General features: G+C 39.1%; 1 protein-coding gene across 1 annotated transcript; it reads left to right on the top strand.

Moving 5' to 3' along the window:
• Positions 1-75,081: 75,081 nt before the first annotated feature.
• Positions 75,082-75,530, top strand: LOC140856227 (uncharacterized). Its single transcript, XM_073253363.1, has 2 exons — positions 75,082-75,414; positions 75,516-75,530. Exons 1-2 carry the CDS (start codon positions 75,082-75,084, stop codon positions 75,528-75,530), a joined length of 348 nt encoding a protein of 115 aa, XP_073109464.1.
• The last annotated feature ends 68,649 nt before the right edge of the window (positions 75,531-144,179 follow it).

The following is a 144,179-nucleotide window of genomic DNA, read 5'->3' as shown; positions in this document are numbered from 1 at the left end:
AACCTTGGTCCTTGATCTTTGATCCGATAGTGAACCCTTCTTTTTCAAAAAAATTGAAATCAATATTTTCTCCAGGCTCTGCTTTCCTGTCGGAGAGGGGTACCTTACTAGGGCTGATTGGTGACCGGGTTGTAGCTGGAGCTGAAGCAGGAGCAGGGTTTGAAGCAGAAGTGATCTCGGTTGGTAGTCTCTTTCGGTGCACACTTTCCTCCAACCCACAAATTGATTTTTTCCTCTGTGGAAGCTTCATCTTGGGAGCCATTTGCACAGGCAGGATTAGCACGGAACTTAGGAGAGCAAATGTGAGGGAGAGATGAAGGATTTTTAGTAGAAAGATAAGGATTTTGGAGAAGTGATGTGCCGATTTGGAGAAGATAGGTAGAGTCTAGGGTAAGCTCAAATCACTCCAAATGAAGATGGAGAAGGGGAGGAACTTGGTTCCAAGAGGGCGATTTAGAGGGTGAGAGATGGTGGGAGAATGATCTTGAGAGAAAACTTGGATTTGAGGAAGAAGAGAGGGAGACTTTTGGTTTGGTGGAAGGAAGAAGGCAGAGAGTTGGGTCGGCTCAAGGAGAGATTTCCAACAAAATGAGAGCGCCCGAAGGATTTAGTCATTATTACAAGTTTACCCTAGTGTCGATCCTGGGGGTCGACTCATGGCACAGAGAAATTCAAAAAAAATGATGAAACAATTTTGAAAAAATTTGAAACATTAGGAGAAGGATGTTTACCTAAAAATTGATTATGAGAATGATAATTTTGGGCTTTTGAGCTCAAAAGAAAAGATGAAAATTAAGCTAAAAAGAATTTTGGTGGTGATACCTTGAAATCAGAGAGACACTTAAGCAGATGGATCAAGGATTCCTAGCTCTCTCTTGATTTCACAAAATCTATCTTCACTTAAGGCCTTGGTAAAGATGTCAGCTAATTATTTTTCAGTACAAACATAGTCAAGAATTATGTCTTTATTTTGGACATGTTCTCTTATGAAATGATGCCTGATTTCAATATGTTTTGATCTAGAATGTTGAATTGGATTTTTAGTGAGATTTATAGCACTAGTGTTATCACATCTTATGAGAGTTTCATTAAGTGTGATACCAAAGTCTTCGAGTTGTTGCTTAATCCACAAGATTTGAGCATAACAACTTCTGGCTGCAATGTATTCGGCCTCGACCGTAGATAGTGCTACCGAATTTTGTTTCTTACTAAACCAAGAGATTAGATTAACTCCAAGAAATTGGCAAGTTCCACTAGTACTTTTTCTATCTAATCTACATCCAGCAAAATCGGTATCTGAATATCCTATTAAGTCAATTAATGAATCCTTAGAATATCATAATCCTAGAGTTTGTGTACCATTTAAATATCTAAAGATTCTTTTAACTGCATTCAAGTGTGATTCTTTTGGATTTGATTGAAAGTGAGTACAAAGAAAAATACTAAACATAATATCAGGTCTACTAGCAGTTAAATATAATAGAGAACCAATCATGCCTCTATAAAATTTTAAGTCTACACTTTTACCTTCTTCATCCTTGTCAAGCTTACATGATGGGCTCATGGGTGTGCCAATTGCTTTGGAGTTCTCCATTCTAAATCTTTTGAGTAATTCTCTTGTGTACTTGCTTTGGATGATGGAGATTCCTTCCTTTGTTTGTTTGATTTGGAGTCCAAAGAAGAATATAAGTTCTCCCATCATGCTCATCTCGAACTCCCCCTGCATGAGCTTTGCAAAATCTTGACAAAGAGTTTCATTAGTAGATCCAAAAATAATGTCATCAACATATATTTGTATAATTAATATATCATCTTGATTTTTTTTAATAAAAAGTGTTGTGTCTATATTTCTTCTTAAAAAATTATTATTAAGTAAAAATTTACTTAGCCTTTCATACCAAGCCCTGGGTGCTTGTTTCAACCCATATAGAGCTTTATTTAATTTAAAAACATGATTAGGAAAAGCATGATTTTCAAAACCTGAAGATTGTTCTACATAAACTTCTTCAGCAATATATCCATTTAAAAAAGTACTTTTGACATCTATTTAGAATAATTTAAATTTCATAAAGCAAGCATATGCAAGTAGAAGTCTAATTGCCTCTAATCTAGCAACAGGTGCAAAAGTCTCATCAAAATCAATTTCTTCTTCTTGATTATAACCTTTTGCAACCAATCTTGCTTTATTTCTTATTATATTTTTATATTCATCTAATTTATTTCTATATACCCATTTTATGCCAATTATTGAATAATTTTTAGATCTTGATACTAAGGTCCATACATTATTTCTTTCAAATTGATTAAGTTCTTCTTGCATTGCATTAATTTAATTATATTCTTTTCAGCTTCGTCTCTAGTTTTAGGTTCAAGATGAGAGACAAAAGCAAAATGATTGAATGTATCTTTAAGTGAAGAATGAGTTCTTACACCATGTGTAGGATCACCAATGATTAGTTCCTTGGGGTGATTGTGATCATACCTCCATTCCTTGGGTAGATTATTTGTACCTTGAGGTTGTTCTTGCTGTTCTTCACCTTCCTCATCCTGTTTGTCTTCATGTTCTTCATCATCTTGAATTATTGAATCTTTTAGAGTGATCTCCTTTATCCCTTCTATAAGAAGATCTGCATCATCAAAATCTTCATTCTTCCTTGAAGGAAGATCGTTAGTTTCATCAAAGACAACATGTATTGACTCCTCTACTACTAAGATTCTTTTGTTGAAAACTCGAAAGGCTTTACTAGAAGAGGAGTAACCAAGAAAAATTGCTTCATCAGATTTTGCATCAAATTTTTTTAGTCTTTCTTTACCATTGTTTAACACAAAACATCGACAATCAAAAATATGAAAATATGCAATGTTTCATTTTCTTCCTTTCCAAAGCTCATAGGGAGTTTTCTTTAAAATTTATCTAATTAAAGCATGATTTAATATGTAACATGCCGTGTTAATTGCTTTCACCCAAAAGTATCTTGGAAGATTGCTTTCACATAGCATGATACGGGCCATTTCTTCAAGAGTTCTATTTTTTCTTTCTACTACCCCATTTTGTTGGGGTGTCCTAGGTGCTGAAAAGTTGTGGCCAATTCCTTTTTCATCACAAAACTTTTTAAAATTTTGATTTTCAAATTTGGTTCCATGATCACTTCGAATATTTTGAATTGAAAAACCTTTCTCATTTGTGACTTTTCGATAAAATTTAGAGAAAACTTGAAAAGTTTCATCCTTGTGTGCCAAAATGAAAACCCATATAAAACGAGAGAAATCATCAATAATTACAAAATCATATCATTTTCCTCCTAGACTAGTAGTTCTAGTAGGTCCAAATAAATTCATGTATAATAGTTCTAATGGCCTAGAAGTTGAAACAATATTTCTAGATTTGAATGAAACTCTTATTTGTTTACCTAGTTGGCATGCATCACAAATTCTATCCTTTTCAAAGTTCAATTTGGGTAAACCAATAACCAATTCCTTCTTAATGAGTTTTGAAAGTGAATGCATGCTAATATGTGCAAGCCTACTGTTGGGTATAAAATACCCGCGGCCGAAATTCCCACCAGAACGGCTCCGCCCGGACTCCTACGGGAGCCGGGCTCCATCTTCGACATCAGTGCAGCTCCGCCCGGACTCCTACGGGAGCCGGGCTCCACCGCCATCAGCAAGTGCAGCTCCGCCCGGACTCCTACGGGAGCCGGGCACCACCGCCATCAGCAAAAACAGCTCCGCCCGGACTCCTACGGGAGCCGGGCTCCACCGCCATCAGCAAGCGCTGCTCCGCCCGGACTCCTACGGGAGTCGGGCTCCGCCGCCAACATCAAAACAGCTCCGCCCGAACTCTTACGGGAGCCGGGCTCCGCTCTCAATATCAATCGCTGGTAAGCTCAATCCGGACTCCTATCAGAGTCGGACTTCACCCTTGACTTCGTTTGCAGCAGCACCTCCCGGACTCCTACGGGAGTCGGGCTCCACCTTCGACACCAGAACGGCTCCGCCCGGACTCCTACGGGAGCCGGGCTCCACCTCCGACATCAGAACGGCTCCGCCCGGACTCCTACGGGAGCCGGGCTCCACCTCCGACATCAGAACGGCTCCGCCCGGACTCCTACGGGCTCCACCTCCGACATCAGAGCAGCTCCGCCCGGACTCCTACGGGAGCCGGGCTCCACCTTCGACATCAGAGCGGTTTCACCCGGGCTCCTACGGAGGCCGGACTTCAACCGCGGCCGAACCTCAATCGACAGATCCGCACCCCCTCGGCAGATCGCGACAACAATCATGGTCCTGTTCCAGGTCTTACAGCGGATTCTACGCGGCTCCAGCAACGGACCCATTACTCCCTGACAGGCTGTAGCAAACGGCCACGATTCTGTCCCACTCCCTGCAGCAGGTGCTGCACGATCCCACTACTCACTGACAGCTAGCGGCAACGGACGCCGCCCCACTATCCGCAACAGGCCATACGTGGCAGACTATGACAACAGCCACGAGTCTACCCCACCACTCTCCATAATTAATTTCTCTGACCGTGGGCGGCCCACTACCAGACGGTTACACACGTCGCCATCAGTCCGCTGCCTCCCCCGCCTATAAAAAGGGGGGACTCAGATACGTTATTTTTTAAGCTCATTTCTCTTATCTCATAACTCTGCTAAATTCTCCGTTCGAGCACTCCATTCTTGTTGAGGCAGAGAACTGACTTGAGCGTCGGAGGGTCTTGCCGGAGCAACCCCACCTCCGGTCTAGACTTCCCTTGCAGGTCCCGGCGGCGACCGCGGCCTCCTCAACTCCAGCTTCTCCGGCGCAGACGGATTTTTGCACCAACAGGATTGGCGCTAGAGGAAGGGGGGCGAATCTTCGCAGCACCCTTGTTCTTAAAGGAGCGCTCAACGGATCCGCTTCCGGCCATCCTTTCCGGCACCCAAGCCTCCTTTCCCTGTCCGATGCCTTCTCGCGGGGTTTCTACACAACTACCTCTGGCTATGACCGTCGATAAAAGGTGGTCGGGCGACCAGTCTCCGCGGGATTCCGTTAATGTCGTCTCGGGGGAATCCCAGCAAGAGGCGATCGGTGAATCAGCTGCACCCCCCAAGCGGCAAAAAGTCGAGGAACCCATAGCCTTCACTGAAGAAGACGCCCAGGGAGTCCAATTCCCTCACAACGACGCGGTCGTAGTTTCCTTGAACATAGCAAATTATGATGTCCGTCGCGTTCTCGTCGACAACGGAAGTTCGGCTGACATCTTGTTCTACAACGCCTTTTCAAGAATGACCACTCTTGGCGGTCATCTAAGGCCGATGTGCTCCCCCTTGATAGGGTTTACTGGTGACGTCGTTCCTACGGAAGGAACGATAGCTCTAACTGTGACCGCGGGTCAGCATCCAAAGCAGTCCAGGGCTCTGGTGAATTTCCTGGTGGTAAAGGCGCCATCTGCCTACAATGCAATTCTTGGCCGTCCCGGCCTCAATGCCCTCAGAGCCGTTGTTTCAACCTATCATTTGAAGTTGAAGTTCCCCACTGACAAGGGGATTGAAGAAGTTCGGGGAGACCAGGCGCTGGCCAGGCACTGCTACAATATTGCCCTGCAAAGAAGCGATCAAGCGGATATTTGTCCAGTCGACGGGTTGGATGCGCGCGACGACCTCACTGAAGAGAGGGGCGGCCCGATCGAGGACCTGATACCAATTCCTTTGAATGATGGGAACGCGGAGCACGTGGTGTTGATTGGCTCCAACCTGGAGGAGGAGGTGCGGACGCATCTCGTGGACTTTCTCCGAAGAAATGCGGACGTTTTCGCATGGGTCCCGGCGGACATGCCGGGGATCGAAACAGAGGTCATGGAACATCATCTGGCGGTCGACCCTAAACATCGGCCAACAAATGAAAAAATCCGTAGTCATGCCCCAGAGAGGCAGAAGGCGATAGCCAGGAAGTGGATAAACTTCTCAAGGCCGGATTCATCAAGGAGGTCAATTATCCAGAGTGGATCTCCAATGTTATCTTGGTCAAGAAAGCAAACGGCAAGTGGAGGATGTGTATCGACTTCAAAAAGCTGAATAAAGCTTGCCCAAAGGACAGCTACCCCCTGCCCAGGATCGACCAACTGGTGGATGCTACCTCGGGCCACTAGCTTCTCACTTTTATGGACGCATTCTTCGGCTATAACCAGATTAGGATGGCATCGGAAGATGAAGAAAAGACTGCTTTTATCACTAGTCGCGGCCTTTACTGCTACAGGGTTATGCCGTTCGGCCTCAAGAACGCAGGCGCAACCTATCAGCGGTTGGTAAACAAAATCTTCAAAGAACAAATCGGCCGAAACATGGAGGTGTACGTGGACGATATGCTCGTGAAAAGTAGATCTTCCAAAAATCATGTTGCCGACCTCGAGGAAGCTTTTGGCGCTCTTCGAAAATACAGAATGAAGCTGAACCCGACCAAATGTGCTTTTGGGGTAACCTCAGGAAAGTTCCTGGGCTTCATGGTGTCGGGGCGTGGGATTGAGGCCAATCCAGAGAAAATTCGCGCCATCCAGGAGATGGCCGCCCCGCGATCGATCAAGGAGGTTCAGTGCCTCACTGGGAGGATCGCAGCTCTTAATCGCTTTGTCGCGAGGTCGGCTGAGCGATGTTTGCCCTTCTTCCAAACCCTCAAACAACCGAAGAACTTCTGTTGGACCCCTGAATGTCAACAGGCATTCGAGGAATTAAATAGCTACCTTAGCTCACCTCCACTACTGGCAAAGCCCGAATCTGGGGAGGAGTTATTTTTGTACCTGGCAGTCTCTCCCACATCCCTCGCGGCAGTCCTCGTCAAGGAAGAAATAAAAATACAGCGGCCGGTCTACTACATTAGCTGCGTGCTAAGGGACGCCGAGACCAGGTATACTAAATTAGAGAAACTGTCCTACGCTTTGTTGATTGCAGCTCGGAGACTCCGACCTTACTTTCAAGGGCACACGGTGACGTTGCTCACCGACCAACCGATCAAAGTGGTTTTGCACCGAGCTGATATTTCTGGGAGAATGGCGAAATGGGCAATCGAGCTCACAGAATTCGACATCAACTACCAGCCTTGGCCGGCAATAAAGGCCCAGGTATTGGCGGATTTCATAGTAGAATGCACCGTCCCTGAGGAGGCCGAACCTGAGCGAAGCAAAATTGACGACCTGAAGACTCAACCGGACTCCTCCGACGAAGAAGCCAGTTCCTTCGATGGCTTTTGGACCCTCCACGTGGACGGATCTTCCAACACGGCGGGCGCTGGTGCAGGCCTGATCTTGACCAGCCCGGAGGGAGTCGTCGCGGAGTACGCTCTGCGTTTCGGATTTCCCGCAACAAACAATGGAGCAGAATATGAAGCTCTAATCGCAGGATTGAGGGTCGCTAAGGAGCTTGGAATAAACCAACTCCGGGTGCACAGTGATTCCCAACTTATAGTGGGACAAGTCAGCGGGAGCTTTGAAGCGCGGGAGGACAGTATGGCCAAATATCTTGAGAAGGTGAAGGAATTCACCCCCGCCTTCAACAATTTCGACATCAAGCAAATTCCAAGATCGGAGAATGCCAGAGCCGATTTTCTCTCCAAGCTAGCAACATCGGCTCTGGCCGAATTACCCAAAGGCATCCTCTTTGAAGTTTTAAAGCACCCAAGTACGGAAGAACCGCAGCTCGTAATGGATATTGACCACGAGCCCAGCTGGGTCGACCCGCTGATAACCTATCTTAGAGATGTGATTCTCCCCCAAGATGCGAAAGAGGCCCGAAAACTCCGAAATCAGGCATCCCGGTACATCCTCTATGAGGGCAAATTGTACAAGAGATCGTACTCCTTGCCTCTCTTGAGATGTCTCCGACCCTCAGAAGCCGACTACGCTTTATGGGAAGTGCACGAGGGAGTTTACGGAAGCCATTTGGGTGCCAGATCTCTATCCCACAAACTACTCCGCCAAGGGTACTACTGGCCCACAATGCATCATGATTCAATCGAATATGTCAAAAAATGCGATCGATGCCAAAGGTACGCCAACGTCCAGAGACAACCTGCTACCGAGCTCACACCCCTGAGTGCCCCATGGCCTTTTGCGCAATGGGGGATGGATATTCTTGGCCCCTTTCCCATGGCATCCGGTCAAAGGAAATTCCTCCTTGTGGCAATCGACTACTTCACCAAATGGGTCGAGGCCGAACCACTAGCCAAAATCACGGAAGCGAAAGTGCAGGATTTCGTCTGGAAATCAATAGTGTGCAGGTTCGGTTTACCTCGAACACTGATCACTGATAATGGACGGCAATTCGCGGGAGCCAGATTTGCTGAATTCTGTGAAGACCTAAACATCTCCCACAAGTTCACATCAGTGGCCCATCCCCAGGCAAACGGTGAAGCCGAGGTAACGAACAGAACCCTTTTGCAGGGAATCAAGACAAGGCTTGAAAAAGCGAAAGGAACTTGGGCGAACGAGCTTTACCATGTGCTATGGGCGTACCGAACTACCCGGAGGTTGCCTACGGGAGAGACTCCCTTTGCTCTAGCCTTTGGTACAGAAGCCGTCATCCCGATCGAACTTAGACTCCCATCGGCACGAGTCGTGGCGTTCGACGAACCCCAGAATGCACAAGATCTCAGGGCCAACCTCGACCTACTGGAAGAAAGGCGGGAGATCGCTCAGGTCCGAGTGGCGGCCTACAGACAGAAGGTTGCCCGATATTATAACGCCCGAGTCAAGAATAGGACATTTAGAGCGGGGGATCTTGTACTCCGACGAGCTGCTGTTTCACAGCCGCAGGCCCAGGGGAAGCTAGCCCCAAATTGGGAAGGACCTTATGAGATCAAAGAAGTAGTCCGACCTGGGACTTATTATCTTAAGGAGCTCGGAGGGGCCGACCTCCCGCGATCATGGAACTCAGAAAACTTACGGATATACTACCAGTGATTTCATCCTAATCGAAAAATGTGTGCCCACTTGTCTAGGGACAATTCAAGCAGACGGTATCAAAAACGAGAACGCAATCTTACAAAAGTCGAAGGCCCGGTTCCTTTAGACCGGATGGGGGGAGAGGCCTCACAACGCCCATATGTGCCCCCACAGCCCTGTTAGGGACAGGAGGAGAACCTCGCCCTAACTTGAGCAAAGTCGAAGGCCCGGTTCCTTTAGACCGGATGGGGGGAGAGGCCTCACAACGCCCATATGTGCCCCCACAGTCCTGTTAGGGACAGGAGGAGAACCTCGCCCTAACTTGAGCAAAGTCGAAGGCCCGGTTCCTTTAGACCGGATGGGGGGAGAGGCCTCACAACGCCCATATGTGCCCCCACAGCCCTGTTAGGGACAGGAGGAGAACCTCGCCCTAACTTGAGCAAAGTCGAAGGCCCGGTTCCTTTAGACTGGATGGGGGGAGAGGCCTCACAATGCCCATATGTGCCCCCACAGCCCTATTAGGGACAGGAGGAGAACCTCGCCCTAACTTGAGCAAAGTCGAAGGCCCGGTTCCTTTAGACCGGATGGGGGGAGAGGCCTCGCAGCGCCCATACGTGCCCCCGCAGCCCTGTCAGGAACAGGAGGAGAACCTCGTCCTGACATGGGCGGAGAGTAAGGCCCGGACTCTTACGGGAGCCGGGTTCTGCCACCAAAAGGTTTCGCCCGGACTCCTACGGGAGCCGGGTTCCGCCACCAAAAGGTTTCGCCCGGACTCCTACGGGAGCCGGGTTCCGTCACCAAAAGGTTTCGCCCGGACTCCTACGGGAGCCGGGCTCCGCCACGAAAAGGTTTCGCCCGGACTCCTACGGGAGCCGGGCTCCGCCACGAAAAGGCTTCGCCCGGACTCCTACGGGAGCCGGGCTCCACCTTCGACATTAGAGCGGCTCCGCCCGGGCTTCTACGGAAGCTAGACTTTACTTATGACTTTGATTACAGAAAAACTCTGCCCTACTTCTTATGAAAACTATGCTGCTTCAACTTCCAGGAGCTTCTTCGAACCTAGCCCCAACTCCAGCGGAGAAAGATCCCAGCAAACCCGACAAGTGGACATCTCCCAACAGCAGGAAAAACCGAAAAGAAGCCTGGCGAAAGACGACCCCACATAAACTGAAAAGGTCGCCGACGGTCTTGGAACGGCATGACACAGGCAAAGAGAAGGAAAGAAGTTCGGCAGACAATTATTTGACACTAGAGGTAAACAAGGTACTGAAATCACTATTTTATTTGATAGAAGCACACGTTACAGGACCCGGTGGGTCAGGAAAGAGAGAAAAAGAAAATACATGTCTCGCAAAGCATGGTTCAGGCAGGATGAACCGGAGGCCGATCCAAGCTGCAAATTCCTCTTCCCGTCTCTGTTCTTCTCAGTCGCATTCTCCAGTGCGTGTAACATCTCTCGCCCCATCTCTCTTCATTCTGTCCCCAAAGTTCCGACCTTAGCGAGAAAGGGGTGGGATTGATCTCCGAAGGCAGCGGGGGTAACAACGGCAGTAACGAAGACCTGTTTCAAGAAGAGCCGTAGCCATGACGGCCACCACCTGAGACGCTCCGGCAAGGTCGGCATGCGCTACTTCCACCGTCTCCGCAACAAGTTCTACCGCCCCACCACTCTCCACAATTAATTTCCTTGACCGTGGGTGGCCCACTACCAGACTGTTACACACGTCGCCATCAGTCCGCTGCCTCCCCCGCCTATAAAAAGGGGGGACTCAGATACGTTATTTTTTAAGCTTATTTCTCTTATCTCATAACTCTGCTAAATTCTCCGTTCGAGCACTCCATTCTTGTTGAGGCAGAGAACTGACTTGAGCGTCGGAGGGTCTTGCCGGAGCAACCCCACCTCCGGTCTAGACTTCCCTTGCAGGTCCCGGCGGCGACCGCGGCCTCCTCAACTCCAGCTTCTCCGGCGCAGGCGGATTTTTGCACCAACACCTACGATGCCAAAGCCAACTAGTCTCATTAATCTTGGCATTCAAGGATACTAGGCATTGCATATTTATTTTGGATAGATCATTCAAATCTACCATATAAACATTACCATGTCTATGCCCAACAAATTTAATGCCTTCATTGATAGGACTAGTTACAATGCAAACAGAGGATTCAAAAATAACTTTGTATCCTTTATCACAAAATTGACTGATGCTTAATAAATTATGTTTTAAACCATCTACTAATAAAATATTTTTGATATACTTGGAGGGAGTGATACCAATGTTACCTATACCGATGATCTTTCCTTTGCCATTGTCTCCAAAGGTGACCATCCCTCCATTTTTAGCATCAAGTGTGATGAATTGAGATTCATCACCAGTCATGTGTCTCAAGCATCTGCTATCAAGATACTATTTTCGGTTTGCTTCTTGGGATGCTAGACACACCTGCAAGCAAAAGTCAAATTTTTACTTTAGGTACCCAAGCTTTCTTGGGTCCTTTTTGGTTAGTCACAATGGTTCCTTTTGGAACCCATATTTTTTTTACATTAGAATTTATGGATTTGTTGGAGAGACAAGTGTATGACTTGTGGCCTATTCTACCACATTTGAAGCAAGCAATGTTTGAGAACTTATTGTTTGAAGAGTTTACATAGATATTTTTTAGAAATTTTTGTTTCTTTAAGGGGTTGTAACCAAGTCCAGCCTTATCATAAATGGCCTTTTGATTTTTAAGAATCATATTAAGTTTATTAGAACTTAAGGTGAATTTTTCAACTACTGGTTTTAGCTTGGCAATTTCATTCTTCAAATTCAGATTTTTTTGAAACAGGATAGATTTTTCATTTGAAATGCTCTCATTTTGTATTTGTAAAGATTGATTCTTTGATTTTAACTCTTTGTTCTTTACCTCTAGCTTCTTTAGTTCATCAATTAAATTATAGAAAGCTTCATGAAGTTCTTCAAAGATAAAGTTAATAGGAGTTGTAGAATTTACCTCATTTTCATGTGCCATAAGGCACAGGTTGGCTTGTTGATTTGAGTCTTCTTCTTCGGAGCTTGACTCATCACTTCCACTCCAAGTAGCCATCATGGCTTTTTTTTTATACTTCTTGGGACCCTTCTTTAGTTGTGGGCATTCAGACTTAAAGTGTCCCGGTTTCTTACATTTGTAGCAAATAAGGAGTTGGTCTTTATCCTTTTCTTTGCTATGTTTCCCTTTTGTGGGTGGTCTCTTCCTCATTCCTTGTTTCTTTTTTCTCAAAAACTTCTTAAACCTTCTAGTAATGAGAGCTATTTCTTCATCCTGCTCTTCATTTTCTGTATCATCAGTTTCTTCATCAAGTTGAGTCATGGATTTGAGGGCAATTATCCTCTTCTTTTTGACTTCTTCTTCTTGATATTATTTCATGCTCAGCTCATGTGTCATTAGTGATCCTAGAAGCTCTTCCAAGGGTAGGATGTTCAGATCCTTGGCTTCTTGGATAGCGATCACTTTGGCTTCCCAAGTTCTTGGTAAGGACCTAAGAATCTTTCTCACGAGATCACTGTTAGAATAAGACTTACCAAGACTTTTTAGACCATTTATAATATCAGTAAAATGAGTAAATATTTCAGTTATAGATTCATCATGCTCCATTTTAAAAAGTTCATATTTATGTACTAGCATGTTAATTTTGGATTCCTTCACTTGATTAGTTCCTTCATGAGTTACTTCTAATCTATCCCATATTTTTTTAGCAGACATGCATGTTGAAATACAATTGAATTCATTAGCATCTAGAGCATAATACAAAATATTCATGGCTTTAGCATTTAGTTGAGCCATTTTCTTATCAACCTTATCCCATTCTTTTTCGGGTTTGATTGATTCCACACCATCAATTATTTTAGTGGATGTGTGTGGTCCGTTTACTATGATACTCCACATATCATAGTCAAGAGCTTGAATAAAGATTTTCATTCGAGCTTTTCAATAAGTATAGTTTGACCCATTAAAAAGTGGAGATCTGTTTGTGGACTGCCCCTCGGCTAGAGAAGTGCCAACTTGAGTTTCCATTAATCTTTAGCTCTTTGATGGTTAAATCAAAGTAGGGCTAGAGCACCGAGCTCTGATACCACTTGTTACCCAACTATGCAACCCAAGAGGGGGGGTGAATTGGATTTTTAAAAATTTAAACTTAACTTACAACTATGAAGATTATTTAACAATGAGCAAGATAAGTATGGAGAGTGTAATTTATGCAAGGTGTAGAAGTTGGATGCAAGAATGCAAGAGGATACAAAAGTTTAAAAGGAGAGTAAGTAAGCACAACACAAACAAGAAGATTTATAGTGGTTCGGTGCCAACCTTGCACCTACATCCACTCCCCAAGCTCCTACCTAGAAATTCAAATCCATTAAACTATATTTAACCTGAATACACTCGTCGGAACCTCTGACTCTAGCTATCCCAAGCTAGAACATTTATTTCTCGGATACAAACCAACCCAATACAATCCGATTCAAGGTTCGGATCAACCTTTCTACATTTTGAAATCCTTCCAAAATAAAAACAATAATTCAAAAAGGAGTATTACAGTTAATTGCACAAAAATACAGATGAAGCTCCCTTAATGAGCGAATAAAGCTTTAAATATACTTTACACAATTAGAAGGAAGCTCTTTCTGATTTTCTCAAGGTGGTTGGAGACTTGAATGAGCTCTTGGGGAGTTGGTGAACTTGAATTAAAAGCTTCTTGAACTCTTTAAGTGGGCTCTTGCTTAGGATTGAGAAGAATGCTTAAAGAACCTTTTTCAAATCTCTCTCTTATTCTTGATTCCCTCCTTTAAGTCCCTTTATATATCTTCAAATAATGGTGGAGAGTAATCTGGACTGAAATAGAGCCGTTAGAGCACATTAAATGAGCATTAAATGCAATTGAAATGGGTTAAAAATTAGTCGTTGCAAAAATTTTCCATCACAGGGGTCGACTCATGCTCATGGGTCGACTCATGGGGTCGACCTCTGTGGAAAAGAGCAGAAAATGATTGTTCTGTAATTTTGGCCTGCAGAGCAGCAGAGGTCGACTCATAGGGTCGACTCATGCCAAGGGGTTGACCCATGGGGTTGACTCACAAAGTGTGCCAGCCAATAAATTTTGCGTGCTGTTCAGCCCTTCTAGCCATGAGTCGACTCAAAAATATAAACCTGATTTTCTTACAAAATATACTTTCAAAAATATTGAAATCACCTCCAATAGATTGCACATCTTTTGTTCTTGCTCTTGAGGCTTTTCGAATCAGGTCTTGATAAAATTATGTTTTTGCCCCTGGAACATAATAAATCTTTTTCCAAGCCAAAATCATTAGTAATCCTCTCAAATACTTTGTAATCATCAAAATCAATTCAAGGAGCAACAAGGGCTTCCGATGCATTGGGTGTTTTGAATGAAAATTTTGAACACCTAACCAATCCACTGTGTCATCGAAACCCAACAGTGGTATCAGAGCCTATCTTGATTTATGTAATCAAAGATTAAATTATTATCTTGATTGTGATCAACCTTGAGTTTTTGGTTTGGTTCAAGTCTAGTCAAGGTTTGAACTCGATTGAACATCCAAACCCTATCATGTCTTAGAGATATGTTTTAAATATAAAATACATGATGTATGTGTAAAATTTTCTTAGTAGCTTAGTACTCTAATTGGAGTTCATCATCAGGCCATCCGGTCATAAGAGCAAGTAGGGTTTAGAGACCTTCTCTTCCTATTTAATAGGGTACTCTTATGGAGTGTAGGGGTGCCACTGTGATGTTCCAAGAAGAAGAACCATAAAAAGAGTGTTTTATATTCATGCATGTTATTAGAACTTCATGCATATATGATATGCTTGAGATGTTTAGTTATAATCATATTGTATGATTCTACTTTCATATCTTAGAGATATGATAAGATGCCATAATTAGTTGTTATGATTATTAAGATATAACTATTATAGTGCATTTTTGTGATAGATTGAATTAGGATATGTTTGAGATCATTAAAACTCTCATAAAAATCATATTAAGTCGTAGTGTTGTGAACCAGAAGCTGACCTATTTTCTTGAATCGATTAATTAATTAGTGTCTAAGGAGTGTTTCAAGTATAGTGATTATTTAATTGGTTCTATTGTTGGCCTGACCAATTTTATTGGTGTTTAAGAAAAGCAATGGGGGGACCCCCACCAATCATAACACTTTTCTAGCCAATTAGATTAGTTTGAATTTTGAATGAAGGTAGCTTAGTATTTTAAACACTACTAAGGGCCTTCCTTCATGCTAGGTTAATGTTACATCATGAACTATGGCTAGTTTGTTATGTTACCATAAGACTTGTCATAAGGATTAATATAACATAATCCTGGTGCATAAAAGATGCTTACGGTAATTTTGGATATACTACTTTGTTGTGCTAATACAAGAGCAATTATATTCAATTTTGACTGTATTGAAATGAAGGATCTTACTTAACTAAAATATTATAGCTTGTTGTGTTAACACAAGGCTAATAATATTTTAGAAGCCAAGATAAAATATTGAAAATTGCATGAGATGTAATTGGAAAGAGTTTCCTACCTTGAAACTCATAAGGATTTATTGTGTTAACATAAGATCGTTATGAGAAATTAGGGTCTCAATCCCACTAAGATAAATATAAAATATATCTCGTTTATCATAGGAGAGGGCTATGGTATCTGATAAAATAGTGAAAGACATAACTAGTTTTAAAAGTCCTCATCTAGTTATGCATGTCGAACATGAGTGGTCTGCTTATACTATTATTTTATGTAGATTTATGTCTACATTATGACTTCTTTATTTTCATCCCCATGATACAATAAATAAAACTATGTTGATCGATACAACTATGTGGATTGGTTGAGGAACTTACAAATTAGGTTTATATTAGAAAAAAACTCTGATATTTTGAATATTTCTGACCCTAGTTTGGTCAATAATAATGAGAAGATAATGATGTCCGTATGGATATTATTTATGATAAATTTAAAAATTAGGAGTATAATTGCAAGAATAATCTTATAAGATTGAAGTAGGGTGCAAGTGTAACACCAAAAGGTGTGTATATGATATAGATCTATTTTTCATTGAGTAATTCAGACTCTGATATTTGGGTATTGGATACCACCTGTGGATTGTACTTTTGTAGTTCGTTACTGCAACTACAGAATATCAAAGATCTGAAAAGAGGTAACCTCGAGCTTTATGATGCAAGTGGAGAGTCCATTAGTGCAGAGGCTGTGAGAACCTGTATGCTTGATTTATCTTTGGGTAAAACTTTAGAACTAAAAGACTATTATTACATGCCAAAGGTCATTAGAAATATTATTTCTATATCTTTGTTATTAAAACAAGGTTATAAAATAAAGCTAATAGAAAATGGATGCTCTATTTTTTTTTTAATAAATTTTATGGCAGTGATTATATTGATAACAATCTTTTAATTCTTGCACTCAATAAAAATATTTTTTATATTGAAAGAAATATGAAAAAAAGAGAAAAAATATGAATATCACATATCTCTGGTATTGTCATCTTGGTCATATTAGTGAGTCAAGGATAAATAAGTTAAACAAAGAAGAATTCTTTGATCCAAATGATTATGAATCATTGGAGACTTATAAATCTTGTCTTATGGGTAAGATGATCAAGACTCCATTTTCTTAATATGGAGAGAGGACAAGTGAGTTGTTAGTACATATAGATGTATATGGACTGATAACAACTTAGACCAGAAGAAGATACTCCTATTTTATTACCTTTACAGATGATTTATTAATGTTTGGATATGTGTATCTTATGAAATATAAATTCAAAACTTTTGATAAGTTCAAGGACTATCAAGGTATGGTCGAGAAACAAACTAAAAAAAATATCAAAGTTCTTCGATCTGATCGAAGAGGAGAGTACTTATCCAGTGAATTTCTTGATCATATTAAAAGTAAAGATATTCTCTGAATGGATCCCTCCTTATACACCTCAGTTAAATGGTGTAGCAGAAAGAAAGAATCGCACTTTAATGGATATGGTACGATCTATGATATGCTTCATCGATCTCCCAATATTTTTTTAGGGATAATGCTTTAGAGACTGCCACATATATATTAAATAGAATACCTTCAAAGTCTGTTGCAAGTACTCCATATGAGATATGTAATGGAAGAAAGTCTAATCTTAAACATCTTAAGACTTTGGGCTGTCCAACTTATGTCAAAAATATTTTTGGACATAAGCTTAATGCTAGATCAGACAAGTGTAGATTTGTAAAGTATCTTAATAAAATTAATGGATATTATTTCAACCATCCTACTGAACAAAAGATGTTTGTTAGTAGGCACGTCACTTTCTTGAAACATGAATTTATCCAAGAAAGAGGCAGTGGGAGGAATATTGAATTTATGAAAGTTCATGATCTACAAATCAATCCAAAAATACCAGTGGTTGGACCACAAGAAGATCCTCAATCAAAAGTACCCAAGGATGAAGTACATCTACTATACACACCTTCTCTCTAAAGGTCAGATAGAGTGCATCAAGAATCTCTGAGATATAATTTTGTCATTGAGAATAACAATTCTATCAACATCATTTAGGATGTTGATCCACTGACCTATTCGAAAGCTGTTATGAGTAGGGACTCAGACAGATAGCTGGAAGCTATGAAATCTGAGCTGGACTTGATGAATACCAACCAAGTGTAGACCTTGGTTGATGCACCTGAGGATGTGACCCCAATATAGATTGCAAGTGGGTCTTCAAAAGGAAGATCAGAGTAGATGGCCAAGTAGAAACCTACAAAGCTAGGTTAGCGACGAAGAATTTCAGTCAAAGGCAAGGAATTGACTATGATGAAACCTTCTCACCAGTGGCTATGCTCAAGTCCATCCGGATTTTGCTCGTAATAGCGACATACTACGATTATGAAATCTGACAGATGGATGTCAAGATCGTTTTTCTTAATAGTAATCTAGAGAAAGAGATCTATAAGACTCAGCCATAGGGATTTGTCTCAAGTGGGAGAGCAAATCAAGTATGCAAGCTAATGAGATCCATCTATGGATCGAAGCAGGTTTTGAGGAGCTGGAACATCCGATTTGATATGATAGTCAAAGAGTTTGGCTTTATCAAAAATACAGATGAACCATGTGTATACAAGAAGATAAGTGGGAGTGTTATTATCTTCTTAGTTCTGTATGTTGGTGACATACTGTTCATTGGGAATGATATCCCAATGATGCAATTGATCAAGACTTAGTTATCGAATAAGTTTTTCATGAAAGACTTGGGTGAAGCATCCTATATACTGGATATAAAGATCTATAGAGATAAAACTAAAAAGATGTTAAGCTTATCCCAATCACGGTACATAGATCTCATATTAAAGAGATTTAATATGGAGGCAAGTAAGAAAGGTGACTTGTTTGTAAGTTATGGTATACGTCTCTCTAAGAAAATAGGTCTTAAAGACATTAGAAGAGAGGAAAAAGATGAATGAAATCTCTTATGCTTCGACTGTGGGATCAATTATGTATGCCATGCTATGTACCAAGCCTGATGTAGCTTATGCTTTGGGCATAGCTAGTAGATTTCAGGCTGATCTAAGGAAGGATCATTGGAAAGCAGATGATAGCAAGTCAATATCAGGGTATGTGTTTGTCCTAATTGATGGGGTAGTGAGTTAGAAGAGTTCCAAATAGCAGATAGTAGCTGACTCAACTACTGAGCCAGAGTATGTTGCTGCTAGTGAAGCCATTAAGGAAGCTGTCTGGATGAAGAAACTTATCATGGATTTAAGAGTCGTTCCTAAGATTGAAGGATCGGTGTCACTCTAGAGTAATAACACTGGGGTCATTATTCAAAATAAGGAACCTAGATCTCATTATAGATCCAAACATATCCTTAGATGTTTCCATCTCGTTAGAGACAAAATGTTATCCTTAAACAAGTAAACAGAAAGAACAATACAGCAGACCCGTTCACTAAGGCCATACCATAGTAGCTATATGATTATCATCATGATTGTATAAGATACAAAGGCGATTGACTTTAGTGCAAGTGGAAGATTGAAAGAAAAGTATCCTATAAGTCAATCGTAAGTGTGTTGCGATGGAACTTTCTTTATAATTTTTTAACTCATGAAATGACATTTATTATTATTTGAGGTATTGATTCATCGTATTAGCTGCATCTTATTATGTCTAAGATTATGATAAACTTCAAAGATTAGGATAATAATTTTAGGAGACATGAATTGGTCAAGCTAGTGAGACTTAAAATCCTAAAATTCTAATATTAAATATTTCTGATCGTAGGAGCATTGAGTCAGAGATCAATGTTCCAGATAGACTGGTACATCCTATGCATGCTCAATGGAGAGAGTGGCAGATCTCACTAGCCACTTATGTGAGACACAAATGCAAGGATGTGGGTGCTCATTTGAGAAATGAGTCCACTGAATTGACTCGATGAAAGAAAATATCTTATGAAAGCCATATTTGCATGTCAAAGATAGTTCTCTAAGTGGGAGTTATGCAAGTGATCCTTAGACTTCAGACCACTATGGAAACTTATGCATATGAATTCATATTTTGGTTCATACCCAGGCAAGGCATTAAGATATGTACGGGGTGTTTTGGATATGGTGGAGTGTGTATGGAGGTTGTGAGTAGGTTAATATGGAATCAATCACTCCTAATAAGAGGAGATCGCATCCTGTGTATTCTCAATCCTAGATGACTCGAGAAAAATCTTTTGGCCAAAAATAGGAAGGAGATGAGAAAGAGTTTCTAAGCTTCTTTATTGGAGTCATCATTGGTTAATTGAGAATCGATATGAATATGTGTTTGAGTTTGACATGATTCCATACTCATGAACATATTCAGGGTGCAAAGATGATCGAAGGATTGAATTGCATGGTAATTTACCACTGAAGGGTAGATTTGATATTTTCACCAAATTTCACATCTTTTGAGTAGTCATGATACATTACTAGACGTCAATCTTGACTTGTAAGTTTTTGACTGAATTAAAGAGTTTAATTTGATTGTCAATTATAAATGATTCTAATTATTAAGCTCGAGTTAGCTCGATTGGACCTAAATCAATTAGATTGAAATCTAATCAAATTTGATCAACTTATATCTGAACCTATTATTGGCTAAATATGAAACCCAATGGGTCACACACATATAAAAATTAGCCAAAGACCCTTTTGAGAAAGGTTGATTGGAATTTTGGATTCAATCAGGGTTCCGGTAAGCATACTAGCACGTGTGGAAACCCTTGCTCCTTTGGAGACCAATTTGATCCCATCCCTTGCTAATTAGCTAGCCCAATTTGGTAGACATTTGGGTCAGGTTGTGATACCTAGAAGCAGTTCAAATTGGGGCACCACATCCTATGTTAACGCCAAATATGAAGAGTCCAAGTTGTGGTGGACTCTTGGTGTAAAATAGGTTCTGCCTACAAGTGTTGGCATGGGCAGAAGAAAAAAATTATTTTTTTATGTGATTAAATTATGTGTGGTAGCTTACATCACCCTCCATCCTCTGGTTCATATCTCAAAGTATGATATATATTTTTTCTGAAATTTATGGATTATAAAAAAAATTAGAAAAAGAAGGATGTCTCGCACGCGTGCGCAGAAGCATCGCATCTCTCCATGATTTGGAGAGTCCTTATCCCAATAAAATGCTTTTATATTAGAGTGATTTTTTGTGATAACATTATGCACTTGATAAGATATTTTTGATAATTTTTTTGGAACTTTTCCAGACATATCAGGATGCTAAACGGATGTCATAAGTCAGTCCTGATGCCTGCACATGTGGTGATCAGCACTCGCATGAAGAGGTGCGAGGATAGCATCCTTCCATGAGAATGTTATCACTATTTTTAATTTTTTGGAATTTAGATTAAATCTTCAATCCACAAAGATTTTTGAGAATTTTTCTGATTTGAGAAGGGATGTGAAAACATCCCTTCTTTGGTTTCATGCGTGCAGACCAGGGTGCTGATCGATATATCATGGATATGAGTCCTTCTGCTTGAAGGAACTCTTATCTCTGATAATCAGATCAAATAAGCCTTTTGGCATAAGGCATGTCCCTCTCTTTTGACATCTCTTTGGTGGCTATAAATAGGCCAGGGTGCTGGGTATCTGATGAATCTAAGAGGGGTTTCCAATTTTTCTCCTATTGCTCTCCTTTCTTTCTTACAACCTATCTTAGTTTTAGGACAAGGCTTTGGGATTTAAGACAAAGCCTTATCTGATCCTAACAAGGGTTGTAAGGGTCCTAAAGAAGGAGAATCAGAAGTCTAGAAAAGGTTCTAAGAGGGTGAGGTCAGGTTCTTGAAGAAATTTGATCGGTACAAGGCTAGTCGACTTCTAGGGGCTAGAACTCTTGAAGCAAGGTGAAGAAGGAGTGCTGTCTTTGGTTCAATTTTCATGTGGATCACTATTGGAGGGCAGACACTTGGATGCTTTATGAAAATTGAGATTAACGCTATAGGTATTCTTCTTATCTTAATTTATATTTATTATGCTTTGATTATTATAGTCAAGAGTTTCTAGGCATTAGGGCTTCCAGTGCATTGGGTGTTTTGAATGAAAATTTTAAACACCTAACCCTTCCGCTGTGCCACCAGAACCCAATAGATGAATCGTCAAACCTCATCATCGATTATATGATAGATTAAGTCAGCTCAAGTCCATATGTAATTCTTATGAAATTTTTTTTTCATTAATCACTCTGCTATGGCCATTGACTTAAAGACTCAGCTTCTTAAATCCCATAGGACTATTCCCTTCTGCTAAGATCAATAGATTCCATCTTGATGCGCACCCTACTTCTACAGTAGACCAACTGTTGCCAACATCTACTACAATGGCTCATTGAGACCAATATTTCTGTATAGTCAAACTCCAGCAGCCTTACTGCGAGTAGTAGTACCATCTCAGATCAAAGGACCAGTAATACAACTGCAGCATCGAAAAAGTCACTAACAAGTGAGCAGACATCTATGTGACTTCTCGTATTGGTCATGCTTAGTGATAGTTATTCTCTAACAACCACCTGCACTCTCGCTCTAGTATCACTACACAAATTTGAGACTCATCTACCTAAAGGAAATGATCTGTGCACTGATCTATTCGGATCAATCACCATCCCCCTGATGATCCTATGATCAGGAGCAATTTAGGAATTAACCATCAATGACATATGTCTCAAATTCTCAGCTCTTTGAGAATATGTGTCATCATCTTGTTAATTTTTTGGATGATTTATAGACACATAAAATATGAATGGTAATATAAATGCCCAATAAGTATAAAATTATGTCCTAGAAATATGATATATGTCAGCCAAGATTGGCTTCTAGGACATACATCCAACAATCTCCCACTTGCACTAAAATCAATCTGCCATGTATCAAGACCCATCTTCATAAGATAGGCTTCAGTCTTTGGCTAGTCAAGTGACTTACCAGTGGGTTATCTACATCTTATATAGAATTTGCTTTCTACACCTCTATGTATTTCTACTTGAGGTAGTCATGTGTTCTGCTGCTCTATGTGCTTGAATATCTGATAAGACCTAGGCTCTTTAGCAAGGGCTATGGTGCCATTATCTTTGCAGTATATTTTCATGGTATCTGATGGAATGACATCTAATTCTGCAACTAACATTAGAACCAAAATATATCATACACATCTACAGTGTACTCAGCTTCCATCGATCGATTACTTGGAATCCTTCCAAGATATCGACATGATTACACCCCATGATATAGATATTTTACCATCAACATCAAACATAAAATCTGAATTGATATATCCTCCCACTCCTAGCTTTAATCCTTCTCCAAATTAAGAACAAATCTTTAGTTCTTCTCAAGTATTTAAGATATTTTCACAGCAATCCAGCACTATCAGCCTGGATACAACTGATATTTTCAAGTACATTTCATGACACATCTATGCCCAAGAGGGTAGCAAATCTCTCTTCGAGATTTCTATGCTGAACCCTTTCAACATCTAGTATCTGTACTTTATCTATGAAAACACAAGCATCCAATTGCATCTATCTCTATAGATTTTTAGAATTTAGAATACTTGCTTTATGTTTTTCATGGAGAATTCTATATTCAACCATAATTTAACTGATGTCAATATTGGACGCTCCCACTGATCCTTTTAGAAACACATAATTTCTCATTTTTGATCAAACAATTTGATCATATCATCGAAATAAATATTCTAACTCCAAAATTATTACAAACTTTGTGATCTCATATCACGAGAAGTGAAATCCATAAGCTACTCTATATAGAAATCTTCAAAAGATATCTAGTCAGGTAAGCTAATTCACATCCTTTCTTAGAGTCGATATCTAATATCGCTTCATTGTAGATTTTGGGATCATCTCTATATTCTCAATCTTCCATGAGAAATAATTTTCTCTACATCCTCTATTAAGCATACCCAAATACCTTTCGAGAGGATTGGAGATCCTACTATATGTATGAGGTGGAAGAGAAATATATGTATACTGGCTCATGATGAATAGATTCTTTAGGTCTTATAGCTCACTACTCATCAGAGACACTCTCTTTGAGCTTAACCTTCCTTCCACTGCTTTATCTTGGTTAAATAATTTTTTAAGAAGATAGCATATCGGGTCACAATCATATTGTAATCCTTTCAGAAGGTAGTATCCCAAACTCTTTTAGGATGAGCTTTATAGACATATCCTCTAACATATCTGCCCACTGTCCATGATACAGGTTGGATATTTTTGGATCTTGAAATAACCAAGATTCAGTTCTCACCATGCCATATTTTATATGGTGTGATAGGAACAGGTTTAGAGAGAATCTAATTTCATAGAAATAAAGCATGTCCCTAAAGAAAATAAATCAGTGAAGTTCATCATGGACCACACCATATCTTATATAGTTCTATAACTCTTCTTAATTATCTTATTGAGCTGAGATGTACTAAGAGGGGTCCAATATGAAACTATGTCATTTTATGAGATAATCAAAAAAATTCTTCCTTTGGTATTATATCCTCGATCCGATTGAAGTACTTTTAAAAATTTTTCGATTTGCTTCTCTACTTTACATCTGAATTTTTTGAATATTTCAAAAAATTCAGATTTATATCTCATATATATACCCATACCATGACTAATCATCGATAAAGATAATGAAGTAGAGATAACTCCCTTTATTAGCATATCACATGGGTTACACACATCAAATGTGCACAAGGATAAGTATCTCAGTAGTCCTTTTCCTCTTGTCCCACAAGAGTAGCTTGGTCATTTTTTTTTCAAAGAGATGATACACAACCTAGATATGACTCAACAGTCAATGAGCCCAAAAGTCCATATTTCTTCAGTTTGTAAATAATTTCTTCTCCTATATGACTTAGCCTAAAGTTTCACATTTACTTTAAAGTTTATCTCAATTTTGGATCTCTTAGATCCAATGGCATTTACTGCTTACTCAATTAATTTCACAAATGCATCACCATGCAAATAATAGAGATATCTCTAAGAACCAAATCCAAATGATGATCATAAAGGATAGATATCCATGGCCATAGCAGCAACTCTTGCCCTATTATCAATTTTAAGGGTTACTTTCTTAGCCCTCTACCTTCCCATAGACTCTATAAAAATTACTAGAGTCTATAACTCAACTGGATGAAGAAGAAATTGTAAGGATAGTATTGAATAATTTTGACATGCCTACTCAAGACGTATTTTTACTTTTTTAGGCTCTCTAGGTATGTACCTCTAAACTCTTTCAAGGTTTCTTTGTTAGCAACAATTTGATCAATTCAGATAAGATGCCAATAAGGTCATATGGTATTTTACCATAAACTATCCATATAAACTAAACCGGGATCGTAGGATCAAAACCACAAGTAATTTCTTATGCATGGTCATGTCGAGCCTTTTAAGCTCCTTAATATCTTTGATCATTATCAAATAATGATCATAGACTGACTGTCCATCACGTATCTCATATGCTGTGCGACTCTGATCACCTCACAATACTTATAGATGAATCAATATATCGTTGGCAGTGAACATGTGCTCATGCATACATTGGAGTTCATCTAACATGGACTTCAACATATAACACTTATCTTTATTGACATTGTTCATCCATTCATCAAGTATAGCTTGTTGATTTTGGGCTGGATAGGCTATTAACATTAGAATAACTTGGTAAAGAATGTTTCTTAATTTTCTAAAACTTAAGAATGATTCTTAAGTTTGTGAGCCAATCTTTGTAATTGATTTCAGTTAATCGATTGATATCTAAGATTTGGCTAGAGGATTGGAAGCTGACACAATAAACATCAGAGAGCAAAGATTCTAGTTGGATATTTGTACTTATTTTATAATTTACTCTAAAAATTTTTGGATGTAAAAAGATTCCCATTATTTTAACAGATCTCCCACACTCTCTGGGTGGAGAAACAAAAATTCTAATGCGATAACTGAATTTTTAGTGAATGTTGCGGTCCCATCGATGCCATACACCTCACCTAACAGTTATTGGTAACATGAACACTGATGCATGGACAACTCTTTGCCCAGACGTTTCTCTAAGCATGTTGTAGCTACTTGGTCTCTAAGTCATATGGGCTCACCTAACAGTTATTGTGCACACTTCTTAGTTAAGTCAAACCCACCATTTACAAGTAGGTGCAAAGCCATCATTGGATCCCTCACCTAACAGTTATTGGGCCCAACCACATCTTTACTCTAAAGCAACTCTTTGCTAATAGAGTGGTTGCGTGTTTCTGATGTAACTGAACCACTATGACCAGCCGAGAACAATCAATGTCGGTAGCACGCCTGCATATCTGCAATGGTGGAACACCATTCGACTTAATATTTATGGAGAGATTTGAATTTAGATCTCATCTAATCAGTCATCACATGACTGAGCTAATTGGCATGGGCTAAATCAAAATCGTCAAGCAACCATATTTGAGACTTAATCTTTCAAATTGGCCAGATAAGTAAAAATTGATGGGGGACCTCCCATTGCTTTTCTTAGACACCAATAAATTAGTCAGGTCAGTGAACAGAACCAATTAAATAACTACCTTTCAATTACTTGCCTTAGATATCAATTGGTTAATTGGTCCAAATAGGTTAGCTTAGGTGAATCAGATTTGAGCCATAGAGCCGAATTAGATCCTTAAGTTAATCGATTCTACATATGGATGTCAATCGATTCAATCAACAATAATTATATGATCTTTAAGCTCTATTGACCTCACCCTAATCAACACTTGACTTGATTTGATCAATTGCTAAATCGATTTAGACCCAATATGATCGAATCAAAAACCCTAGATATAATCCAATTACACAACCTAATTTGATCTATCCATGACCAATCCCTCATGCATTAACACTAATTTCAGATCTTAAATCAAAATTTTCATATCTAAATTCTTTACATGAAAAATATATTTTGATCTTGAAATAATTTTAAATCATATATATAAATATATATCATATATATGAATAAATTTAGGTCATAAAAATAAATTTCAGTCCTAAACATATTTTTATATATCATATATATGAATCAAAATAAATCTTGAAACTCTTTTCAGATCTAAACAACAAAATATATATCATATATATACTAAAAAATTAGATCTGAAATTTTATTTAATTAAAACTTTAAACATTATTCTAGGATAATCATTCAGCATAACATGTTATGTCAGGACAACCTTATGTCAGAATGACATCAAAAACTTTTAGATCTGAAATTTTTCTCTACAGATTTCATATCTAAATTCTAATCTTATGCATATGATATGACTCTGATACCACTATTGGAGTTTCATGATTTTATGCATGTAAAATTTTTTCAAAACAAGTACGCAGTGGAATTTTAAAATTTTAGATTAAACCTAATTTAATCTAAGTATGCATTAGATCAAATCTTAAAATCATAAACAGGATCATCATATGTGAGATAGGATTCAAATATAGAAATCAAATAGAAAAAAATAAATAAACTTCATACCTTGGCACAATTCGATCTTCACTATGAACTGATGATCATGGATATCTTTCAAAGGTCCCTTGAAGCCGCACAAGTATCCGACCTCTATGGGTATCTACATAAGACTTCGATCTGATTAAAATTTTTTTGATCTTATCAGGGTGCTAGCTCCCATGTAGAGATCACATCTTGATGGTTGAAAATTTTTTTTTCTCTCAAGATACTCTTAGAAAAGAAGAAGAAAATAGGAGGATATTGATCTTTACATTAGAGATCATTAGAAGAATCTTTTTTTTTCTTTTCTTCCTAAAATTCATGCACCAAATCTCTATGATAGAGATATAAAAATTTTGTCTAACTCTTGGACAAGAACAGAGAAAAATCTATGTCCAAACAAGGACAAAAAAGAGAGAGAGATGTCCTAACAACCAACCTTTAGTTGTTTGTAAGAAAGAAGGGATAGGAGCACAAATACCTCACGCCCATAACCTTCATGCCGTGCCTCTCTCCATGATTTTTCTTCCAGCACAACTCCCCTTCTTTTGGCATTAAAAACTTGATCCATATTAGGTCCTATTTGCCGCCCCATGTTTAAATAGGTGAAGAGTTTGATTTAAGGTAGGAGATAAGAGGTTTAGGTTAGAGTCCAAACATCTTTGGATTCCTAATTTGTGCCACTCACCCTTCATATTTTTTCCACCCAAATATCTCATGGAAAAGAGGCTTTAATGTGACTTCTTACATGCTAAAAACTCACACAAAAGTAAAGAAAAAATAGGCATCCAAAATTGGTTGGCATGGGACCTTGGTTGGCGCATGGAAAGGAAGAGTTTCAATCTCATAGGACTCTTCTTTAGGTGGCTGATTTAAATCAATTTAAACTCTAACTAATTCTAATCATATTAAAAATTGATTAAATTTAAATAATTAAAAAAAAAATTAATTTAGAGTTCAAACTATTTAGATTAGATGTCACCTAATTAAGGGAGTTCTAGTATTTTTGGACTCTCTCTTGGTGCTTGAGTCAAACTTTAAGATTTGGTACACCCATGAAGATGAGAATTCTTAGTCTAAATAGGAACTCAAACACTCTTATTTAGTTCCTAGTCTAATTAAAAATTAAGTCAAATCTAAATCTAAATTCAATAAGAAATCATTCTCCCTTGCAATTTGGTTATCTCATAACTCAATTAGACTTGATCAAATCAAACACATGTCAAGTCAAATTAAATCTTATTTAATTAGACTTGATATAAGCCTCATAGCTCAATCAAATTGAGCTAATTAGTAATCCAATTATTAATTAATTCTTCTATAACTTACTAACTCTTTAGCGAGTTACTTGATTTTAACTTTTGCATTGGATCAATCATCAATCAAATTGATAATCAAATCCTATCATGACTCATAATCGTAATTCAACCATCTGATCAGTCAAAAGCTTCTTTGTGTGTGATCCCATAGGTTCTATTCTATCTAGTAGTGACATATATTGTGATCCCTATCACAATATTATTGAAACTTTTTTCAGTGGATTGAAACCATTCCAACTCTGTCCATCAAGGATCATCGATCATCAAGATGATACTCATGGGTCTCACAATCTACCAGTGACACCTAGCAGTATGTAGTGGCAATTTTACAGAATAAAAAGTGATGAATCTCTAAGTACAGTTAACGTATGATACAGTTTTTCTATTGTGAGTCTCGTCTAGATGGCAGGTCATGGATGAATCGTCAAATTTCATCATCGATCATATGATAGATTCAATCAACTCGAGTCCATATGTGACTTTTATAAATTTTTTTTTTCATTAATCACTCTGCTATGGCCATAGACTTAAAGACTCAGCTTTCTAAATTCTATGGGACTACTTTCTTCTGCTAGAATCGATGATTCCATCTTGATACGCACCCTACTCTTACAGTAGACTAACTATCATCAACATCCACTACAATGGCTCATTGAGATCAATGTATATGTGTAGTCAAACTCCAGCAGTCATACTGGGAGTAGTAGTACCATCTCAGATCAAAAGATCAGTCATACAACTGTAGCATCGAGAAGGTCACTAACGAGTGAGCAGACATCCATGTGACTTCTTGTGTTGATCATACTCAGTACTAGTTATTCTCTAACAACCATCTACACTCTTGCTCCAATGTCACTACACCATAGATTCGAGACTCATTTATCCGAAAGAAGCGATCCGTGCATTGATCTATCCAGATCAATTACTATCCTCATGATGATCCTATTATCAGGAGTAATTTAGGAATTAACCATCAATGACACATGTCTCAAATTTTCAACTCTTTGAGAATATATATCATCATCTTGTTAATCCTTTGGATGATTCATAGACACATAAAATATGAATGATAATATAAATACCTAATAAGTACAAAATTATATCCTAGAGATATGATATGCGTCAGCCAAAATTGGCTTCTAGGGTATACATCCAACATCCGACTTATGTCAAACATTTGAAAATAGATAAACTTGGAGCCAGGTTTGATAAGTATAATTTTATAGGGTATCTCAAAGAAACTAAGGGGTATTACTTCTACCTTGCTGATGAGCAAAAGGTGTTTGTTAGCCTTAGGATGTCTTTTTAAAAAAAAAAAATCTTTGAAAAAGAGATTAATACCTCTAAGGTTGAACTTGGTGAAGTTCAATAGGTAGAACCGACACAGTCTAGTGAACCCATAAAATTGGATTTGATGATCTCAAATCCAAAACCTATTGTAAATGTACCATTAAAGAGATCCGATAGAGTATCGCATCAATCAGACAGATACTGTGGTGTCTTGATCTGAGACTGGGATCCTATTGAACTCAATGAGAACAATGAGGATCCAATCACCTATGTAGATGCAATGCAAAGGTCTGACTCTAATAAATGGCTTGAAGCCATGAAATCTAAAATAGAATCCATGAAGATCAAGGATGTATGGACATTAGTTGACCCACCTGAATGGGTTAAATCCATAGAGTATAAGTGATCTTAAAAAAAAAAGGGGTGCAGATGGAAAGATGGAAAACTGTAAAATCTATTTGGTTGCCAAGGGTTATCATCAACGTTATGGTATTGACTCTGACGAGATATTTTCTCCTGTGGCAATGCTCAAATCTATTTAGATTATGCTTGTGATAGCAGCACAAATAAACTATGAAATCTGGCAAATAGATGTGAAAATATCTTTTCTCAATAGAGAGCTAAAAGAAGAGGTGTATATGATACAGCCTGAAGGTTTCATATCCACAGATGAGTCCAAATTGTGCAAGCTTCAGAGATCTATCTATGGATAAAGCAAGCATCTCAGAGTTGGAACATGCATTTTGATAAGGTAATTAGAATGTATGGCTTCATTAGGAACAGAGAAGAACACAACATTTACAAATGAAAAAATGACTTTATGGTTGTATTTTTCATTCTGTATGTGGATGACATTCTCTTAATAAAAAATGACATCCCTACATTACAAAGAATAAAAGTTTAGTTTGTTAGAAAATATGTCCCAAAAGTTAATCATCAACCTGTTGACGGTTGAGCAACCTTATATTGTAATTGATTTGTTAATAAATAAAATATATTTTTGATATTTTCATCATAAGTTTTCATCTTCTAATGAACTCCGTTGTTGTGATGAAGTCCTTAGGACTATTTAGGTTCGATAAAAAAAAAATTTATCGATTAGTCCTTAAAACTGTTCATGACCAAATGATAGACTGTTAATAAGGATAACAGTTTCTATCGAACCTATTAAGTAAATAGGATTAAATAAAATCTAATTGAATTAGATTCAATTAGGTTTGACCCGATTAGGTTATAAGATGATCTAACCGCTAAGGGAGAATTATCCATGATTTGATTAGGACTTTAGTTCAATCAATTCTTAATTTGATTGAAATTTGATTAAAAATTTATGAACCTAATTAGATTAGATTTTATATATTTTATTTTGGCAAAATCAGATGTGATTTGGTTTGAATTCAAATAAGGAAATTTAGAATTCATATTGGATTAGGACTCTTCTCCCTGCGCCAACCTAGTTTGCATGTCATATATCTCCATGCACAAAATTATTTTATATGAGATATTTTTACATCAAAGAATACTTTCCCTGATCTATCTTACATCCAAATTTGATTTGGTTTTGATAAAAAAAATTTTAAAATTGGATTTCAAAATATTCTTTATCAGGAGAATCTATTCTTATTTAGATCAACCTCTCTATGCCAATAAATTTTTTTCTCCTTATATGTGTGATATTTTGAGGAGATTTTTTATGAGAGATTAGCTAGAGAATAGATTTACCATAAAAAAATATGGTAAGAGGTGTCCCATATTTGTTGATATATTTTGGGATGTGGAATTATGAAGAGAGGTGAAATCCTGTAAAAGTCCAGGATCACTAGGATTCTTCACCCCACCTCCTTACATGCCTATAAAAAGGATTTTTGTAGTTTTGTTTATATGTGTAAGATACCAGAAGAGAGATCTTCATATGAAGGAAGTTTGGGCATGGTTTATGGTGTGAAAAATAGAGAGGAGGGTCCTCTCTCTTGGGGAGTGCATAAAAACTTGAATACCAGATTTTTGGTCTAAGGAGTTTGAAAAGAGGAAATAAATTAGAGAAAAATTATTTTCTTCTCTATCTTTCTTTACCTCTTCATCTCCTCTAGAAGTCCATCTTTAACCTCTAGAAAGATTCTATAGATTTGAAGAAAGGATCCAGATCAGTTAAGAAGAAGGTCTTCGCACGAGCTAGCACTCCCAAGAAGATCGATCAGATCGGGGCTTCGAGCAGATTTTTTGTAGAGGCCAGATGCATGTGTGGCTATAAGCAACTAGCAAAGACCTTCTCTACCATATCTCTCAGCAATTGAAAGGTTTTGTGACAATGGTGGAAGCACGGATTTCAAAGTAATTATTATGAAATCATAAAAACCAAAACCTAACTCCAAGATCACCTTATCAGAAATTAAACCATATAATATGCATTAATATCAAAATAAAAGATATAGAAACATACCTCTTATCGCTAGACCCTAATTTGTGCTTAGTTGCCGACAGCAATCCATCTGGGTTTCCATCAGGTGCCCACATGTTCACCCTCCAACGTTGATCCACACGGGGACTCGATCAACCCACTAGCACCTATTTAAATATTTACTACAATTAAATTTTGATTTATCAAAATTTAAATACAATTTGGGCAGAACCTCCTTTCTTGGCTTTACTGTCACACTGTTAGACCTTTTCTTGCCTTCCTTTCTTGCTCCTTGTCTCCTTCATTTTTATTTCAATTCTCTAAGCCTTTTGGAAGACTTCTTATCCTTTATCAAGACCTTATCTAGGCTAGAGAGAAAGAATAAAGAAAATTGGACAAGAAAAGCCTCTTGTAAGAAAGAAGGAAGAATTCTGAATGCACGAAGACTCCTCGGCGTGCACCCCTATTTATATTGCACGTAGGGGTGCAAACCAAAATATCTCATGCCCACTCACACTTTATCTCATGCACCCTTTCTATTTCTCACACCCCATAAATTGTAAAATGCCATGTGTACATCAAAGTTGGGTTGAAGAGGCACCTTATTTCAGAAGGACTCTTTGATCTTAACTTACGGTGTTCACATGAGAAGTCACAAAGCTTCTCTTATTAGCACCATCAACCCTTACCTTTGGATCTGGAAGAAAGCCCATCCAATGGCCAAGATAGAGGGTGCCAACTTCAGGAAGGGTGCAAGAGATTAAGGGGCGTGGATAAGTTAAAACTTATCTCCCCATTTGAAATTTCCAAGGGGCGCTTCCAAGAGGTGGCGCATGGATTTAATCCTTATCTCTTCTCCTAATTTTTCTACGATGAGTTTAATACTCAGAAGGACTCTTAACCACCTCCTAAGACATCTGAAAATCATTCGTAGAATAAAAGTCACGGAGAAAAATAGGAAAGACCAAGTTAAGGGGCGCCATCTCCCATCCATGCGCCATGTGACATATGCACATGGATTTAATCCTTATCTACTTCTCCTAATTTTTCTACAAGGAGTTTAATACTCAGAAGGACTCTTAGGCACCTCCTAAGACATCTGAAAATCATTTGTAGAATAAAAACTATGGAGAAAAAATAGATAAGACCAAATTTAAGGTGGCGCCAACTCTATCCATGCGCCATGTGGCTCATGTGCATGGATTTAAATCCACACACCAAGAGAGAGACTCTCAGGTATGTGGTTCCCTGGTTTTTGGCACCCAACAGCAAGCCCAATTAAAACACTTCAAACCCATTTAAAGACCAAATCCAATTTAGCTTAAATTAGTTCTAAATTTGCCCAAAGAAAAACCCGATTCGAATTGATTCGAATCTAAATGCTAGGGTTTGCTACATGTACTAGCATGTTCAACTTGCAAACATGGTTTAATCAAATTAAACCCATGATCAATTTCCTTTGTGTGTGACCCATTGGGTTCCACATCTAGCCAGCAGTGAGTCCAGGTGCAATTTAAACTAATTTGGTTAGAACACAATCTAGCCGATTTAGGTCAAATCAAGCTGAACCGTTTTGATCAATCAGAACAGCTTTTAATTAATAATCGAATTAAACTCTTTAATTCGATCAAACTCACAAGACATGATTGACGTCTAGCAACGTATCATGACTACCTGAAAGATATAAAATTTTGATAGAAATACCAAAAATATCCTTCAGTGAAAAATTACCATGCAACTTGATCTTACGATCATCTTGCATCCCGAATATAAGTTTGGGTATGAAAAAATGTCAAACCCAATTTTATATTCACATTTCTCTCGATCAAATAATAATGACTTGATTTATGAAATATTAGAAACTATTTCTAATTTTTTTATAATGCTCTGATTAAAGTCTTCCTGAATCATTATTTGATTGAAGCAGATAGGATGCGATCTCCTCTTACTAAGAGTGATCGTTTTTATATTGACCTACTCACAACCTTCATAAGCAATCCATCATATCCAGAACACCCCGTACATGATTAAATCATGAATGAGTATGATCTAAAATATGGATTCATGCTTATAAGGTTCTATGGCAGTCTCAGGTCAAAAGATTTACATGCACAATTCCCACTATAAGAAAAATCTGTTGACATATAGATAAGATTCCATCAGATATTCTTTAATTGGATCAATTCAGTGAATTCATTCTCTAATGAACATTACATCCTTATATTAGTGTCATACACAAGTAATTGTGAGATCAATTACCCTTTTAACCGAGCATACACAGGATGTACCAGTCTTACCGAAAATATTGATCTCCTACTCAATGTTCCATCGACTAGGAATATTTAAAATTAGGGTTATAAGGTTTTAGGTCTCACTGGTATGATCGCATCATAACCCTAAAACCATAGCCCTAATTTATGGGGTTCATCATAATAAAAAATAAGATGCAGCATATGATGAACTAAATGCCTTTATTTATTCAAAACATCAGTACATGAGTTGTTAGGAGACAAAAAGAATATCCTTCAATTTATACATTTTGATTGGCTTATAGGGCATATTCCTTTCAATCTTCCACTTGCACTAAAGCCAATCTCCTTTATATTTCAACCCCATACTATCGAGGTGGCGATCGAACTGCTGCTGTGGTAAAGCTTTAGTGAACGGATCCGCTATATTGTTCTTTGTGTCTACTCGTTCAATAATGACATCTTATCTTTCAATTATTTCACAAACGAGATGGAAGCATCTCAAAATGTGCTTGGATTTATGGTGAGACCTGGGTTCTTTTGCTTGAGCAACTGCTCCAGTATTATCACAATAAAGTGGTACTGGATTCTCAATCTCAGGAACAACGCCCAATTCAGTGATGAACTTCTTCATCCAGACAGCTTCTTTGGCGGCTTCACTTGTAGCTATGTATTCTGCCTCTGTGGTTGAGTCAGCTACTGTTTATTGCTTAGAACTCTTCCAACTCACTGCTCCACCATTCAAAGTAAAGACATACCCTGAAATGGATTTGCTATCATCTGGGTCTGATTGAAAACTAGAATCAGAGTATCCTTCTAGTTTAAGATCAGATCCACCATATATAAGAAAAATATCCTTAGTCTTTCTTAAGTACTTTAGAATATTTTTCACAGCCTTCCAATGATCTTCACCTGGATCAGCCTGAAATCTACTAGCTATGCCTAAGGCATAAGCTACATCAGGCCTGGTACATAACATAGCATACATTATTGATCCTACAGCCGAAGCATAAGGAATAGAACTCATTCTATTTCTCTCTTCAGTTGTCTTAGGAGACATCTTCTTAGAAAGATGTATGCCTTGACTCATGGGTAAGTAACCTCTTTTACTTTCATTCATACTGAATCTTTTCAGTATTAAGTCAATGTACCTAGACTGGGATAAGCCTAGCATCCTTTTAGATCTACCTCTATAGATCTTTATACCAAGTATATAGGATGTTTCCCCCAAGTCTTTCATGAAAAACTTATTGGATAGCCATAATTTGACTGTTTGTAACATTGGGATATCATTCCCAATAAGGAGTATGTCATCTACTTACAGAACCAAGAAAACTAGGGCACTCCCACTAGTCTTCTTATACACACAAGGTTCATCCACATTCTTGATGAAACCAAACTCTTTGACTGTTACATCAAAGCAGATGTTCCAACTCCTTGAGGCTTGCTTTAATCCATAAATGGATTTCTTAAGCCTGCATACTAGATTTGGTCTGTCATTTGAGACAAAACCCTTTGGCTGTGACATGTAGACCTTCTCTTCTAGAAAATCATTTAAGAAGGCGGTCTTCACATCCATTTGCCATATTTCATAATCATAGTATGCTGCTATTGCAAGCATTATCCGAATAGATTTGAGCATGGCAACAGGTGAAAAAGTTTCATCATAATCAATACCCTATTTTTGCCTGAAACCTTTAGCTACCAATCTAGCTTTACCGGTTTCTATTTGACCATCTGCTCCAATCTTTTTCTTATAGATCCATTTGCACCCAATAGAGTTTACCCCTTCTGGTGCATCAACCAAAGTCCATACTTTGTTGGTGTACATGGAGTCCATCTTAGATTTTATGGCATCCTGCCATTTGTCTGAGTCCTTACTCATGACAGCTTTCGTATAGGTCAAAGGTTCGTCATTCTCAATGACTTGGGCTTCATTATTCTCAATAATGAACCCATATCTTATAAGTACATATCGTACCCTATCTGACCTACAGATAGGAGTTATGTGCTCTGGTTCTTCCTTATTTTTGTGAATATTTCATTGAGAAATATCTATTTATTTTTCTTGAACTTCATTAATTTCAATATTTCTCCCACTGCCTCTTTCTAGGATAAATTCTTTTTCCATGAAAGTGGCATACCTACTTACAAATATTTTTTGTTTAGTAGGGTGGTAGAATAGATATCCTATACTATCCTTAGGATATCCTATAAACAAACATTTATCTGCTCTAGCATCTAGCTTATATCCAAAATTTCTTTTGACATATGCTGAACATCCCCATATCTTAAAATATTTAAGATTAGGCTTCTTACCTCTCCATATTTCATATGGAGTGCTAGATATAGATTTAGAAGGTACTCTATTCAAGATAATTATTGCGGTCTCTAAAGCATGACCCCAGAAGGAAGTAGGCAATTCAGTGAAGCACATCATGGATCGTACCATATCTAATAAGGTACGGTTCCTCCTTTCGGCTACACCATTTAATTGTGGCGTATAAGGAGGTGTCCATTCAGAGATAATTCCCTTTACTTTAAGATGGTCTAAAAATTCATTGGATAAGTATTCTCCTCCTCGATCAGATCGAAGGATTTTTATACTTTTTCCAGTTTATTTTTCGATCATATTTTGATACTCTTTGAATTTATCAAAAACTTCGGATTTATGTTTCATAAGATACACATATCCAAACCTAGATAAATCATCTATAAATATAATAAAATAAGAGTATCCACCTCTGGCCTGGGTTGTCATAGGGCCACATACATCTGTATGTATAAGTCTTAACAACTCATTTGTCCTATCTCCATTTCCACTAAATGAAGTCTTGGTCATTTTACTCATGAGACATGATTCACAAGTTCCTAATGATTCACAATCATAAGGATCAAAGAACTTTTCTTTGTACAACTTGTTAATCCTAGTCTCACTAATATGACCAAGTCGATAATGCCAAAGTAAGGTATTATTTACATTATCTCTCTTACGTTTACTATTTTTATTAACATGAAAAATATTATTATTTAAACATAGAGTCAACAAACCATTGTCCAAGATGCCATGGCAAATTATTTCATTAGAAAAATTAATCGAGCAACCATTGCTCGTTACAAATATTTGATATCCTTGTTTTATCAACAAGGGTACAGATACAATATTTCTAATGATCTTAGGCATGTAATAACAATTTGTTAGCTATAAGATCTTTCCAGAAGGAAACTTCAAGATATATGTCCCTACAGCTTCTGCTTGGATAGAATCTCCTCCAGCACCATAGAGCTCGAAGTCTCCCTTCCTCAAACTTCTAATTTTCTGTAGCCCCTGCAATGATTTACAGATATGAAAACCACAGGCAGTATCCAATACCCAAGAGTTTGAAATGGAAGAATTCAATGATAATATTGTATGTATCTCATACATACCTTTTGGTGAATTATTTGCACCAGTCTTCACTGTTGCAAGATAAGCCTTGCAATTCCTTTTCCAATGACCTGCCTTGCCGCAATGAAAGCAAGTCGACTGTCCGAAGGTCTTCTTTCCCTTCTTTCTCTTATTTATACCACATTTAGGGTTCAGCCTCCTTTTAGAATCCTTTTTGCCTGCCTTCTTCTTGGAGATCCCATCCACAAGAAGAAGAGGAGCCTTATCCTTCTTGATATGGCTCTCTGCTGTCTTGAGTATATTTAACAACTCAGGCAAGAAAGAATTCAGTTTGTTCATGTGATAGTTCACGACAAACTGAGAAAATAATTCTGAAAGTGATTACAAAATTAGATCCTGACTCAACTCCCCATCCATAACAAAACCTAATTGACCTAATCGAGTGATCAGGTCAATAACCATCAAAACATGGTTTTATACAGATGACCCCTCTGTCATTCTGGTACAGAATAACTGCTTAGATATCTCATATCTAGCAGTCCTACTCTGTTCTCCATAAATCTCTTTTAAATTGAGCAATATGGAATGAGTGTCCATGCTATCATGCTGCCTCTGTAACTCATTTGTCATAGAGGCAAGTATGATACACTTGACAGTTAAAGAATCATTTTGCCACATCCTATATGTGGCTTTTTCTTCCTCTGTGGCATCCTCCCTAACTGGCTCAATGTCAGGGGTATCGAGAATGTAAGAAAGCTTCTCTTGACTAAGTACTATTTTAAGATTTCTCAACCAGTCCACATAGTTGGTACCAGTCAATTTATTTGTATCCAAAATGGAGTGAAGTGAAAGTGAAGAAGCCATTAATCTACATAATAAAGAACATTACATAAGCGAACAACTCAAGATGATATACATAATTAAATTAGAACTTTAATTTTATTATGTCTCTCACTATTTTATCAGACATCATAACCCTCTAGTATGATGTTCGAGAAAATCCTGATTGATTTTCTTAGTGGGATCGAGACCCTAATTCCTTATAAAAGATCTTGTGGTTGCACAACAAACCTTTTATAAGTTTAAAGGTAGGAAACTCTTTCCAATTGCATCTCATACAATTCTCAATAAAAACCCTGGCCTCTAAAACATTAATAGCCTTGTGTTTATACAACAGACCATAATATTTTAGTTAAGTAGGACCCTTCATTTTAATACAGTCAAAATAGAATATAAATGCTTTTGTGGTTACACAACAAAGTATTATACTCAAAAATTGCTGTAAGCATCTCGATGCGCCAGAATAATATTATGTCAGTTTTCATAATTGGTCTTGTGGTTACACAACAAACCTAATATGGTTCATGACATAATAATATCCTAGCATGAAGGAAGGCCATAATGTAGTGAATATATAACATCGAGCATCCCAGCCAAGAATTAAATTAATCTAATCAGCCAGGTAAGTGGGAGAGAGGTGGGGGTTCCCTCGTTGCTTTCCTTAGACATCAATAAATTTAGCCAGATCAGACAACGGAACCAATTAGAAACCACATTCTCTTTACCAATCATGAACCACTTTTCTAGACACCGATTGATCAATTAGACATCATAGACTGGTTCTACTATTGGTTAATTACACTACAACTTAATATTATTTTACAGAGGGCTTTTCAGGTCTCAATGCACATTTAATTTCTATATCATACTAAATACATGAATAAAAGAAATTAGCATCATAGTGAACACAATTCAATATGATAGAGCGACATTCCATAATTATATACATCATAATTTAATTATGCAATAATGAATATGATCTCATCATATTAATATCATATTAAAACATAAATAATGATCATATCATATTTATAATATTGCCATTAAATCATTAACATATCATCATATGATTTAATTCTATCAAGGTTGCTCTGATACCACTGAAAGGTTTTGTGACAATGGTGGAAGCACGGATTTTAAAGCAATTATTATGAAATCATAGAAACCAAAACCTAACTCCAAGATCATCTTATCAGAAATTAAACCATATAATATGCATTAATATCAAAATAAAAGATATAGAAACATACCTCTTATCGCTAGACCCTAATTTGTGCTTAGTTGCCGACAGCAATCCATCTGGGTTTCCACCAGGTGCCCATGTGTTCACCCTCCAACATTGATCCACACAGGGACTCGATCAATCCACTAGCACCTATTTAAGTATTCTCTACAATTAAATTTTGATTTATCAGAATTTAAATGCAATTTGGGCAGAACCTCCTTTCTTGGCTTTGCTGTCACACTGTTGGACCTTTTCTTGCCTTCCTTTCTTGCTCCTTGTCTCCTTAATTTTTATTCCAATTCTCTAAGCCTTTTGGAAGACTTTTTATCCTTTATCAGGATATTATCTAGGCTATAGAAAAAGAATAAAAAAAATTGGACAAGAAAACCCTCTTGTAAGAAAGAAGGAAGAATTCTGAATGCACGAAGACTCCTCGACGTGCACCCCTATTTATATTGCACGTAGGGGTGCAAACCAAAACATCTCATGCCCACTCACATTTTATCTCATGCCCCCTTTCTATTTCTCTTGCCCCATAAATTGTAAAATGCCATGTGTACATCAAAGTTGGGTTGAAGAGGCGCCTTATTTCAGGACTCTTCGATCTTAACTTACGGTGTTCACATGAGAAGTCACAAAGCTTCTCTTATTGGTGCCATCAACCCTTACCTTTGGATCTGGAAGAAAGCCCATCCAATGGCCAAGATAGAGGGTGCCAACTTCAGGAAGGGCGCAAGAGATTAAGGGGCGTGGATAAGTTAAAACTTATCTCCCCATTTGAAATTTCCAAGGGACACTTCCAAGAGGTGGCGCATGGATTTAATCCTTATCTCTTCTCCTAATTTTTTTATGATTAGTTTAATACTCAGAAGGACTCTTAAGCACCTCCTAAGACATCTAAAAATCATTCATAGAATAAAAGTCACGGAGAAAAATAGGAAAGACCAAGTTAAGGGGCGCCATCTCCCATCCATGCGCCATGTGACATATGCGCATGGATTTAATCCTTATCTACTTCTCCTAATTTTTCTATGAGGAGTTTAATACTCAGAAGGACACTTAGGTGCCTCTTAAGACATCTGAAAATCATTCATAGAATAAAAACTATGGAGAAAAAATAGATAAGACCAAATTTAAGGAGGCGCCAACTCTATCCATGCGCCATGTGGCTCATGCGCATGGATTTAAATCCACACGCCAAGAGAGAGACTCTCAGGCGTGTGGTTTCCTAGTTTTTGGCACCCAACAGTAAGCCCAATTAAAACACTTCAAACCCATTTCAAGACCAAATCCAATTTGGCTTAAATTAGTTCTAAATTAGCCCAAATAGGAACCCGATTCGAATTTGATTCGAATCTAAATGCTAGGGTTTGCTACATGTGCTAGCATGTTCAACTTGCAAACATGGTTTAATCAAATTAAACCCATGATCAATTCTCTTTGTGTGTGACCCATTGGGTTCCACATCTAGCCAGCAGTGAGTCTAGGTACAATTTAAACTAATTTGGTTAGAACACAATCTAGCTGATTTAGGTCAAATCAAGCTGAACCATTTTGATCAATCAGAACAGCTTTTAATTAATGATCGAATTAAACTCTTTAATTCGATCAAACTCACAAGACATGATTGACATCTAGCAACGTATCATGTCTACCTGGAAGATATAAAATTTTGATAGAAATACCAAAAATATCCTTCACTGAAAAATTACCATGCAACTTGATCTTACGATCATCCTACATCCCGAATATAAGTTTGGGTATGAAAAAATATCAAACCAATTTTATATTCATATTTCTCTCGATCAAATAATAATGATTCGATTTATGAAATATTAGAAATCATTTCTAATTTTTTTATAATGCTCTGATCAAAGTCTTCCTGAATCATTATTTGATTGAAGCAGATAGGATGCGATCTCTTCTTACTAGGAGTGATCATTTCCATATTGACCTACTCACAAACTTCATAAGCAATCCATCATATCCAGAACATCCCGTACATGATTAAATCATGAATGAGTATGATCTAAAATATGGATTCATGCTTATAAGGTTCTATGGCAGTCTCAGGTCAAAAGATTTACATGCACAATTCCCACTATAAGAAAAATCTGTTGACATGTAGATAAGATTCCATCAAATATTCTTTAATTGGATCAATTCAGTGAATTCATTCTCTAATGAACACTTACATCCTTATATTAGTGTCATACACAAGTAATTGTGAGATCAATTACCCTCTTAATCGAGCATACACAGGATGTACCAATCTTACCGAAAATATTGATCCCCTACTCAATGTTCCATCGACTAGGAATATTTAAAATTAGGGTTTTAAGATTTTAGGTCTCACTGGTATGATCACATCATAATCCTAAAACCATAGCCCTAATTTATGGGGTTCATCATAATAAAAAATAAGATGCAGCATATGATGAACTAAATGCCTTTATTTATTCAAAACATCAGTACATGAGTTGTCAGGAGACAAAAAGAATATCCTTCAATTTATACATTTTGATTGGCTTATAGGGTATATTCCTTTTAGCAATGGTGATCATCGACCCATGCTCAGGTATCGAGTTCTGAACTCAGATTAGAAGTAGATGTGATCTACTGCTCACATGCATGCATGCTGATTTTATCTTCAGTATCTTTCAGATTTTATATGTAATATAACATGTCATAAATCTTAGAGTAGATTGATTTGATGATTAGATCATATACATATTAGATTAATTTGATTAATCTAGTTATCTTTCACTGTAATTTTTTCAAAAAAAATTTAAAATACGTGCATGAAATCGTCTATGCATTCCAACAGTAGTATCAGAGCCTAAGTTCATTATGACATAATTTATGTGCATGTTAAATCTACAATTTTATTTTATTTAGATCTGATATATGATATTTAAATCTAAATTTAAATAATTATTGATCACACAAACTGACATAAGGTTATCCTGTTGTAGGGTTTACCCCTTACAGTGAAAAGGTTGTCCTAGTTTGTGCTGATCATTGATAAAATCTAATTTTATATCATACATATAATTTTTATGATTTGATTTAGATATGATCTAAAATTATAATCAGATCTGATATAATTTAGATTAGATCTAAATTTATACATATATGATATGTGATTAGATTAGATGATCCGATTAGCAAGTACTTGGATTGGATTGATCACCAGGCCATCCGATCAAAGGAGAAAGAAAGGTTTAAAGGCTCTCTCTTCTCATTTAATGGGATGCTCTTATGATGTGTAGGGATGCCATGTGATTAGATCTCATGAAGAAGAACGTGAAAGGAAGAACTTATTTTTCTATAAAACTCTAGATCTTGAAACCCTAGGTTTGTTGTATGTGATACAAAGTTATACAAAAAATAAGACATCTAATCTATGTGATTAAAATTATTTTAATCATGATAAAATAAAATTTCAAATCATAAAAAATTTAGATATGATCTAAAAGTATTATGATTGATTTTATTTTAGTGTTATGCAAGAATTTTTAGATCTGAAACTTCTTGAATCATGCTCACACAATTACTGAGCTAATCTAGTTTTGAATTGAATTGATTTAGTCTCCTTATGTAGTTGGCTTAATATTGATTCAGTCGATCTAATTTTAGAATAAAAAATCTTTACATAAAATTTATTATAAATTGTTTACAAAATAAAAGGTTGAAATTATTTTAAACTATAATCTAAATCCATGTTGATGCTGAACTTAATTGAGAATTAAGTGTTGAATCGATTAGATTTAGAATTATGAATTAAAGATCTAATGTCATTCGCATAAAATATGAAGGCATGGGTTAGCTCAAATTAGATCCTCTTAATTGGATTAGATCTAAAGTTAGAATCAAAGAGTTAATAGACTAACAAAAAAATTGATTAAATCTAACCAAATATTGAATTAGATTAAATTAGAGTTTCTCTAGAACCAATACAATAGTTATAGATGGTCAAGTCCATATCTTTGATTAGACCAAATGGACCTTGATTATGACTCAGTGGTTGAACCCGAATCATTAAGTTGGTCCAATCAAAACTAATTAACTAATTAGTGTCTAAGGTAAGTTTGGCATTTCGATCGGTAATTTTTAATTGGGAGTGACTTACCTAGCCATTTCAATGGTGTCTAAGGCAAGCTTAGCAGCCCTCCCACCGATCTCACTTACCTGACCAATTTAGTGAATTATATCTTGATTAGATCGCTAAGTGATTCGAGTTGACCCATGCCATTAAGGTTGATCAGTGTGATTAATCTAGGTGCCATTTCAACTAGTATGACCCTGATCCAATTCAATGACTTAGTAAAATCAGTGGGAGGATTGTGGTTTACTGGTTGATCTCTTCTCATCTCTTCTCTAAACTGATTCTTAAATCTTCTCAATTATTAGATCCATAAAATGAGCTAGTTATGAGGATAACTAGATCATAGCCTCCCATTAAAGTGAATGATAATGGGTCCATTATTTCTGATTGATATTACAGGTGCCATCTGTCTAATGTTCTCTCTGAATGATGAAATTATCATTCATTATATGATGACTTTGTTGTACTATCTGATGATGGTTGGGTTGATCGAGCTGTCTTCGGATCTGATTATTCATTAGTTAGAAATACTAAGTAGATTCATGTTAATGGTTTGACCTAATCGAAACTTTTAGTGGAAGCCCATCACCTATTGAAATAAAATCTGAGATAAAATTAATTACTAAAATTTATTTGAAAAAATAATTTATTGAGAACCTACCCATAGATGCATATGGGTTGATCGAGCCATCCTCAGGCTTGTATGCAGTCTGTGTGGATTCTAGTACCCACTAAGAAATTAAGATAATTCTTCAAATTGGAGGTAAAGGCTACTAATTTATATAAAATAGTTAGAGAATCTTTAGACTAAAGTCCAAGTTTTTAGACTCAATCAATTCATAAATATAGAGATCTTGTATTTTTCTTTCAGTTATGGCTAGATGTACGTTGCTCCATTCACTGTTTGACAGTGACTGATTTATAGGACCCAACTTCGATAATTGGTATCGAAAGTTACGAATAGTTCTAGAGCATGAATGGATCCTACATATGATTATAGATCCATCACCTGAAGTTCTCATATCCAACCCATGTGATGTGATCAAAGACACTTATCTGAAGTGGCCACGTGATCATTTCACCGTGTAGTTTTATTGAGAGCAGCAAAGAATACAAATTTAGTTATAAATTTGATGATGCTCAGTGGGAGAAAATTTTTCAAATATTGAAGGAGTTCTTTCGCACCTCTGAAGATGTGTCTTCAGTGTGGTAATAATTCTTTGAGAAAGAAAAAAAAAAGAAGGTGCAAAGAGTCATGCTTGGACTAATGAGTCCGAACTGACAAAAGAGTCTAAGATTAATCAAGTCTAGCAGAATCCCTTGACTCGAACAGGCTAAGAAATTAGCAAAGGATTGCTGAACAAAGTACTTATATGATAATACCTTATGATTTCTCTATCTATGATACTACTACCTAGATATTGGATATTGAAAGTCTATACGAACTGTTGCAACGACTTCAAGTTAGTAGAAAGATTGAAAACTACAAGAGATTTCTGAATATTGGAGTTGGAAGTCATATTTCAATCCTAATTTTAAGAATCGTCGAGCTTATTTTCAATTTCAATAATATCATTTTAGTGATTGTTACTATTGTCTAATAATTTTATAATTTTATTATGAATGATATCAAAATCATGTGAATAATTAAGAAATAATATTTATGAATAATCACAGCCTGTTAGTGTAATGTACACAATAAACAACCACTAAAGTAGATAATATCACAAATATCTACCTTTGATAATTTAAGCTCAATCATTAAACAAGAATAAGATCAACAGGAGATAATTCTTGAAGTCAATAATTGTGAATCATTGTCAACCTGTTAATCCTATCTGTTTAGTAAGATGACCAAATTACCTTTTGCTTGAAAAGGTGAACGAGCCAATGATGTTCTAAATCTGATACATACTGATGTATTGGATCTACGAACATGTTTATCATAAATTTAAACTATTTAAAATATTTAAATAATTTCATAATAAAATAGAGAAACAAATTGGAAGAGTGTTGAAACTCTTTGGTCAGACCAAGAGGAGTATACCTTTCCAATGAATTTTTGACATATCTAGAAGAGAATAGGATTCTCTCTTATTGGAATTAACTTTGTTAGACATAGTTCAATCCATAATATGGTTTACAAGTCTGCCAGTCTTTATTTAAGATTATGCTCTTAAGACTATTTGTTATGTTCTAAACTGGATTTCGAATTAATCAGTTACAAAGACTCTATATGAGATATGGACTAGACGTAAGCCGATACTTTCTTATCTTAGGATTTGAGAGTATTTATTTTATGTCAAGCATTTGTAGATAGATTAGCTTGGATCTTGATCCTATTTATATTATTTTGTAGGGTAGTCTCAAAAAAATTAGGAGATATAACTTCAACCATGCTAAAGAACAAGAGTTGTTCAATATTTCTTTTAGAAAAGGAGTACCTTGGTGAAGGTACTGATGTCTTTAATATGAAACTTATAAAGTTTGATAGGTAGAAGAACTGACACAATCAAGTGAACCCATAGAATTGAATTTGATTAGATCAAATCTGAAACCTGTTGTAGAGGTACCATTAAGGAGATCCAGTAGAGTACCGCATCCGTCGGATAGATACTTCAGTATCTATGTCCAGGACATGATCCTATTGAACTCGATGAGAACAATAAGGATTTGATCACCTACATAGATGCCATACAGAGGTGCGACTCTGATTAATAGCTTGGAGCCATAGGTCTGAAATGGTGTCCATGAAGGTCAACGATATATGGACACTCATTGATCCACTAGAAGGGATAAAATCCATAGGATGTAAGTGGATCTTCAATAGGATCAGAAAGCTCAGACAAGAAGGTGGAGACCTACAAAGCTCGTCTGGTTGCCTAAAAATATTATCAACATTATGGTATTGACCATAATGAGATATTTTCTCCTATGGCAATGCTAAATATTTCGAAGTTGGAATGTGCATTTTGATAAGTGATCAAAATACATGACTTCGTTGAGAACGAAGAAGAACCTTGCAAATATAAATGGATTAATAGTTCTATGAGTGTATTTCTTATCTTGTATGTGAATTAAATTTTCTTAATCGAGAATGACATTTCTTATATTACAGGGAATAAAAGTTTTACAGTTATTATTGTTCTCCATAAAGGACTTTGAGAAAAGCATGTCTCATCCCAGTGATGAAGATTTATAGAGATAGATCTAAGAGGATGCTTGGGTTTTTCCAATCCAACATATATAGGATGTTTATGAGTAGAATTTATTTTATCATTAAACCATATATGAGATCGGATATGGTATACTCACTAGGGTAGTGAGTGGATACTTGCAAGATCTGCGTTAGAATTACGGGTAGAACATCCTTAGGTATTTGAGAAATACTAAGGATCGATGATTCGATTATGGAGAATCTGACTTAAAACTTATAGAATTTGATTTTAATTTTTAGTTGGATATAATAATAGCAAGAACGTGTCGGAATACATCCTTATCTTAAATAATAGAGCAATCCACTGGAAAGATTCCAAGCAGAAAAATATAGCCAAATTCAAATTGCGAGGCAGAATGCATTGCAGCATTCGATACTTGCAAGGAAGCTATGCGATTGTACAGATTCACTGGCAAGCTAGAAATGGTACTCTCCGATATGGTCCTGCTGTATTGTACAACACCGAAGCCATAGCTCATGTCAAGAAGCCAAAATCCCATTAGCTTACTAGGCATTTCGCATTGCTATCACCTTATTCGAAAAATCTATTAAGGTGACATTAATCTTTAGAAGATCGACAGAAAGGAGAACTTGACCAATCTATTTACTAAAGCCTCGATATCTAGGAGTTCTGAGATGATAAATCGAAGATGGGTATATGACACTATACTAACTGGCTTTAGTCCAAGTGACAGTTGTTGGAAAATATGTTCTAAAGCCAATCGTGTGATGATTGTACTAATTATAAATGTATATGAATTGATCAATAATAAAAGTTATATAGTATTTTTCATTACAAGATTACATCATCTAACAAACTCCTATGTTGTGATGAAGTCCTTAAAACTACTTTGATCGATAAAAGAGGATTTATCGTATAGTCCTTAAACTGGTTCACGACCAAACAATACGCTATTATTAAGACGATAGCGATATCAAGTGTAAGTCGTTGTGTGCCATATACATTAGTTGTCCTTGTAACCAATGATATGGAGATACTGATATGTCATGTAGGTGAGATGTAGGGGTATATCATCACTGAATATGACCAACTGCGGAGTACTCTACTGTCAAGGATAGCTCGCGAAAGATATGGATATAAGTGTCCCTCCGACCTGAGATCATCACGGTGACTTACAAGCAACTCACTGTACTTTGGTGTCAGACTAACTGAGTTTTTAATTTAGTGATGAAAAGTTTTTAGATATAGTCAAGTACTTGTCAAGTCGGTGCGTGAGTCAAGATGGGATTGATCCCTCCGAATTAGTAGGAGATATGCATTAGTGTATTTCAATTTAGCAAAATCTGAGCCCAAGTAATCCATGTGATGGATTTGAAAAGAATTAAAATATAATATGAATGACTATCTAGGATTGACAGTTAAATTCTAGGTCATCCTCGAGTATTAGGGTCAAAGGGATGAATTATATGGTAACCATATGCCAATAAGTTCTTGAATGTTGCTTTGCCTTCATTCGACCTATCCGGACGTCGGGTCATCATTGCTAGATGGTTACATCGATTGGTTTAAAAAAATATTTTTATACTACCGACTTAGGATTGAACCTATGGGGTCATACTCAAAAGAAGTTTCTAACTGATCATGTGGCTGATCAATGATTGAGAATCGTTTAAGGGCTTAATCATCAATTCGATTGATGGTTAACCTTGTGCAAAAATTATAATAAATTAATTCACCAAGTATTAGTAAATTAATAAAAAATTAATTATAATTAGATTACTAATTAGTTCAATTTGATTAAGTAAAGAAAATTAAATAAAATCTAATTGAATTGAATTCAATTAGGTTTGACCCTATTAGTTTATGAGATGACTTAATCGCTAAGGAAGAATTATCCCTAATTTGATTGGAACTTTGATCTAATTAATTCCTAATTTAATTAAAATTTGATTAAAAATTTATGAACCTAATTAGATTGGGTTTCATATATTTTATTTGGATAAAACAAGATGTGATTTGGTTTAGATTCAAATAAGAAAACTTAGAGTCCATATTGGATTAGGACTCTTCTCCCTACGCCAACCTAATTTGCACATCATATATCTCTATACACAAAATTATTTTGTGTGAGATATTTTTACACCAAAGAGTTTCTTTCCTGTTCTATCTCACATCTAAATTTGATTTAATTTTGATAAATAAAAAAAATTAAAATTAGATTTTAAAATATTCCTTATCAGAAGAATCTGTTCTCATCCAGATCAATCTCTCCATGCCAATAAATTTTTTTCTCCTTATATGTATGATATTTTGAGAAGATTTTTATGGGAGATTAGTTGAAGAACTGATTTACTATGGAAAAATATGGGAAGGGGTGTCTCATATTTTTTTGGTGTGTTTTGGGATGTAAAATTGTGAAGGGAGGCGAAATCTTATAAGAGTCCTGGATCACTAAGACTCTTCACCCCACCTCCTTACATGCCTATAAAAGGGACTTTTGTAATTTTTTTGTGTGTGTAAGATATCAGAAGAGATGTCTTCATGTGAAGAAAGTTTGGGCATGGTTCATGGCATGAGAAAAAGAGAGGAGGGTCCTCTCTCTTGGGGTGTGCGTAAAAATCTAAATACTAGATTTTTGATCCTAAGGGTTTGAAAAGAGAGAATAAATTAGAAAAAAATTATTTTTTTCTCCATCTTTCTTTCATCTCTTCATCTCCTTTAGATATCCATCTTCAACCTCTGAAAAAAATTTAGAGATTTAAAGAAAGGATCCATATCAGTCAAGAAGAAAGTCTTCGTGCGAGCTAGCACTCTCGAAAAGACCGATCATATCGAGGCTTCGAGTGGATTTCTCATAGAGTCCAGACATATGTGCAGCTGCAAGCAACTAGCAAGAAACTTCTTTACTATGTCTCTCAGTAGTAGTGATTATTGATCTATGCTTAGGTATCGAGTTCTGAACTCAGATTAGAAGTAGATGTGATCTACTGCTCATATGCATGCATGCTGATTTTATCTTAAGTATCTTTCAAATTTTATATGCAACATAACATGTCATAGATCCTAAAGTAGGTTGATTTGATGATTAGATCATATGTATATTAGATTAATTTGATTAATCTAGTAGCCTTTCACTATAATTTTTTCAAAAAACTTTCGAAATACATGCATGAAATCGCCTATGCATTCCAACAAAGGGGCACCTCCTTCTGCCAAAAGCAAAAGGCCTCTTCATATGACTCTTCGAGTGATCTGCTTTTCACCCATGTGGTGCCAAGGTCTAAGGGTTATCATGCCTATCCAAAGCCACTTCATGCTTTAAAATAAGTGCCAAGAAGGTTGAGGATCTAATCTCCACATCCTAAGGGTTAGAGACCCAAAGTAGAAGGACTCTGATTCTTTTGCATGCTAAAAACAAAGCAGGCATGCATCCCACTCCAATTTAGCATCAAGAGTCCCTAACCACTTGGGCTCTTGATGTTTTGACGTGGATAAGGGCTTAAGGAGCCCCATTTTGGGCTGCCTTTAGATGGCTAAACCTAATCCAAGTACTCATCAAATTGGGTTAGCCAAATAGAACCCAAACAACTCACCTATTTATGTGATGCCACCCATGGTTTCTTTTGATGTGATTTTCAGATCAAAAACCACCACCTCCCTAAGCCTCCATGTCCTCTCTTCACGCAGCCTTTAGTTCTCCCATCCAAATTAATTGGGCATCCCACCATCTCAACTGCCCAAGAAAGTTGGGCATCCCCTCTTCACAAATCTGATTTGTACTTCTTGATTGCTCCAAGATCAAGAAAGAAAAATAAAAAAAAAAAGAGGAAAGGGAAGATCAAGGATCAAAGGTTGATCAATAGGGTTGATTCAAATATGCAGGGAAGATCCAACTTGGGAAGAAGGATCTCCACAAAAGAGGACCAATCCAGGCTGATTTTGAGTGGACACCCATAGAGGCCACATGTTTGTATTGCTAAGGTAGAACTTATCTTCTTTCAGATCTAGATTTGAAGAAAGGATTAGTGAAAAGGTATGTGATCGATCACATTTTTAATTTTAGCATAAAATCAGCATGTGTTATTTTCTGTATATGAACTAGATCCTATGTGCTTTATTTTTATGCATGCATGTTCGAGATTAAAAAGAGTTTTAATCTTCTATTCCACTATGTTATCTTGAAAAAGAAGTTTTCAAAATCCACATGCATGCACCTCCTATGAAATTCCAATAATGGTATCGAGCCACGGGATTCATATGTGTGAAATTGTTATATATATTTAAAAAAAAATTAAAATCTGATTTTTTTAATATATATGATGTATGGATGCTTAATTTAAATCTGAAAATTATTTTAGATCTGATTTTTAGTTCGTATGTGTGATACATGAAGGCATGCGTAGATCTGAAAATTGTTCTAGATCATTTTTCAATTTGTATATGTGATATATGGATGCATGTATAAATCTAAAATTTATTTTAGATCTAATTTATGATTCATATATGAGATGTATGATAGCATATTAAGATCTTAAAATTAGTTTAAGTTTTGATTTATGAATTATATATAAGATATATAATATTATGTCAAGATCTAAATTTTAGTTTAGATCTAAATTTTGAATGCATATATGAGATATATGTTTGTATGATGAATCTAAAAATTAGTTTCAAGATTGAAAACTTCTCTTTCATGCAAAGAATTTAGATTTAAAATTTATGTTTGTGCATAAGGGTTTGGTCATGGGTAGATCAAATTAGTAGGTCATGTAATTAGATTACATCTAGAGTTTTGATTTGAACATAATGGATCCAAATTGATTTAGCAATTGATCAAGCTGAGTTAAGTATTGATTAGGATTAGATCAATTAAGCTTTAAATTATACAATTGTTATTGATCGAGTCGATTAAATCCTATATGTATAATTGATTAATCTAAGGGCCTAATTTGGCTTGATGGCTTAAGCCTTATTCACTTAAGCAAACTTATTTAGACCAATTGACCTACTAGTATCTAAGATAAGTAATTGAGAGATGGTTACTTAATTAGGATCCTTGATCCATCAAGAGGGAGTCTTCCACGATCTCCACTTATCTAGCCAATTTGGAAGATTGAGTCTTGAATATGGTTGCTTGATGGTTTGTTTTAGCCCATGCTAATTAGATCAGCTATTTGATGACTGATTAAATGAGACCTAAATCAAATTTCTCTATGAATATTAAGTCTAAAGATTTTTCACTGTTGTAGATATGCAGACATGCTACTGGTGTTGGTTGTTCTCGGTTGGTCACAATAGTTCAGTTGCACCAAAAACATGCAACCACTCTATTAAAAAAAAGTTGCTCCAAGATAAAGATGGAGTTAGGCCCAATAATTGTTAGCTGAGAGATCCAATGATGGCTTTGCACCTACTTGTGAATGGTGGATTAGGCTTAACTAAAAAGTATAATCAATAATTATTAAGTGAGCCCATATAACTTAGAGATCAAGTCGCTGCAATATGCTTAGAGAAGCATCTGGGCAAAGAGTTGTCCACACATTGGTGTGCATGTTATCAATAACTATTAGATAATGTATACGATATCGGTGGCACCGTAGCACCCACTGTTGGGAAATGTGTCCTAAAAAGCCAATCGTCAAGCTGTTGACGGTTGAGCAATCAAGTATTGTAATTGATTTGTTAATAAATAATATATATTTGGCATCTTCATCATAAGCTTTCATCTTCTAATGAACTCCGTTGTTATGATGAAGTCCTTAGGACTATTTAAGTTTGATAAAGAGAGAATTTATTGATTAGTCCTTAAAACTGTTCACGACCAAATGATAAGCTGTTAATAAGGACGACAGCTTCTATCGAGCATAGGTCACTGTAGGCCATATAGGTTGGTTGTCCTCTTAACCAAAGAGTGTGGAGACACTGGTATGGCATATAGGTGAGATATAAGGGTACATCATCATTGAACGTGACCAACTCCAGAGCATTCTACTGTCGAGAATGTCTCTGATGGGATATAGGTATAAGTGTCCCTTAGACCTGAGACCGTCTCAGTGACTTGCAAGCAACTCACTGTGCTTTGGTACTGGACTAACTGAATTTCTAATTCAGGGATGGAAGGCTTCTAGGCACAGTCAAGTACTTATGAAGTCAGAGTGTGATCGAGATGGGATTGACCACTCCAAGAGTTGGAGAAGAATGAGTCGCTGTATTTCAATTTAGCAAAACCTTGGCCAGGGCAATCCATCAGATGGATATGATATTTTGAAATACAATGTGGACAACCTGATCAGAGTTGACAGTTGAACTCTGAGGTATTCTATGATCATTTTGGTCAAGGGGATGAATTATATGAAAACTATATCTGCATGGGTTCTAAGGATGTTGTTCTACACATTCGACCTATCCGATCGTCGGGTACCATTGCTAGATGGTCACTTCGATTGGTATAAAAATTTATTCCTGTGCTACTGGCTTAGGTTCGGACCTATGAGGTCACACACATTAGAGTTCATAATCCGATCGGATGGTTGATCAACGATTAAGAATCGTTCTAGGGTTAAATGATCAATACGATTGACATTTAACCCAGTGCAAGTGTTGCAGGAGGATCGATTAGCAATTCGATTACTAATTGGCTTAATTTGATTAAGCCAATGGACTGAGATTAAGTTTAATTAAATATGATTTAATTAGATTTAGTTTGGGCTTGATTGGATCAAGTCCATTGGTTTATTGGATAAGCCAAGTGCAAGGAAAAACTAGTCCTAGTTCAACTAGGACTTGGATCAATCTAATTTCTAATTTGATTAAAAAATTAAATTAGATTTAAATCTAATTTAATCTGATTAAATTAGATTTTTAATTAGGTTAAGACCTATTTTAATTAGGTTGATCTAATTTTGGTTTGATTTGGTTTGGAAAACCAAATTAAAACAAGTCATAAGATAGAAACCTAGTAAGACTAGGATTCCACCTTGCGCCACATAAGCCTTCCCCACGCCCTCTCTCTTATTCAATGTCAATCTCCACTTATTTTGTGCGACAAAATCCCTCTCGCAGGTCTCTCCCATGTTTACAAAAGGTTTCCTCTCTTCTTTCGTACATGGAAGGTGATTTGGATCAAATCAAAAAGGAATAAGTTTGGATTTCGAATTCTATGAGATAGAGTTTTAGAAATCCAAAACTCTTTCAATTTTGCACCAAATTTATCCAAATCTTTTTTGGAATTTTTGTGAATTTTAGGGTACACATTGTGCACTTTTTTTTAGTAATCCATGCACAAAAATATGGAGGAGGTGCTCAAGAGTTGGGCGCCCCTTAACTTGCCATGTTTGGATAAGCCTTGACTAGGTACTTGATCTAGACAAGAACTCTATCATATCTCTCTGTATAAAATAAATTTCTTTATAAAATTTTAGAAGACGACCGAGATTTGAGAGACCTATGTTTCATCCAAAAATCAGAAAGAAATACCTTTGGATCATGGAGATATAAAAGACACAAGTTAGGGTGTCTAGAGAGAAAAACGTGAAGAAGAAGAGGGTCTTCTTCTAGGGTTTTTTGTTTTCATATCTTTCCTCCCTCCATCTTGAGTTTTCTGAGAGCATCTCAGATCTAAAACTCCTCCTTTTACTTTCTATCTTTAGAAGAGTCCAAATCAAGAAGAAGGAGGCACCTGATCAACCATCAAAGAAGGATCAGCGCAGTACTAGCATACTGTGCTGATTTCCTGAAGCAGAACTTCTGATTGAGATTCGTGGGCTCGTGTGGACGACTCCTAGAGGCCGGACGTGTGTGCGGCTTGCAACATCATCCTTAAGCCCGGATCAGTGAGGTTAGAGTGTCTAACTTGCAAGGTAATAGATCTAATCTATTGTTTAATACATACATTAGATGAGTATAGAAACATGTTGATATGATCAACATGTAGTTCATGCTATATTTATATATTTTAATTTTTGATTTAATACTATATAATAATCATGTAATAAGATCTTAGATCTAGAAATTCTCTAGTTTTAGAAAATAAATTTTAATTTATTTTAGTCTTCCGCTGTATGATCTTGAAAAAATTTCAAGATCTAACCCTGAAACCCTAGATCTGGTTCTTTCAATTGGTATTAGAGCCAAGGTTCTTTATTACATGATTATTTGTATATGCTTAGATTATTTCTTAGATTAGATCTAATTTATAATCTTATTATTAAATCTGAAATTAAAATTTTAGATCAATCACAAACTGCAAGGTTGTCCTGCTGTAAGGTTTACCCCTTACAGTGCAAAGGTTGTCCTAGTTTGTGTAGATCTATCTTTAATCATAAATTTGTTAGATATGATCTAGATTAAATTTATAATTTATTATATTTAAAAGATATTTAAATCTAAAAAAAAATCTCTTTGTTAATAATTTTTGTGCAAAGAAATTGTTTAAAGTTGAAATTGTTTCAATTACATGAACCTGTTTAGATTAGATCTAAAGTAGTTTCATGTTTATTTCACTTGTATCTTGATTATGAATCAAACATGCAATATGATTGATAGAATTATATTATAAAATTATTTTATAAATATGAAAATTATTTTTTGAAAAGCCAAACCCAACCCTCAGCCCAAAACTTAATTAAGAATTAAGAAGGTGTTTGATTAGGTTCTAGGATTGTGAATTGAAGAACCTAAGACACAAATCATAACACATTGGGTTAATGGGTTAGTGGAAATTAGGTCCATTAATTGGGTTAGACCTATGGTTAGATTAAAGATGGACTTAATTAGAGAATTGACTAAATCTAATCAATTGTTGTCTTAGATTAGGTCAAGGATTCTCTAGATCAATTATAATAGTTGTAGTTGATCAAGTTCATGTCTTTAACGAGAACCAAATGGACTTGATTCTTGGCTAAGCGGTCTAGCACGAACTGTTAGGTTGATCTAATCGAAACTAATTAAACCAGTTGGTGTCTAAGGTAAACCAGACCGGTGGTTTTTAATTGGGAGCCCGCTTAGCTGGCCATTTCTGATGGTGTCTAAGGCAAGCTTTGGCAGACCCTCCCACTGATCGAACTTACCTGGCCTCTTGGTGAAATTATATTTTGATTGGATCACTTGACTATTCGAGCTGACCCATGTCAGCTAGGTGAATCAGTGTGACTGATTTAGGTGCTCCTAGACCAGCCCTTTTAATGGTCTCCCTTAAGCTGACTTGGTGAAGCCAGTGGGAGGATCATGATAAGCTGGTTCATCTGACCTCATCCTCTAAATTATTTAAATCTTCTAAAATTATTAGGTCCTTAAAATGACAAAGTTATGGAGATAACTGAGTCATAGCCTCCCATTAAGGTGTTTGATAATGAGTCCATTAACTCAATAATCATTGCAGACCCAAAGGCCTGGTGCTTGTTCACTAATGGAATTATCACTCATCATATGACGACTTGGAAGTGTCTCTCTAATGGTGGTTAGGTGAGCCAACCAAAGTCGGGCTTAATCATTCGTTGGTTAGATACACCAAGTATGATCATGTTAATGGTTAGACCTAACTGGATCCTTACAGTGGAGACCAAAGCCTACTGATTAGGTTTCTGGAGCAAAATTAAAATTACTAGAAATTATTTAGAGAAACAATTGGTTATGAACCTACCCTTAGATGTACATGGGTTGACCAATCAAAGTTGGGCTTGTGTGCAGTCTAAGTGGATTCTAGTACCCACTAAAGAATTAGGGTAATTCCTCGAGTTGGAGGTAGAGGCTACCAATTCGAATAAAATAGTGGGAGAAACCTTTTGATTAAAATCCAAATCTTTAGGTTTAATGAATCAATTACTAATTAGGTTATGGTTCTCCTTTGTGTAAATATGGCCACTTCCCTATCGCTCCGATCATTGTTGGACAATGATAAGTTGGTGGGACCCAACTTCGATAGCTGGTATCGAAAGTTGAAGATAGTCGTGGAGCATGAACGGATCCTATATGTGATAATAGATCCTGCACCTGAGGAGCCAACTGCCAATGCACGTGGAACAGTCAGAGACACTTACCAGAAGTGGCTCAGTAACCGAACCATGGTGCGCTGTATCATGCTGGCTGCTATGAGCGACGAGTTTAGTCGCAGATTCGAGATGGCTCAGCCCAAGGACTTTCTTCAAGTGTTGGAGGATACCTTTGGCACACCCGATGACGTAGAGAGGCACAAGACTAGTTGTGTCATCTTCAATGCCAAAATACGGGATGGTGCCTCTGTCACTGATCATGTATTGTACATGATCGAGCTGATAAAACGATTGAGCAAGCTCGGCTTTCCCTTGCATGAGCAGCTTGGGAAAGATGCAATACTGAACTCGCTGCCCAAGTCTTATCTCCCATTCCTCACTCATTATAGAATGACAAAGCTTGAAGAGAACTACCACGGGTTACTGGGGTTGCTTCAGAACTTTGAGAAGGATCACCAACTTTACAAGGAGTCGGTGAACTTAGTGGGAGGTTCGTCTTCTGGTTCTCGACCTTTTGAGAAAGGGAAGAAGAACAAGAAGAAGAAAGTGAAGAAGGTGCAAGTTCAGGCTGGGACATCAGTGCACAGCCAGACCAAAAAGATCAAGCCCGATAAGCATCTATTCAACTGGCAAGCACCCTAGATTAGATAGTGTGTCAGATATCTACTTATGGAACTGTAGGCTAGGTCATATAAACAAGAACAGAATAAACAGGTTGACTCAAGAGGAAATCTTCGAAGTCAGTGATTGTGAATCACTTTCAACCTGTGAGTCCTGTCTTCTTGGTAAAATGATCAAGTCACCTTTTACTGGAAAAGGTGAGAGAGCTACTGAGCTCTTGGGCCTAATACATACTGATGTATGTGGGCCCATGAGCACCAGTGCTAGAGGTAGATATTTCTACTTCATAACTTTCACGAATGACCTATCCCGATATGGATATGTCTATCTGATGAAACATAAGTCGGATTCATTTGAAATGTTCAAACGATTCCAAAGTGAAGTAAAAAAATAAACTGGGAAGAGTATTAAAACTCTTCGATCTGATCGAAGAGGAGAATACCTTTCTAGTGAATTTCTCACATATCTAGGAGAGAATGGGATTCTCTCCCAATGGACTCCTCCAGGAACACCACAGCATAATGGTGTGTCTGAAAGGAAGAATCGGACTTTGTTAGACATGATCCGATCCATGATGGGTTTTGCTAGCTTGCCGATATCCTTCTGGGGATATGCACTCGAATCAGCCAGTTATCTATTAAATAGGGTTCCAAGTAAGTCTGTAATTAAGACTCCATATGAGATATGGACGGGACATAAGCCAGCACTTTCACACCTTAGGGTCTGGGGGTGCCCGACCTATATCAAACGATTAGTCACAGACAAACTTGGACCCAGGTCTGACAAATGCTCATTCATAGGGTACCCCAAAGAGACAAAAGGATATTTTTTCTACCATGCTGATGAACAAAAGGTGTTCGTCAACCTTAAGGCAATCTTTTTAGAAAAGGAGTTCCTTGGTGAATGAACCGTTGCCTCTAAGGTTGAACTTGATGAAATTCAACAGGTAGAAGGACCGACACTAATAGCTGAACCTGAGTCGGATATGATTAGATCAGATTCGGAGCCCAATATACCTGCACCATTAAGGCGATCCGGTAGAGTACCACGTCAGTCGGATAGATACTACAGTTTTTTGATCCGAAACGGTGATCCCATCGAACTTGATGAGAATAATGAGGATCCGATCACCTATATGGATGCAATGCAGAGACCTGATTCTGAAAAATGGCTTGAAGCCATGAAATCCGAAATGGAATCCATGAAGGTCAACGATGTATGGACATTGGTTGACCCACCTGAAGGGGTTAAACCCTTGGGTGTAAATGGATCTTCAAAAGGAAGAGGGGTACAGACGGAAAGGTGGAGACCTATAAAGCCCGTCTGGTAGCCAAGGGGTATCGTCAACGTTATGGTATTGACTATGACGAGACGTTTTCCCCTGTGACAATGCTCAAATCCATTCGGATAATGCTTGCAATAGCTGCCCATCTGGATTATGAGATCTGGCAGATGGATGTAAAGACAGCTTTCCTGAATGGAGAGCTGACCGAAGAGGTGTATATGATACAACCTGAGGGGTTTACATCCACAGATGAGTCCAAGGTGTGCAAGCTTCAGAGATCCATTTATGGACTGAAGCATGCTTCTCGGAGTTGGAACATGTGTTTTGATAAGGTGATCAAAACGTATGGCTTCATTAAGAATGGAGAAGAGCCCTGCATCTATAAATAGACAAATGGTCCAGTTGTGATATTCCTTATCTTGTACGTGGATGATATTCTCTTAATCGGAAATGACATCTCCGGACTACAGGGAATAAAAATTTATTTGTCATCACAGTTCTCCATGAAGGACTTGGGTGAAGCATCCTACATCCTAGGGATGAAGATCTATAGGGATAGATCTAAAAAGATGCTTGGGTTATCCCAGTCCATGTACATAGATACTGTGCTGAAGAGGTTCAGCATGGAGAATTCCAAGAAGGGCTATCTACCGATAGGCCAAGGAATTTCTCTCTCTAAGAAGGATTGTCTGACAACTCCTGAAGAGAGAGAGCATATGAGTAGAGTCCCATATGCTTCAGCTGTGGGATCTATCATGTACGCCATGACATGTACAAAATCAGATGTGGCATACTCACTAGGAGTAGTGAGTAGATACCAATCTGATTCTAGAGAAAATCACTGAAAAGTGGTTAAAGCCATCCTTAAGTATTTGAGAAATACTAAAGACCAATGGTTGGTTTATGGCAAGTCAGATCTGAAACTTATGGGGTTCACAGACTCTAGCTTCCAATCTTACCATGATGACAACAGGAGCGTGTCGGGTTATATCTTTACTCTGAATGGTGGAGCCATCTGTTGGAAGAGTTCTAAGCAGCATACTGTGGCAGACTCTATTTGTGAAGCGGAGTACATCGTAGCATCAGATACCGTGAAAGAAGCTGTGTGGCTAAGGAAATCCATCACTGAGGTCGGAGTAGCACCCTCCCTCGATGGTTCGGTCCTGCTCTACTGCGACAGCACTAGTGCCATAGCTCAGGCGAAGGAACCCAAAGCACATCAGTGAACGAAGCACATCTTGCGTCGCTTCCACCTGGTCTGGGAGATCGTGGATCGAGGTGACGTCGACCTTCAGAAGATCGATGGAAAGGAGAACCTAGCCGACCCCTTCACTAAAGCCCTGGCGATAAAGAAGTTCGACAATCACAAGTCGAAGATGGGTATTAGATACTATGCCGAGTGGCTTTAGGATAAGTGGGAGTTGTTGGGAAATGTGTCCCAAAAAGCCAATCGTCAAGCTGTTGACGATTGAGCAATCAAGTATTGTAATTGATTTGTTAATAAATAATATATATTTGGCATCTTCATCATAAGCTTTCATCTTCTAATGAACTCCGTTGTTATGATGAAGTCTTTAGGACTATTTAAGCTCGATAAAGAGAGGATTTATCGATTAGTCCTTAAAACTGTTCACGACCAAATGATAAGCTGTTAATAAGGACGACAGCTTCTATCGAGCATAGGTCGCTGTAGGCCATATGGGTTGGTTGTCCTCTTAACCAAAGAGTGTGGAGACACTGGTATGGCATACAGGTGAGATGTAAGGGTACATCATCATTGAACGTGACCAACTCCAGAGCATTCTGCTGTCGAGAATGTCTCTGATGGGATATAGGTATAAGTGTCCCTTAGACCTGAGATCGTCTCAGTGACTTGCAAGCAACTCATTGTGCTTTGGTACTGGACTAACTGAATTTCTAATTCAGGGATGGAAGGCTTCTGGGCACAGTCAAGTACTTGCGAAGTCAGAGTGTGATCGAGATGGGATTGACCACTCCAAGAGTTGGAGAAGAATGAGTCGCTGTATTTCAATTTAGCAAAATCTTGACCAGGATAATCCATCAGATGGATATGATATTTTGAAATACAATGTGGACAACCTGATCAGAGTTGACAGTTGAACTCTGGGGTATCCTATGATCATTTTGGTCAAGGGGATGAATTATATGAAAACTATATCCGCATGGGTTCTAAGGATGTTGTTCTACACATTCGACCTATCCGGTCGTCGGGTACCATTGCTAGATGGTCACTTCGATTAGTACAGAAATTTATTCCTGTGCTACTGGCTTAGGTTTGAACCTATGAGGTCACACACATTAGAGTTCATGATCCGATCGGATGGTTGATCAACGATTAAGAATCGTTCTAGGGTTAAATGATCAATACGATTGACATTTAACCCAGTGCAAGTGTTGCAGGAGGATCGATTAGCAATTCAATTACTAATTGGCTTAATTTGATTAAGCCAATGGACTGAGATTAAGTCTAATTAAATATGATTTAATTAGATTTAGTTTGGGCTTGATTGGATCAAATCCAATTGGTTTATTGGATAAGCCAAGTGCAAGGAAAAACTAGTCCCAGTTCAACTAGGACTTGGATCAATCTAATTTCTAATTTGATTAGAAAATTAAATCAGATTTAAATCTAATTTAATCTGATTAAATTAAGTTCTTAATTGGGTTAAGACCTATTTTAATTAGGTTGATCTAATTTTGGTTTGATTTGGTTTGGAAAACCAAATTAAAACAAGTCATAAGATAGAATCCTAGTAAGGCTAGGATTCCACCTTGCGCCACATAAGCCTTCCCCATGCCCTCTCTCTTATTCAACGCCAATCTCCACTTATTTTGTGCGACAAAAGCCCTCTCCCAGGTCTCTCCCACGTTCACAAAAGGTTTCCTCTCTTCTTTCTTACATGGAAGGTGATTTGGATCAAATCAAAAAGGAATAAGTTTGGATTTCGAATTCTATGAGATAGAGTTTTAGAAATCCAAAACTCTTTCAATTTTGCACCGAATTTATCCAAATCTTTTTTGGAATTTTTGTGACCTTTAGGGTACATATTGTTCATCCTTTTCTGGTGATCCATGCATGAAAATATGGAGGAGGTGCTCAAGAGTTGGGCGCCCCTTAACTTGCCATGTTTGGATAAGCCTTGACTAGGTATTTGACCTAGACAAGGACTCTATCATATCTCTCTATATAAAATGATTTTCTTTATAAAAGTTTAGGAGAAGTCAGAGATTTGAGAGACCTATATGCCATCCAAAAATCAAACAGAAAGACCTTTGGGTCGTGGAGATATAAAAGATGCAAGTTAGAGTGTCTAGAGAGAAAAACGTGAAGAAGAAGAGGGTCTTCTTCTAGGGTTTTTTGTTTTCATATCTTTCCTCCCTCCATCTTGAGTTTTCTGAGAGTGTCTCAGATCTGAAACTCCTCCTTTTACTTTCCATCTTTGGAAGAGTCCAAATCAAGAAGAAGGAGACACCTGATCAACCATCAAAGAAGGATCAGTGCAGTACTAGCATACTGTGCTGATTTTCTGAAGCAGGACTTCTAATCGAGATTCGTGGGCTCGTGTGGACGACTCCTAGAGGTCGGATGTGTGTGCGGCTTGCAACATCATCCTTAAGCCCGGATCAGCGAGGTTAGAGCATCTAACTTGCAAGGTAATAGATCTGATCTATTGTTTAATACATACATTAGATGAGTATAGAAACATGTTGATATGATCAACATGTAGTTCATACTATATTTATATATTTTAATTTTTGATTTAATGCTATGTAATAATCATGTAATAGGATCTTAGATCTAGGGATTCTCTAGTTTTAGAAAATAAATTTTGATTTATTTTAGTCTTCCGCTGTATGATCTTGAAAAAGTTTCAAGATCTAACCCTGAAACCCTAGATCTGGTTCCTTCACCCACTAGAAACCCAATTGTCACATTAGGCTTTTCACTTCTCCACTCGAAGAGTGTATGGATTCAAAAAAAATAGTGAGAGTTTATTTGTTTCTTAAAATCTCTAGAGCAAATATAAAATTTAAGTATAAAAATCTAACTTGAATCTCTACTCTCATAGTTAAACAATGTTAGCTTCAAACTCTCTACCTCACATCTTTGAATCTAATTATTTGACTAAAATTAATTTTAAAGACTAGCTCAGAAATCTTAAGATTATCTTGATATCTAAAAAATTAGGATATATACTTGACTAGGACCCTCTAGTATTACCAAACTATCCTAGTGCTAAGCAAAGAGTAGCATTTGATAAATGGATGGATCAAGATAGTTGAGTTAAGTGCTATATGCTGGCTTTCATATCAAACGAGTTGCAGAGCCAGCATGAGCATATGCCTACTGCCAGGGCTATGATCACTTACCTGCAAAAGATGTATGGTCAGCAAGGCTGCACTGTGTATTTTGAGGTCTCCAAGAGACTCTTCAATATGAAGATGTGTGAAGGATAGTCGATCCATGAACATTATATGACAATGATCAAGGAGCTTGAGAAGTTCGGATTGAATATACAAAGAAAATTGCAAGTGGATTTGATCCTCAAATCCCTTATGAGTTCTTATAGTCAATTTATTATAAATTTTCATATGAACAAACTTGGACTGCACTATACCTGAACTTGTCAACATGGGATAGTCGATCCATGAACATTATATGACAATGATCAAGGAGCTTGAGAAGTTCGGATTGAATATACAAAGAAAATTGCAAGTGGATTTGATCCTCAAATCCCTTATGAGTTCTTATGGTCAATTTATTATAAATTTTCATATGAGCAAACTTGGACTGCACTATACCTGAACTTGTCAACATGTTGGTCATTGCTGAGGAAATCTTGAAAAGTTCAAGGGGCACTGTTCTTGTTGTGGATCGGACTTTTTCATCTAAGAGAAAGTCCGATTGGAAGAAGAAAAATAAATCTGAAAAGAAGCAAAAAAAGGAGGGCAAGCCAAAGAAGGATGCTTTAAAGAAGGCTGTAGTGAAAGAAAAGTGTTTCTACTATGACGTTGATGGCCATTGGAGGAGGAACTATTCACTCTACATGGAAAGCCTGAAGATCAAGAAGGGCGACACACCATTGGAAGGTATGTCAAGTATGCTCGTAGTTGAAACTAACATAATGATTTTTTCTACTTCTAGGTGGGTATTGAACTCTGGTTTTAGTGCTCGTATATATACTTCAATGCAAGATCTAATAGAAAGGAGGAGGTTGAGGAAAGGTGACATGATCCTTCGGATCGGCAATAGAGCAAAGTGTTAGATGTGTGCCCTAGAAGTCAATTGTTGGCTGATACATTATGTAATTCTAAGATCTATTCTTGTACTTATAAAATTTTATTATTAATTAAATAATATTTATATTTCCAATCATGTTTATATATCCATGATTTATCCTAGAAATTAACAAAGATGATTTTATATATTCTCAAAGTGTTGAAAATTTGAGACATATATTATTAGTGATTAGTTTCTAAATGCTCCTAATCATAGGATCATCATGGAGGACAGTGATCAATCTATTTAAGATTGATGCATGGATCACCTCTCTTTCGAATAGATGAGTTTTGAGTATGCGGTTTAGGGACACTGGGTGGGAGTGTAGGTGGCTGTTAGAGAACAACTTGCACTGAGCATGACAATACGAAAAACCAATTGGATGTCTACTCACTCATCAGTGATCTTCTCCATGGTATAGTGGTATGAGTGGTCCTTTGACCTGTGGTATCATCAACTATTCACAGCGAGGCTATTGAGTTTGACTGTATGTTCTCTTGCTCCCTAGTCATTTGGATCTTTACTGTGTATGTTGACTATAGTAGGTTCAGGTTCGCTGTTAGAGTAGGATGCACCTAGATAGAATCTATTCACCTTGATAGAAAAGGAGTAGTCCTATGTGATTAGTAAGACTGAGTTCAAGGAGTCTTTGACTGAAGCAAGTGTGAATACTGAATTTTTTTTTTATAAAATTCATAAATAAACTTGAGTCAAGCTAATTTGGTATATGACTGATGATATGGTTTGACGAGTTCTTCATGACTTCCGTCAAGTCAGGACTCCTGACAGAAGGACTAAATCACATGATAACTGCACCTGAGGGTTCAGTTTTTTCTATATGCTAGGTTGTCACTATATGCGGCTAGGCATCACTGGTGGATTGTGAGAACTGACTATGATTGTTTTTAGATCAATGATCCTTATTGGGTTGAGCTGAAATTGTTTCGGTCTATCGAAAGAAGTTTCGATAATACTATGATGGAGATCACTATATGTCTCACTACCAAATAGAATAGAATATGACGAGTCACATACAAAAAGAGTTTGACCCAATCAACAGCTTGGATTAAATTCGAATTATCAATTTGATTGATGTTTTGAATTTGAAAACTGCTAATTTATAAATATTACAGATTTAGTAACTGCTAATTATTAGCACAAGAATTTAATCATAAATGTTATAATTTAATTGAGACTGATTAAATTATAGATCAATTTTTAATTAATTTAAATTTAATTTAATTTAATTAGGTTTGATTTAATTTAATGCTAATTAGGTTCAATTATCTAAATCAAATTTGAATTTCAATCATGATTCGATCAGTTTTGACAGCCTTTTGAATTCGATTCGGATCGAGCTCAATTTGAACTCGATTTAGAGCCAGTTTGAACCAAATTAATCCTAACCACCTGAGCTCAGGTTCTCTAGGCTTCTCTCTTTAATGGGCCAACCAGAAAGAGGAGGGGTGATGGTTTTTTAGCACCCTTCTCTTGGCATGCATGTGAAATAAGAGGAAGCCACCTCCCCTTATTTGTTGGGACTCTTTTCGATAAGGAATGATTTGAATTTGATTCAAATCAGATCTTATCAGATGTTGGCAAGGAAAAAAAGAAATTTTGGGCAACAAAAAATTATAAAAAGGGGGCATTTTAGTGTGAGGTAGTTATCCCCATTTGTGTGCGCTAATACCTTCTCATCGCCCATCTTTCTTCATGCTTTCTTTCCTCCCTATTCTACTTCCATGCCTCATGACCTCTCCCTCTAGATTGGATTTGAGAGAGAGGCTTTAAAGAGAGAAAGAAAATTAAGAAAAGATTTCTTAATATTTTTGGTTGCTAGGATCAATCCCCAGGATCCAATAACAGGGCTATTTCAAGTGATATTAAGTAAAGGGTCCTGATCAAAGTTGAAGAATAAAGTTTGCAAGGGAGCTAGCACCTTACAGGTTTTGGAGTTTTAATTGAGACATCTCTGTATAGATACCAGCAGAGGTCAGGTGCTTGCATGGCTCTGACAACAACCCCGACATTCGTAAGATCTGATCTGAGGAAGGAGAGAAAAGCGATCAGGTATAATTTCTTTCTTCCTATTTTGATTTCAGATCTAATTTATAAATTTATTTATGTATGTTAGATGATTCTAAAATTAATTAAGATTATGAATCTGCATGTTTTGATTAGATTAAAAAATTTTAAAATCTACTTCTGCTGTGGTTAGTGTAACTGTATCGATCTATGTATGTGAATCAACCTATTTTCTAATAGTGGTATCAGAGCCACATCATTCTAGCATATTTTAAATAAATTTTAGATCTAAAATTATATTCATATGATTTGATTTATAGTTCATATATCTGATATGTGGAAAAAAAATTGATCTGAATTTAATAGATTACATATTAGATAAGTTAGATTAAATTTCTATTAGCCTAGTACCTAGATTGGGTGCATCACCATGGCTGTCCGGTCATAAGATGAAGCAGGGGTTAAAGCCCCTCATTTATCTAATCGATGGATTCTCTTATGATGTGTAGGAGTACCGCTTGTGATGATCTCCCATAAAGAAAAATTGTGAATGGAAGGTCCTAGATGTATGTGATACAAGTTTTAGATCTAGTTTTTATTTTCATACATATATTAGATATATATTTTTGATTAATTTTAGATTGTAAAATTATATATGTGATATGTAGTTTTTGATATATGATCTAAAATTTAATTTCTATAAAATTTTAGATCTAAAATCCTAGGATCTAATTTGCATAAATCTTAAAATTATGACTGGTTTGCCTACCGAGTCGACTCAAATTTAGTTCGGATTGACTCGAGTCCTTGGTGAGTCGACTCATCCTTGTTGGAGTTGATTTGAGATCTTGGTGAGTCGGCTCATTTACATATGAGTCGACCCAATCTTGCAGACGTGAGCTTACAATTTCTATTCGTCACAAATGAGTCGATCTGAGTTTCAAGGCAAGTTGACTCGAGTTTGTTGATAGTAAAATTGCATGAGATGCAATCTAAATTAGTTTAGATTTGATTTGACACATAAACTAAACCCATATTCATAATGTACTTAATTAAGAATTAAGACTTGAAATTAAAAGATCTAAAATTATGAATTTAAGATCCAAATTTTAATTGCATAAAATATGAGATTAAGGGTATGGGTAGCTCAATTAAGTCTAGCTTGAGCGGTTGATCAAATCGAATCAAATGTTGATTAGGATTTGATCAAATATGCTCATGACTAATCTAATTAGTTATAGTTTGGTTGGATCAATTAACAGCCACATATTATCAATCAACCTAAGACCTAATTTAGCTCAATGGATCGAGCCTGGGTAAATAGGCTAACCTGATCGATTCAAATCAACCAATTTGATGTCTAAGATAAGTATATAATAGATGGTGGTTATTTAATTGATTTCATTATCTGATCTGGCCAATTTGTTGGTGTCTAAGGAAAGCAACAGGGGGACCCCTACACATCTTAGCTTACCTGGCCATTTTGGGAGATTATATTTTGTATTAGGTTACTTGTTGACTTGAGCTAGCCATGCCACTAGGTTAGTCATAACTGTTATAACTAATTAAGGAAGAAACTTGAACCTAAATCTTTTCAATTAAATATTAAGTCTAGCAGTCTTCCACTGTTGTAGAGATGCGGATGCCTTCCTGGCATTTATCGTTCTCGATTGATCACAGTTGTTCGGTTGCATGGGGAAGCACAACCACTCATGGCATTGGATGCCCCGAGAAGAGATGGAGTTGGGCCCAATAACTGTTAGGTGAGGGATCCAATGATAGCTTTGTGCCTGCTGGTGTATGGTGGGTCTGACTTAACTAAGAAATATACCAATAACTGAGGTGAGGCCATAGGACTTAAAGATCGAACCTACTGTATCTTGCTAAGTGAAGCAATGGATAAGGTGTTGTCCACTCATTGACTCATGCATTACCAATAACTGCTAGATGAGATGCATATTGATCAGTAAGAGTGCAATACCCACTAAAAACTGATCATGTATAGGTTTTCATTTCTCCATCCGAGGAGTGTGGGAGACTCAAAGAAATAGTAGGAGCTTTGTTTGTTTATTAAAATCCCTATAACAAATATTTAAAAGTACAAATATCTAATAAAAAATTATTTTCTCTCTGTAGTTGATTAACCATGTCGAGTTTTAATCGCTATCATCGACGGTCAAAAATAAATCTAATTCACTACTTTGTAGTTAGGGTGAATCAGGATCCTATTTATAGGGATCGTGTTAATTATGGTTGAGTCATTTAGTTTTAGACAGAGAGCAAAATAAATGTTGATTAAAAAATAACTTAAATTGATAAGAAAGTAATTAAATAAAGAGAATTAATAAAAGGTTATATGTAAATATGGAAGGGATTCTCAGGATCTCAGCTACTTTCTTGTTAGATAGCTGGTACCCTTCTTTAATATGCCTTTGCTTGGATATCTAAATAATAAAGATATAATCTATCTTAGAGAGCATGGCCCATACCATTAGATCACAGTCTATTTTTTAAAGTTATAGACTAGTTAAAATTTTTTAGATAAACTAATAAATCTATGATCGATTTTGGAGCTTAGCCTATCTTGCTGAGCACGGATCATATCCTTAGATCATGGTCCATTTCTACATAGTCATAGGCTATTCAAAGACTACGATCTCATACAAAGAAAATAACGATATAAGAATATAGCAAGTAAAACCAATCTTTATTGCATATTGAAAGAGGAATACAAATGATTTAAAAAGGAAGAATACTATTAAAATGAGATTACATAAATCTCTTGAGAACATGATGACTAGCCAGCCATCGAGAGATTCTTCATCACGATCTGCATCCTGCACTCTGGAGATTCTTTTCTTGAAACTTGAAGAAGATCTTTAGTAGTAAGAGGAGGAGATTTGATGGAGAATAGGCTGAGAAAAGTGAGTTTGAAGGAGGTTGGAAGGTGGAAGAGGGTTGCTAGAATTTTTAGGCTGCATCTGTAAGGCTACAAAGGGAGAAAGGTTTTGAGAACTTTTGTAGGCTTTTGGATATGAAGTTTTTATGATTTGTAGGAGACTAATGGAGGTTTGAGACAACAAAGTTTGAGGAAAAAAGGTTGGACCTATGGCTAGCTAAAAATCTAGAAAGATAGGGTTGGCGTGAAGAAAGGCTGTGGCATGGAACCTAAGGCTATGGGAAGGAGAGGGACATGATCCCCACAAGAGGGCTGATGATCCCAAGATGAAGGCCTTAGGGCACTATTTATAGAGTGGGAGGTAGGGTGTTAGGGTTTGTGATGTGGATTAAGAGAGGAAAGAGTGAGGCCGCTAGAGAGAGAGGCTTGGGTGGCACTAGGGTTTAGGTGTGGAGTATTTGGCAGGGTATTTTGCATGTAAGAAATAAGAGAGGGCGTGAGAGGCATGAAGGATGTGTAAGAAAGAAAGAAATAGAGAGGGAGAGTGTGTGAGGATATTTTAACATGAGAAAGATTTTGATTGGGATGGCACATCATGTTGGGGCGGCACTTGGAATGTGGTGCCTCCTCTTCTAGGATTTCATATGGTGAGATGCCTGATAGCCTTTGGATAAAGAGGATTTACTTCTTAACCCTTGACTTTTAAATCATATTCATATTTGATTCCATTTATCTTTTAATCTAGATCTTTGATTGAAGAGATTGCTTTTTGACCCTCGATTTTTAAGTAGCGTTCACACTGAAATGAGAGCTGATTGTCTAATTCACTCAAATCAAAGCCAAATTGAGTTCAATTTGAATTGTATAATCCCAAACTCTCAATCACTTATAAAATATACTAGAGAGCATCAAATTATAATATAATAATATCAACTATTATAATATTTAGTACATCCAGTGACTTAATTTAAGTATTCACCACATCCTCCAATTTGAACTTTACTCGTCCTCAAGTAAAGAAAGAATTTAGCGCTAGATACCTTTTTAGCTTAAAGTTTCAAATTTTATCGAGCAAACTTTTTTTTTAAAAGGGTCATTGATGTTCAGTAGAGTGAGAGTGAGGAATATCATTGGGGTATTAGTACTTAACCAATATAAGAATTAAGGGAAGAACATTAAATCTTTTTTGATTTTTTTCTAAATTGCTCCTACCTATATCTCTAAATCATTTATCTTTACATGAGCGAGAGTATTGTTACTTCTATCCTTCATTTATTATAAAAATATCTTCACATTGTCTACTTTTTTATGCGAACCATAATACTTAGGCGAAAAGATCCAGTTATTCAGTAGGAGACCAATGTTTAGACTTTGTTCTTCTTTTTTTTTTTTACATTGCACTGCTATTGGGTGTCTTAACCCATTAAGCTTTCTATCCAATCCATATAACGAGTTTTTAGCCAATGACTTCCAAATCAGGTGACTTTAGGGCACTAGATATAAAATACCCCTTGAACTTACTTGCTCAAATCTATGAGTTAAGATTAACCTTACAATGAGCTTCTTTTTCCTTCTCACTTTTTGATATGAACCTCAATGCTTGCTTAGGCAAAGGGTTAATTATTGGTTGAGAAGTACTTGAAAACTATTTTATTTTATCTTTTTCCTATGAAGAAATATATAGTTACTCTACGATAGCCCATAAAAGGTAAATTCTTCTTTGATAAGGATAGAAAAAATTAGAAGTGCTCATAAAAAAAAATATTTATATTCTAGACTTAATTTTTTATTAGATTTTCTTAATACTTGATCCTCCAGTATCTCATAAACTCTCTGATCTATACATCAATTTAAAATAACTTACTTAGTTCAGCTTGATTCTTAAGCATAATCGGATGCCTACACACTAAATGCTAACTTACTTGAGGACTTTAATTTCTTTTATTTATTCTCCCCCCCAACTTAATTTTTATTGTCCCCAATGGAAGAAGAGAATCATGACAAAGTCAAAATAAAATGTAACATCGAAGGATACCATCTGAGTTTGATGTGTGCATTCATTATTGGGTGAGAGGTCCTTCATTGTTGTGCGTGGTGTGTGCTTGACTCCAGTTGGCATGAACGTGGTGCTCCCCCTACTTGGCTAATTATCTTTCTCAGAGATTCCTATGAAATAAAAAGAAACTAAAAAAGTTGCATAAGCAGGGTTGCCTCCCAATAAGTGTTAAGTTTAATGTCTTCAACCGAACTTTGATTATAACTACTCCTAAGAAATCAAGTTGCCTCCCAATAAGTGCTAAGTTTAAAGTCTTCAACCAAACTTCATAATTCTACTTATCCTAGGTCGAATATGGGATTGACAAACTCTGATGGTTTTGGATTACCAATCTTAGAAGACAGCTTGGAACCCCATTATTGATAAATTCTATTACTTTGGTGTCAATTTTCAAAGAGTAGTTCACAACCCTATTATTGATAAATTCCACTCTTTCATTATTATCAATTTTTGGAAGATAGTTTGCGACCCCATTTTTCATCTCTTGTTTATCGAGAGTTGTTTCTATATATTCTTCTAAAATGCTCCTAAATTAGAGTTCTAGATTAGGAGTTGGATCTAATGCATTGATTACTGGGAGTATGTCATATAGTCTTATACATACATACTCAGGAATGATTGAGGGTGGCTTCAATTCTAGGATCGATGGTGATTCTAAAGATGGAGCTATTAGAGTAGGTATTGCAAATAAAAGCTCATATTTCTCAATCTATAGGAGAGTGGTGCTAAAATTAGATGGCTCTAGTAATGTGTGCATATTTTCAACATATCTATCTAGGTCAAAATCATCCACTCCAAAAAGATTCCAACGTGTATGCATTGGGTCTTAAGAAATTCTTCTAGGGATAGATTTCTCTATTATATCTTTTAGGGGTGAAGCCATATGGTAGAATTGGGTTACTCTGATTATTTTTTTTAAAATTTATTTAAAGAAAGAGGGAGAGAAGAAGAAAAAGAGAAGAGAAGAGAAAGAAACAGAGAAATTCTAAAGATGAGGGAACCCTAAGAGAGTCCTAGACCTAAGATGATAGATGTGAAGAATTTAGTTTAGGTTAAATATTTTCAATTAGCAATCAAGTAGGTCAATCAATCTTAACTAAGGGTTGTCCTAAATCTAGATAGTTCCTAACTATCAAGGTCATCTTCGAGCACTCCAAGTAACAGATCAGCCACTTAACTAGTCAGATAAGTGTAAGGTTGGTGGGGGTCCCCTCGTTGCTTTTCTTAGACACCAATTAAATTAGTCAGGCAAGTGAACAAAATCAATTAATGAACCACTTTACTTCGGAACGTAATCTCTAAACTACTTTTCTAGACACCAGTTAAACTAACCAAGCTGAATCTAGTCCAACTCTTAGGATTCTTTGTCCTATTGAGCTCGAGCATCCTTTGGGGCCAACGTCTAATTGATTTTAGGTTAAAGACTTGGGTCAATGCAATATGAAGGATGGTTATTTTTGAGCTAAGAAAGGGTGATCAAATCTCTACCTTATTTTATTTAATTGGGTTAAGTATCCTTAAATCAATTATTTAAAGATACAATATAAATACACTAGATGTCCAGCACAAGTAAGAAGCTTTTGAGATTTAATTAGTTTCTATATATATATTAAGTATTATGAGGTGTAGGGTTTGTTTTTTTTATGTTAGGTTAATTGAAGCAAAAAAAATAATAAGTAGATTTTAATTAAGTTAATTAGATTTAAGGAGATTTAGAGAATCTAACTAAATAGGAAGTAAATTAGGCTAAGATTCAAAGGCAATTAGGTCTCCTACAAATAAAGCAAGCAGTCAAATCTACTTTTAGGGTAGTAAATTATTCTAAATTATAAAAAGTAATAAATCAATATATTATAGGAAATAAAAAATTCTTCTAAAGTAGTCTAACTAGAAAGCAATAAATCTACCACATATAAAAAGCAATATAAGGCCAAAATTTAAAGAGAGTAAAAATATTCAATTAAAATATAGTAAATAAGAAATAAAATTTTATTTTTTTATTTTTTTATTTTTTTTAGACTCAAAGCAACTGAAATACAATCCTCGATAATAGCATCAAAATTTGATCACTGTCATAGGTGGTCAAAAATAAACCTAATACACTACTATGTAGTTAGGGTAAATCAAGATCGCAACCATAAGGATCATGTTAATTGCAGTTGAGTCATCTAGTTTTAGACAGATAGCAAAATAAATGTTGATTAAAAGATTACTTAAATTTATAAGAAAGCAAGTAAATAAAGAGAATTAATTAAAGGTTAGATGCAAGTATGGAAGGGATTCTTACGATCTCAGCTGCTTCTTGTTAGACAGCTAGTACCCTTCTTTAATATGCCTTTATTTGGGTATCTAAATAATAGAGATATAACCTATCTTAGAGAGCAAGGTCCGTACCCTTGAATCATGATCACTCCTTTAAAGTTATAGGTTAGTCAAAATTATTTAGATAAATCAATAAATTTATGATCGATTTTCGAGCATAGCCTATCTCACTAAGTACAGATCGTATCCTTAGATCATGATCCATCTCTACGTAGTCATAGGCTATTCAAAGACTATGATCTCATGCAAAGAAAATAAGGATATAAGAATATAGTAAGTAAAATTAGTCTTTATTGCATATTAAAGGAGAAATATAAATGATTTAAAAAGAAAGAATACTATCAAAATGAGATTATATAAATTTCCTCAGAGCGTAACGACTAGCCGGCCATCAAAAGATTTTTTACCATTATCTACATCATGAACTCTGGAGATTCCTTTTCTTAAACTTGGAGAAGACTTTCAGTAGCTAGAGGAAGAGATTTGATAGAGAATAGGCTAAAGAAAGTGGGTTTGGAAGAGGTCAAAAGGTGGAAGAGGGTTGCTGAAATTTTTAGACTGCAGTCTATAGGACTGCAAAAGAAGAAAGGTTTTGAGGTCTTTTTGGAGGCTTTTGGATATGATATTTTTATAGTTTGTAGAGGACTAATTAAGGTTTGGGATGACAGAGTTTGAGGAAAAAAGATTGGACCTATGGCCAGCCAAAAATCTGAGAAGATAGGATTGGCGTGAAGAAAGGCTGTGGCATGGAACTTAAGGCTATGGGAAGGAGAGGGACATGATTCCCATAATGGGATTGATGATCCCAAGATGAAGGTCTTAGGGAACTATTTATAGAGTGAAAGGTAGGGTGTTAGGGTTGGTGATGTGGGTTAAGAGAGGAAATAGTGGGGGCACAAGAGAGAGGCTTGGGCAGCATTAGGGTTTAGCGCATGAGTCTTTTGCAGGATGTTTTGCATGTAAGAAATAAGAGGGGACATGGAAGGCATGAAGGATGTGCAAGAATGAAAGAAATAGGAGAGCGAGCATCTGTGAGGATGTTTTAACATGAAGAAGATTTTGATTGGGATGGCACATTATGTTAGGGCGGCACTTGGAATGTGGCGCCTCCTTTCTAGGGTTTCATATGGTGAAATGCCTTGATAGCCCTTGGATCAAGAGGATTTACTTCTTAGTCATTGATTTTTAAGTCATGTTCATACTTGATTCTATTTATCTTCTAATCTAGGTCTTTGATTGGAGAGGTTGCTTCTTGACCCTTGATCTTTAAGTCACGTTCATACTGGAATGAGAGCTAGTTGCCTAATTCACTCAAATCAGAGCCAAATTGAGTCTAATTTGAATTGTATGAATTCAAACACCCAATCACCTACAAAATAGACTAGAGAGCATCAAATTTTAATAAATAATATCAATTATTATAATATTTAATATCTCTAGTGACTTAATTTAAGTATTCATCAAGTTCAAACTCTCTAGCCTGAATTCTTGACACCAATAGGTTAACCGAATTGAACTACAAAGACTGACTTTGGAACTTGAGAATCATTCTCAACTTTGAAAAATTGACCCATGTCCTAGACTAGGAGATGCCCGTGTTGCCGGCTCGTCCATCTCCTGATCAACAAGCTATACTTGACAAGTGGATCGACGAAGACAACAGGACTAGGTGCTATATTCTTACATCCATGTCCCATGATCTTCAGTGCCTGCATAAAAATATAAGGACCACCAAACAAATTCTGACTCATCTGCAAAAGTTGTATGATGAGCAAAGTCGCACGGCTCGCTTTGAAGTCACCCGCAAACTTTTTAGAGCGAAGATGCGTGATGGACAGTCCATGCATGATCATTGTCTGATAATAATCAAAGACATTGAAGAGCTTCACAAACTCAGAATGAATATGGATAAAGAACTGCTGGTAAATTTGATCATGCAGTCCCTTCTTGATTTATATGGTTAGTTCGTCATGAACTACCATATAAATAAGATTAATAGCACCTTGTCTGAGTTGTTGAATAGGTTGGTGATAGCTGAGGACACCTTGAAAGTTCAAGGAGAACGGTTCTTACTGTGGAGCAGGCTTCTTCTAAGAGAAAGTATAATGGAAAGAAGAAGAACCAAAATCTATGAAGAAGCAAAAGACTAAGAGCAAAAAGAATAAGAAAGTTCTAAAGAAAGTCAGCGATAAGGAAAAATATTTTTACTGCAATATCGAAGGCCATTGAAGAAGAAATTATCCTGCATACCTGACGACAATGAAGAATAAGAAGAAGGACACATCTTCTGAAGATACATCTGAATTGCTCATTATTGAAACTAATCTAATGATTTTATCTTCTTCTAGTTGGATTTTAGATTCTGGTTTGAGTGCTCACTTGTGTACTTCTATGCAAGGAAGTTAGAGGATTGAGACAAGATAAGATCATTCTCCAAGTTGACAATGGGGTAAAAGTTACTGCTGTGGTCATCAAGACCTACTCTTTGAAGCTACCATTAAGATTTAGTTTGCATTTAAAAAATTATTATTTTATACCTATAGCAAGTAGAAATTTGATTTTCATTTCTGTGCTGGTACAGGATAATTACAATTTTGATTTTAATAAAGACCTATGTTCAATTTATTTTAAAAATAAAATTATTGCACATGCCTACTTGATAGATAGTCTTTATCATTTGTATGTAGATGCGAGTGTTAATATTAAAGAGCAAATTGTAAGTACCGTAGGATCTAAGAGACTCAAAGGTAGGGTTAGCCAAAAGTATCTATGACACCTTAGACTACGCTATATTGAAGAGGACAAACTTAATAAATTGAAGAAAGATGGCCTTTTGGGGCCATTGACTTTCAAGTCTTATCCAGTTTATGAGTTCTGTCTTCAAACAAAGATGACTAAGCTATCCTTTATAAGATAAGGAGAAAGAGCTACTGATATATTAGCCCTGGTACAACTAATATGTGCGATCCATTCGATGTATAGGCCAGAGAAGGCTATATCTACTTTATAACCTTTACTGATGACTTTTCACGATATGGGTTTATGTATTTGATGCACTATAAGTCTAAGATTTTTGATAAGTTCAAAGAGTTCAGATATGAAGTAAAGAAACAAACTGGTAAACCCATAAAGGTTCTTCGATCAGATTGAAGAGGCGAATAGTGGAGAATTTCGAACATATCTTAAGGACAATGGTATAGTCTCATAGTGGACACCTCTAGGAACACTTCAGCTCAATGGGATATTCAAAAGGAAGAATCAGACCCTATTAGATATCATTTGATCCATGATGAGCTTCACAAATCTTTCAATTTTTCTCTGGGGATATGCGTTGCTTTCTACTATTCACCTTTTAATTAGGATTTTCTCTAAATCCATTCCTACCACACCATACGAGTTATAGCATGGTATGAAGCCGAGTCTTGGTTACCTTAAGATTTGAGGATGTCCGACCCATATCAAAAGACAGCAGGTGGACAAGTTAGAGGCTTAATCACTTAGGACTCATTTTATAGGATATTCTAAAGAATCCATGGGGTACTATTTCTATCTTCCAAAGGATCACAATTTGATTGTGAACCATCATGCCATCTTTTTGAAAAAAAATTATCCAAGATGGAGATAGTGGAAGAAAAATTGAGCTTGAAAAAAAAATTTCTGAAGAGCATCGAGTCTAAGATTCTGAATCCATTAGTGAGCCAGTTGATGTGGTACCTCCTCTACTTTGTAGATCAAGTAGGATCTCCCATTCTCCTAAAAGATACTTAGGTATTCTTATAGAGGATCTAGGGGAAGCATTCCTTGTGGAAGATAGAGACATTAGGAATGATTTCAGGACCTATGAAGAAGTGATGTTAGATGTAGACTCCAAGAAATGGATGGAAGCAATGAAGTCAGAAATTGACTCCATACATTCCAACCAAGTTTGAACATTAGTAGATCCACTTGAGGGTATTGTACTCATTGGATATAAAAGGATCTATAAAAGAAAAATTGGATCGGATGGTCAGGTAGAAACCTATAAGATAAGGTTGGTAGCAAAAGGGTATAGTCGATGCGAAGGCATTGACTATCAGAAAACTTTTTCGTCGGTAGCCATGCTGAATAAAATCTATCCAGACTCTGCTTGCTATTACAGCTTACTATGATTACGAAATCTAGTAGATGGATCTGAAAACTATCTTTCTAAATAGATATCTTGAGGAAGATATCTATATAGAGCAGTCTATAGATTTCACATCCAATGATAGTGACCACAAAGTCTACAAACTGCAAAGATCCATTTATGGACATAAGCAAGCATCTTAGAGTTGGAACATCCACTTTAATGATATGATCAAATCATTTGATTTCATCAGAAATGAGGAGCCATGTGTGTACAAAAAGGTCAATGGGAGCGCTATCACATTCTTCATATTGTACATAGACGATATCCTCCTAATTAAAAATAATATTCTCATATTGATCTCGATCAAATTATGGTTGTCAAAAAATTTCTCTATGAAAGATCTAGGAGAACCTTCTTACATTCTTGATATAAAGGTCTATAGGGATAAATCTAAAAAAATGATATGACTTTCTTAGAAAATATATATAGAGGAGGTACTGAAGAGATTCAGCATAGAAAACTCTAAGAGGGGGCTTTTGCCTTAGACATGGTGTTTATCTCTCCAAGAAGATGTATCCTGACACACCTGAGGAGATCCAATGCATGAGCAAGATCCCTTATGCTTCGATAATAGAGAGCCTCATGTATGCCATGTTGTGTACTCGACCTGATATAGTACTTATCGTGAGTATCACGAGCAGATATCAATCGAATCTTGACGAGGAGCACTAGATTACAGTTAAGAACATCCATAAGTACTTAAAAAGGATTAAAGATTTATTCTTAATCTTTGGTGGAGGATCGAAGCTGAAAGTGGAAAGATACATCAATTTAGACTTCATGTCTGATGTCGATGATATTGAGGTATATTTTTTTATATAATGATGGATCGGTTAGCTAAAAAAATTTCAAACAATCAATTATTAAATATTCGATGATGAAAATTGAATACATCGCCACCTCTGAAGTTACTAAAGAAGCATACTGGTACAAGAAGTTCGATGTGGAGCAGGGTGTGATGTCATCAGATGCCATTGCACTGCACTGTGACAACAACGATGCCATAGCACTCACTATAAAGCCCAAGTCTTATCAAAAGTCCAAACATGTAAAGTGGCGGTTCCATATCATATGCGATTACTTTGAGAAGAAGTTTGTCAAGGTGCAAAAAGTTGACTCTACGTAGAACATAGCGGACCCGCTAATAAAGCCTCTTTGCTAGTACAAGATCGAAGCTCACCTTGAGCAGATGGGTCTTAGGTATATGGCCAATTAGATTTAGGTCAAGTGAGAGTTTGTTAGATATGTGCTCTAGAAGCCAATTATTGGCTGACACATTATGTAATTTTAAGGCCTATTATTTTACTTGTAAAAGTTTATTATTGATAAAAAAGTATTTACATTTTCAATCATGTTTATGTGTCTATGATTTATCTTAGAAATTAACAAAGATGATTTTGTATATTCTCAAGATATTGAGAATTTGAGACATATTGTTAGTGGTTAGTTTCTAAATGCTCCCGATCATGGGATCATCATGGAAGACAGTGATCAATCCATTTAAGATCGGTGCATGGATCACCTCCCTTCCAAACAGATGAATCTTGAGTTTGCGGTGTAGGGACACTAGGATGAGAGTGTAGGAGGTTGTTAGAGAATAACTTACACTGAGCATGATCAATATGAGAAACCACTTGGATGTCTACTCACTTGTCAGTGGTCTTCTCAATGTTGTAATGGTATGAGTGATCCTTTGACCTGTAGTATCATCAGCTATTTGCAGTGAAGCTACTGAGTTTGACTGCATATTCCCTTGGTCCCTAGCTATTCGAATCCTTACTATGTATGTTGGCTATAGTAAGTTCAGGTTCGCTGTTAGAATAGGATGCACCTAAATAGAATCTATTGATCTTAGTAGAAAAGGAGTAGTTCTATGCGATTAGCAAGACTGAGTTCAGGGAGTTATCAGTCGAAGCAAGTGTAAAAATTGAAAAAAAAAATTTATGAGATTCATAAATGAACTTGAGTCAAGCCAATCTAGCATATGACTGACGATGAGATTTGATGAGTTCTCCATGACCTCTGTCAAGTTGGAATTTATGATAGAAGGACTGAATCACACAATAATTGTACCTAAGGGTTTAGTTTTTTCTATTCTATTGGATTGCCAATACATACTACTTGTTGGTGCAAAAATCCGCTTGCGCCGGAGAAGCTGGAGTTGAGGAAGCCGCGGTCGCCGCCGGGACCTGCAAAGGAAGTCTAAACCGGAGGTGGGGTTGCTCCGGCAAGACCCTCCGACGCTCAAGTCAGTTCTCTGCCTCAACAAGAATGGAGTGCTCGAACGGAGAGTTTAGCAGAGTTTTTGGGATAAGGCAAAAGAGCTTAAAGAATAACGTATCTGAGTCCCCCTTTTATAGGCGGGGGAGGCAACGGACTGATGGCGACGTTTGTAACCGCCTGGTAGTGGGCCGCCCACGGTCAGGGGAATTGATTGCGAAAGATAATGGAGCAGACACGTGGGCATCACTTCGACACGCCACGTGGAATCTGTTATGAGGGGTGGAGCAGCGTCCGTCGTCAGGAGAATCGCATGGTATCCGTCGCAGGAGGTGGAGCAGGTTCGTGGCCGTCACTGTGGCCTACCAGGGGATAGTGGAGCTGTGCGGAGTCCGCCACAGGAAGTGGAGCAGGGCGGCTATGGCTACTGCGGCTTGTCAGGGAATGATGATACTGTGCGGAGTCTGCCACAGGAGGTGGAGCAGGGTTGCGGCCGTTTTGAGGGCCTGTCAGGGGGCGTGGATCTGTCGATTGGAGCTCGGTAACGGCCGGAGCCCGGTTTCTGTAGGAGTCCTGGTGGAGCAGCAGTTGATATCGAGAGCGGAACCCGGCTCCCATGGGAGTCCGGGCGGAGCTGCGCTGATGTCGACAGTGGAGCTCGGCTCCCGTAGGAGCCCGGGCGGAGCTGCACTTGCTGATGGCGGTGGAGCCCGACTCCCGTAGGAGTCCGGGCGGAGCTGCACTTGCTGATGGCGGTGGAGCCCGGCTCCCGTAGGAGTCCGGGCGGAGCTGCACTGCAAACAAAGTTAAGGGTGAAATCCGGCTCTGATAGGAGTCCGGATTGAGCTTACCAGCCGTTGATACTGAGAGCGGAGCCCAGCTCCCGTGGGAGTCCGGGCGGAGCTGCGCTGATGTCGACAGTGGAGCTCGGCTCCCGTGGGAGTCCGGGCGGAGCTGCGCTGATGTCGACAGTGGAGCTCGGCTCCCGTAGGAGTCCGGGCGGAGCTGCACTTGCTGATGGCGGTGGAGCCCGACTCCCGTAGGAGTCCGGGCAGAGCTGCACTTGCTGATGGCGGTGGAGCCCGGCTCCCGTAGGAGTCCGGGCGGAGCTGCACTTGCTGATGGCGGTGGAGCCCGGCTCCCGTAGGAGTCCGGGCGGAGCTGCACTGCAAACAAAGCTAAGGGTGAAATCCGGCTCTGATAGGAGTCCGGATTGAGCTTACCAGCCGTTGATACTGAGAGCGGAGCCCGGCTTTCGTGGGAGTCCGGGCGGAGCTGCGCTAATGTCGACAGTGGAGCTCGGCTCCCGTGGGAGTCCGGGCGGAGCTGCGCTGATGTCGACAGTGGAGCTCAGCTCCCGTGGGAGTCCGGGCGGAGCTGCGCTGATGTCGACAGTGGAGCTCGGCTCCCGTAGGAGTCCGAGCGGAGCTGCACTTGCTGATGGCGGTGGAGCCCAGCTCCCGTAGGAGTCCGAGCGGAGCCGCACTTGCTGATGGCGGTGGAGCCCGGCTCCCGTAGGAGTTCGGGCGGAGCTGCACTTGCTGATGGCGGTGGAGCCCGGCTCCCGTAGGAGTCCGGGCGGAGCTGCACTTGCTGATGGCGGTGGAGCCCGGCTCCCGTAGGAGTCCGGGCGGAGCTGCACTTGCTGATGGCGGTGGAGCCCGGCTCCCGTAGGAGTCCGGGCGGAGCTGCACTTGCTGATGGCGGTTCCGCCGTGGGTTCCGGCTGTGGGTATTTTATACCCAACACCAGTCCCCCTACATCCGAGTTTTGAATTTCAAACGAAGGAAGTACACAGAAGTACAGCCGGAACCGTCCCTTCGAATCCCGCGCCCCGTCGCTCCCAGATATTTTGGCATTAAATGAGTGCGTGCCGGAGTCTTTTCGAATTGGGGCGGTACGAGGGGACGCTTCGAAGACCCCACAGGTACGCTGGCCTAGGTACGGCATAATTATGACCCTGCCAACTGCCAGCCGCCTTCAGCCGTCTGCCACGGGGAGTGGGACACGTGTCGGATGCGGACTGGCCTGGGGGGATTCGAGATCATTATGGCACCGGATCCAAGGGTCTATTTAAACCCGTCCTCCCCCCTTCAGGCGCCCCACTCTGCTTCTGATTTCTTGCTGGCGTCTGTCATCTCCCCGAGAGTCTGCTCTAGCGAACGCCCTCTCGAGCCGTAGGCGCCTTCCGTTTCTCGCTCCCCAGGCCCCCAGAGCAAGATAGGTTAGTGCCCACCTTCTTCTTCTTACCGCCTAGGGTCCTCTCCTCCTTCCACTTCTTTTGTGTCTTCTCCTGAGTTGACCTCCGGCATCTCCCTCCCTTCTCGGCTTGCTTTTCTAGGGTCCTTTAGGTTCTCCCCCAAAGAAAAATGTCTTCCGATTCTTCTGCCCCTGTAAGTTCTGGGAGTTCTTCTGCTTCAAACCCCCAGGCCCCTGTCTCTGCGGACGAACCCGCGTTCGGGGCAGGGTCTCGCCCGGTTTTCGCACCGGGCGCCATTCCTTGTTCGTCGACTCCGGACGAACTTCTCCTGATAAGGGCTCGGTACGGGGTCCCTTCAGAGTACGACCTGGAGCTTCCTGGCCCCTCCGACCGGGCCAGCGCTCCCCCTCCTGGTCGCTTTTGTTTGTACCAGGAGGCATTCCGTGCCGGACTCCGGCTTCCGCTTCCTGCTTTTGTTGCCGCCTTCTTTCATTTCTTAGACATTTCTCTCGCCTCTGTCGCCCCGAATTCCTTTAGGTTTTTGATAGGGTTTCTCTCCCTCTGTCATATAGCCGAGGTCCAGCCTTCCCTCTCCCTGTTCAGACATTTCTACACCTTCAAACGCCATCCTTCAGCGAAGGATTGGTGGTACTTCTCCCCCCAGTTCGGTAAGAAGGGGTTGCTGAAGGGTGCCCCTTCTTCGATTCACAATTGGAAGGGGAAATTTCTCTTCGTTTACTGTCCGACCCTGGAACTGGGCCTGCCCCCTTGGGGGTCTCTGAGGGATTCCGTCCGCCGGGCTCCCAGCCTGGGAGAGGACGACCTTCAGGCCGCCCAGAAGCTCCTGAGTTACCCCGCTCCTTCCCTTCCAAACCTACTGAGGGAGCAGCTTCTCTTCAACATCGGCCTGAGCCCTCAGGATCCAGCAAGTATACGTCTTTCCTTTTCTTGTCTTCTTCTTCCCTCTCTTTCTTTCTCTCTCCTTTTTCCTCTTTTTTCTTTCTTCTTCTTTTCTTCTTTTTTTTTTTTTTTTTTTTTTTGGATGATTGGTGCCTCTTTTTCCTTCTTCTTTTCTTTTCCTATTTTTTTTTTTTTTTTTTTTTTTTTAGCAATGGACGTCGAAGCCACACGGATGCTCGCCAAGGCCATGAGAGCCCAGAAAAGGAAGGGCGCGACGACCTCTGGCTCGGCGAAGAGGGCCAGGGTGGAGGAGACGAGCTTGGCCGCGCCCGTCCAGGCGACTCCGGCAATCGACATTCCTTTGGATGCCGAGCCAGCGGCCCCCCGGGCTCCCTCAAGGAGCCCACCGACCGGGGTCCCCATTCTGGAGGTCCGCCCCGCGGAGGCGCCCGCCGCAGGGAGGAGGAGAAAATCGGTAGCCCGCAGGCCGAGCAGCCACCGAGCCACCGCAGACGAGTCCATCTGCTTCGAGGGGGGATCGGAGAACCCCTTCAACGACAAGGCTCTGATCCGTCGGCTGCTCGATGGTTGCATTCTGTCCGATGTCGTGGAGAGGATCGACCGTGCCGATCCCAAGCAGCGGGCCTGGGACACCTTGGGGTCCTTTCTCGAGGTAAGCGGATTTTTACTGGCACAGTTGCTCGGTCTTCGTTGTGATTCTCTATCTGTCCCTGCAGATCGGGCACCAGCTCTTCGCCTATGTCGAGGCATCGGGCCGCATGAGAAGGGATCTTCTTCGGGCGGAGGAGCGCTGCCATGACGAGGTTGCTCGTCTTCAAGCGAAGACGGCCGAGGTGGCCGCCCTCCGGGAGGCCCTAGAGAGAGAGAGACAAGATCGGGAAGAGGAAAGACGAGTCCGGGAGGAGGAGAGGCGAAGCCTGGAGGAGTCGGCAAGGAAGGCGGAGGCCGAGGTCGCCCATCTGGCCGAGCAAACTTCAGTTCTGGTCTCGGAGGCCAGGACCCTTGCGGTGGAGGAGTTCAAGACCTCCGCGGAGATGAGGGAGCTGAACGTCCAGTTCGGCCTGGAGGCGTTCACCAAGGGGTTCGAGCTCTGCCGAGAGAGGGTGGCCAGCAGATATCCCGACCTTGATCTCAGCTTTTTGGAGGAGTCTGACGACGAGGCCGCCCCTTCGTCTGCTGCTGCCGCAGTCGCGCCCCCCGCGCCGAGCTCTCCACCCCCTGCCCCCGAGGTCTGAGACCTCCGATCTTGTATCTTTCTTTTGTCGCCATATTTCCTTTCCGCTTGTCTTCAAAATTAATCAATAAAGTTGAATTTCTTATTGTGGATGGTCTTTCCTTCCCCCTGCTCCTTCTTCCCTGCCTTTCTTCTCGTAATGAGCTGGTCTTTGACGTTTGCATTTTTCGATGGCAGCGCCCCGCCGAAGCACTCCCCTTGCCCCTGGGGGTCCCGCTGAAGTCGACTATCCAACGGCTCAAAAAGGAGGTCCTCCACCTGACGAAGAAGTTGAAAAAGTCGGAGGACGTGCTCCGCAAGTCAAAAAAATGCTTTTCCGAGGCCGCCACTGAGGCCGCCCACTTCAGGAGTCTCCAAGTGAAGGCAATCATGGACTACAGCCGAAGGAAGGCGGACTTCGCAAAGGAGCTCGAGGAATGCACGAAGAGCGCCAGCGACCGAACTTGGGCTCAAGAAGCCAGGATCAGCGCCCTTAAGGTGGAGTTATCAGCTGCGAAGAGGAGGATCGGCCAGCTGGAAGGGAACTCATCCCGGCTCACAGCGCGGGATGAGCAGATATGGTCGCAAAAAGTTTCCGACCTCCAGAAGCAGCTTCAAGATGCTGAGGTGAGCCACGATGTGCAGCGGGCCAGCTGGCGCCGGCAGGTAGAAGAGTACAAAGGGAGATTCCATCGGACGGCGGACGAGGTCGTTCGTCTCCAGAGGTAATTGGTTACTAGGGCGCAGCTGGCCAACGCCCAAGATAACGAGGAGCTCCAAGCCCTGAGAGGCACTGTCGATAGGATTTTCGTCTCCCTTGGAGAGAAGACAGTCGAGCTGCAACAAGTAAAAATCCAACTGGAGCTTGAGCGGAAGGCCGTCGCGGATGCAGAGGCGGAGTCCAAAGTTTTGCGGAAGTGGCATCGAGAAGTGGAGGCTGAGAGCCGGCGACTTCGTCAGGCGCTCCAGGATATGCTGCAAAAGAAGGAAGAACTAGAGGAAACGGTGGGTAGCCTGAGGCAGTCCTGGTTGGGGGATGGAGGTGATCACCCTAGGTTAGAGGGAGCAGGACCTCCTTAGAGTTCTTTTGTAGTCACCCACCTTTTTGTAGCTGCCCCCTTTTTTTTTTTCTTGTCGTTTTGTCCCTCTTTCTCTGGCCATCTTGGCCCTGTAGTACATATATCGAAAATGAGGAAAAAGCATTTTGTGTTACCTTATCCGCGCGTAGCACCAATATTGTCGTTCGTTGACCCTTTCTCGTCGTTTGGCCTGTTTGGCTTAGAGGTCGTCGTGGGAAGGGGCTCTTTCCTTCCATCCGATCTCGTCATGTGGCCAAGCCTCGCCACCATTCTTAACCCTTGCTGGCGAAGTAGCGGATGGAGCCCGGCTTTTTTGGTGGCGAAGCCCGGCTCCCGTAGGAGCCCGGGCGAAGCTTTCCTGGCGGCGGAACCCGGCTCCCGTAGGAGTCCGGGCGAAGCTTTCCTGGCGGCTGAACCTGGCTCCCGTAGGAGTCCGGGCGAAGCTTTCCTGGGCGGTGAAACCCGGCTCCTGGAGGAGTCCGGGTGAAGTTTACCTTGGCGGCGGAACCCGGCTCCCGTAGGAGTCCGGGAGAAGCTTCCCTGGGTGGTGAAACCCGACTCCCGTAGGAGTCTGGGTGAAGTTTACCTTGGCGGCGGAACCCGGCTCCCGTAGGAGTTCGGGTGAAGCTTCCCTGGGCGGTGGAACCCGGCTCCCGTAGGAGTCCGGGTGAAGTTTATCTTGGCAGCGGAACCCGGCTCCCGTAGGAGTCCGGGCGAAGCTTCCCTGGGCGGTGAAACCCGACTTCCGTAGGAGTTCGGGTGAAGTTTACCTTGGCGGCGGAACCCGACTCCCGTAGGAGTCTGGGTCTTCCATTTTGCTTGAGCCGGTGCGAGGTTCTCGTTATCAGCCTGGCTTGTGGGGGCGCGTTAGGGCGCCGTAAGGCCTCTCCCCCCTCCGGTCTAAAAGAACCGGGCCTTCAACTTTGCTAATGTCAGGACGAGGTTCTCCTCCTGTTCCTGACATGGCTGTGGGGGCACATTAGGGCGTTGCAAGGCCTCTCCCCCCATCCGGTCTAAAAGAACTGGGCCTTTGACTTTGCTCAAGTTAGGGCGAGGTTTTCCTCCTGTCCCTAACAGGGCTGTGGGGGCACATTAGGGCGTTGTAAGGCCTCTCCCCCCATCCGATCTAAAAGAACCGGGCCTTTGACTTTGCTCATGTTAGGGCGAGGTTTTTCTCCTATCCCTAACAAGGCTGTGGGGGCACATTAGGGCGTTGTGAGGCCTCTCCCCCCATCCGGTCTAAAAGAACCGGGCCTTTGACCTTGCTCATGTCAGGACGAGGTTCTCCTCCTGTTCCTGACATGGCCGTGCTTTTGGAGGAATCATATCCGGTCATAATACATCCATGCTAGGTGGGAGGAGCATGTTAGCTAAAAAGAAAGGTAGATTCAAAGCGAAATAGTAAGCGATACATTTACAGTATTCCCGCTCCTTCTTGAGGCCCTCCAGCGATGGAGTCGATGGTCCCGATAGGAGGCCGGTCCCCGGGCTGCTCCTCCCTTTTCTGCGGTTCGGGCGGTGGGAGGGCTCTTGGCCAGTCTCCTCTACCCTCAGGCCGGCGGCGGATGAATCTGTCGAGCCGACCTCGTCGGATGAGCTCCTCGATCTCGTCTTGGAGCTGGATGCACTCTTCGGTGTCGTGGCCGTGGTCACGATGGTAGAGGCAGAACTTGTTGGGGTTGCGCTTCCCGGGGTGCGTGCGCCTCCTCTCCGACCTAGGGAGCAGCTCCCTGACCTCCATCAGTACCTGAGCCTTCGAGGCGTTGAGGGGGGCGTAGTTGCGGAACTTCCCTGGCGGGGAACCCAGCCGAAACCTGTTGTTCGGGCTCCTCTGCCTGCATGCCCGGAGGGGAGTATGGGCGTGCTTATGTCCAGGAGGGGATCGAGAGCGAGGCCGGGCTTCCTTTGGCCTCTTCTCAACTGTGGGCTTATCAGAATCTCCCGCCTGACGCTCCCTCGCAGTCTCTTCATCCTTCATTTTGAAGGCCTCTTCCGCTCGGGCGTATCCTTCAGCCCGAGCCAGCAGATCAGCAAAATCCCTGGGGTACTTCTTCTCCAGGGAGTACAAGAGATCATTCTTCTGAAGGCCACCTTTCAGGGTGGCCATGGCAACCGACTGGTCCAAGTTTCGGACCTCCAACGCCTCGATGTTGAAGCGGTTGATGTAGGCCCGTATGGACTCCCTTCCCTCTGCTTGATGTTGATGAGGGACTCCGAACCTTTTCGGGGACGTCGGCTGCTGACAAAATGGGCCACGAATTGGTGGCTCATTTGGTCGAAGGAGAATATGGTACCCGGCTTCAGAGCCGAGTACCAGTTCCTTGCTGCTCCCTTCAAAGTAGACGGGAAAGCCCGACACAAGATGGCGTCGGGAGCACCATGAAGCAGCATCATCATTCGGAAGGCCTCCAGATGATCGACCGGGTCCGACGTCCCGTCGTAGCTTTCGAACTGAGGAAGCTTGAAATTCGACGGGATCGGTTCCTGCATAATCATTTGGGAGAAGGGAGGGTCAGTGCAGATATCCTCACCGTAAGCGGGAGGCGCATGGCGGAGTTCTTCGATCTGTCGGTTCATCTCCTGGAGCCTTCGGTCCAGGAAATCCTCTCGACTTCGAGTCTCGAGGGTCCTTTGGCAGAATGGGGGCAGGGATCTCCCAGGGGTGGAGTCGTGGTCCGATTGAGGGCTCTCCACCCTTGGATTCACCTTCTCGGGAAGGACGGGGCGGCTGGCCCAGGTGGCCCGCCCCACCGTCGGGTTCTGGCATTCCGGAGATGCCCCTTCTGGATGCGCTGACGCCTGCGGCGGCTGCTACTGCATTGCCTGTACGGCCTCGACGAGGCCCTTGACCTGCTGCACCAGCAAGTCAAACTGCTCCACGCCGACCGCCGTCGCCGGAGGGGGAGGAGGAGCTGGCTGAGAAACGAGAGGGGAGGCCGGAGCCTGAGATCTGGCCGCGGAGGCCGTGGACCGCCGGGTGGACGCCCTGCGTGGAGGCATCGGGTGTCGATCTCGCGGGGGAGGATTAGGAGTAGATGATGGAGAGATGGTCGGAGGCGGCTCCGTTGAGCGCTCCTTCAAGAATAAGGGTGCTGCGAAGACACAGGCACCCTTCCTCTAGCGCCAATCCTGTTGGTGCAAAAATCCGCCTGCGCCAGAGAAGCTGGAGTTGAGGAAGCCGCGGTCACCGTCGGGACCTGCAAAGGAAGTCTAAACCGGAGGTGGGGTTGCTCCGGCAAGACCCTCCGACGCTCAAGTCAGTTCTCTGCCTCAACAAGAATGGAGTGCTCGAACGGAGAGTTTAGCAGAGTTTTTGGGATAAGGCAAAAGAGCTTAAAGAATAACGTATCTGAGTCCCCCTTTTATAGGCGGGGGAGGCAACGGACTGATGGCGACGTTTGTAACCGCCTGGTAGTGGGCCACCCACGGTCAGGGGAATCCTGTTGGTGCAAAAATCTGCCTGCACCGGAGAAGCTGGAGTTGAGGAAGCCGCGGTCGCCGCCGGGACCTGCAAAGGAAGTCTAAACCGGAGGTGGGGTTGCTCCGGCAAGACCCTCCGATGCTCAAGTCAGTTCTCTGCCTCAACAAGAATGGAGTGCTCGAACGGGGAGTTTAGCAGAGTTTTTGGGATAAGGCAAAAGAGCTTAAAGAATAACGTATCTGAGTCCCCCTTTTATAGGCGGGGGAGGCAACGGACTGATGGCGACGTTTGTAACCGCCTGGTAGTGGGCCGCCCACGGTCAGGGGAATTGATTGCGAAAGATAATGGAGCAGACACGTGGGCATCACTTCGACTCGCCACGTGGAATCTGTTATGAGGGGTGGAGCAGCGTCCGTCGTCAGGAGAATCGCATGGTATCCGTCGCAGAGGTGGAGCAGGTTCGTGGCCGTCACTGTGGCCTGCCAGGGGATAGTGGAGCTGTGCGGAGTCTGCCACAGGAAGTGGAGCAGGGCGGCTATGGCTACTGCGGCTTGTCAGGGAATGATGATACTGCGCGGAGTCCGCCACAGGAGGTGAAGCAGGGTCGCGGCCGTTTTGAGGGCCTGTTAGGGGGCGTGGATCTGTCGATTGGAGCTCGGTAATGGCCGGAGCCCGGTTTCTGTAGGAGTCCTGGCAGAGCAGCAGTTGATACCGAGATCGGAACCCGGCTCCCATGGGAGTCCGGGCGGAGCTGTGCTGATGTCGACAGTGGAGCTCGGCTCCCGTAGGAGTCCGGGCGGAGCTGCACTTGCTGATGGCGGTGGAGCCCGGCTCTCGTAGGAGTCCGGGCGGAGCTGCACTGCAAACAAAGTTAAGGGTGAAATCCGGCTCTGATAGGAGTCCGGATTGAGCTTACCAGCCGTTGATACTGAGAGCGTAGCCCGGCTCCCGTGGGAGTCCGGGCGGAGCTGCACTGATGTCGACAGTGGAGCTCGGCTCCCGTGGGAGTCCGGGCGGAGCTGCACTGATGTCGACAGTGGAGCTCGGCTCCCGTAGGAGTCCGGGCGGAGCTGCACTTGCTGATGGCGGTGGAGCCCGGCTCCGTAGGAGTCCGGGCGGAGCTGCACTTGCTGATGGCGGTGGAGCCCGGCTCCCGTAGGAGTCCGGGCGGAGCTGCCCTGCAAACAAAGTTAAGGGTGAAATCCGGCTCTGATAGGAGTCTGGATTGAGCTTACCAGCCGTTGATACTGAGAGCGGAGCCCGGCTCCCGTGGGAGTCCGGGCGGAGCTGCGCTGATGTCGACAGTGGAGCTCGGCCCCCGTGGGAGTCCGGGCGGAGCTGCGCTGATGTCGACAGTGGAGCTCGGCTCCCGTAGGAGTCCGGGCGGAGCTGCACTTGCTGATGGCGGTGGAGCCCGGCTCCCGTAGGAGTCCGGGCGGAGCTGCACTTGCTGATGGCGGTGGAGCCCGGCTCCCGTAGGAGTCCGGGCCGAGCTGCACTTGCTGATGGCGATGGAGCCCGGCTCCCGTAGGAGTCCGGGCGGAGCTGCACTTGCTGATGGCGGTGGAGCCCGGCTCCCGTAGGAGTCCGGGCGGAGCTGCACTGCAAACAAAGTTAAGGGTGAAATCCGGCTCTGATAGGAGTCCGGATTGAGCTTACCAGCCATTGATACTGAGAGCGGAGCCCGGCTCCCGTGGGAGTCCGGGCGGAGCTGCGCTGATGTCGACAGTGGAGCTCGGCTCCCGTGGGAGTCCGGGCGGAGCTGCGCTGATGTCGACAGTGGAGCTCGGCTCCCGTGGGAGTCCGGGCAGAGCTGCACTTGCTGATGGCGGTGGAGCCCGGCTCCCGTAGGAGTCCGGACGGAGCTGCACTTGCTGATGGCGGTTCCGCCGTGGGTTCCGGCTGTGGGTATTTTATACCCAACACTACTAAATATTACTGATGGATTATAAGAACTCATTAGGATTATTTTTGGATCAACAATCCTTGTTAGGTTGAGCTGAAATTATTCTTATCTATCAAAAAGAGTTTTAATAACACTATGATGGAGATCATGGTATATCTCACTACTAGATAGAATAGAACCTTAATGTTCACACACAAAAGGAGTTTGACCCGATCAATGACTTGAATCAAATTCAAATTATCAATTTGATTGATGTTTTAAATTTAAAAACTGTTAATTTATAAGTGTTACAAATTTAGTAATTGCTAATTGTTAGCACAGAGACCTAATTATAAATATTATAATTTAATTGAGACTAATTAAATTATGGATCAAATCTTTATTAATTTAAATTTAATTTAATTTAATTTAATAATAATTAAGTTTAATTATCCAAATCAATTTTGAATTTCAATTTTGATTGGATTAGTTTTGACAGCCTTTCGAATTCGATTCGAATTAGGCTCAATTTGAACTTGATTGGATCTAATTTGAACCAAATTGACCCTAACCACCTGAGCCCAAATTTTTTGAACTTCTCTCTCCAATTGTTCAACTAGAAAGAGGAGGGCTAATGGTTTTCTTGCACCCTTCTCTTGGCATGCACATGAAATAAGAGGAGGCCACCTCCCCTTGTTTGTTGGGACTCTTCTTGATAAAGAATGATTTGAATTTGATTTAAATCAGATCTTATCAGTTGTTGGCATTATTAGAAATTGTGTCCTAAAATCAATCATATGATGATTGAGTTTCTTTTTATATATAAATTATTAATTATTGAATAAAAATTATTTTGATATTTTTCATCACAAAGCAACATCTTCCTGGAACTCTTGTACTGTGATGAAGTCCTTAGAATTATGCTAGTATACGATAGAGAGAAGATTTATTGTATAATTCTTAAACATGTTCATGACCAAATGATACGTCATTACAAAATGATGATATTTATCGAGTGGAGGTCATTGTGTGCCATATGGATCGGTTATCTTCTTAACCAAGGAGTGTAGTGACACTGGTTTGGCATACAGGTGAGATGTAAGGGTACATCATCACTGAACAAGTGACTCACCTACTAAGCATTCTTCTATCAAAAGTTGCTCATAAAATATATGGATATAAGCATCCTTCAAAACTAAGATCACTATAGTGACTTGCAAGCAACTCACTGTGCTTTGATGTCGGACTATCTGAATTTCTAATGCAGTGACGAAAGGCTACTGGGTATAGTCAAGTACTTGTGAAGTCTGTGTGTAGATCAAGATAGAATTGATCCCTCTGAATTATTGGAGTTGATGTATCGTTGTATTTTAATTTAGTAAAACTTTGGTCAGGATAATCTATGAGATGGATTTGAAAGGTTGAAATACAATGCGGATGAAGCAATCTCGGTTGACAGTTAACCTGAGACCATCCTAGAGCATTCAGGGTCAAAAGGATAAATTATGTGGTAACCATGTGTATGGATTCTGAAATATTTTTTTGTGATAATTCAACCTATTTGAACGTCAGAAATCATTGCTAGATGGTGTCTCGATTAGTGCAGAAATTGGTTCCTGCGCTACCGATTTAGTGTTTGAACCTATGGAGTCATGCACACAAGTTAGACAAAGTAGGAAGAAACTAGTCTATATTTATATGTCTAATTTGAAAGTACTTAACTTGATTGAATATATATGCAAACTTGATTTTGAATTAAGTTATGGGTCAAACAGGATTGAAGAGTTGACTATGTCTAGCTAGCACTACACATGAGGTTCAGGTTCGATCCTGGGGATGAACAGTTTTTGATCTATGATCCATGAAGCATATGAAAAATTAAATTTAAGTGTTGATTAATTTTATATTAGATCTGAATTAATTAGACTTAATTGAGTCCAAAATCTAAGTTAGACTTAGTACAAAAGTCCTAAAGAGTTTGAAATTGACAGTCTTTTGAAATTATTTCGAACCTCCTTCGAATTGAATTCGAATCGGATCCAATTTGATGAGATATGAGAATTTTCACTTGCACTGGGATTTTTCTCTCATGTGGGCTGACCAACACCTAGAATGGTTCTGGTTTGGGGCATCCCATGTGGGTGAGGGAGTGGGTGCAAGTTGGTTGTCATATATGATGGCAATTCTATCTCATGTAGAATTCTTCTTTCATGAGTATTGGACTGATTCAAATCAAATTTGAGTTAGGACTTCTATACTTATTGGGTCATGAAAATCATCTATAAATAAAAAGGGTCTCTACTTATGAATGCATAGCAAACAAATCAGATTAAGAGAAGAGAGAAAGAGAGAGAGGCATGAGAAGAGAGAGAGATCCCTTCTTCTCCTTGAACCTCTCCTCTTGTTGCCACCCCTCTTCCCTTGGGTGTGGATCCATCTTGGGCATCCCACCTACTGGTGTGAGGTGTCACACCAGCATATCTTATCTTTCATTTGATTGGATTGCGAAGGCAATTGGATTGGAGTTCATCCTGCTTTCCTACAGTGTCTGACGTGCATGTGAAGTAGAGGGTTTACACATCCAAGCCTCCACGAAGGTTTATTTCAAATTATTTAAGATTTGATCTCTAGTTCTACTACTAATCAGGTAAGAATTTGATCCTTAATAATGTAGATGAATAAAATGAAGGGAAGGAAAACAGTTTCCATCTGGGATGCCCAGGTTGCATCTAAAAATTTTTTAATGTTCTACTTGTTTAATGATCAAATTCTTACCTAAAATGTAGCCGAACTAGGGATCAAATCCCAACTTATCTAATATAAACCTTTGCGGAGGTCTGGATGTGTAGACCCTCTACTTCGCATGAATGTCTGACGCCGTAGGAAAGCAGGATGAACTCCAATCTAATTGGCTTAGCAACTCAATCAATCGAGAGATGAGATATGCTAGTGTGACACCTCACACTAGTAGGTGGGATGCCCAAAGAGACCCCACACCCAAAAAAAGAGGGGAGGCAACAAGGAGAGAGGCTAAAGGAAAGATAGGACCTCTCTCTCTTCTCACACCTCTCTCTCTTTTCTCTTCTCTCAATCTGATTTGTTTGCTATGCTATTGCTATTGCTATACATCCATAAGTAGAGACCCTCTCTATTTATAGATGATTCTCATGATCCAATGAGATTAGAACACCTAATTCAAATTTAATTTGAATTGGTCCAATACTCATAAAAGAAGGATTCCTATATGAGATATAATTATCATTACATATGACAATCATCTTGCACCCAATCTCTCACCCACTTGGGATGCCCCAAATAAGCACCAAACCAAATTTTGGCCGTACTTCATGAGGGGATATTCCTAGTGCAAGTAGGAATACTCATATCTCATTCAAAATAGGTCCAATTCGATCTTATTCGAAGCTAGTTCGAAATAATTTTAAAAGATTATCAATCTCAAACTCTTTAGGACTTTTGTACCAAGTCTAACTTAAATTTTGGATCCATTTAAGTTCAATTAATTTAGATCTAATCTAAAATTAATTAGTACTTAAATCCAATCTTTTATATGTTCCATGAATTATAGATCATAACTAGTGTAGTGTTAGCTAGACATAGTCAACTCTTCAATCCCGTTGACCTATAACTTAATTCTCAATCAAGTTAGCTTATATGTTCAATCAAGTCAAGTACTTCCAAATTGGCATATAAACATAGGTCAATTCCTTCCTACTTTGTCTGACTTGTGTGTATGACTCTATAGATTCAAACACTAAGTCGGTAGCTCAGGAATCAATTCCTGCACTAATTGAGATACCATCTAGCAATTGTTTCTAACATCCAGATAGGTCAAATTATCGCAAAAAAATATTCTAGAATGCATACACATGGTTACCACGTAATTTATCCTTTTGACCCTAGATACTCTAGGATGGTCTCAGGTTAACTGTCAATCGAGATTGCTTCATCTGCATTGTATTTCAACCTTTCAAATCCATCTCATGGATTATCCTGGCCTGGCCAAGACTTTACTAAATTAAAATACAGTGATACATCAACTTCAATAATCTAGAGGGGTCAATCCTATCTTGATCCACATACAGATTTTACAAGTACTTGACTGTACCCAGTAGCCTTCCATCACTGCATTAGAAATCCAGATAGTCCGGTACCAAAATATAGTAAATTGCTTGCAAGTCACTATGATGATCTCAGGTTTGAAAAATACTTATAACCATGTGTTTCATGAGTAACTTTTGACAGCAGAACACTCAGCAGGTGAGTCACTTGCTCAGTGACGATGTTGTTAGATGTGTGCCCTAAATGCCAGATTGGCTGACACATTTCTGTACAAATCTAAGGGTAAATTTGTAATTTTGACTATAATTTTGATTGTAATTTTTGGTTGGTCGAATGATGTGGCACTGCACAGCACAGCAGGGTCTATATAAACCCTGTCTGTGCCTAGGGTTTAAGAGATTCTGCCCCCTACCCAGCAAAAGCCAGCCACACCTCCTCTACTCCACATCCTTCCTGGTGCTCCCTCTCCCCACTTCATGCCCAAGAGGTTGGGCGACCATCTGGTGCAAGATCAAGGTGTGGTGACGCATTGAACAAAGGGCTGCGGGAGTTTTTCGACAAGCTGCTGCTCCAATTTTAGGAAGGCTTTTGAAGATCTTCTTAATCAGATTGAGTTTTGATTTTTGGAGCAGAGATTTGTGAGGAGAAGATGATCTAGGTGCTGTCTGAGTGGATACTAGTAGAGACCAGATGATTGCATGGCTAAATTAGAACCTCAGGCTTGCTGTGATCATCTACAGGGTAATCAGATTACCCTTGAGGTATTTCATATTTCTTCATACTTTTATATTTATATTAGAATTAATATCAGATAATAAAATTAGATCTAGAGATTTAGATCTAAAATAAATATAGGATAAATTTTTTTTTAAATTATTCCACCCCAGATTTGATGAAATCTAGAAGATCCTATAAGAAAAAAGGCAGATTTTTTCTTCAGATGTACCCCTACATCTCACCTATATGCCATACTAGTGTCACCATACTTCTTGATTAAGAGGACAACCAACTCGTATGGTACATAATGACCTCCACTCAATAAACATCATTGTCCTGTAATGACGTATCATTTGGTCATGAATATGTTTAAGAACTATACGATAAATCCTCTCTTTATCGTACACTAGCATAGTTCTAGGGCTTCATCACAGTACAAGAGTTCAAGAAAGATATCACTTTGTGATGAAAAATATCAGAATAACTATTATTTAATTGATTAATAATTCATATACAAGGATGAACTCAATCATCACATGATTGGTTTTAGGATACAATTTTCAACAACTCTCACTTGGACTAAAGCCAATCGGGGCAGTATTTTATACCCATCTTCCATTTGAAGTTATCAAACTTTTTGATTTTGAGAGCTTTAGTGAAGGGGTCAGCTAAGTTCTCCTTTCCATCGATCTTCTGAAGTTTGACATCATCATGGTTCACGATCTCTCACACCAAGTGATAGCACCGCAGAACATTGCAGCATCCGATGTAGCAATGTATTTTGCTTTGCATATAGAATCGGTTAGAGTATGTTGCTTGGAACTCTTCCAGCAAACAGCTCCTCCATTCAAGGTAAATACATAGTCTGACATACTTCTACTGTTATCATAATCTGACTGAAAACTGAAATCAGTATATCCTATAAGTTTCAAGTCAGAGTCTCCATAGATAAGCCATTGGTCTTTAGTATTTCTCAAATGCTTAAGAATTGCTTTCGCAATCTTTCAATGCTTCTCATCTAGATCTGACTGGTACCTACTCACTACCCCTAGTGAATAGGCCACATCCGGCCTCGTACATATCACAGCATACATGATAGATCCCACTGCCGAAGCATATGGTATTCTACTCATGCACTCTCTCTCCTCAGGAGTTGTCGGACAATCCTTCTTAGAAAGAATAATTCCATGACCTATCAGAAGATAGCCTTTCTTGAAATTATCCATGTTGAACCACTTCAACAAGGCATCAATGTACGTGGATTGGGACAATCCAAGCAATCTTTTGGATCTATTCCCATAGATCTTCATCCCTAGGATGTAGGATGCTTCTCCCAAGTTCTTCATGAAGAACTGTGATGATAACCACAGCTTCACACTCTGCAAAGTCAGGATGTCATTTTCTAGTAACAGTATGTCATCCACATACAGCATAAAAAAAATGATCACAGAATCAAAAGTTCACTTGTAGATGCAAGGCTCTTCTCTATTCCTAACGAAGCCATACATTTTAATCACCTTATCAAAATGTATGTTCCAACTCCTCGATGCCTATTTAAGTTCATAAATAGATCTTTTCAGCTTGCACACTTTCGACTCGTCTGTGAATGTGAACCCTTTAGGTTGTATCATATACACCTCTTCTTTCAGTTCTCTATTAAAAAAAATGATTTTAATATCTATCTGCCAGATCTCATAATCTAACTGTATAGCGATTGCAGGCATAATCTGGATGGACTTGAGCATTGCCACAGGAGAGAACGTCTCATCATAGTCAATACTATAATGCTGACGATAATTCTTGGCAACTAGACAGGCTTTATAGGTCTCTATCTTTCCGTCTGCTCCTCTTTTCCTTTTGAAAATCTATTTATACCCTATGAGTTTTATCCCTTCAGATAGATCAAATAGTGTCCATACACTATTGATCTCCATGGATTCCATCTCGAACTTCATGGCCTCAAGCTATTTTTGGGAGTCGGGCCTTTGCATGACCTCTATATAGGTGATCAGATCCTCATCATTCTCATCAAGTTCAATGGGATCACCATCTCAGATCAAGAAATCATAGTATTTGTCTGGCTGATGCAGTACTCTATCGGATCTCCTTAATGGTGCTTCTACCAATTTCAGATTTGATTCACCAATCGAATCTAATTCTGTATGCGTCGATCCTTCCACCTCATAAACTTCATCAAGTTCAATTTTATAGGCATTAGCTCCTTCACTAAATAACTTATTTTTCAAAAAGACTGTCCGACTGCTAACAAACACCTTTTGTTCTACAGTGAGATAGAAGTAGTATCCATTAGTTTTCTTTAGGTACCCTACAAACAAGTATCTATCAGACTTCGGTCCTAGCTTATCTGTCTTTAAATGCTTGACATAAGCTGGACACCCCTAGACCCTAAGGTGTGAGAGCACTGGTTTATGCCTAGTCTATATCTCATATGGAGTTTTATCGACAGACTTGCTGGGCACCTTATTCAAAATATAACAGGTAGTCTCTAGAGCATATCCTCAAAAGGAGATTGGCAGACTGAAAAAATCCATCATGGACCAGACCGTGCCTAACAAGGTTCGATTTCTCCTCTCAGATACACCATTATATTATAGTGTTCCAAAAGGGGTCCATTGTGAGAGAATCTCATTCTCTTCCAGATATGTCAGGAACTTATTGGTTAGGTATTCACCTCCTCAGTCTGATTGAAGGATCTTAATACTCTTTTCAGTTTGTTTTCCTACTTCAGCATGAAATCATTTAAACATTTCAAATGATTCTGACTTATACTTCATAAGATAGACATACCCATACCTCGATAGGTCGTCTGTAAACATAATAAAGTAGTAGTATCCTCCTCTGGCACTTATGTTCATAGGTCCGCATACATCAGTATGTATTAGACCTAGGACATCGCTAGCTCTCTCATCTTTTCCTTTAATAGATGACTTAGTCATCTTACCAAGTAGACAGGACTCACAGGTAGGTAATGATTCATAATCATTTATCTCAAGAATATGTTCTTTGATTAATCTGTCAATCCTATTCTTGTTCACATGACCAAGCCTACAATGCCAAAGGTAGGATTCATTGACATTATCTATTTTGGGATGTTTACTAGGTGTGTACATTATACTAATAGATCGTGATATTGTGTATATGCCATGTTTCAATTATTCACGCATTATTGTAGTATCATTCATAATGATATCATAAAAATCATCCTTTACTATAATCTTGTAACTAAGTTTGGCCAAAAGGCCTACAAAGATGACATTCATCATAAAAGAGGGACAATAATGACAATCATCCAACATGACACTACTGGACTCGAAGACAAGCTGCAAAATTTTCAAGGCCAGAACTAGAACAAGGCTTCCATCTCCAACATTAAGGAACCACTCACCCTCTCAAAATTTTCTACTTGTAGTCTCTGCAACGAATTGTATATATTAAAAGGACTTTCGGTATCCAATACCAAGATAGTAGTATTATAAATAGAGAAATTACAAGATGTTATCATATAAATATCTTGTGAAGCAACCATTTGCCTCTTTCTCTTGTTCTTAGGCCTGTTTGGGTCAAGGATGGCTATATAAGTAGGACAATTCATTTTTCAATGATCCAGCTTTTTATAGAAGAAACACTCTGCCTGGCTCTTGTCAACTTTTAACTTTTGCTCTACTTGAGATCGGCGGCATGAGATTTTTGTATTTTTTTCTTCTTTCCTCTCCTAGAGGATCGACGTCTTGTAGATGAACCTCCCACTAAATTCACTGGCTCTTTCTGGAGTTGGTGATCCTTCTCAAAAGTCTGCAATAATTCTAGCAAACCATGGTAGTTTACCGCAAGCTTCGTCATTCTATAATGACTGAGAAAGGGTAGGTAGGATTTTGATAGTGAATTGAAGATAGCATTTTTGCCTAACTGTTCATCCAATGGAAAGCCAAGTTGCTAAGGCATTCAATCTGCTCAATCATGTACAATATATGATCGATGACTGAAACCTCCTCTCGCATACGGGTATTGAACACTGCGCAGGAGGTTTTATGTCTCTTTGCATCCTCAGGGGTGCCGAAGGACTCATTCAACATTTGAATCATCTCCTCAGGCTGTGCATCCTCGAACTTACGACTAAGTTCATCATTCATAGCTTCCCTCATCATGCAATGCACAGTCGTGTGGTCATTGAGCTACTTCATGTAAGTATCTTTCGCAGTACGAGGAGCATTGGTTGCAAGTTCTTCAGGTGTCTGATCCATAAGGACATATATAATTTTTTCATGCTCCAAAACGATCTTCAACTTTCGATACCAGCTATCGAAGTTGGATCCGATGAGCTTGTCTCTGTCCAATAGCGAACGAAGGGATAGTGTGTTGGCCATAACTAAAAGGAGAAAATACTAGTCTATTAGTATATGAATTATTTTTAATCCTGAAGATATGGACTTTAGTCTAAAGGTTCTCCCACTATTTTTAACGAATTGGTAGCCTCTATCTCCAACTCAAAAAATTATATTAATTTCTTAGTGGGTACTAGAATCCACACGGATTGTATTCGGGCCCGAGTGTGGCTCAGCCAACCCTAGTGCATCCATGGGTAGGTTCATAACCAATTATTTCTCCAAACAACTTCTAGCAATGGATTCTGCCCCAGGTGTCCCTTCAGCAGGCATGTGGTGCCTCTACTGAAAATCTTGGATAGGTCCAACCATTAACATGACACACCAAGTGCATCCAACAAATGGATGTCCAGGCCCGAGTATGGCTCGACCAACCTGAGCATTGATCTGAAGGTATATCATGATGGTCATATGATGAATGATAATTTCAATATGTAATAGACACCAGACATGTGGCGCCTCTAATGCTTATTTGAAATATTGGACTCATTATCACACACCTTAATAAGAGGTAATGACTAAGTTATCTCATAACTGTATCACTTTACAGACCTAATAATTTAGAAGATTTGATTTAATTGATCTAAGAATAAGAGAAGAAGTCAACCTACAAGCTGCAAAACCTCCCACTGATTTCACCAAGTCATGTAAAAGATTAAGCACAAGCTGGTCTAAAGACACCTAAGTTAGTCATACTGATTCACCTTAATGGCATAGGTCTGCACAAATCGACTAGTGATCTAATCAAAACATAATCTACCATGTTGGCCAGGTAAGTGAGATTAGTGAGAGGGATCTGCCCTTAACTCACCGTAGATGCATCTAGGTGAATAGCTCCCAATTAAAAATTACTTGATCAAATCTTCCAAACTTACTTTAGACACAAACTAGTTAATTAGTTTTGATTGGGCGCACCAGAAGATTCAGGCTCAACCACAGAGCCATGATCATGGTCCATTTATTAGGGTCAAACACATGGACTTGATCAAACTTCAACTATTAAGATTGATTTAGAGAAATACTGACCTAATCTAGTTCAACACTTGATAGATTTAATCAATTTTTCTACTTGATCCATATGTATTTCTAACCCTAGGTCTAACCCATTAGAAGGACCAGATTCATGCTAACCCATTGCCCATCATATTATGTGGTGTCTTAATGATCTTCAATTTTCAAATCTAGATCATTCAAACTTAATTCAAAATTAAGTGTGTGAAACGTGTATTTCAGTTTGTAGAACTATTCTATAAGGATTTCAGGTAAAGCAGACCATATGTTTCAACATATAAAAATAATTTTTATAATATGTTTTATAATTAAATATACATAGATATGATCTAAACTTTATTCATATATCTCATATATCATGACAACTTTTAGATCAATATCAATTACATCATATGCAACATATAATTCAGATCTAAAATAATTTTATATCTAAATTTTATCCTATTATAATAAATTATAAATTATTTTAGATCTAATCTAAATATGTTTATGATCAAAATAATAAATAAAAATCTATTTGCTTTTTTTTTCATAAAATTGGATCACTATGACACCCTTACCGTCATAAGAGAACCCTTCGAATAGGCATAAGAGAGATTACTCTCTTCAATCTCTTATGATCGGATAGTCTGATGATCTCATCAATTTGAGTACTAGGCTATTAAGATTTAAAATCTAATTTCATATATAATTATATTAACATATAATTATTGACAAAACTATTTTGTGTTATGAATATATCCTTGATCTTATCAAGTATGTTCTTCATCTAATCCAATTAGATTTGATACATCATATACATCATATCAAATCTAAAATATATCTTATACTGATTATAAAATATCAATTTTAGATTTGACATCAAATATAAAATTAATTAGATATAAATATGAATGCATAAGAAATTAATTTCTAATAAAATCTATTTTCACACAGTGCTGAATTATGATAGGATTCAGATCTAAATATCCATCAAAATAGATTCAATTTAAATCTAAGATAAATCTTATTTCATAAAAAAAATAATAATATTAAAATTTTATTAAAATAAATTTAAAATAGATTTTAATTCATATTATTTTTTCATAAAAAATTCAGTAATAATAGAATTCTATTATAATAATTTATAACCACCTCAATCAACCATTGATTAGGCACCTTTAATCCAATCAAAATCAGATTAGAAATTTTATATAAATATATTTAAATAAGATTTAATATCTCATAAAAAATTTCAATTATATCTCATATAAATAATCTCAAAAATTTTATTTTGCATGCATATATTTCAGGCCTGCTCTGATACTAGTTGAAGGGAAGGGAAACAGTTTCCCTCTGGGATGCCTAGGTTGCATCTAAAATTTTTTTAATATTCTACTTATTTAATGATCAATTTTTTCCTAAAATATAGCAAAACCAAAAATCAAATCTTTAATTATCTGATATAAACTTTCATGGAGGCCTGGATGTGTAGACCCTCTACTTCGCATGCATGTCAGACGTCGCAGGAAAGCAGGATGAACTCCAATCCAATTGGCTTAGCAACTCAATCAATCGAGGGATGAGATGTGCTAGTGTGATACCTCACACTAGTAGGTGGGATACCCAAAGAGACCCCACACCCAAAGGAAGAGGGGTGACAACAAGGGGATAGGCCAAAGGGAAGATAGGACCTCTCTCTCTTCTCATGCCTCTCTCTCTTTTCTCTTCTCTCAATCTGATTTTTTTGCTATGCTATTGCTATTACTATATATCCATAGGTAGAGATCCTCTCTATTTATAGATAATTCTCATGATCCAATGAGATTAAGACTCCTAATTCAAATCTGATTTGAATTGGTCCAATACTCACGAAAGAAGGATTCTTATATGAGATATAATTATCATCACATATGACAATCATCTTGCACCCAATCTCTCACCCACTTGAGATGCCCCAAATAAGTACCAAACTAGATTTTGGTCATGCTTCATGGGGGGATATTCCCAGTGCAAGTAGGAATACTCATATCTCATCCAAAACAGATCTGATTCGAATCCGATTCGAAGCTGGTTCGAAATAATTTCGAAAGGCTGTCAATCTCAAATTCTTTAGGACTTTTGTACCAAGTCTAACTTAGATTTTAGAACCATTTAAGTCCAATTAATTTAGATCTAATCTAAAATTAATTAGTACTTAAATTTAATCTTTCATATATTCTATAAATCATAGATCAGAAACTGTTCATTCTCGGGATCGAACCTGAACCTCATGTGTAGTGCTAGCTAGATATAGTCAACTTTTCAATCCTATTTGATCCATAACTTAATTCTTAATCAAGTTAGTTTATATGTTTAATTAAGTTAAGTACTTTCAAATTGGATATATAAACATAGGTTAATTCCTTCCTACTTTGTCTGACTTGTGTGCATTACCTATAGGTTCAACCACAAAGCCGGTAGCACAAGAACCAATTCTACACTAATTGAGATACATCTAGCAATGATTTTTGACATCCAGATAGGTCAAATTATTATAAAAAAATATTTCAGAATCCATACACATTATTACAGTATAATTCATCTTTTTGACCTTGGATGCTCTAGGATGGTCTCAGGTTAACTGTCAATCGAGATTGCTTCATCCGTACTATATTTCAACCTTTCAAATCCGTCTGGATTATCCTAACCAAGGTTTTACTAAATTAAAATACAGTGATACATCAACTCTAATAATCTAGAGGGATCAATCCCATCTTGATCCACACACAGACTTCACAAATGCTTGACTGTATCCAGTAGCCTTCTGTCACTGTATTAGAAATTCAGATAGTCCGGCATCAATGCATAGTGAGTTGCTTGTAAGTCACTATAGTAATCTCAGATCTGAAGGACACTTATAACTATATATTTCGTAAGCTTCTCTTGACAGTAGAATGCTCAGCAGGTGAGTCACTTGTTTGGTGATGATGTACCCCTACATCTCACATGTATGCCATACTAGTGTCACTACACTCCTTGATTAAGAAGACAACCAACCCATATGGCACACAACAACCTCCACTCGATAAATGTCATTATCCCGTAATGATGTATCATTTGATCACGAACATGTTTAAAAACTATACAATAAATCTTCTCTTTATCGTACATTAGCATAGTTCTGGAGACTTCACCACAGATAAGAGTTCAAGGAAGATGTCACTTTGTGATGAAAAATGTCAGAAGAACTATTATTCAATTGATCAATAATTTATATATAAGGATGAACTCAATCATTACATGATTGATTTTAGGACATAATTCTCAATAAAAATAAAATTTAGATGCAACTTGGTGAAAGAAAAAATGCCTTTTTCCTTGTAGGATCTTCTAGATTTCATCAAATCTGGGATGAAATAATTTAAAAAAATTTTATCTTATATTTATTTTAGATCTAAATCTCTAAATTTAATTTTATTATCTAATATTAATTCTAAAATAAATCTAAAAGCATAAGGAAATATGAAATACCTCAAGGGTAATCTGATTACCCTATAGATAATCGCAGCAAGTCTGAGGTTCTGATTTAGCCACGCAATTATCTAGCCTCTACCAGTATCCACTCAGATAGGATCTGGATTATCTTCTCCTCATGAATCTTTGCTCCAAAAATTAGAACTAAATCTGATTAGGAAGATCTTCAAAAGTCTTCCTGAAGTTGGAGCAGCAGCTTGTCGAAGAACTCCTGCAGCCTTCCTGTTCAAGGCATCACCACACCTTGATCTTGCACCAGATGGATGTCCAACCTCTTGGGCATGAAGAGGGGAGAGGGAGCACCAGGGAGGATGTGGAGAAGAAGAGGGGTGGCTGGCTTTTGCTGGGTAGGGAGCAGAATCACTTAAACCCTAGGCGTAGATAGGGTTTATATAGACCCTGCTGCGCTGTGCAGTGCCACATCATTCGACCAATCAAAAAATTCTATTTAATCCAGAAAAATTCTGATTGGTAGAGTGATATCATCTGATCACATCAGATAAGAACCCTCACCCTTTCTCCTATGTTGGCACCAACATTGGATAAGCTCAAGGGAGATGGCGCCCAAGAGTTTATGTTGATCAAGACTCCTCTTGATCTTTATCCACCTGGGCCGCAAGCCTTGTCCAATTATGGCACCCACTTTGGTGCTTTTTTTTTTTTTGGCATGTGGACACTCCACAAAAATCCTCCAATGAGCTCTTGCTAAGTGGCCTTCAATTTAAGATCCATATGTCAATTTTTGACTGATGTCCTAAAATGAAATTGGCAGGTGACAGGAATTAGCAGGTGCTTATCTTAAATTCATCTCATTAATTAAGACAAGCCTTTTTTGAGCTGGACAAGCTTCATTTAGACTGAGAGAAACCTTCTCAAGATTTTATGGGTGAGTCAAATCACATTTGACTCAGTCAAGATAGAAAAGATTACATGAGGAGAAAATTAGGCTCAATCGTGTGCTAGCACAATTTCCTTGAACCAAATTGGATCTAATCCAAATCAATTGGGCTAGCCCAATTGATGACATCTAGATCCTAACCCTTGTTAGTGTGACCCAGTTAGGTTTAATTTCGTATGATAATGAGACATGTCGTGATCTCATCATCGACATCATCGAAACTCTTTTTGATGGATCAGAACTCTTCTGATTCATACAATTAGAATGATCGATCATGAAGATCATTCTAATTACTCTCAAAATCTACCAGTGATACCTAGCAGTATATGGTGGCAACCATCAGAACTGAAGATGAACCTCTCGGTGCAGCTATCTGTGTGATTGAGTTCCTCTATCATGAGTCCCAACTGAATTAGGGTTAAGGTGAACTCGTCAAATCCAAAATCAGTCATATGAGTTAATCGATCGATCCGAATTTGATGTGAAACCCTAATGGAAAACTCTTTTTCATTATTTCACTCTGCCATGGCCATGGGCTTAAGGACTCGATCTTTCGATCACCATAGGACTACTCCTCTCATCTACTGAGGTTGACAAATCCCATCTTGGTGCGACCTAGTTCCTACAATGAATATGCTACAGCCAACATACACCTCAGGATTCCGAATGGCTAGGAGATCGAGTTATGTAGTCAAACTATAACACACTTAAGGTGAACTGTCGATGCACCTCAGGTCAAAGAACTAGACACACACCTGCAGCATCGAGCTAGTCATCGACGAGAAGGTAGACTTCCTTATGACTGCTCGATATGGTCACGCTTAGTACTCTTGTTCTCAATGAATACCTGTACTCTTGCTTCGGTGTCTCCACACCGTACACTCAAGATATATCTACCCTAAGAAAGCGATCATACACCAACCTTTCGGATCGATCACCATCCTCGTGATGATCCTATGGTCAGGAGCTCTTTATGAGTTAGTTATGTAAATTCATGCCTTAAATTTTTAACTTTTGAAAATATGATTTGACATTCCTACTAACTCAAAGAATGTATCACAGACACAATGTACATAATGTGATAGAACAATAACCCATTTATTGATTTATAGTCAAAATTATAAATTTGCCCTTAGATTTGACAGGAATGTGTCAGCCAATCTGGCATCTAGGGCACACATCTAACAAACTCCCACTTGACCTAATGCCAATTGGCAACATATCTAAGTTCCATCTTCTCAAGGTGGGCTTCGATCTTTTACTAGCCTAATGGCTTTGTCAGTGGGTCTGCCACATTGTTTGTGGAGTCGACTCTCTTAACCTCGACATAACCTTTTTCGAGATCATCACGGATCAGATGGAATCGCCGCTCGATATGCTTGGACTTCTGGTGAGACCTTGGCTCTTTAGCTAGGGCTATAGCACCATTATTATCGCAGTAAAGAGGGATAGCATCCGATGACATCACTCCAAGCTCTACGGCAAACTTCTTGTACCAGAATGCCTCCATCATAGCTTTCGATGCAGCAATATACTCTCCCTCTATGGTGGAATCTGCAATCACCGTCTACTTGGAACTCTTCCAGCTAACTGCACCACCATTGCAAATGAACAGACTCCGAGATGTCGACTTTCGATCATCTATATCAGACATAAAGTCTGAGTCTGTATATCCCTGAATCTGGAGTTCTCCATTCTCAAAGACTAGAAACATATTCTTAGTCCTTCTCAAGTACTTAAGGATACATTTCACAGAAGTCTAGTGCTCTTCACCTGGATTCGACTAATATCTACTTGTGACACTCACAGCATGGGCTATATCAGGTCGTGTACATAGCATGGCATACATGAGGCTCCCTATTGCCGAAGCATAAGAGATTTTGCTCATGTGTTCAATCTCCTCAGGTGTGCTAGGGCACATCTTCTTGGAGAGATGAATGCCATATCTAAAAGGTACTAAACCTCTTTTGGAGTTTTTCATGCTAAATCTTTTTAGCACCTCCTCTATGTACATCTTCTGTGAAAGTTCCAGCATCCTATTTGGTCTATCTCTATAGACCTTAATACCTAGTATAAAGGATATCTCTCCTAGATCTTTCATATAGAACTCCTTAGACAACCATACTTTGACTGAGGTCAACATGGGAATGTCATTCCCAATTAGGAGGATATCATCTACGTACAATACGAGGAAGACAACTACACTCCCACTGACCTATTTGAATACACATGGTTCCTCCTCGTTCTTGATGAAACCAAACATTTTGATCACATCATTGAAACGAGTATTCTAGCTTTGAGATGCTTGCTTAAGTCCATAAATGGACCTTTGCAGCTTGCTGACTTTGTGATCATCATCACTGGATGTGAAACCAAGTGACTGTTCCATATAGATATCTTCCTCAAGTTGTCCATTTAAGAACGCCATTTTCACATCTATCTGCCATATTTCATAATCAAAATAGGCTGCAACAGCAAACAATGTGCGGATGGATTTTAGCATGGCTATGGGTGAGAAGGTATACTGATAGTCAATGCCTTCGCGCTGACTATAACCTTTCGCTACGAGCCTAGCCTTGAATGTCTCTACATTCCCATCTGCACCTATCTTTCTCTTGAAGATCCATTTACACCCAATAGGTACAATACCTTCAGATGGATCTACCAAGGTCCAGACTTGGTTTGAGTGCATCGAGTCAATTTTTGATCTCATTGCCTCTAACCATTTCTCGGAGTCAATATCTGATATCACCTTGTCATAGGTCTTGGGATCATCACAATGAGCCCCATTTTTCGTAAGAAACATTTTCTCTATATCCTCTTGTATAGTACCTAAGTACCTTTCAGAAGAACAGAAAATCCTAGTCGATCTATGAGGTGGAAAAGGTTGTGTTAGGACTGGTTTTGATTCATTTGGTTCCTCAGATTCTTTAGCTCGTTACTCTTGGGAGACATTCTCCTTGAGCTTAATCATATTTTCGATGCCACCATCTTGAATAAACTATTTTTCAAGAAAAATAGCATTTCGACTCACAATCACATTGTGGTCTTCCAGAATATAGAAATAGTATCCTAATGACTCTTTAGGATATCCTATGAATCAAGCTCTAAAAGACCTGAACTCTAACTTGTCTGCCTACTGTCTCTTGACATGAGCCGGACAATCCCAAATTCTGAGATGATTCAGACTTGGCTTCTTACCATGCCATATCTCATATGGTGTGGTAGGAACGATTTTAGATGGAACCCTATTCAATACATATATTACTGTCATGAGATAATGTCTCCAAAGAAACTCAGGGAGGTCCGTGAAGCTCATCATGGAACGGACCATATCTAATAGGGTCCGATTTTTTCGTTCTGAAATCCCGTTGAGTTGTGGCGTTCCAGGTGGAGTCTATTGAGAGACTATGCCATTATCCTTAAGATAGTCTAGAAACTCCCGACTAAGGTATTCACCTCCTCGATCTGATCGAAGAACCTTAATGGGCTTTCTTATTTATTTTTCTACTTCATGTCTGAATTCTTTGAACCTTTCAAAAGCCTCAGACTTGTGTTTCATTAGAAACACATACCTGTACCTAGACATATCATCGGTAAAGGTAATGAAGTAGACATAGTTACCTCTAGCCGGCACATCAAATGAGCTGCACACATCCGTATGTACTAGGGCAAGTAGGTCTGTGGCCCTTTCCCCATATCCTACAAAAGGAAGTTTGGTCATTTTGCCTTGAAGGCATGATTCACAAACTGGATATGACTCGAAAGTCAACGAACTCAACAGTCCGAATTTCTCCAATTTGTTAACCTTGTCTTTCGCTATATGACCTAGCCTTAGGTGCCACAGACACCTATCATTTAGACTATCTCTAGGCCTTTTAATTCCTATGGCATTCACATTTTGCTCGATATTAAATACAGATACATCAATATGTAGCTGAAAGAGACCGTTAATAAAAAAATTATTTGTAACTTTATTATTTTTATAAAATATGTTATAATGGTCCTTGTGAAAGTTAATCACATAGCTTTCTTATGCTAAACATGAAACAGAAATCAAATTCCTGCTTGCTGTAGGCACATAATAACAATCTCTAAGAAATAAATCTAATTCTAATGGTAATCACAGAGGGTAGGTTCTCACGGCCACAGCAGCAACTCTTGCTCCATTCACGATGCATAGGATCATCTCCCCATCCCTCAGCCTCTTGCTCTCCTCAAGACCCTGTGTAGAAGTGCAAAAATGAGCACTAGAACCAGAGTCAAGCACCCAACTAGATGCAGAAGAAATCGTAAGATTAGATTCTAAAATGAGCATACCTCCAGAAGGATCATCCTTCTTGTTCTTCAAGGTGGCTAGGTACTGAGGACAGTTTCGCTTCCAATGGCCGTCTGATTGGCAGTGAAAATATTTTTCCTTTTCAGCAGCCTTCTTCTTCGATTCTGTCTTCTTCTTCTTCCCATCCACCTTCTGCATCTTCGCAGACTTCTTTTTCTTTCCAAAAGACTTTTTCTTGAAAGAAGTCTGCTCCACAGTGAGAACTGAGCCTTTTGAACCCTTCATAGTGTGAGAAAATTCAGTGCAGGGGTAAAATGGTAATTTTAAAACTTTTTCAAAATCATAATTTTACAGTGAAAAAATATTAATTAATCTAATTAATTAACATAAATTTATCTTACACTAGTATCTAAATATGATATATAGCATGCATACATTTAAATTTGAAATTCAAATTTGAACAATAAACACTTTATTGTAATGTGTTCAGAGCACAATACCTTTATGCGGGTAGTAGATCGCCGTAATCAGATCACCGTCAGGAGAGTTTGATCGTCGTGATGCAGTCACACAGTATGTCTGGCCTCTGCGAATCATCCACATGAAGCTCCCAGTCTGATCGACTCCTCACGAGTGCTAGCTCGTTGTAGAGCCCTTTTGACGATCGATGCTGATCGAACACCTTCGATCGATGTTTGTCGATTCTTTGGATGCTCTGGATCATCAATAGACATGCTTAAGAGGATGTTAAAGATCTCCTTAAAATTTTGTGGGCTCACGACACTCGTAGCTCACTTTCTCACTTTCCGAACCCCAGGCTAAAACTCTAGGGAACTCATCAAAAATCTTGCACCCACTTTTCTTTCTTTTCTTTCTTTTTCTCTTGGAAGGATATGGACTTCCTTCTCACGCACAAGACTTCTCACGCCCCAAAATTTTTCTCCAAAAATCTTCTTCTTTCATGCCCCACTCTTCTCCTCTTTTTATAACAACGTCAAACGTCTTATCCAAAAGAAAGGATAAAGATGAGTAATTGCACATTTGAATTCAAATGGTCACCAACTCATCCTTTATCCACTAAAGGTGTGAGGTGTGGCTTAAATTATGCATGGAGTGATTTCATGAGAAACCTTTTCTCATGTAATAAATGGGGCATAAAAAAAGGGATAAGGTGCAAAGATTGATTGCCCACTCAAATTCAAACTTTATTTTGAATTTGAATGGCCAACCAATCATCCTTATCCATTCATATGGCACATTAAAGTGGGGCATGGAGAGGGCTTGGCATGAGGAAATAATTCATGAGAAGTTCCTTCTCATGAATTCAAATGGGTGCAATGGAAGTGAGGTGGCGCATGGAGATTGGGTCAAGGTGGTTTAATTATTTAAACCAACCTAATTGAACCAAATAATTTAGGTCCAATTAGACTAATTTAAATCAAACTAAATTAGGCTTAATTAGGCTCAATAAAATACTAATCAAATCAGGAATTGACTAAGTCTAACCCCTGATCAAATCAGGGACCAAACCATCACGACGATTAGGTCAACTCTTAACCTAATCGAGTCAAACCCAACTGAATCCAATTCAATTGGACTTGATCCAAAAATAATTACTCAATCAAATTGAGTTAATTAGTGATTAAATCACTAATTAAACCTCTCATAAATATTGAGTTCAAATCCGATGGGCAATCAGGCATCAGAATTCATCGATATGTAACCCTGATCGAAAAGTCCCAACCAGTGGGACTCTTGACCCCGATACCCATAATGTGTGGAACTCATGATCAAAGAGTCCTGATTCTCGATCACTGAGTCTCAAACATGTAGAATTCTATATCAGCCATCAGATCAGATAGGAACCTCTAATGTGTGTGACCCCGCAGGTTCAAACCTAAGCCGGTAGCACAGGAATCAATTCCTGTACTAATCGAAGTGACCATCTAGCAATGGTACCCGACATCCGGATAAGTCGAAGAGTCGCAATCACAACACTCAGAACCTACATGAATATGGTTACTGTATAATTCATCCTTTTGACCCCTGTGTTTAGGATGACTCAGGGTTAAATTGTCAACCCTGATCAGATCATCCAAATCATGCTCAACTTAAACAGTCCTGTGACTCCTCACAAGGACTATCCTGGTCAAGATTTTGCTAAATTGAAACACGACTGTACACAGCTCCTAAACTGGAGTGGTCAATCCCATCTTGACACACGCACCGATAAGTCAAGTACTTGACTACACTTAGCAGCCTTCCGTCACTGAATTAAAAATTCAGGTAGTCCAGTGCCTAAGTACAGTGAGTTGCTTGCAAGTCACCGTGGCGGTCTCAGGTCGGAGGGATATTTATACCCATATTCCATCGGAGCAAATCTTGATAGCAGAAATAGCTCCAGAGTAGGTCACGTTCAGGGCAGATGTACTCTTACATCTCACCTGTAAGCCATACCAGTGTCTCCACACTCATGGTTAAGAGGACAACCAACCTATATGGCACACAATGACCTATGCTTGATAAATGTTGTCATCCTTGGTAATAACGTATTATTTGGTCGCGAACAAATTTAAGGACTAAACGATAAATCCTCCTTTGTCGAGTCTAAATAGTCCTAAGGACTTCACCACAACATAGAAGTTCATTAAAAGATGAAATATTTTGTGATGAAAAATACCAAAATAATTTTTTATTAATTCATAATTCATGTATAAATATAAAAAATAAGCACAATCATCAACAGACTGATGATTGGCTTTGAGACACTATTCCCAACAATCTCTCACTTGGCCTAAAGCCAATCGGTGTAGTATCTAATACCCATCTTCGACTTGTAGTTATCGAACTCCTTCACCATAATGGCTTTAGTGAATGGGTCAGTCAGGTTCTCCTTTCCGTCGATCTTCTGAAGATCGACGTCACCTCGATCCATAATTTTTTGGATGAGATGGTAGCGACGCAGAATATGCTTCGTCCGCTGGTGTGCGTTTGGTTCCTTCGCCTGAGCAATGGCTCCAGAGCTGTCATAGTAGAGCAGAACTGGACCAACAAGGGAGGGTGCTACTCCGAGCTCGGTGATGAATTTTCTCAGCCACACCGCTTCTTTGGCAGCATCTGATGCAGCGACATACTCTGCCTCGCAAACTGAATTAGCCACTATGGCTGCTTGGAACTTTTCCAGCAGATAGCCCCACCATTAAGGGTAAAAATAAATCCCGACACACTTTTGCTGTCATCGTGATCAGACTGAAAACTAGAGTCTGTAAACCCTATAAGTCTCAAGTCTGATTCACCATAAACAAGTCACTGGTCCTTAGTATTTCTTAAATACTTCAGGATGATTTTAACAACCTTCCAGTGATTCTCTCCTGGATCAGATTGGTATCTACTCACTACCCCTAGTGAGTATGCCACATTTGGTCGTGTACATGTCATGGCGTATATGATAGATCCCACTGCCGAAGCATATGGAACCTACCCATACGCTCTCTCTCTTGAGGTGTTGTCGGACAATCTCTCTTCGAGAGAAAAATTCCATGGCCTATCGTAAGATAGCCTTTCTTGGAATTCTCCATGCTGAACCTCTTCAGCATAGTATCAATGTACGTGGACTGAGATAAACCAAGCAACCTTTTAGATCTATCCCTATAGATCCTCATCCCTAGGATGTAGGAAGCTTCTCTCAGATCCTTCATGGAGAACTGTGACGACAGCTAAATCTTTATTCCCTGTAATGCAGGGATATCATTCTCGATTAAGAGAATATCATCCACATACAATACAAGAAATACTACTACTGGACCATTAGCCCACTTATAAATGCAGGACTCTTCTCCATTCTTAATGAAGCCATACGTCTTGATCGTCTTATCAAAACGTATGTTCCAACTCCGTGATGCCTGCTTAAGTCCATAAATGGACCTCTGTATCCTGCACACCTTAGACTCATCTATGGACGTGAATCCTTCAGGTTATATCATATACACCTCTTCGTCGAGTTCTCCATTTAGGAAAGCTATCTTCACATCCATCTGTCAGATTTCATAGTCCAGATGGGCAGCTATCGCAAGCATAATCCGAATGGATTTGAGCATTGCCACAGGAGAAAATATCTCGTCATAGTCTATACCATAACGTTGACGATATTCCTTGGCAAACAGATAGGCTTTATAGGTTTCCACCTTTTCGTCTGTGCCCCTCTTCCTCTTGAAGACCCACTTACACCCTATGGATTTTACTCCTTCGGGTGGGTCAACCAATGTCCACACATCGTTAACCTTCATGGACTCCATTTCAGATTTCATGGCTTCTAGCCATTTCTCAGAGTCAAATCTCTGCATTGCATCCATGTAGGTGATCGGATCCTTATCATTTTCATCAAGTTCGAAAGATCATCATCCCAGATCAAGAAACCATAGTATCTATCCGGTTGACATGGTACTCTACCAGATCGCCTTAAGGGTGCTTGAACAATGGGCTCCAGATCTGATCTAATCAAATCCGGTTCAGGTTCAGCAACTTGCGTCGGATTTTCCACCTGCCGAACTTCATTAAGTTCGACCTTAGAGGCAACAGTCCCTTCACCAAGGAACTCCTTTTCCAAAAAGATTGCCTTAAGGCTGACAAACATTTTTTGCGCATCAGCTAGGTAGAAGTAATACCCTTTGGTCTCTTTTGGATACCCTATAAAATTACACTTGTCAGACCTAGGTCCAAGCTTGTCCGTAATTAAATGTTTAACATAAACCGGACACCCCCAAACCCTAAGGTGTGAGAGTACTGGCTTACGTCCTATCCATATCTCATATGGCATTTTGGTTATAGACTTACTCGAAACTCTATTTAGAAGGTAATAAGCTGATTCGAGCACATATCCCCAGAGGGAGATCGGCAGACCAACAAACCCCATCATGGATCGAACCATGTCCAACAAGGTCCGATTCCTCCTTTCAGACACACCATTATGTTGTGGTGTTCTAGGAGGTGTCCACTGTGAGAGAATCCATTCTCTCCAAGATATGTTAGAAAATCATTGAAAAGGTATTCACCTCCTCGATCAGATCGAAGAATTTTAATACACTTTCTAGTTTATTTTTCTACCTCATTTCAGAATAGTTTGAACATTTCAAATGACTCCGACTTATGCTTCATTAAATAGACATACCCATACCTTGATAGGTCGTCTGTGAAGGTTATGAAGAGAAATATCCATCTCTTGCACTTGAGCTCATGGGTCCACATACATCAGAATGTACCAAACCCAAGAGTTTGCTGGCTCGCTCACCTTTTCTAGTAAAAGGTGATTTGGTCATTTTACCAAGAAGACAGGACTCACAGGTTGGAAGTGATTCACAATCACCTACTTCAAGAATTCCTTCTTGAGCCAACCTGTTTATCCTGTTCTTATTGATATGACCTAGCCTACAGTGCCAAAGGTAGACTTCTGACATATTATCTATTCTAGGATGTTTACCAAAGGTTTGAACCATATTAACAGGTTGTGATAGAAAGTAAATTTTATTATTAAGTTGTCCAACAAACATTGTAACACCATTCAAAATGATATTGCAAACATTTTCTTTTATTAAAAATTGATAACCGTTCATGGCCAAAAGGCCTACAAAAATAATATTTAATAAAAAGCTTGGACAATAGTGACATTCACTCAGAATTACGTTTCGAGAATTGATTACAAGGTTCATGATTCCTAAAGCTAGAACTGGAACTTTGCTTCCATCTCCAACGTTCAGGAACCTCTCGCTTCTCAAATCTCCTACTGACCTGCAAACCCTGCATCGAATTGCAAATATGATAAGGGTTTTCGGTATCCAATACCCAGGCAGTAGTATCACAAATGAAAAAGTTGCAAGGTGTTATCATATAAGTACCTTGCTTCTTCTTTGGCCTGTTCGGATCCAGGGAGGCAATGTATAGAAGATAGTTCCTCTTCTAGTGCCCCTGCTTTTTGCAAAAGAAGCACTCCACCTGGCTCTGGTCGGGCTTGCACTTCTTAGTCTGACCCTGTGCAGACGTCCCAGCATGCAACTGCACCTTCTTATTCTTCTTTTTCTTGTTCTTCTTCTTCCCTTTCTTAAAGGGTCGACGACCAGAAGAAGACCCTCCCACAACATTCACCAACTTCTTATAGAGCTGGTGATCCTTCTCAAAGTTTTGTAGCAACCCCAACAAGCCGTGGTAGTTCACTACAAGCTTTGTCATCCAAAAATGAGTAAGGAAGGGAAGGTAGGACTTGGGTAGAGAATTAAGGATCGCATCCTTATCGAGCTGCTCGTGCAGGGGAAAGCCCAGTTTACTTAGGTGCTCAATCATTTCGATCATGTACAGTACATGATCAGTGACTGAGGCTCCATCCCTCATTCGAGCATTGAAAATGGCATAACTAGTTTTGTGCCTTTCAACATCGTCAGGCGTGCCAAAGGAGTCGTTCAACATTTGAAGCATCTCCTGTGGTCGGGCATTCTCGAACCTGCGGCTGAACTCATTATTCATTGTTGCCATCATAATGCACCGAATGGTGGTGCGATCGTTGAGCCACTTCTGATAAGTGTCTCGGACCATCCCTCTAACGTTCGGGGCTGGCTCCTCAGGTGCCGGATCCGTTACTACATAAAGGATCCGCTCATGCTCAAGGATGATTTTTAATTTTTGATACCAGCTATCGAAATTAGATCCCATGAGCTTGTCATTATCTAATAATGACCGGAGCGACAGGGTAGTGGCCATAGCTACATAAAGAAAAATTAGACCTCTATTAGTACATAAATTAGTAATACTAAAAACTTGGACTTTAGTCTAAAGTTTCTCCCAGTATTTTTATGAATTGGTTGCCTCAACCTCTAATTCGAGGAATTACTTTAATTCCTTAGTGGGTACTAGAATCTACACAAACTACACACGAGCCCAACTTTGGTTGGTCAACCCATATGCATCTATGGGTAGGTTCATAACCAGTTGTTTATCTAAACAACTTCTAGTAATTGATTTTGCCCCAGAACCTAATCAGTAGGCTTTGGCCTCCACTGAAAAGATCTGGTTAGGTCCAACCATTAACATGATTTGATTTGGTGAATCAGATCAATAAATGATCAGACCCGACTTTGGCCGGCCAACCTGATCACCATCAGAAAGACTCAAACCAAATTATCATATTATGAATGATAATTCCATTAGTCAATAAGCACCAGGCCTTTGGGCCTCCAATGATTATTAAACTAATGGACTCATTATCACTCACTTAATGGGAGGCTATGACTTAATTATCAATATAACTTAATCATTTTTAAAGACCTAATAATTTTTGAAAATTTTATTAAAGGATAGATGAGAAGAAAAAATCCAGCCAATTTCAATCCTCCCACTGACTTCACCAAGTCAGATTAAAAAGGATTTAATTAAAGCTGGCATTAGGAGCACCTAAATCAGTCAAACTGATTTACCTAATGACATGGGTGAGCCCTAATCACCAAGTGATCTAATCAAAACCTAATTCACCAGGTTGGCCAGGTAAGTGAGATCAGTGGTGGGGATATGCCATTAACTCGTCAGAGATTGAATCACTGTGAGTAGCTCCCGCTTAAAAACCACTGGTCAAACTGCCAAACTTACCTTAGACACCAACCGATTCATTAGTTCAATTTGATCAACTTAGTAAATTGAGTTCCACCATGTAGCCATGAATTAAGTCCATCTTGGTCTAGTTAAAGACATGGACCCATTCAACTACAACTATTGGAGTTGAGTTTAGAGTATCCTTGACCTAATCTAATTCAACTTTTGATTAGATTTGATCAATTACTCTAATTTAGTCCATTTCTTTAAGCTAACCTTAGGTCTAACTCAATTATAGACCTAATCCATCTAACCCATTGACCCACAAGTTTATGCAATTGTCTTAGATCTTAATTCACAATTCTAGACCTACTAGACAATACTTAATTTTTTTAATTAAGATTTGGACTGATGGGTCAGGGTTTGGCATTTCAAAAATAATTTTCAAATTTGAAAGATTTTATTTTCTGGTCACCAAATATGTTGACTCATTTCACAAATAGATCAGCACATTTCATAAATAGCAATCCTATTGCTAATACATAACAGAAAATAACTCAATCAAAATAAATCATGAATATTCCTTTAGATCTAATCTAACACATTCATGATAAATTTCACAATAGAACTTTTACAATTAATTCCTTTCGCTGCTTCATCTGCATGGGATATAATTGCAGCGGCACCCCTACCGCCATAGGAGACCCCATCGAATGGGAGGAGAGGGCTTTTAAATCCTGCTTTTCTCTTATGACGGACGGCCATGGCAACCAACCCAATTTGATTACTTGCTACTTGGATCAAGTATATCTAAATATACCAATTTCAAAATTTAATTTCAAATTTTAAATTTTAAATTTTAAATTTTAAATTTTAAATTTCAAATTTCAAACAAATTTCAAATTTCAAATTTCAAATTTTTGAATTTCAAATTTTGAATTTCAAATTTCAAATTTTAAATTTTGAATTTCAAATTTGAAATTTCAACCAAATTTCAAATTTCAAATTTTGAATTTCAAATTTTTAAAATTTGAATTTTAAATTTTAAATTTTAAATTTTTAAAATTTGAATTTCAAATTTTAAATTTCAAATTTTGAATTTCAAATTTTTGAATTTTGAATTTCGAACAACTTTCAAAATTCAAATTTCAAATTTTGAATTTCAAATTTCAAATTTAAACTTTTAGATTACAACTTAATCTATGCATGCAAATATATATATCATATCTAAGAACCCTCTCTGATACCATTTGTGAGAAAATTCAATGCAGGGGTAAAATGGTAATTTTAAAATTTTTCAAAATCACGATTTTATAGTGAAAAAATATTAATTAATCTAATTAATTAATATAAATTTACCCTACACTAGGATCTAAATATGATATATAGCATGCATATATTTAAATTTAAAATTCAAATTTGAATAATAAATACTTTATTGTAATGTGTTCAGAACACAATACCTTTGTGTGGGTAGTAGATCACCGTAATTAGATCACCATCGAGAGAGTCTGATCATCGCGACGTAGCCACACAGTGTGTCTGGCCTCTGCGATGTTGGAGCACGATCCCAGCTCCTCCCATGAACTTTTGGTGCAGCAGAACTAGCAACGAACAGATCTAGAGACTTCTGGATCCGATCCAAGGCCCTTGACGAAATCAGCCTGGTTGCTGTCTTCTTCGTCAGCCTTTCGTTTCAGATGAAGAACACCTTTAAAACCACCTCTAAAAAATCCAAGATCTGGTACCCAATCAGATCAGACCTGGATCAAGGTCTTCTAATTTATAGATCTTGAATCGGGGCATTCTAGATGGGGAAGAAGATAGATGGATACAGACCTCGCAGATCTGTCCTGCTGCAGCCTTTTTGTAGATCTGTTGATGGAGATCTCACCCGCACCTCAAACGACCTCAGATCAACTACAGATCTGAGAGAGACTTGTATCAACCTCTTCTCAAGAGATTTCAGATCCTGGACCTAGTGTTTGAATGCCTGCAAGAGAGGGGAGAGAAGAAATGGCTGGCGGCTACAAAGGGGGGAAGAGGCTAGCGCCTCCCTTCCTTTCTTTCCTTTTATGGACTGGTGGCAAGAAACCCTAGGGTTTCTTGCTCCTAATGCATGGAAGATTGCTGGAGAGAGAGGGAGAAGAGAGAGAGAGACTTGAGAGAAAGAGTCATCTATTTTTTTGGCTTCATCAAACCTATACAAGTACATGTATATATAAACACCGGGTCAAGTGACCCAAACCCAAAACTCCTTTGACCAACTCTATGGGAGATTAGGTTAACCCAAGCCCATGTACACCCATGACTTGACCTAATCTCACCTCTCCTGGGCCCAGACCTAGCCCATAAAGAGTTGGTCCCTTGAGGCCCACATAACCTAGACCTCAAGAACCTGAAAGGCCCACAGCCTTTCAACTTAGGGCCCAACTAGCCCTAGAGTCTCCATGAAGCCCTCATGAATGATGGACTTTGGCCTTAGCCTTGGTCCCCTGAGCCTTGGGCACACCACCTGGATCATAGCAATCTCCACCTTGGTGTCCCAAGGCATCAACCAGCTCCACTCTGTCCATCAGCCGAATCAGCTCAACACATCTCTGAATGCTGTCCCGTGGAAGTACCTTCATAAGTGCATCAGCTGGGTTCTCCTTGGTGTGTACCTTTACCAGCTCCACCTCGCCATCCTCCACAAGCTCCCTGATCCGATGATACCGAATGTCGATGTACTTTGTCCTTGCATGATAGACTGAGTTCTGTGCTAATAGAAGTGCACTCTGACTGTCACAGTGCACTCTAATGGCCTCCTAAGTAAGACCCATCTCCGTCAACAAACCCTTCAACCAAATTGCCTCCTTAGCTACTTCTGTCAGCCAGATGTACTCTGCCTCTGTAGTGGATAGGGCCGTGATAGGTTGCAGACTCGATCTCCAAGAAATAGGATCTCCATACAGGCTAAAGATGAAGCCTGTCGTAGACCTCCGGGTATCCACATCTCCACCGAAGTCTGCATCTACATAATCTCCAATCAGCCCCTGAGCCTCTCTGGACATGTCAGAGTATCCCACTACACCTCCTCGCTGTTCGTAGTAGATTCCAACTCCAACTGAACCTGCCAGGTATCTGAATATCAACTTCAGAGCTCTCTAGTGCTCCCTGCCAGGCTGCGCCATGAACTTGCTAACCTGACTCATTGCATGAGCGATGTCTGGCCTACAATAGACCATCGCATACATCAAGCTCCCAACTCCTGAAGCATAAGGAACCTTCTCCATCTCCTGAGCCTCCACCTCAGTCTGTGGCACCATGGTCTTCGAGAGTCTGAAGTGACCGGCAAGTGGCAGCTCTGCCGGCTTTGCTCCCTTCATCCCGAACCTCTCTAAGACCTTTTGTATGTAGCCCCCCTGAGATAGATGCAGCACCCTCCGGGCTCGGTCTCTGAAAATCTCCATGCCTAGGATCTTCCTTGCAGGGCCTGTACAACCTTCATCTCAAACTCCCGAGATAAGGATGCCTTCAGATCCTGTACAACCTTCCTACTCTTGCATGCGATAAGCATGTCATCCACATACAAGAGTAGGAACAACCTAGAACCATCCTCAAGAGACTGAACATAAACACAGGGATCAAACTCGCACCTGAAAAGTCCAATGCTGCGCATATAGGAGTCGAACCACTTGTACCATTATCTCGGCGACTGCTTCAGCTCGTACAGCGACTTCTGCAACAAACAAACCTTTCCCTCTGATCCTGGATCCTTGAAATCGGGTGGCTGCTCCATGTAAATCCTCTCCTCCAAATGCCCATGGAGGAACGCTGTCTTGACATCCATCTGCTCCAGCTCTAAATCCTAAGCTGCTATAATGCTCAGCAACACTCTGATGGAAGTATGTCTGATGACGGGAGAGAAGACTTCGCTGAAGTCGATGCCTTCCTTCTAGGAGTATCCCTTGGCCACTAACCTCACCTTGAATCTGATACCTCCCTGCTCTGAAGGCTCTTCCTTACGACTGTAGACCCATTTGCAGCCAATGGACCTCTTCCCCTGTGGCAACTGCACCAATCGCCATGTCTGGTTCTGGTGGAGAGACTGCATCTCCTCGGACATTGCCTGGACCCACCGCTCTCTGTTCTGACTCTCAATAGCCTCCTAATATGTATATGGGTCTCCATTCACTATCACCAGGGCATATGACAGCATCTCCTCGAAGCCATATCAATTCGATTGCCTGATGATCCTCTTGGGCCTGTGTAGGGCAACATCGATATCAGTCCTCGATCCAGCTCACTCCTGCTGGACCTCTCCACCTCGATCATCCATCCGAGTCCTCTCCACCTGTGGAGATACCTTAGGTAGGTTCTCCACCTGAATGTCATGTCCTCCAGTAGAACCTGTAAGAGGCAAAATAAAAGAGGTAAGCTATCCAGCAGTGCCCTGCTGGACCTCCTCCTGCTCCTGCTGCTCCTCCATGCCTGCTCGCCTCCATAGGACTGAATCCTCATCAAAAGTCACATCCTGACTAATGATGACCTTCTTTTCCAAGGGATCCCATAGCCTGTATCCCTTGACTCCTCGCGGATAGCCTAGAAACACCGCCTTGCATGATCTGGCATCTAGCTTGCTCTGCTCACCAGCTCCAATGTGCACATAGGCCGTGCACCCAAATACTCGTAGATGGCCCAGCCCAACTGTCCTCCCAGACCACACCTCCTCTGGAAGCCTGCCATCCAACCTGGTGTGAGGTGACCGATTGATCAAGTAACCGGCTGCGTCAACTGTGTCAACCCAGAATGCCTTTGGAAGCCCTGCCTACAGCCTCATGCATTGTGCCTTTTCCAAAAGTATTATGTTCATCCTCTCGGCCACCCCATTCTGCTGTGGAGTCCCCCTAACTGAGAAGTGTCTCCTGATCCCACACTCCTCACAGTAGTCCTGGAACTCTCTGCTGGTGTACTCCTCACCATTGTCTGACCTCAGACACTTCACGCTTCTCTCCTGCTCCTTCTTCACCTCAGCTCTCCAGATCTTGATCTTGGTGAAGACCTCTGACTTCTCTCTCATGAAGTAAATCCAGAGTTTCCTTGAGAAATCATCAATCAGGGTCATGAAGTGTCTGGCCCCATTCCTAGCTAAAACTGGGGATGGTCCCCACACATCCATGTGTACTAACTCCAGAGGGGCTGCACTACGGGCTGTACTGATGTTGAACTGAACTCTCCTCTGCTTTCCCATCTGGCAAGGCTCACAGATCTTCCTTGTAGCACCATCCTCCAGATCAGAGATGAGTCCTCTCCTACTCAACTCCCTCAACCCCTTGTCACCCATGTGGCCTAGGCGGTAGTGCCACATCCTGTAAGCCCCCTGCTGGTCCTGTGCTGCGGCTGCTGCATCAGACTCTCCTATCACCACAAATCCCTCCATGCGATAGAGGTTATTGTCCAACCTCCTACCTCTCATCACTACCATAGCTCCATTGGAGATGTTCAGTACTCCACTTCTAGCCCTACTGCTGAAGCTGTATCCACTGCGCTCCAAGTAGCCAAGTGACACCAGATTCTTTTCCAGCTCCGAGATGTGCTTTACATTTGTCAATATCCTCACAATCCCATCAAACATCCTCACCCTGACTGTCCCTATCCCAGCCACCTTGCAAGGATGATTGTCGCCTAGAGTCACTAATCCCTCATCTGTCTTGGTGTATGTCGCAAACCAAGACCTGTGTGGTGTGTAGTGATGTGAGCACGCAGAGTCTAGTGTCCACTCCTATGTGTAATGCCTGTGATCATCTGATACCACAAGTAGATCATCCTCCACCTGCTACCCAGCAACTGCACTCATTGATTCTGAGCCACTTCTTTCTCCCTTCTTGCTCTTCCATAGTGGACATTCTCGCTTGAAGTGCCCGAACTCGTTGCACTTGAAGCATTTCACCTCTTTCTTTCCCTTCCTAGACTTGGATCGCCCCCTGGACTTGCTTCTGCCTCTGCCTCTACCTGTCCTCTCCCCTACTGCCAAACCCTCCTGGGGAGCCCGATCTCTGATCAACTTTTCCCTCTACTCATTCGAGCTCAGCACCGAGACCATGTCTTCATACTCCAGAGTCTCCTTACCGTAGAGCAGTGTAGTCACCAAAGAATCATATGATCCGGGCAGTGAACATAGAAGCAATAGAGACTTGTCCTCCTCATCCAGCTTCACCCCGATATTCACCAACTCCATGCACAACTGGTCGAACCTCTGAATGTGGCCAATCACATCAGATCCCTCCTGCATCCGAAGACTGTACAACTTCTTCTTCAGCATCAGCTTGTTGCACATATTCTTCCCCATGTACATGGTGTGCAACTTCGACCAAAGGCCCTTCGAAATCTTTTCTTCCAGCACCGAATACAACGCCGCATCCACCAAACATCTCTGATCACCGAGCATGCTTTCTTCTCCAACGATGCCCACTGTCTATCTGTCATTCCCTCAGGCTTCTCATCCAAAGCCTGATCCAGATCTACTTGCACCAGAAGATCCTCCATCCAAATTTTTCACATGAAAAAATTCTTCTTGCCATCAAACTTCTCGAACTCAACCTTGATATTGCTGCCCATGACTGGATCCAAGCCAAACAAGCAATATAAAATCAAGAAGTGTAGAATATACCTTGATGGTACCTTGCTGAAAATTTTCAGCACTTGGGATCTTCAACTTCTCGCACTTAGAACCACTTCCTTACCATCGTAGCTCTGATACCAACTATTGAAGCATGATCCCGACTCCTCCCACAGACCTTTGGTGTAGCAGAATCAGCAACGAACAGATTTGGAGACTTCTGGACACGATCCAAGGCCCTTGATGAAATCAGCCTGGTTGTTGTCTTCTTCGTTAGCCTTTCGTTTCAGATGAAGAATGCCATTGAAACCACCTCTAAAAAATTCAAGATATGGTACCCAATCAGATCAGACCTGGACTGAGGTCTTCCAATTTATAGATCTCAAATCAGGGCATTCTAGATGGGGAAGAAAATAGATGGAGACAGACCTCACAGATCTGTCCTGCTGCAGCCTTTTTGTAGATCTGTTGATGGAGATCTCACCCGTGCCTCAAACGACCTCAGATCAACTCCAGATCTGAGAGAGACTTGTACCAATCTCTTCTCAAGAGATTCTAGGTCCTGGACCTGGTGTTTGGGTGCCTGCAAGAGAGGGGAGAGAAGAAATGGCTGGCGGCTGCAAAGGGGGGAAGAGGCTAGCGCCTCCCTTCCTTTCTTTCCTTTTATGGACTGGCAGCAAGAAACCCTAGGGTTTCTTACTCTTGGTGCATGGAAGATTGCTGGAGAGAGAGGGAGAAGAGAGAGAGAGACTTGGGAGAAAGAGTCATCTATTTTCTTGGCTTCATCAAACCTATACAAGTACATGTATATATAAACATCGGGTCAAGTGACCCAAACCCAAAACTCTCTTGACCAACTCTATGGGAGATTAGGTTAACCCAAACCCATGTACACCCATGACTTGACCTAATCTCACCTCTCCTGGGCCCAGATCTAGCCCATAAAGAGTTGGTCCCTTGAGGTCCACATAACCGAGACCTCAAAAACCCGAAAGGCCCACAGCCTTTCAACCTAGGGCCCAACTAGCCCTAGAGTCTCCATGAAGTCCTCATGAATGATGGACCTTGGCCTTAGCCTTGGTCCCCTGGGCCTTGGGCACACCACCTAGATCATAACATGTGGATCATCCACACAAAGCTCCTGGTCTGATCGACTCCTCACGAGTGCTAGCTCGTTGTAGAGCCTTTTGACGGTTGATGCTGATCGAACTCCTTCGATCGATGTCTGTCGATTCTTCAGAAACAATGGATCATCAACAGACATGCTTGAGAGGATATTGAAGATCTCTCTAAGATTTTGTGGGCTCACGATACTCGTAGCTCACTTTCTCACTTCCCAAACCCCAGGCTAAAACTCTAGGAACTCACCGAAAATCTTGTACCCACTTTTCTTTCTTTTCTTTCTTTTTCTCTCGGAAGGATATGGACTTCCTTCTTACGCACAAGACTTCTCACGCCCCAGAATTTTTCTCCAAAAATCTTCTTCTTTCATGCCCCACTCTTCTCCTCCTTTTATAACAACGTCAAACGTCTTATCCAAAAGAAAGGATAAAGATGAGTAATTGCACATTTGAATTCAAATCAAATTTTAAATTCAAATGGTCACCAACTCATCCCTTATCCACTAAAGGTGTGAGGCATGGCTTAAATTATGCATGAAGTGATTTCATGAGATACCTTTTCTCATGTAATAAATGGGGTGTAAAAAAAGAGATAAGGTGCAAAGATTGATTGACCATTCAAATTCAAACTTTATTTTGAATTTGAATGGCCAACCAATCATCCTTATCCATTCATATGGCACATTAAAGTGGGGCGTGGAGAGGGCTTGGCATGAGGAAATAATTTATGAGAAGTTCCTTCTCATGAATTCAAATGGGTGCAATGGAAGTGAGGTGGCGTATGGAGATTGGGTCAAGGTGGTTTAATTATTTAAACCAACCTAATTGAACCAAATAATTTAGGTCCAATTAGACTAATTTAAATCTAACTAAATTAGGCTTAATTAGGCTCAATAAAATTCTAATCAAATTAGGAATTGACTAAGCCTAACCCCTGATCAAATTAGGGACCAAACCATCTCAACGATTAGGTCAACTCTTAACCTAATCGGGTCAAACCCAACTAAATCCAATTCAATTGGACTTGATCCAAAAATAATTACTCAATCAAATTGAGTTAATTAGTGATCAAATCACTAATTAAATCTCTCATAAATATTGAGTCCAAATCTGATGGGCAGTTAGGCATCAGAATTCATCGATATGTAACCCTAATCGAAAAGTCCCAACCAGTGGGACTCTTGACCCCGGTACCCATAATGTGTGGAACTCATGATCAAAGAATCCTGATTCTCGATCACTGAGTCCCAAACATGTAGGATTCTACATCAGCGATCAGATCAGATAGGAACCTCTAATGTGTGTGACCCCGTAGGTTCGAACCTAAGCTGGTAGTACAGGAATCAATTCCTGTACTAATCGAAGTGACCATCTAGCAATGGTACCCGATGTCTGGATAGGTCAAAGAGTCGCAATCGCAACACTCAGAACCTACATGAATATGGTTACTGTATAATTCATCCTCTTGACCCCTGTGTTTAGAATGACTCAGGGTTAAACTGTCAACTCTGATCAGATCATCCGAATCGTGCTCAACTCAAATAGTCCTGTGACTCCTCACAAGGACTACCCTGGCCAAGATTTTGCTAAATTGAAATACAACTGTACACAGCTCCTAAACTGGAGTGATCAATCCCATCTTGACACATGCACTGACAAGTCAAATACTTGACTACACCCAGCAGCCTTCCGTCACTGAATTAAAAATTCAGGTAGTCTAGTGCCTAAGTACAGTGAGTTGCTTGCAAGTCATCGTGGCGGTCTCAGGTCGGAGGGATATTTATACCCATATTCCATCGGAGCAAATCTTGACAGCAGAAATAGCTCCGGAGTCAGTCACGTTCAGTGCAGATGTACCCTTACATCTCACCTGTAAGCCAGACCAGTGTCTCCACACTCATTGGTTAAGAGGACAACCAACCTATATGGCACACAACGACCTATGCTTGATAAACATTGTCGTCCTTGGTAACAACGTATTATTTGGTCGCAAACAGATTTAAGGACTAAACGATAAATCCTCCTTTGTCGAGTCTAAATAGTCCTAAGGAGTTCACCACAACATAGGAGTTCATTAGAAGATGAAATATTTTGTGATGAAAAATGCCAAAATAATTTTTTATTAATTCATAATTCATGTACAAATATAAAAAATAAGCACAACCATCAACAGGCTGACGATTGGCTTCGGGATACTACTCCCAACACATAGAAAGCTCAGAAGTAACCAGTATGTTCATTAACTCGGCCAAGGTACACTGCATCTTATGCATATGAAAGTTCATGATGAACTGACCGTATACATCAGACAAGGACTGAAGGATCACATCAGTCTAAAAATCTTTGTCTAAGATGACACTGAGCTTCTCAAGCTCCTCAAGATCCTTGATCATTGTCAAACAATGATCTTGGACTGACTGCCCATCATGCATTTTAGCTTTAAAAAGTCTTTGACAGACTTGATACTTGGCTGCATGACTTTGTTTACCAAACAACTCTTGTAGGTGAGCCAACATTTGGCGGGTAGTCAAAATATTCTCATGTTGGCGCTGCAAGTCATCAGACATTGCACCCAACATGTAGTACCTTGTTTTGTTATCATCATCTGTCTATTTTTTCAGAGACGCTCTCTGTTCAGTAGTCGGACGTGCCGGCATGGCAAATGGGTCCTGGTCTAAGACATGGGTTAATTTTTTGAAACCCAAAATAATTCTGTAGTTCCTTAACCAGTCCTTGAAATTGGGTCCAGTCAATCTGTGGGTGTCTAGTATTTTTGTCATAGCCCAAAACCTAGCCCAAGCCCAAGCCCAATCTCAGCCCACCAAAATGAAAAAAAAAAAAATAGGAGAATCAAACCGGGAAGAAGACTCCCGATAGGAGTCTTCTTCTCCGACGAGACCGGGCAAAATTGGAAATCCTAGGACCCCTCGGAGTCCTAGGGTCCTCTATAAGAAGACCTCCTCCTTCCTAGAAACCCAACATCGGCCTTTTCCCCTCTTTCCCTCTCCGATTTTCCCGAAGTAGAGCCGCGGACACCATTTTGATTCTCGTCGTGATTGCCCGCCGACGAGATCACCGGAGGCCGAGGTGAGTCTTCCTTTCCTTCCTCTCTTCCTTTCCTATCTTCCTGTACCTTTGCTTGAGGCTGTCGGCGATGAGTGTCGCCGATCTTTCGATCGGGAAAGAGACTCTATTTTGGGCCTTTTTCCTTGGATTTTCCGATGTCGGCGATCGGAATCGATCGCCGGCCACGCTTCTTCGTGACCGAGGGAGTAGCCCCATCTGCCGTCGGCCTCCACTGTGGCGGCCGCGGCCCGAACGGTCGGTCAAGGCTGGAGGACTGCCGTCCTCTATTCGGCCTGGAAGGAACAAAGAAAAAGAAGAAAAAGAAAAAGAAGAAAAAGAAAGAAAGAAGAAGAAAAAGAAGAAAAAGAAAGAAAAAAAGAAGAAAAAGAGAAAAAAGGAAAAGGAAAAGAAAAAGAAGAAAAGAAAAGAAAAGAAAAAAATAAATAAATAAAATATATATAAATAAATAAATAAATAAATAAATAAATTAAATAAAAGAAAAATGATGAGAGAGAGAGTTTCTCTCTCTCCTCTCTCTTCTTTCAGTCTGAACCCTGACTTTCTCTCTCTGAAATTGGACTTTCTCTCTCTACTTTTTTTCTCTAGAATTTTCTCTCTCTAGATTGTTTCTCTCTCTTGATGAATTTCTCTCTCTCTAAAGTTATTCCTCTAGGATTAGCGTAGTGGAAGGTTTTATCTGATGATTTTGATCAAGTTTAGCGAAGAGTCTGATTTTAAGTGAGGTTTTGATTTTGGGATTTGTTAGATTTAATTTTGAATTAAAATTAATGTAAAAATATAATTTTAGATAATAGGCACGGAAGAATCTCCTAGAAGTTAGTCGATCTGTTCATTCAGTGCTTCGTGAAAGGTAAGTAATGAATCATCTTCTCAAGATATTCTATATTTATTCTGAAAATAAATAATTATTCTCTGAAATTATGCATGATTTATGAAATTATGTTTTGAAAGAAAAGTGCTTTTGAAATGTTATGGTATATCAATTTATGCACATGTTTAGTGAAAGATTATGATATATATTATGGTACAAAGTATTTTGATACAGATCGAATTTATGCTCTCAGCCTAACTATGTTTCTGTGGACCCTGCCAGTGGGGGTTGTGCGCTGGTATTTGTGGACCCTGCCAGTGGAGGTTGTGCGCTGGTGTTTGTGGACCCTGTCAGTGGGGGTTGTGCGCTGGTATTTGTGGACCCTGCCAGTGGGGGTTGTGCGCTGATATTCTGTGGACCCCACCAATGGGGGTTAAACGTTGGTCATAGTCGAGGCTGTTGAGTTACGAGTGTTTTGAATCGAATCGGATTTATAATTATATTATATGTAAATATTTGAAATTATTGGATTTGCATTAAATCGGCATGAAATATATTTTTATGTTTATTTGCAGCATTATTCTTGAAAATTATATAATATCTAAAATATCTGATAGAGATAGTTGTTACTTACTGGGCTGTCTAGCTCGTTACCTTTCTTTTCATTTTTCAGATTCAGATAATTAATATCGAGAGTGGGACGAAATATTGGGACAGAGCTTTTAGAAGCGAGATTAGCATTGTCAACTTCATTGAATTTAGATCTATTGTTTTATTGTTTTAGTAAAATTTTTATTGGATGTAAGACATTTGATTACTTGAATTACAGTTGAATAATAATTACTTGAATTTATTCCGCTGTGATGCATTGATATCGTGATGAGATGCCTTGCATGCTTATGGAGAGAGTTCTTCATGAGTATGCGGCGGTTGCCGTGACCCTCGATTCACAAATCTCGGGTCGGGGGCGTGACAATTTTGGTCAGGGGGTTGGACGCAGACATGTTTCTTATAGAGAGTCAACAGCTTCTAGTTAGATTTTGTAATCAGACTTAATCAATTTGTTTAGAGATTTTATTTTTAAACAAATTAGGCTTCCACTATTTTCTCAGATCCCTACACTCGGTAGAGATGTGAAAATCTCCATGACCAGTGATTTCTAGTGGGTGGTGCGGTCTCACCGACTGGCTCACCACCTCACCTAACAGTTATTGGTGATGGATCAATCGATTAGTGGATAACTCTTGTCCAATGATTCTCTAATCATGGTGCACCCAAAACTTGGTCTCTAATTCATGAAGCTCACCGTGTCCGAAATATTGCTCCAATCCTTAGTTAAGTCAAACCCACCATTTGCACGAACTAGATTCCTGATTAGGCCCCTCACCGTATCCAGAATATTGAGCACAACCCATCCTCTAATGTGTAGCATCCAATGCCTAATGGACATGGTTGCATCTTCCCGGTGCAACTGAGCCACTGTATCCAGCCGAGAATAATCAACCCCGGGAAGGGCCCGCACATCCACAATGGTGGAAGACTTAGACTTAATATTTTCTTAGGGAGATTTGATTAAGGTTCATTAAACTTGACTTGACATAGTCATAACAATTATGACTAATCTAGTGGTATGGGTTAGCTCGAATTGTTAGCCATCTAAAATCAAAATTGGGTCGACACATATGGCCAGGTAAGTGAGATCGGTGGAAGGGATATGCCATTAACTCGACAAGAACGCATTCGAGTCGAGTAGCTCCCAATTAAAAACCAGTCGGTCGCATTTGTCCAACTTACCTTAGACACCAAATTGTCGAACCAGAACTAATTGGGTTAGCCTACAATCCAAGCTCTAACCACTGAGCCAAATTAGGTCTTAACTTGATCGAGTCATATCTAAATATGATTCGACCTTGATCCAGACATAATCCTATTAGACTGGTGAATTATTAGCTTTCATGATCCCACCTAACCAACTGTTGATTTGGTTTGATCAACCGCTAGACCTAATTGAGCTATCCAAGTCCGAACCCAATTTTATGAAAATGACTTAGATCTGAAATTCTCAATTTTAGACCTAATTTAATTTCATAAGCTTAATTCATTAATTAAGTCTTGGTTTCATAAACAAAATATGTAAAATAAATCCTAGAGTTTTAGGATCTTGGATTTTGCCTAAAAATAAGTTTTGATTTCTGATTAAGGATGAATGCGCAGTATCCCTACACATCATAAGAACACCCCATTGAATGGGAGGAGAGGGCCTTTAAACCCTACTTTATTCTTATGACTAGATGGCCACGAGGAATACCTTAATCAGAAATATAAATTTAACTACAAAACTAGTTAGATCTAAATTTACATATCACATATACAATTTAAGATCTAACTAATACATACTTTGCATACATCTCATATATCAAAAATTGATCTAATTAATATGCTTTCAGATTTAATACATCACATGTAATATCTATAAAATAAAATTTAAATTGAACTATTCAACATAAAATTTATTCTAGACAGTTACTAGAACAATTCTATAACTAGTCTAGGCATGCAACAGATCAATCTTATATATTATCCAAATTTTTATTTTTTATTTTTGATCTGAATATATAACATTTATATCATCAAAATCAAAAAATAAATTAGATCTAAATTATATTTTAATCTCATTAAAACATAAACTTACAAGACTATTCATAGATCAAACTATTCCTAGTCTAGTCATGTATCTCATGCATGTTAGATCTTCTCAGATTTAATTTTAAATATTTTAATTTTAGATTCTATCACATCTGATGTGATATTTAAAATCTTTTAATATTAGATAAATTAAAATTAAAATAAGATCTAAATTAGATCTGAAACTGAGCCATCAACCTGGCTCTGATACCAGTTGAAGGAAAAAATACCTTTTTCCTTGTAGGATCTTCCAGATTTCATCAAATCTGGGGTGGAATAATTTAAAAAAAATTTATCCTATATTTATTTTATATATAAATCTCTAGATATAATTTTATTATTTGATATTAATTCTAAAATAAATCTAAAAGCATGAGAAAATATGAAATACCTCAACGGTAATCTGATTACCCTGTAGATGATCGTAGCAAGCCTGAGGTTCTGATTTAGCCACACAATCGTCTGGCCTCTACAAGTATCCACTCAGGTAAGACCTATATTATCTTCTCCTCTCAAATTTTTGCTTCAAAAATTAGAACTAAATCTGATTAGAAAGATCTTCAAAAGTCTTCCTGAAGTTGGAGCAGCAGCTTGTCGAAAAACTCCTACAGCCTTCCTGTTCAAGGTGTCACCACACCTTGATCTTGCACCAAATGGATGCCCAACCTCTTGGATGTGAAGAGGGGAGAGGGAGCACCAGGGAGGACATGGAGAAGAGGATGGGTGGCAGGCTTTTGCTGGGTAGAAAGTAGAATCACTTAAACCCTAGGCGCAGATAGGGTTTATATAGACCTTGCTACGCTGCGCAGTGCCACATCATTCGATCAATCACAAAATTCCATTTAATCCAAAAAAATTATGATTGGTGGAGTGATATAATCTGATCACATCAGATAAGAACCCCCACCCTCTCTCCTATGTTGGCACCAATATTGGATAAGCACAAGGGAGATGGTGCCCAAGAGTTTATGTTGATCAAGACACCTCTTGACTTTATCAACTTGGAGCGCAAGCCTTGTCCAATTGTGGCACCCACTTTGGTGCTTTTCTTATTTTTTCTTGGCATGTGGACACTCCACAAAAATCCTCCAATGAGCTCTTACTAAGTGGCCTTCAATTTAAGATCCATATGTCAACTTTTGACTGATGTCTTAAAATGAAATTGGCAGGTGACAGGAATTAGCAGGTGCTTGTCTTAAATTCATCTCATGAATTAAGACAAGCCTTTTCTGAGCTGGACAAACTTCATTTAGACTGAGAGAAACCTTCTCAAGATTCTCTGGATGAGTCAAATCATATTTGGCTCAGTCAAGATAGAAAAGATTACACGAGGAGAAAATTAGGCTCAATCGTGTGCTAGCATGATTTTCTTGAATCCAATTGGATCTAATCCAAATCAATTGGGCTAGCTCAATTGATGACATCCAGATCCTAACCCTTGTTAGTGTGACCTAGTTAGGTTCAATTCCATATGGTAATGAGACATGTCATGCTCTCATCATCGACATCATCGAAACTCCTTTCGATGGACCAGAACTCATCTGATTCATAAAATTAGAATGATTGATCATCAAGATCATTCTAATTGCTCTCAAAATCCACCAGTGACACCTAGCAGTATATGGTGGCAACCCATCAGAACTGAAGATGAATCTCTCGGTACAGCTACCTGTGTGATTGAGTTCCTCTATCATGAGTCCTGACTGAATTAGGATTAAGGTGAACTCGTCAAACCCAACATCAGTCATTTGAGTTAATCGATTGATCCGAGTTCGATGTGAAACCCTAATGGAAAACTCTTTTTCATTATTTCACTCTGCCATGGCCATGGGCTTAAGAACTCAATCTTTTGATCACCATAGGACTACTCTTCTCATCTACCGAGGTTGACAGATCCCATCTTGGTGTGATCTAGTTCCTACAATGAATATACTACAGCCAACATACACCTCAAGGTTCCAAATGACTAGAAGATCGAGTTATGGTGTAGTCAAACTATAACACACTCAAGGTGAACTGTCGATGCACCTCAGGTCAAAGAACTAGACACACAACTACAGCATCGAGCTAGTCATCGACGAGAAGGTAGACTTCCTTATGACTGCTCGATATGGTCACGCTCAGTACTCTCATTCTCAATGAATATCTGTACTCTTACTTCAGTGTCTCCACACCATAGACTCAAGACACATCTATCCTAAGGAAGCGATCGTACACCAACCTTTCAGATCGATCACCATCTTCGTGATGATCCTATGGTCAGGAGCTGTTTATGAGTTAGTTATGTAAATTCATGCATTAAATTTTTAACTCTTAAAAATATGAATTGACATTCCTACTAACTCAAAGGATGTATCACATACACAGTGTACACAAGGTGATAGAAGAACAATCTATTTATTGATTTATTATCAAAATTATAAATTTGTCCTTAGATTTGTATAGGAATGTGTTAGCTAATCTGGCATCTAGTGCACACATCTAACACCTGGGCCTTCTGAAGAGAAATAGTTTTCCTTCCCTTCAACTAGTATCAAAGCAGGTCTAAAATATATGTATGCATAACTAAAATTTTTGAGAGTAATTACATAAGATGTAATTAAGAATTTTGTAAAATATTAAATCTAATTTAAATATATTTATATAAAATTTTTGATCTAATTTTGATTGGATTAGAGATGCCTAATCAATGGTTGATTAAGGTTGTTATAAGTTTGTTATAATAGAATTCTGCTGTTGCTGAATTTTTGATAAAATAACAACGTGAATTAAAATCTATTTTAAATTTATTTTAATAAAATTTTAATATTATTTTTTTATGAAGTGAGGTTTATTTTAGATCTGAATTGAATCTATTTCGATGGATATTTAGATTTGAATCCTATCAAAATTTAGTACTACACGAAACAGATTTTACCAAAAATTTATTTCTTATACATTCATGTTTGTATCTAATTAATTTTCTATATGATATCAAATCTAAAATTAATATTTTATAATCAGTATAAGATATATTTCAGATTTGATATGATGTATATGATGTAGCAAATCTAATTGGATTAGATGAAGAACATAATTGATAAGATCAACGATATGTTCATGACATAAAATATTTTGTCAATAATTATATGTTGATGTAATTATGTATGAAATTAGATTTCAAATCTTAGTAGTCTAGTACTCGAATTGATGAGATCACCAGACCATCCGATCATATGCGATTGAAGAGATTAGTCCCTCTTTTACCTATTCGATGGGTTCTCTTATAACATGCAGAAGTATCGTTGTGATCTGATTTCATGAAGAAAAAAATAAATAAATTTTTATATATTATTTTGGTCATAAATATGTTTAGATTTGATCCAAAGTAATTTATGATTTATTACAATAAGATAAAATTTAGATATAAAATTATTTTAGATCTGAATTGCATGTTACATAAGATGTAAATGGTATAGATCTAAAAGTTATCATGATGCATGAGATGTATATATGAAGTTTAGATCATACATATGTATGTTTAATTGTTAAACATATTATGAAAATTTATTTTCATATGTTGAAACATATGGTATACTTCATCTGAAATCTTTGTAGAATAGTTCTATAGACTGAAATATACATTTCACATATTTAATTATGAATTAAATTTTGAATGATCTAGATTTGAAAATTGAAGATCATTAAGATACCACATAAAATGATAGGCAAAGGGTTTGCATGAATCAGATCCTTCTAATGGGTTAGACCTAGGGTTAGAAATACATATGGATCAATTAAAAAAATTTATTTAATCTAATTAAGTGTTGAATTAGATCAGATTAGTATTTATCTAAGTGAATCTCAATAGTTGAAGTTTGATCAAGTCCATGTGTTTAACCCTAATAAATGGACCATGATCATAGCTCAGTGGTCAAGTCTGAATCTTTTGGTGAACCAAATCAAAACTAATTAATCAGTTAGTATCAAGGTATGTTTGATAGATTCGATCAAGTGGTTTGGAGCTATTCACCTAGATGCATCTACAGTGAGTTAAGGGCATATTCCTCTCACTGATCTCACTTATCTGACCAACATGGTAGATTGTGTTTTGATTAGGTCACTAGTCGATTTGTGCAAACCCATGCCATTAAGATAAATCAGTGTGACTGATTTAGGTGTCATTAGACCAGCTTGTGTCTAATCCATTACATAACTTGGTGAAGTTAGTGGGAGAATTTGCAGCTTGCAGGTTGACTTCTTCTCTTATTCTCAGATCAATGAAATCAAATTCTCTAAATTATTAGGTCCATAAAGTGATAAAGTTATAAGATAACTTGGTCATTGCCTCCCATTAAGATGCATGATAATGAGTCCAATATTTCAAATAGACATTGGAGGCGTCACACGCTTGATGTCTACTACGTATTGGAATTGTCATTCATCATATGACCATTATGATGTACCCTCAGATTAATGCTCAGGTTGGTCGATCCACAATTGGGTTTAGACATCCATTTATTGGATGTACTTGGCGCATCATGTTAATGGTTGGACCTAATCAGAATTTTTAGTAGATGTGCCACATGCCTGCTGAAGGGATGCCTGGGGCAAACCTTATTCTAGAAATTATTTAGAGAAATAATTGGTTATGAACCTACCCATGGATGCACTAGGGTTGGTCGAGCCACACTTGGGCCCAAATGCAGTCCGTGTGGATTCTAGTACCCACTAAAAAATTAGTGTAATTCCTTGATTTGGAAGTAGAGGCTATCAATTCGTAAAAATAGTAGGAGGATCTTTAGACTAAAGTCCAAGTCTTTGAATTTAAAAATAATTCATATACTAATAGGCTAATATTTTTTTTTTCAGTTATGGCCAACACACTATCCCTCCGTACGTTATTGGACAGCGATAGGCTCATCAGACCCAACTTCAATAGTTGGTATCGAAAGTTGAAGATCGTCTTAGAGCACGAGAGAATTTTATATATCCTTATGGATAAGGCATCTGAAGAAACTACAGCCAATGCTCCTTGTACCACGAGAGATACTTACAAGAAGTGGCTCAATGACTGCACGACTATGCATTGTGTGATGAGAACAGCTATGAATGATGAACATAGTCATAAGTTTGAGGATGCACAGCCAGAGGAGATCATTCAAATGTTGAACGAATCCTTCAGCATCCTTGAGAATGCCGAGAAACACAAAACCTCCTGCATAGTGTTCAATGCTCGTATGTGAGAGGAGGCTTCAGTCACTGATCATGTATTGTATATGATTGAGCAGATTGAATGCCTTAGCAAATTTGGCTTTCCGTTGCATGAATAGTTAGGCAGGTATGCTATCTTCAATTCACTACCAAAATCCTACCTACCCTTTCTCAGTTATTATAGAATGATGAAGCCTGCGGTGAACTATCATGGTTTGTTAGGGTTACTGTAGACTTTTGAAAAGAATTATCAGTTTCAGAAGGAGCCAATGAATTTAATGGGAGGTTCATCTACAGGACGTCGATCCTCTAGGAGAGAAAAAAGAAAAAACTACAGAAATCTCATGCCACCGATCTCAAGCAGAGCAAACCATCAAAAGTTGACAAAAGTCAGGCAGAGTGCTTCTTCTAGAAGAAGCTGGGTCATTGAAAAAGGAATTATCTTCCTTATATAGCTACCCTTGACCCAAACAGGCCTAAGAACAAGAGAAAGAAGCAATCAGTTGCTTCACAAGGTATTTATATGATAACACCTTGTAATTTCTTTGTTTGTTATACTACTACCTAGATATTAGATAGCGGAAGTCTTATTAATATATGCAATTTGTTGCAAGAACTATAAGTAAGTAGAAAGTTTGAAGAGGATGAGCAGTTCTTTAACGTTGGAGATGGAAGTCTTGTTCCAGTTCTATCATTGAAAACTTTGTAGCTTATCTTCGAGTCCAGTAGTGTCATGTTAGATGATTGTCATTTTTGTCCCTCCTTTCTGATGAATGTCATCTCTGTAGATCTTTTAGCCAAACTTAGTTACAAGTTTATAATAAAAGATGATTTTGGTGATATCATTATGAATGATATTACAATTATGCATGGACAATTGAAACATGGCATATACATAATATCATTGTCTGTTAGTGTAATATACACATCTAGTAAATATCCTAAGTTAGATAATGTCAGTGAATCCTACCTTTGGCATTGTAGGCTTGGTCATGTGAACAAGAATAGGATTGACAGGTTGATCAAGGAACATATCCTTGAGATAGATAATTGTGAATCATTGCCTACCTGCGAGTCCTATCTACTTGGTAAGATTACTAAGTCACCTTTTAAGAAAAAAGATGAAAGAGTCAGCAATATCCTAGGTCTAATACATATTGATGTATGTGAGCATATGAACATAAGTGCCAGAGGAGGATACTGCTACTTCATTATGTTTACAGATGACCTATCGAGATATGGGTATGTCTATCTTATGAAGCATAAGATTCCATACTGAAATAGAGAAACAAACTGAAAAGAGTATTAAGATCCTTCAATCAGATCGAGGAGGTGAATACCTCACCAGTGAGTTCCTGACATATCTGAAAGAGAATAGGATTCTCTCACAGTGGACCCCTTCTGAAACACCACAACATAATTGGGTATCGGAGATGAGCAATCGAACCTTGTTAGATATGATCTGATTCATGATGGGCTTTGCGGGTCTGCCAATCCCCTTCTGAAGATATGCTCTAGAAACTGCTTGCTACATTTTGAATAAGGTACCCAGCAAGTCTGTCGATAAAACTCCATATGAGATATAGACTGGGCGTAAGCCGGTGCTCTCACACCAAACTGCATATGAGATATAGACTGGGCATAAACCGGTGCTCTCACACCTTAGGGTCTGGGAGTGTCCAGGTTATGTCAAGCGTTTAAAGATAGATAAGCTTGGATCGAAATCCAACGAATACTTGTTCATAGAGTACTCAAAGAAAATTAAAGAGTACTATTTCTACCTCGCTGCAGAACAAAAGGTGTTTGTCAGCAGTCGAATAGTCTTTTTAGAAAGGAGTTCCTTGGAGAAGGAGCTAATGCCTGCAAAATTAAACTTGAAAAAATTCATGAGGTGGAAGGACCGACACACAGAATTGAATTTGATTGATGAATCAAATTTGGAGCCAGTAGAGGCATCATTGAGGAAATCTGATAGAGTACCGCATCAGTCAGATAGATACTATATTTTCTGATCCAAGATGATGATCCTATCGAACTTGATGAGAACAATGAGGATTCGATCACCTATATGGAGGCCATGCAAAGGTTTGACTCCCAGAAATAGCTTGAGGTCATGAAGTCTGAGATGGAGTCCATGGAGATCAATGGTGTATGGACACTAGTTGATCCAATCAAAGGGATAAAATTTATAGGGTATAAATAGATTTTTAAGAGGAAAAGAAGAGCGGACGGAAAGGTAGTGACCTATAAAGTCCATCTAGTTGTCAAGGGATACTATCAGCATTATGGTATTGACTATGACAAGACGTTCTCTCCTGTGTCAATACTCAAGTCCATCCAGATTATGCTTGCTATCACTGCATACTTAGATTATGAGATCTGGCAGATGGATGTCAAAACCACTTTCTTAAATGAAGAGCTGGAAGAAGAGGTGTATATGATACAACCTGAAAGGTTCATATCCACAGATGAGTCAAAAGTGTGCAAGCTGAAAAGATCTATTTATGGACTTAAGCAGACGTCTAGGAGTTGGAACATACATTTTGATAAGGTGATCAAAATATATCGTTTCGTTAGAAACAGAGAAGAGTCTTATGTCTACAAGTGGAGTTTCGATTCTGCAGTCATATTCCTTGTGCTATATGTGGATGACATACTGTTACTAGAAAATGATATCTCAATTTTGTAGAGTGTGAAGCTGTGGTTATCATTACAGTTCTCCATGAAGGACTTGGGAGAAGCATCCTACATCCTTGGGATAAAGATCTATAGGGATAGATCTAGAAGGTTGCTTGGATTCTCCCAATTCATGTACATCGATACTTTGTTGAAGTGATTCAACGTGGATAATTTCAAAAAAAGCTATCTTTTGATAGGTCATAGGATTACTCTTTCCAAGAAGGATTGTCCGACAACTCCTGAGGAGAGAGAGCGTATGAGTAGAATACCATATGCTTCGACAGTGGGATTTATCATGTACGCTATGATATGTACGAAGCTGGATGTAGCCTATTCACTAGAGGTAGTGAGTAGATACCAGTCTAATCCGGATGAGAAGCATTGAAAGATTGCAAAAGTAATTCTTAAGTATTTGAGAAATACTAAAGACTAATGGCTTATCTATGAAGATACTGACCTGAAACTTGTAGGATATACTGATTCTAATTTTTAGTCAGATTGTGATGACAGCAGAAGGGTGTTGGGCTATGTATTTACTCTGAATGGAGGAGCTATTTACTAGAAGAGTTTTGAGCAACATACTGTGGCCGATTCTATATATGAAACAGAATACATTGCTACATCGGATGCTATAAAGGAGGTGGTGTGGTTGCAAAAATTTATCAGCGAGCTGGAAGTTACACCTTCCATTGATGGTCCTATTCTGCTGTACTATGACAGTGCCATAGCTCAGGCAAAAGAATCCAAGCCACATCATCGCACCAAGCATGTTCTGCACCGCTTTCACCTGATATGAGGGATCATGAATTGAGGTGACATCGACCTTCAGAAGATCAACGGAAAGGAGAACCTAGCCAAACCCTTAACTAAAGCTCTCGGGATAAAAGAGTTCGATGATTTTAAATGAAAGATGGGTATAAGATATTGCCCCGATTGGCTTTAGTCCAAGTGGGAGGTGTTAGAAATTATGTCCTAAAATCAATCATGTGATGATTGAGTTCATCTTTGTATATGAATTATTGATTATTGAATAAAAATTATTCTAATATTTTTCATCACAAAGTAATATTTTTCTTGAACTCTTGTATTGTGATGAAGTCCTTAGAATTATGCTAGTGTACGATAAAGAGAAGATTTATCGTATAGTTCTTAAATATGTTCACGATCAAATGATACGTCATTATAGGACAATGACGTTTATCGAGTGGAGATCGTTGTGTGTCATATGGGTTGGCAATCTTCTTAATCAAGGAGTGTGGTGACACTGATACAGCATACAGATAAGATGTAGGGGTACATCATCACTGAACAAGTGACTCACCTGCTGAGCATTCTGCTATCAAGAACTACTTATGAAACACATGGGTATAAGTATCCTTCAGACCTAAGATCACTATAGTGACTTACAAGCAACTCACTGTGCTTTGGTGCCAGACTATCTAGATTTCTAATATAGTGACAGAAGGCTACTGGGTACAGTCAAGTACTTACGAAGTCTGTGTGTGGATCAAGATGAGATTGATCCCTCCGAATTATTGAAGTTGATGTATCACTGTATTTTAATTTAGCAAAGCCTTGATCAAGATAATCCATGAGATAAATTTGAAAGATTGAAATACAATATGGATGAAGTAATCTTGGTTGACAGTTAACCTGAGACCATCCTAGAGCATTCAGGGTCGAAAGGATGAATTATGCGATAACCATGTGTATGGATTCTGAAATATTTCTTTGTAATAATTTAACCTATCTAGACATCGAAAACCATTGCTAGATGGTGTCTTGATTAGTGCAGGAATTGGTTCCTGTGCTACCGGCTTAGTTTTGATCCTATGGAGTCACGCACACAAGACAGATAAAGTAAGAAAGAATTGGCCTATGCTTATATGTCTAATTTAAAAGTACTTAACTTGATTGAATATATAAACTAATTTGATTGAGAATTAAATTATGGATCAAATGAGATTGAAGGATTGACTATGTCTAGCTAGCACTACATATGAGGTTCAGGTTTGATCCCGACGATGAATAATTTTTGATCTATGATCCATAGAGCATATGAGAGATTAAATTTAAGTACTGATTAATTTTAGATTAGATCTAAAATTATTAAGCTTAATTGAGTCCAAAATCTAAGTTAGACTTGGTACAAAAGTCTTAAAAAATTTAAAATTAACAGTCTTTCGAAATTATTTTGAACCAGCTTCTAATTGGATTTGAATCGGACCTAATCTGATGAGATATGAGAATTCTCACTTGCACTGAGATTCCTCTCTCATGTAGGCCAACCAACACCTGAAATGGTTCTAGTTTGGGGCATCCCATTGGAGAGAGAGTGGGCATAAGTTGGTTGTTATATGTGATGGCAATTCTATCTCATGTAGAAATCCTTTCATGAGTATTGAACTGATTCAAATTAGATTTGAGTTTAGACTCCTATACTTATTGGGTCATGAGAATATCTATAAATAGAGAGGGTCTCTACCTAAGGATGCATAGCAAACAAATCAGATTGAGAGAAGAGAGAAAGAGAGAGAAAGGCATGAGAAGAGAGAGGTCCCTACTTCTCATTGGCCCTCTTCTCTTATTGCCGCCCCTCTTTCCTTGGGCATGGATCCATCTTGGGCATCCCACCTACTGATGTGAGGTGTCAAACCAGTACATCTCCTTCCTCATTTGATTGAATTACGAAGGTAATTGGATTGGAGTTTATCCTGCTTTCTTACAGCGTCTGACGTGCATGCAAAGTAGAGGGTCTGCACATCCAGACCTCCGTGAAGGTTTATATCAAATTATTTGAGATTTGATCTCTGGTTCTACTGCTAATCAGGTAAGGATTTGATCCTTAATCATATAGATGAATAAAAAAATTTTTCAGATGCAACTTGGGCCTTCTGAAGAGAAATAGTTTTTCTTCCCTTCAGGCATGAAAAAGAAAGAAATTTTATGCAACAAAAAGTTATAAAAAGGGGGTGTTTTGGCATGAGGTAGTTATCCCTGTGTGTGTGCGCTAATACCTTCTCATCACCCATCTTTCTTCATGCCTTCTTTCCTCTCTATTCCACTTTCATGCCTCATATGCTCTCCTTCTAGATCAGATCTGAGAGAGACACTTTAGAGAGAGAAAGAAAATCAAGAAAAGCTTTCTTGATATTTTTTGGTAGTTAGGATCAATCCCCATGATCTAATAACAGGGCTGTTTCTAGTGATATTAAGTAAAAGGTCCTGATCCAAGCTGAAGATGAAGTCTGCAAGGGAACTAGCACCCTGGGGGTTTCAAAGTTCTGATTGGGATATCTTTGTGTGAATACCAATAGAGGTCAGGTGCTTGCATGGCTCCGACAGCAACCCCAGACATCTGCAGGATCCAATTCGAGGAAGGAGGAGAGAAAAGCAGTCAGGTATGATTTCTTTCTTCTTGTATTGATTTTAGATCTGATTTATAAATTTATATATGTATGTTAGATGATCCTAGGATTAATTAAGATTGTGAATCTATATATTTAGATCAGATTAAAAAATTTTAAAATCTACTTCCATTGTGGTTAGTGTAGTCGTATCGATCTATATATGCGAATCTACCTATTTTCTAACACAAAGATTGCTGTAAAAGTCGTTGGAACCTATCCTCTTCGATTACCATCAAGATTTAGAATAGATTTAAAAGATTATTATTTTGTACCTATAGCTAGTCGAAATTTGATTTCCATATCTGTAACAGTACAAGATGGTTTTAATTTTAATTTTAATAAAAGTTTTTATTCTATTTATTTATGAAATAAATTGGTTGCATGTGGTCTATTAATTGATAGTCTTTATCACTTGCATGTTAATGCAAATGTGAATATAAATGAGTAAGTAGTGAGTGCCGTAGATCAAAAGAGGCCTAAAGATGAAATTAATCAGAAATATCTGTGGCACCTTAGACTTAGATATATTGGAGAGGACAGGATAAAAAAATTAAAAGAGGATAAAATCTTTGACTCTTTTAATTCTAAGTCATACACAGCTTATGAATATTATCTTCAAGAAAAAATGACCAAGTTGCTCTTTGTGTGTTGGAAAATATGTTCCAAAGCCAATCATTAGATGATTGTGCTCATTTTATAAAATATATATGAATTTATATTAATAAAATTTATTTGATATTTTTTATTACAAATTATTCATCTTTGAACTTTTATGCTGTAATGAAGTTTTAGAGACTATAATTAATCAACAAAGGAAGATTTATTGTTAAGTCCTTAAAAATATTCACAACCAAACGATATGCTATTATAAGGATGATAGTGATATCAAGTATAAGTCGTTACACACTATATGAGTTGGTTGTCCTCTTAATCAAGGAGTGTGGAGATACTATTATAGTATGTCAATAGAATGTAGGAGTATATTCACATCGAACGTGACCATGTACCGAGCACTTTACTGTTAAGAGTAGCTCGAGAAGGGTATGGGTATAAGTATCCCTCAGACCTGAGACCACCACAGTGACTTATAAGTAACTCACTATATTTTAGTATCATACCATCTGAGTTTCTAATTCAATGATGGAAGGATACTGGATGCAGTCAAGTACTTAACAAATCGGTGTGTGAGTAAAGATGGAATGACCCTTCTGAATTAGTAGGAAATATGCATCAATGTATTTTAATTAAGTAAAATCTTGATCAGGATAATCCATGTGATGGATTTGAAAGGTTGAAATATATTATGGTTGACTTAATTATGGTTGACAGTTAAATCCTAGGTCACCTTGAGCATTGGGTCAAAGGGATGAATTATACGGAACCATACGCCAGTAGGTTCTAAAAGGTTGCTTTGCAATACTTCGACCTATCCGATCATCGGATCACCATTGCTAGATGGTTACATTGATTGATATAAAAAGTTATTCCTATGCTATCGATTTAGGTTTGAACCTATGGGGTCACACGCATTAGAAGAT

The sequence above is a fragment of the Elaeis guineensis genome, chromosome 3 (assembly GCF_000442705.2).
Source record: "Elaeis guineensis isolate ETL-2024a chromosome 3, EG11, whole genome shotgun sequence".
NCBI lineage: Eukaryota > Viridiplantae > Streptophyta > Magnoliopsida > Arecales > Arecaceae > Elaeis > Elaeis guineensis.
Note: the sequence above shows the minus strand (reverse complement) of the source record. Positions and strands in the feature narration are given on the sequence as shown.

Excerpts from the sequence above, each read along its gene's own strand:
- LOC140856227 (XM_073253363.1), top strand. The coding sequence starts at position 75,082 with ATGCCCGTGTTGCCGGCTCGTCCATCTCCTGATCAACAAGCTATACTT.